General features: G+C 45.6%; 2 protein-coding genes across 3 annotated transcripts; both read right to left on the reverse strand.

Annotated features, from left to right (window-relative positions):
- Positions 1-1,572: 1,572 nt before the first annotated feature.
- Pgm2a (phosphoglucomutase 2) lies at positions 1,573-30,951 on the reverse strand. The gene is made up of 16 exons (XM_077662265.1): positions 30,718-30,951; positions 25,903-26,002; positions 21,538-21,694; positions 15,934-16,102; positions 15,792-15,815; positions 14,707-14,876; positions 12,166-12,355; positions 10,680-10,777; positions 9,291-9,385; positions 9,079-9,161; positions 7,911-8,004; positions 5,811-5,940; positions 4,183-4,285; positions 4,019-4,105; positions 3,254-3,393; positions 1,573-1,994 (listed from the first exon to the last, which is right to left on the reverse strand). The coding sequence occupies exons 1-16, from the start codon at positions 30,775-30,777 to the stop codon at positions 1,892-1,894; spliced, it is 1,803 nt and encodes a 600-aa protein (XP_077518391.1). The 5' UTR covers positions 30,778-30,951; the 3' UTR covers positions 1,573-1,891.
- A 4,776-nt stretch (positions 30,952-35,727) lies between these two features.
- ds (dachsous cadherin-related 1) lies at positions 35,728-118,558 on the reverse strand. 2 transcript variants are annotated; one of them, XM_077662267.1, is made up of 26 exons: positions 118,427-118,558; positions 114,175-115,909; positions 105,266-105,452; positions 104,964-105,197; positions 104,091-104,330; positions 98,734-98,915; positions 96,895-97,314; positions 95,857-96,256; positions 94,753-95,031; positions 92,348-92,683; positions 84,607-84,722; positions 83,582-83,722; positions 81,187-81,568; positions 77,308-77,532; positions 74,918-75,244; positions 71,398-71,767; positions 63,624-63,872; positions 59,797-59,939; positions 58,218-58,427; positions 55,885-56,111; positions 55,306-55,585; positions 50,224-50,501; positions 48,672-48,810; positions 42,729-42,900; positions 37,001-38,991; positions 36,061-36,192 (listed from the first exon to the last, which is right to left on the reverse strand). In XM_077662267.1, exons 2-25 carry the CDS (start codon positions 115,882-115,884, stop codon positions 37,038-37,040), a joined length of 9,201 nt encoding a protein of 3,066 aa, XP_077518393.1. In that variant the 5' UTR covers positions 115,885-115,909; positions 118,427-118,558; the 3' UTR covers positions 36,061-36,192; positions 37,001-37,037. The 2 variants fall into 2 exon arrangements, with proteins under 2 accessions (XP_077518392.1, XP_077518393.1); XM_077662266.1 differs by having other exon boundaries at positions 35,728-38,991.
- Between the last annotated feature and the right edge of the window lie 7,810 nt (positions 118,559-126,368).

Raw genomic sequence — 126,368 nt, forward strand, 5'->3', positions numbered from 1 at the left:
AGTCCTGCAGATGTTTGTTCATGGACTGGTGCAGTGTTCTGAACCAGACATCCTACACACATCTGGTGCGGGGTAGGATCAGCATGAATTTATACGCAGGAACTAGAGTTCATTTTGCCAACAACTGCAATGAACTTTACATGTCGCTGCGGGCAATCACCTGTCACCCTTGAGCCTGTCGAGCTCAAGTAAAGGCTAAGAGGTTTACATGCACTGGTGGAAAGGCAAAGGTTGTTTGCTTGATATCAGTGCATGTAAATGAAGACTTCAACTGCACGTCCAGATCATTCAAAGCTGTAATCCAGTTGAACTGGTGTACAGCAAGCTGTTAAGGTTCACTCACAAATAGATCTCCACGACTAGCAATTCCTATGGCTGCATGCCCACAGCAGTGATATATGTGCTTAGTGCTAATTTGGACAAAGCATGTGCACCCCTTGGATGCCCTATATCTAAACAGGCTATCCTGTGCACATCTCATGAATGTCTGCACTGGGTTTGTCCCCATTTTGGACGTCCATATGATGTCAGAATATGCTGTTTAGACGCTTGTGGGATGTCCTCACGGAAACCAATTCTTTTGCGTGGGACCATCCAACAGCTGCCAGTAGTAGGTCTCGAGGATTTTGCCGGATGTCCTATAGAGATCTGAACATCCACCTTTGGACATTAGCCAATGGGATGCTTTCGACAAATTTGTACACCTATGTGGACATCACAAAACAACGATTCGTTTATTGGTACCACCCGCATACCTCTGCGACCACTTGTTTGCGCGCCATGGCCCCCCGAAGGTCGCCTTTATTACAGTTTTGTCGACCAAAGGCCGCCGGTACGAATCCCTCACACAAACCAGGCTTCAAATCAACTAATAACTTCGTGCGCTTGTGTCTCGTGGTGTTCTTATGTGGTGTTGTTCCCTTGTCTTGATTGTAGCGCACCCCAGTCTCAGTTTGCACGCCAAATCGTGCCGATTTGACATCGCTCCGAAACCTCTGCACCAAACGGGTGGGCCACAATTTCGTAACCAATGGCAACCCCAAGTGGCACCACTCTCGGCACCCGCTCAGACGGTACATATTATAGTGGAACGCCAGCATATCGGGTAAACCAGCCACGGCCAGAAGGTTCGGCCATTTGGCGGTGCGGCCGCTCCGACTCCTGGCGCAGCTGTGGCATGTCACATAGTTTTGATGTCACCCTCTGGTTGTTGAAAGGCTGGTTTTTCGGAGCAGAGTTTGCTCGCTCCTGCTAGGCCAGTAAAGCTTTCGCTTTAAAAGTCCCATGCGGCCAGCCAATTAATGACCCACAGTTTTGTGATGTACAGCCTGACATACATTCAATAGCTCTGGTGTGGAGTGTAGATTTGTAGGTTTAACTGAGAGTGCCTTGCGAGAAAAAAGCAGTGTGAAGTGGGAAAAACAGGGAGATCTGAGGTGCCCCAATTTTCGTTCACGCTAATAAAATGAATTATCAGAGTTTAAGCTTATAACACTTTTCAGGAAAACTAGCCATGGTTGAATTTGGTACTGAAGAGTCTTTTACCCATTTTGATTTACTGAAAACCACAAATAAACAAGGAATATGTTTATTTCTCCAAAATATAAAATCTTAAAAAAAGGGCCATATATTAACAAGTAAATCTACACTGTGTGAGGCGAATAGCAAAGCCATGTGCAGTTCATATTGTATTCTATAGATTTTCTTCTTCTACTAGCTGGAAAACGACACAGATATGCAAGCTGCCACATTAACTTGCTGTAATATATTTAACTTAAAATTAAGGAAATAGAAAAACTGCAGAAGCCTAGATATAAAGAATATTTCTTGGTCCTGAATAAAATACGTTTAAAAATAAACCAAGGCCTGGAAAAACAATTACACTGACTATTCAATCAGCTTTAGGACAAAAGCCATTCAGCTCAGGCTGGAAGAATTCTTGAACCATCAGCGATATAATCTGGTTTAGTTCATCCTCCAGCTTTTTCCATGACCTGAAAAACAACAAAAAGTTTATAACTTGTGAAACTTGTTCAAAAGCCTTGAAAAAGAAAGAGTATAGTTAAGATAATGAATTGAGTCATTCTAAGCCATTGCATTTTATACAATGGCTTCCCATTAAACTGAACAAACACGCAATAACTATGCTAAATTTTGAAGGCATACAATGGTTAAGTATGTTGAAAAATGCAGACAGATTCACAACAATGTGTTTATTTACTTTGTTAGTTGTGTAGCAGTCTTTATTTACATACAGACATGCACATGGGGAACTAAGAAAATGTAGTTTTTGAGCATGCTTATAAATCTGCTGTTCTTACTGCATTCTTCTTCAAAGCTTGAATGACACCCTCTGCACTTCTCACTTATCCTGTTCTGTTATTACTATTTAATCTGGTTCACCATGATAGATTTCTTTTGCTGCCATAAGGTTACACATGTAATAGCATGGAAAACTGCACAAAACATTGGACAAGACCGAAAAAATGCTCTTATTAGTATGTATCTAAAATCACCTAGGATATTTTAAGACGCTGATAAAGACACACTAATAGAACATATTATTCTGATCTGACTGCATTTTGTTGCATGACCCAGGAGAAATTAAATGCTGCTGTGCCAACACTACTCTGGAACTAATGCTCTCACACCATAGCACAATATGCCTACCAAATTTAGCAAGTTCACGAGAGTCAAGACATCTAAGTCTGTGTTTACGTTGCACATGCTTGTATGCACTATGAAAAATTGTAAGATGTCCAAGTCCTTAGCATGGTGCATGATAGTGTGTACACTACAGGTGATCCACTGCACTCTTAAGAGATAAAAGCCTCCTAGCTAGGGCCTCCGAATTGGGAGAACTGCATTGCAAAACTGCAGTGCAGCCCCATAAGGCACATTGTTGTGCGTCCAAAAAACCACATTGCAAGTAAGAACTGCTGCACTTAACACTGGACAAGTGCCAAGAAGTGAGCAGAGCATCTGGTTTCTGTGCCAGCCAGATAATTCACCCATGTTTCTTTTCCAGTCGCTAATGTTCTATGCCTAGACCAAAGGACAATATTAGGCTGCAATAATAGATTTGATTTTGATTCTTGGTTCACGATCACCATTTGATTCAGTCACCTGTGCCAGAGTACCTCCTATTGTGTGCTCTCAGCCTGCAGTACAAGTCTTACATTGTAGTTCCCAGTAAGGCACCACCAAATCAAGAGATATAATATAGAGCTGGGCACCACCACAGCAGGCTTACTTTCTCTCAGCGCCAGGCTTTGAGCACAGCTCACTGTAATACTTGATCTTGGGCTCTGTTCCACTTGTTCGAATAGTAATGACACAGCCGTTGTCAAAGTAGAATGTGATCATCTGGCTGGAGCTGCTAGTGGGTAGTATCTGAAATAAATATGCAGTGGTACTTGAGAAAAATTGAACCTCTCCCTGAAAATTAGATGCATTTCTACATATCAGACATGCTCTGAAATACTGCTGTAACAATAGAGCTTACTTTGCATAAAAAGAAGGTAAGAAATAACTATTTATCTGCACCCAGAACATGAAACAAGAGGACACTATATGCAATGTTCATTTAACACTGCCTACACATTGCTGCAATTATTTGTGCTATCAATCTCCCCAACATTGCTCTTCAGCTTGTGCACTTCAGCACTAGTTTGTACAGCGATAATACGCTTGCATTTGTACAGCCTTTATCAAAAGTACCTGTTACAATGTGGGGAGTGAGCCAGATATTCTTTTCTTCTGCAAGTTTCACACAACGCGAGTCATTATAATCACAGTCAGAATATGCCCAAACTCCAGTTGCAGCCTTGCTCGGTTGTGCCCTGTAAATTAATGCCTTACTTCCACTAAAAATTGTAAAAGCAAATGCACACCATGTGTAATTACCCTTCCCCCCCTTTTAAAGAACTGTTTCAAACTCACAGAACCTCTACCACGCCAATTATCCCATAGCAGAAAAAGACCAACACTCCCCATCAGCTAACAAAGCAATACTTACAGCCTTCTTGTCAGGTTGTGTGTCATCATATCCAGTAGTCAGGTCCCTTATATTTTTGATGGTATAAGGACCAAGGCTGCGTGGGTACTGTAGAATGTGAAACAGAATTCAGTAAATGAAACATACACATAGCAAAAGAAACTTTAAAATGAAGCAACTGTTACCGTGTTCTTTCCACTGAAGTTCCTGAGTCGCTCAAACATCCTCTTTATTGTTGGCTGATGGTGGCAGATGTAGTAAGAGTTGTTGGAGACATGGTAGCCATAACTGGAAAAAAAAAATCGCAGACAATTTATCGAGGTTAGGCCAAATGCAAAATAGGTGTTGTAGCACTTCAGTTCTGGTTCGAGAATCAGTTTTCAAGGCCAAGCAGGCTTCAGACAAAGATTGGCGAAATCAGAGGTAAAGTTCGCCTTAAGGATGTGACACAATAGAATTAATGGATTAATGCCCATATATGCAGAACTGGTCATTCTCTATATTACATTCATAGCTTGCTGGGAGTTCTCATACCACTCCTGGTGCAGTGGTGCTGCGGTTAACCGATGCACCATTACCATGCGATGGCAGGTGCTGCCACCAATGGGGCTTGTAAGACCCAGGTTGCTCTTCCCGAGCAAACTGTCACGACCAATCATTAATTGAACTACCACCTGCACGGTGGGCACAATGGGACCGGACAAACTGGTGAAATCAGCGAGTGGGGGTTCGAGTGCTGGCACACTAAAAAAGAAATGCCTCAAAGCCCCAAGGAGAAAAGAACCCGATACAAGGATGAAACATACTTCTACATTATCTGCTTTAGAAGTGGCAATACTCACACAGCCTCTACTTTGGGCCAAGGCTCAAGCAACACCTTTTACTTAATTTGAAAACCTAAATTCCCAGGAAAGTAACTGCCATACTTTACAGTCTAAGTAACAATTTTCCTATGCTTTGTACCAGTACCTTACACAGTGGCACAATGTTTAGTGTTACCTACTCTTAGGCTGAGGAGAGGTCAGCGTTATTGTAACTAACTATGGACTACAAGACTGTGACCACTTTGCATCCTCTCCTGAGGGCAGCAGTGGAAAAAAATGTATGCCGTACCAGTCTGGAGGGTGATGAAAATGATATTTTAGTGAAACTAATGCCTATGATGACTACTCTATTTGCATGGAGATAAAGTAGACTGCTTTGAATAATGAGCTTTGCATAACAATGAAGCAAGCTTGGCTTGTGACTTGCGCACAACTGATTCACATGGCAGGTAAAATAGGCTGCAGACCCGAGCCAAAGAGCGTCATAAGTTTTTGCCTACGAGTAGCAAATGTTTACGGACCAATTTTGATGTTAGCATATAATCCACATGGTCATATTTACAGCAAGACAAAAGCCCCTTCCTGTGACCACCTGTTACCCTTCTTGGACCAAATTTAATGCCATTTTCCTTCAGACCTCCTAACCTAATTACCCTGCCTGGCTCTCTACCACCCATGCTTATGTTTCTGTTTACCTGGTATCCATTTAAAAGAAAATAACAGCATTTCTGGTTTCTGAAACTGTTCATGAACATTGAAAATAATCTGTATCGTATCAACATCACAAAGAGGGCTACTCAATACAAAAGAACAACTTATAGGCAGACTTAATAGCAAAAAATGGGCATTCACAGGGGCTGAAACCTAAAAAAATGTGTGACTTCTAGACTGGTAGGTGTCATAATTCTTGCAGGTCTCAGCTTTAAGAAAAGACGTATGGTCCTCTACACCAGCGCCTTCAAGACATGAAGATATCTAGCAACACTCACGTGTCATACAAGACGCCCAGCTGGTCGGCCAAGGTAAGATTCTTCGTCTCCAGGTAAGCAGCCATCTGAGCTGCATGCATAGCAGCACTCACACCGTCCTTGTCGATCACGTGTGTACCACACATGTAACCTGCGCACCGTCCTAACAGTCAGAAAAGTGCTTTCTCCATGCAAAGAAATACTGGAGGAGTAACAACTTATTAAAATAACTGCAAAGCAATGACACTGTTCAACATGATCTATACAGCACACACACAAACCATTTCTCAGCGAAAGAGATCCTTCCAGCACTGAAACTTTTAGCTGTATGGACAACAAATTTTTCATTCTGTGCTTCCTTCTTTCGAACGGTCAGCAAGACGGCATATATGGATCACCATAGAAAAATCCCCTGTGACTGGCCAATTATTTATGACTGAAATTCTTTCTCTCAAGTTGCTTCAGCTTCAGCTTCAACAGCTGAATCATGGCTATGACGTTAAAAGTTAACTTCAGGTGACATGTACAAAAACACAGTAATGTAATTGCTGTTTTGCCATTTTAATTGATTATGACTTTAGCGACAGCGAACCCCAAGAGCCAGAATGGCAATAAATGAGGAAGCAGCTATAATATTGTTGTTTTTGTGTGCCTCACATGACCTCAATTAAATGTCGACATCATAGCTACCATTCGGCTGTTGATAGCAAAACAACACAAGAGAAGAAATTCAATTATAAATTATTTACTGGTCGTAGGCAAATTCCATGTGCCAATTTGTGTTTGATAGTAATGTATTCTGCATGATTACAAAAAAAATGTAAAACCAAAATTTAGTATCTCAGCTCCTTTACTGCTGTTTCTGAAAGGGCAGTCATAAAATGCTGCCACAGTACCATGAACATGCACAAGAAAATTATAGTACACTATGAGCTACTGCTATTAAAAGTGAAGTAAAGAATGCCCCCAGGCTATGTATTTTCCAGCCCTGGCGAATTGCACAATGAGGAGTGAATTACAATGGTATTTTTAAGAACGAGTTGCACCTACATAAAGGACGAACACAGGAAAGACGATGAAAGGTGCTCTTTCTGCCTTAATCATCCTTCCTGTGTTCGTCCTTTATGTATGCACAACTCTTTCTTAACAGCCATGTACTCGCCCAGCAAGTTCTTCCAATCTACAAGGGTATATGCCACCATTTCCCTCTGACAGCAGACTCCAGCAGGTAACAAGTGCTTTTGATACCATTGGTTTCCCCTGAATGAACCACTCTGGCACATGCACATTCAAATCTATTAACAGCATTTCATTGCCTGTTTTTAGCAATGCCTCATACCAAAACTTTGTTTCCTAGGGCAGTCAGGGAAGAAGGTTGCTATCTTCTACAGCTAAATACAGCAACACACAAACCTAACTTCAAAATAAGATTCTGTATGTGATAAATAACTAATGCCACCTGCTGAAATACAGCTAATGCCCTTAAGGATGAACATACTACTGTTGAACCCCTCTCTAGTTAAGTCACTCGGACCAGCAAAAATTTTTGATATGCCAGTCCTTAACTGTATATTTGTTGGCGACGGCATGGCTTTGAAAAATGCTGTCTGGTAGCTAATTGTTTGTCTTGTGAGATAGTTTTCTGCATTCTTGTCTTGGTCCTAGAGGTCGAAGCTTGAGTGACAGGTGGGCACTGAATGAAAATCTGATTGCTGAAGGCAAGAAAAACAAATATTCACAAAAGTGAGCAAACGAAAAAATAAGCATGAGGAATCTGTTCAAAAGCAACACTGACCAAATGTGGCGAGTGGGGTGTCCTTGACACATATTGAAAGCCGTTGGGGTTCCTTTAGGCAAAAAGTATGAAAAGCCCTGCCCTAGAACATGACCATATATACCACCATCACTGTGCAGGATCACATATCCAATTTGCAAACAAATAATGACAGCTCATTTTCTTCAAATCATCTCCTTCAGAATACCACCCATATTATACTCTAAAACAAGATACAAATACAGCATTTTCTGCTCGTCACAATAGCTAGGATGTCTTCAACTGCTGAAACGAGAAGACTCCAACAATTTGACTGTGTGCAAAACTGCGTATTAAACTACACTTACCAATGGCCTCTTCAAAAGCAAGCAAGACAGTTTTGCCCTCCTTCAAGAGTTGGCAAGTCTTGTTGCCCATCCATTTGAATCCAGTGAGTGTTTCCTGGTTAAGCAAAAATGAGTAAAGAAGGAACAAGACCAATTACATCACATATGCTGTCAGACTGTGGTGGTTACTATGCACACCATATCTTGAAAGTTCATAGTCAGCTTTAAATTAAGCATGGCTGAGAGTGGCGGGTATTCTGTTTGACGAACTCCGAGTACACTTGTAGCTACCACTGCCACCGTCATTCAGTTTTTTGTAAATGCCGGTCTGCTCAATAGGGTAGAATCCACTTTTAATGGCCAGAGATATGAAGAACGCTCGCTTGTTATGAACGAGTGTGGTGCTACCATGAAAATATGCATTCGGGCAATGGCAGTTCCTTGCAGCAACAAACAACTGTGGTCGCACCACCTGGTCACAGCGAATGAGAAGTTGTTGTAAACTGGAACTTGAAATTGAAAAGAGAATAAATTCCTGAATCTATATCAGTCGTTTTTTTTTTTACAGTTCTAAGCTTGCACTTTCATATGCTCAGTGTTCTAGGCTTCCTCTGCTCAAGAGATATAAAGTAATTACAACAATATTTCCTATCAGCCCCATTCCAAATACAGCATAACATGCCCCCGAGCTCATGTGTACAAAAGACTTTGCCGTACGTTGCAAGTTGTTGGCTATGTTATGTCACTGCTGTCTATTAGCGTGTAACTACACGTCACCTTTTGTGTCACTTATCATTTTGCCTTTTTCCACAGTATAATTTTCAGGTGATGCTGTGAGCAGCCCCGCAGCCTCTTAGCTTTCTTATATTGGGTGTTCTGTCACAGCTTATGTAAGTGTGAAATGGAAAGCCACAAGTAATCCTAACCGCTGAAGACAGGAACAGACCAGTCCACTGAAGGACAGAAAGAAATGCCATTCAAACTAATTTGAAAATATTTGAAAATCTCAACATCTGGCAACAAAAATTCTTGTTAACTTAATCTACCTCTGGCATCACCTACTTCAATGCTTAGACAGCTTCAAGAGGTGGTTCAAGCATCAGATTCTTCAACAGTACATTCAGCAGTTACATGCAGTCGCAGTTAAGGCTAATGCTGCAACAAGATGAAAATGCTTTGTTTTACTTACAACAAACTTGAAGCCTTCCTTTGCAGCTATGGTGGAAAGGATCTTTGAAGACACGGTGCTGGAGATCATGTAAACATTTTCAGCTGCAAACCAATGTAAAAAGTAAGCCTAGCATAGAAAATAAACAGACGAGGGAAACTACACATTATCCCCTTTTCTCAAAGTAAGCACATCAGCAGGAACGAACAAGACAACAGTGAATGGTTGCTTACCTGGAGTACTGGGGTTTTTAGCTCGGTAACAATGCCAAAGCCACCAGCCAAGCAGTCCTCCAATCTCATTGCCTGTGAACACTCTCCACTCACCACTGAAATTACAAAAATTGTATGTGGCTTAAGAATGCTGGAAACTGATATTAATAGGCACTGTCTACAGAAATGGTGTTCTGATGGCATCCCAAACATCACTAAAAAGTCTACACAGACGGCATTTCACAAGAACACAGACTTCTGCTTTGAGCCTAACAGAAGCAATGCTTGATTTGCTCACTAAATGCATATATAGTAGAATCTCGATGGTAATAACCTCAAAGGGTCCCAAAAAATGTTCATATCGCCCAAAACGAACAAAATCCACAAGCAGAAATATGGGAAATAAATTCATACAGAAGTGTTTATGGCTGACAGGATTTCATTACGGCAGTGCACCGAGAGTTGCTGCTCATGGTCTGTGCCATGCAACTGGTGATCATGAAATCGCCGATGCAGTCCGACATGCTTGAAGAAGATCACTTCGAGCTTAACATACTCGAATAAAGTGCTCCGACAACATTTATTTTAACAAAGCTGGTGAAAGGATTATATGAGTTTATCTAGCCGACGGATTACTCTATTGATCATCATTTTTACTGCGGATTAAGGAACCGTCCCACCCTGAAAAAACTGCTAGTCGAATTTGGTCGGAACGAATGCAATAACCTTAAAATCCTGCAGAACTGTATGGGCCGCGTACCACCACTCAATGCAGTCATGGCGTCAACGATGTACAGGCAGTGTGCTTGCACTCGAGGTCGTGGATCGCATGTTCGTATCATCTGTAGAGGCGCAGAAGAGTGTTCGGAACATCCGAAATTCAGTGCATTGCACACAATGCACAATGCACTTTGGCCAGGGAATTTTACAAACTGGTGTCATCCCAAAATCTGAATCAGCCAGGATCAGATCATCGAGGTTCTATTGTATTGCAACTATACATACCATCTCTAAACCACTTTTATATGTGGCTACTGCACTGGCTACTTGCAAGAGAGGAAGAAGAAAAAGCTACGTCTCGGTATACTCAAACAAAAACTCATCACAAGGGGCAACAACAAAAAAAACGACACCGTTAGTCGCTACCTTTTACTGTGAGCATGAATAAAGCACAAGCAAGATGCGATGGAACCAAGTGCACTACGAAGACCTCAAGATCTTCAGCAAAAGTCTGCGCCTGAGAAAAACCCATGAATCAGGCTTCATAACAAGCATTGCAATGCCTAGATCATCCAGCATAGCCCATGTACATAGTAAGATGTTAAACTACGACAAGTGTGTTGGAAAGCTGCGCTTTACACCAGTTGCAACATTCTACTGATAATCAGACCGGTAGCATGTAAAACTCACGTGGGTTGTTTTTCAGCCACTGCAAGCCTATCTGCGTCAGGGTCATTGGCCAGAATCAGCCTGCTGTTTGCCTTGTCAGCAGTCAAGAATGACAAGTCCTGGAAAACAAAATAGCAACCTTCACTCCCCAGACAAGAAGTGCAACTCAAGAAGCAGCGACAGTAAACACGCTACATCTCTCTGCAACTCAGAAACATCTTTCAGTTCAGTTTGATGAAAACAGCAGTGCACACAACGATACATGCTCCCATAAAGTAGCAACTTTGGAAAGCATCAAAACATTCTTTTCTTGTTTCATTTTAGTTGCTGCCTTCACACATCCTGAGCCAATGCACTGCCTACTATGGCAGTCACATTGCCGGCTGCTTTGTTTTCTAGAAAATCATGCTATTTTTGTTAACAAGTCTACTATCTCTGATCTAGCAATTGTTTTACTCGGCATATTCACTTTTGATTTCACAATGCACTAACTGGGGGCACGTGCAGAGCGACGTCACATAGCACTGATAAATTTGGTGAAGACATGGCACAGAATATACAAGAAGCTAAAGTTGCATTTGAAAGTGATAAGAGCTCCAATACACGGAGAGGTCTTGATGATCAATCCATGGCTATGGGAGATTCCCTGAATCTACTTTCTTTTGCCTTGTTCAAAGAACGGCTTTGCACTCCTTCATGCAGACATTCAAGATCCTTCAATAACTCGGGAGTTTCCTCCGACATTCACATCCAAGCGGTGGTTAGTTGTGAAGCATGTGAACACTTATTACTGAGCAGTATGCAAGCTAATTAACCGAATAGGCTGGTGTATGTACAACATCTCGAATTCACACAAAATTAACGTGCCAGGATGCATCCCTGTGGCTGACGTAAGTTACTCACAAACAATTAAAAATAGCAGCAGAGAGAAACGAAGACCAAGAAGTAACACACACACGATGAGGTCAATGCTACACTGAAAACTTAAGATTTAGTACCCACTGTGACATTAAATACCATTCATTACAAATTACACACAAGCCTCGTGTACAATATTTGTATTTCAGGCACACACATTTTATCATAGATGGACGCCATCTCTTCAAATCGCATGGTATGTTCGCAAGACCATCTGCCTGCTGTCATGCACCTCAGCCTCCTTCTGTAGATACTACCAAAACACCACTGCTGCTAACGAAGGCACTTGAAGCTCAGCAAGCAAGTACCATGCCCTTCACGATATGCGACGTTTCAAGCTAGTTTTTATGCCTTTGTTTGGCCTTTAACCCATTGCTTTCAGGTTAGTTCCAAAATACACATCTTTCTGTTCTTGGGCTTCTTTTCTTTACATCTGGCACTCTGTCCTGTGACAACCCCCCTTTTTTCTCTCCTCATTTGTGTTTTCATGCCTATTGGGAGTGGGTGCTCTAGTTTGGGTAACACTTCGTTGCCTCTAAGGAAGGCAAAGTGGTCTAGAATAACAGTCTGCATGTTTACTAGATATTACCAAAGAGCTTTTCCCCTCTTCTGGGTTTGGGAACTTGACAGTCGGAAACTCTGGGTCAGGGTCCATTTGCTCCTTGACTGGCATGTAGTGCTTGAAGCCACATGTCTCAAATGCTTGAACCATGTATGGGTGAGACACACCATGCATCGACGTAAATGTAAAGGTCAAACCACAGTTCTCATTTATGGTTCTGCAAAAAGTAGAAGAAAAGAGAAAAATAACAGCACCCCTTGGCAACACCTATAAGGAAGCTAAAAGCACTCCCATCATACTGATGAAAACATCGAAACACTTTTGAATGCAAGTGAAAGGTGCAGTCTTGCTTATCTGCAGTAAATATGCCTTCCTGCAAACAACCCCAAACTCAGAAATTAAGACAAGAGATGAAAGATTTTTGTAACGTCTCAAATGCTGGTGACATCAAGAAGCATAAGGCATAATCAGATGCAACTCCTGTCATCAGGCCAAGTTGAATTCATGACAGTTGGCCTGTATTAAGCCTATGTGCGAAAGCAATGGTAGTTTCAAAATTCCTCAGACTAGACTTTTGCATCCCATTTGTATTAAAGTTAACACCACATACATCACATATGATGCAGTGAATGAATGTCAATAGTTTTAATTTTTGCTCACGAAATAAAACCAGACCTTATGAGTACTACACAGACCATACTTCCCAGCATACAAGCTGTCTCATCAAACACTGTTAGCAAAGTAAAAACTCGTCAATTCGACCCCCGTTAATTTGAAAATTCAGATAATCCATACCGCCGTTGGAGTCCTGCCAAACACCCATGTAAATCTATGGAGTAGGAAGCTAATTTATTTGGACGCCTCAGGGCTGGCCAGCAGGCATTGATTAATTCCGATGGCTCCTGAAGTCAAGCCATGTCGAGGTATGACCAGCTCGATAAGCGATTGTTCAGGATATTCGTCCGCAGGCGTGAACTGCATATTCATGTTACATTGTTTTGCAAGTCTCTCTGAGGTGCGCGCAATGGCATATACGCTGATGATCGACAGGACCCTGTAGATAGGCGAAGAGAGTCTGGCCAGGTACCTAGTTTCGTTTTCAGAGCTTCGCCACCAGCCTGCAGCAATTAACAGCCGCTAATGGCTGCACTTATCAGCCAGCCAGCTGAGCCCACACCGTTCAGAACAATTGAATTGTCACTTATCTTCCCTTGCGCTTCCCTTGCTTCCGTAGACATGGTATTATTCTTCCAGCGAAGACCTTTACCATTATCGAGCAGTACAACTTCTGACATTCATGATAGCGTGCACGAATTAAAAGCGTTCGATGGAACTGTAAAAAAATCGCCCTTGCCGCGCAGTTTTTGTATTAAAAGGGGGTGAACATTGCCCAGGTTTTCACAAAATAAATTTTACTTTCATGTGAATGGTTTTTGTAAGCTGGGGGGGGGGCTGTCATCCTATAATTCAACATTCAGATAATTTCATTTTACACAACAGCGCAAGGGCCCCGCGTTGCAGAAATGCCGGTGTTGGCATGAAGGAAAAATCCAGATTGGTCAAAAAGGTGGCTGGCTATTACAAGAAGCTCCCATAGATGGCACCAGCCACATCAACGACCCATCAGATCTTTAGTGATCGGAGCAACTGCGAGCAACGCGTCAAGTGCATGGGCCATCAGCCATCGTCTTCCTCCGCGCCCTTATATAAGCAGGGAGCAGACGACAACTCACGTTACAACTGCTGCCCCTCAAGCTGTTATGCAGCAGGCCTATCGCTGTATTCCTGGTAAGTGCACTTATGTAGCCTACACAGGAATCGACACCATGAACCTCAGGTTGTGAGTAAGGCACGTGACCGCTATGCCACGCAGGGACGTTCGTATGACTTGGTTAAACGGGGGCTATAAGTATGTCGTGTGGTCTTTCACATAATGATCATGAAAGAGGAAACAGTGTCCGTATCAACGTGGGCAAGAGGAACCACTACTGCATCATACCCTTAAAGGCAGAGCGCAAAGTGCCCCCCCAACTTTTTTCACTCCTTTGAAATCTGATTTAACGAAGTTTTAATGAAATAGCATGGGCTTTTTAAGTTAAAAGCTTGCTTTCTTTGGTGCAGTGTCGCCACCAGTGACGGATATCAGTAAACAGCTATGTTGCCTAGCAAGCTGGCAAGCCAAAATCTAAAAGCTAATCCCATTAAAACTAGACACCAAATTGCGTTTAGAGATTTGTAGCTTGCAGTCAGCATTAGCCGTATCAGTTTTTAGCACAAGGAATTCTGGCCTGCTGTGTGCGGAAAACCGAAACTGGCTCACAGAACTATGCTTGTAGCCACACCAATGTAGCTTGTAGTCACTTGGCAGCATGCATCATGTCATGTGTTTTTTTCCAACATGAACACCATGAAAAAACGAAAAAAAAACACGTGACATGAACACTATATGGTGATGTGTGCTTTTGGTGACATACATTTGGTGACATGTTCTTTCATGCTGCTTGCGAAGAGGCTAACAAGTTAGACTAAAGCCAAGCAAAGTCAGCCAGCTAAGTGAAACATGCTTACCTGTCGAATATGTTAGATGCAATGATATCAAAGTACTTCTTGATGACTTCTGCCAATGGATCTGTACATAATGGGTTTGTGTCAGTTTGGCTAACGTCCCATGCCTTTGGCCAAGGTTCCAGATTCTTTTCAATGCTGGCCTGAATACCACTGTCATGAGGTGAGATGATCTGGAAAATAATGTCAGTGGTTAGCCAGCGCAATGATGACATGTGCTATGTGAAGTGAACCTGCTTCTACTCAATATAAACAGGAGAAAGGAAAAAAATATTGCCCTTGAAATGGCCCTATGCATTGCTTACAGCGCAAGATTGTGTATCAACATCAGGACCTAAGCAAAGCCAACTCAAAAAATTGTAAACAAGAACTTTGACACCTACTGAATGCCATAAACAATGCTGAATGCAAAACTTTGAAGCAGACTGATAGACGATAAATTTGGTTTGCTATTCAATGAAACAGCACTACTGTCACGTAACCACCTGCTACCTTCCAAGGTGTACAAGTCTTGTGACTATGGCAAACTGAATAAACCGACTACAGAGTGGGTTATTGTGCAGATAAATGAAAATGAAAAAATGAAAATTGGTTTTTGGAGCAAGGAAATGGCCCAGTATCTGTCTCATGTATGGGCTCACACCTGCAGGGCACCATAAGGGAAGGGATAAAGGAGGGAGTAAAAGAAGAAACGAGGTGCTGTAGTGGAGAAAATCATTTTATCTGGCATAATAATACTCACTCTCTCATGCTATGGAACCGTTTTACACCCTCTCAGGTATTAACTCCCTCAAATGCTTACATAACGTCATGCTGACACTTGGCAAAGTATAGCTACACTATGCTGGGACCAGAACCCTCAAAGCTGCAATAGTATTGTATGCCATTTAAAATACACTACGCTATTGAATTATGATGATGATAATGAGACACAGATTAAGGCAGAACTTCAAAACAGTTAAAGCAAATAGATAAATGAAGCACAGCCCCACTGCATTTTTTTCGAAATATAGAGAAAGCTAAGACATTCCTTAAAGTACAACCATGCATCTGCTATCAGTATATTAAAGTATGTTAAGACAGCTCACCTGAGTGCCATTGTCCCAATATACCTGAAAAATAAAAGGTAAACAGTATGCATAACTTTATTCCACTAGAGATGTGTACGTGAGGTGTAAAACTCGACAGGATATGAAGCAAAAACAAAAAAGAAAAAAGGCAAGGAGGGACCTTGTAGCCGTTGTCATCTTTTGGATTGTGAGAAGCCGTGACCATGATGCCTGCCGAACAGCCCATGTTCAGGACAGTGAAGGGAATGAACGGAGTAGGTGTCACCTTGCTGAAGAGACGCACGGGAATGTTCAGTTGCAGGAATGCCACAGCAGCCAGTCGTGCGAATCTGAAAGATGATGGGGAGAGCTCTTGCTGCTGCTGTTTGTGCATTGGACAGGCTTTAGAGATAGCATCAGTACAAGCACCAAGACAACAAGGCTGATAAAGTCACATTATCTCCCAAAACATACCTGCACGCAAGCAAGAGTGAGCAGTTAAAGTGATTGTCAAGCTGCTCGGGGACAGTTTCTTCTTCCTAAGGAGCAACTGAGGACAGATCGAAGTTTGCCTATATCGATTAACAACGGTTTGAATGACAGTGAGGCTGCTCTGGCTGAAAACAGCATATGTTAATAAGCTAGAAAAGGCATAAAATGAAATGTGAATATTATTGCCACTGGTCAAAACTATTTTAACAAGGAGACTCTAATGACATTCTACTTTCTTCTGTGTGCATGGATCTCTGTGGCTAGATTTCACTCACACTCACTTTCAGCCAATGATATTGCAGTCCATAAGTCTCTTAAACTCATCATTGTCATGAGTTTGATTCATTCAACAGATGGAAAAAACTATTTAGTTTCCAACTCCAAATTTCTTAGCAACAAGCGACTTTTTTAGACAAGGTCAGTTTACAAAGGGTGCTGGTGTGCCTTGGTGTGGAGCAGGCCTAAATGATTGCCAGCCAGACAGCGGCACTGCAGTTGTGTTAGGATGGGCTGATGTGCGTTGCCTTGTCACCTCCCTGCTTGAAAAACGTCAGCAGGCAGAGGCTCGCATACATAGAGCAACATATTTAAAGAATATAAAAGCGCTTTTCATCTCTATCCTTTACACATTATTAAAACTTATAGAAATGGACAGCACGTTGAAGACGTGGCGGCAAACAGCTGCTGACATACGCATGAGACGCACATTCAAGAAAACAATCCGCTTTAAAACTACTGCTTTAGTTAAACAATTTGCTGCAACTGATATTCCCATTATATTTCTATCTTGAAAAGTTAGAGAGGCAAGGGCTCCTGCACTAAAAGAAAGAAGTATTGGCCACAAAAAAAGAAATTACAAAAAAAATGGGTTTTCATAATTTAAAATTTTTTTCCTGTTTTATTTGCAGAAAAACCATTTACTGTGAACTGGCCAAGAATAGCCAGCTCCAAGTGTTGAAAAACACACACGTTATGAGCTAGTCTGACTTGTATAAAGACTTCCCTTAGGCGTTTTTGCTTTTAAAGCTGTCACTGCTGCCTTGCAAGTGACGTACTATCACAATCAAAATATTACGGGATGTGCGTTCTCGGAAGAATGTGCATTGTAGCTCTGCCTCTTCACCCAGTGGCATGGTATTGTTACCAGCAGATGTCCCTTCATACCTCGTCGCATTTCAGACAAGAGGATTACATGACTGTGCTGAAATTTTTTTTTTTTGCACATTTGCATCCCGTAAACTTTTTATAGCAATAGTACATGCTAGCGCATGGGTGAAGGAAGCCCAAAGGAGGAAGAAGAATGAGCGAAAGTTAACACCTTAGTGTCCAAAGCTCTCCTTCAGCCTTTTCGTGAGAAACCTTTCACTTAATGGCTTTCATTTTCAGGTTCTTATTATCAATCATGGTTTTCTCGGACACAGCGCTCACAAGCTCCCTTGTCAAGATTTTACTGCATTTTCTTGTATTACGAGCATAGGCGTCATTTTTCTGTGCCAAACAACTTGATATTTCAAGGCGGCCTTTGAGGTTAAATGATTGCAAAAAAGCTCGTTCAGACTTTCTAGCTGTGCAAACTTTCTTGGAGCTGATATACTAAGGGAATGTCACGCTCCATCATTGAAGATTGAAAGCTCGTTGTTCGAGTTATTTTAAGGAAGGCAGCGGCAAATAAAAATCACCAACTGGTCAAAATTTCCTAGTTCCCAATTTATTCTTTTTAATGCGACCCTAATGTCTTCACGGATGTCGTGACAGAAAATTAGAGCAGAATATGCATTCGAAATTTATAAAACGATGTTTTTTTTTTCATTTTTAGTCCTCGAAAATTGTGAGCGAATTGTGCTTCTGATATTCCCAGCACATTTGGGATTCTCTAACTTTTAGACAATGAAGCACCATAGCATCACCGTGAAGAGGAGAGCCCGCCTCCCTAAAGCCAGTTTGCCAACTTAAGCCTATCTTCTAAAACATTGGCAATAAACAATTCTCTAGCTGCTGAATGAATGCCAACCAAGCCACAAGCAGCTGAACAACAAAATTTTACTAAGAACAAAAATTGCACCGCGTTCAACCCTCTTTAAGACAGCCATCTAAGTGAAAACAACAGGCAGACAGGCAGTCACTGAGAAGACATCAAAAGCAGACTTTGCTAGGTGAACTCACAGCCTCAAAAGAGAACGCGACCTGGAGGCAGCATGGCAAAACACAGGGTTAGCAGCTGTCACCCTCCATTGAAGTACAAAGCAGAAATTTCCATATAATTGATGCGTACCTTGGATGTTCCAAATCACAAAAAATGTATTCTGCACAAATGGGATCCTTCATCAGTGATGTAGCCACACCACACCATGCCATGCAAACAATGAACAGCTCACCCTGATTGTTAAACTGAAAATGATAGGAGCATGCGCAGATGCCCACAAAAGCTTCCGGAACACCAAAAATCACGAAAAACCAGAATTCATCCTCAGAGAGGCAGCCAGGCACTGAATTACAGGTTATGCAGGTCACACTGGGAAGTGCTGAACACACCATTCAGGTCATGGCTGCATGCTTAGATTGCCTTGAGGTTCAGTTTTGTTCCCATTTTTGTGTTCCGAAAACTTTTGAAGGCGCATGTACAGACTTTGCCAAAAATATACTGCCCAACAGGTTAGCTTACGGGAAGTGCAGTGTAGATCATTTTAAATTGACAACATTACAAATTTCTCAATGGTGAAATGAACACTTGTCTTCACTGCTCTGCAGATTTGAAATTCCAGCGACCTATATAGCTCTACTATACAGAATAGAAGGGAACCTTAGACCATACTGTATCTTTTGCAAAGGCTGCCCTCAAGGTAATATGAAACACTAGTGAAAATGCTAAACAAAATGCAACCTTAGAACACAAGTGTGGCTATGTTATCAATGTTTTGATGGAGCTCCTGGGTGCCTGAATTCAATAGGCATCAGAAGTAGAAGTTAAAGAAAATGTTTATGATGCTCATTCTCCAACTCCACCATGCCAAAAGTATTACTTTTTGTGGCACTCTTTCCCATTCATTCACATAACCTATTCTACTAAAATTCTGAAGATAGGATAGATATGAGAAAAACAACCAATGTTCGCCATTCTTCTGTAGGTCGGCGAACCCCATGTTAGTGGACTGCGCCACGTGCTAACAAAGGGAGAGCAACAAAGGCAGCAACCCGCTGCTGCTGGCGCACTTTAGTCACAAAGTCCCATGCTAAAATTGCCCGGCTTCATACATCGGCGAAACAAAAAAACTCCACCAAATAATAAGGCAACACAAAAATGACATCCGGCTAATGAATTCAGAATCCAACCCCCTCGCCGAACACTGCGAGTGTGCTGACCACCGGATAGCTGACCTACATAAGAATGGCTACACACGTGGCTTTATTCAACACGTTGGTCGCCGTCAAGCTTGGAGGACAAAGAGACCAGCCAACAATGAAACAACGAAATGCGCGCGCGTTCTGCTTCCATATGTGAGGGGAACCAGTGAGGCGCTCGCATGCATTCTCTGAAAACATGGAATCTACATGGCTCACAAACCTGTTTCGACAATAAGCCGCTTCCTATCACGACCGAAAAACCGCGTCGCCAGAGAAAAACAACCAGGTGTCGTTTACAAAATCACATGCTCAAAGTGCCCAGCTTCATACATTGGCGAAACAAAAAACCTCCACCAAAGAATAAGGCAACACAAAAATGACATCCAGCTAATGAATTCAGTATCCAACCCCCTCGCCGAACACTGCGAGCATGCTGACCACCGGACAGCCTTCGAGGAGGTGAGCGTCTTGGCCGTGGAGCCAAACCTGTTCAAGAGGCGACATGTGGAGTCATGGCACATCCGGCTCACAAAGGATGCGATGAATAGGACTCCAGGAACGCTACCCCCCGCAAACGTTAGTGGGCTGCGCCACATGCTAACAAAGGGAGAGCGAAGACAGCAACTCGCTACTGCTGGCACACTTTAGTCACCCCTGAAGAAGGGACCGGGTTGGTCCCAAAACATTGGGTAAAGTTAAAAATATTGGTTGACGTCAGTTTTCTCTCAACTATCTTAAGAACCCAACCAGACGAACTTCCGTTGAAGATTTTTTCGTTCAAACTAGAAACATGACTAATTTTCTCCGGGATGCGAGAAAGAGAAAAAAAGAAAAAAAGATTCTAAATGGCTCAGAGCCACTTTGGGTTTGGGAAGGCTGGATGCTTTCTACTTGTGAAGGTTGGGGGGATACTTTGCACTGTTTCCCATTGTTATTGGCTAGTCTTGGAGCTGAGTGGCCAGCTCTGGACTGACTTGTGGTATGAGGTTACAAGTTTCCTTTTCTTTCCAGCCTTTGTGTAGCATGGCCAAGACCTTTTATTTTTATCTATCTAAGATTTTAGAAAACATGTTAATGATTCTTACTAAAATTCATGATGAATTTTTTAAATGAGAAAGAAATATTTTGACAACCACTGACAAGAGAAATAAAAAAATAAACGGTTGCCTGCTTCGGATTCATACAGTCCCTAAATTCTAGCGCAGGGGGTCTAGATCCCTTGTCAATACCGGCAAGGGGTCTGCAACCCTCCTGACTTTAAGCACTGTGCAGGACTGTGCAGGACTAGTCTGCCTCCAGTTAGCGCTGCACCGTAGTGGCATTACTCACAACATCTACCACCACCACTACAAGTTAGCTGTGTAGTGCATGCTGGAGCATAAGCAACTAAGGCCGCCACAAACCAACAGGGTTAAAAACGTGCTTTTTCTTAACAGAAGTCCAACGTCTCAAAAGTACTACCGTTCATTTATAAAATGTTTGCATCTCTTAAAAATTAATGCAGAGCTCACAAGTGCTTTTCCAAGAATCAAGGTGGAGTGAAATGGCAATGATTAGTATATAAAATTGTGACGAATGCTTTCGCTTTAGATTTTCCGGCTGGTACAACCATTACTGCTGCTATGACGCCATAAAAAAAGGAGAACTTCCCTGATATACCCACTACAGCATGTACCATGGCAACTTCCTCATAGGACATGCTCTTATTTCAGGTTTATTCTCAGTGCCTTGCAAGGAGAAGCTGTGTTAATCATCTGCGCATGCCCATGCACGCAGCTGTGACAACCATTGCAGTCAGTTCTCTACAGACAACATGGCGAGCTCCACAGGACAACACAAGATTGCAAGTCTCCACACAAACTTACTAAGGCTATGATTTTCCAGTTATACATTTAGAGATGAACTGAGGTTTACTAGCCTACAGTGCATGCCAGAGACTGGAGATGCCCACCTGTGACTGTTGTAGCGGCCGTCAAAACTGATGGCAACGCCTTTCTTTGCGGCATCTGGGAGTGCACTCTGGACATACTTTGCCACACCTTGTGATGTCTGGATGATAACTAGATCATTCATGGCCGTATAGCCGGGGCCCATTACCCCGCGGAGCCCTTGATGACAGAAAAAAGAGAGAGGGGCATGAGGCATATTATAATATGTTTGCAAAGAACTGAAAAATATGTACAGGTGAATGAAGTAAGGCAGGTTTATATAGTACACTCAGATATCGCCTCTAGCGAACCAGAAGTTAGTAATAAATATTAAAAATTCGGGGCAGACACTTCAGACTGCATACATGTGGGAAGGCAAAAGCCCGCCAGCTCACTTTGTGAACACGGTCATTCACTGTCCATAGCACATGATCACACAAAACTGGCCGCTATGACTACTTGCGGTGAACTGACATCGCAGAAGGAATCGCACACAGCCGGCAACGTCCAACCTCTACATGGCTGTTCGATGCGACCACAGAGGTGCTGCTGCACCCCTTCGGCTCCATGCATTGTGGTGTGATGTAACCTGATGCAACGCAGCTTGCAATTCTACCTCTAAGACTTCTCCGCAATACAGCGCTAACTTTGTGAATGCAGTCGTTGCCCTACTGCAGACCGCGCCCCCCTCCCACACCAGCTATCACATAAGATTGCATTCGGATGCGCCGACCGTCTGCATGAGGATGCCATCTTTTATGGGTAGCATCGAGTTATCACACACACAGACGGGTTTTCACTCAATAGGGCAAGAAAGGCTTGTGCCCTAAAAAAAAATGCCTTGAAGAATTTCTGCAATAGTAAACTACATGCACTTGCAACTAAGTTGCAGTGATATAATGGCAAAAAGAAGCGGTTTTATGGGGTTTAATGCCTCAAAGCGACTCAAGCTAGAGGGATGCCATAATGGAGGGCTCCAAATAATTTCGACCACCTGGGGTTCTTTAACCTGCATTGACATCGCACGGCACAGAGACCTCTAGCATTTCACCACCGTGGCCGGGATCGAGCCTGTGGAAAGAGAAATGGCAATGCCTTTCAGTTCTCCATTGCATTCTCCAGAAAGCATCAAACCACAGCTGGGGATAGTTGCTGTGTGATAAGGAAAAGGATTCTATAATGCAAGCAAGTTCTCAAGTGCTCATCCTGTGCTTTCTGCTGAATGCGTGTATTCCTCTAACTGAGTGTTCCTCTCAATCATTCTAACTATGTTTAAGATTTCCATTAAGCAAAAACTGGTGCTGTTCTTTGCTGTGCAGTGCACGCGAAGGTCATGAGGCCCTGTCGTCAGGCACCATATAGGCACCTAATGCCTTGGGTACCTCGACAGAAATAACCAAAAAATGAAAACTTCTCTAGTATATGCAATCCCTTTAAGCTGAAATAGATTCCATTTTATTCTATTCTCTCTGTGCTAGAACCCACTTCCTGATCCCATACAAACTAGCCAAACAACAAGTCCCCCTAAGCTGCAAATTAGCATGCTTGCATATGTCCAATGTAATGCATTATGACAACAGGGGTGGGGTTCTCAGTATTAGCTAAATTTGAAACTGTGCCTTGGTTATTACTTCCATCTGCTGTGACCCACTCTCCAAATGTGACAACCTTGGATGCCCTTTCATTGGCTGCAGTTGTATCCAGCTTGAGAAAGGCCCATATGAAGCATTCTGCAGCTGTTACTGTTAATTTTTTTCAGTTTATTTGTTTCATTCTGATTTACAGAATGATTTAGGAGCAATTCTGATTTACGAGCAATAGTTCATCAATAGGAAACAAGAATGCTATTCTGAGTAGACTAAGATAAAGAGCGAGGTCAACAGAAACTGCAAGTGAACGAAAGAAATGGTAGTGCCTCAGACAACAATATTTTGGCAAGGAGACTGGTCTTCAATAGGGGCCGCAACAGTCATCAAAGACAGGGTTAACTTGACCTTCACTCCTCGCAAGGAGGAAGGCTAAATGTGTTGCATCATTTACCACAAGTCAGGTGAGGGAAAGGAGAGATGCCTAATGAAGTGCTATGCATGGGACAGTAATCAGTGTGAGAGTATGATCTCAAGCGCTTTTCGCCCCTGATACAGTAAAAATAGAGGGGGAGAGAGAGAGAGAACAAGTTTGAGGCTGTGAAAATCCATCTTGACCTTGTCCACTTGCACTAAAAGAGACCAATGAAAGGAGCAGCAACGAAATGCACCTTAAAAAAAGAAGTGTAGGGAGATAAGAGCACCCAAGCCATTTTTTTTTTCTCCTGAGGAAATAAAAAAAAGGTTGACAATGTTAGCATAATCATAAATTCCAGAAATGAAAAACACAATGCAAAATTAACCTGTGGCAAGTAAAGCCAAGCAAGAAATATTAACCGAATTTTTCTCAGTTAGAATTTTGCATCACTTTCTTCATTCTCCCAAGGTTTTCTCCATTTCAGATATTTCATGGCATGTAATTAAAAAATGTTATTCAATACCTCTGGTTAACAGATATACTGCTATCACAAAAACTAAGTACTAGCGCTTCAAAAAGCCAAGTTAAGCTGCAAGTACACAAGACGCCATAGGAAATAATGATCCTAGACATCTCTCAACGTCTGAATCGCATTCTGCCTTTGCTAAATGCACAAACATATGCTTAATTAAATTTCTTTAATGATAATGGCTTAAGAATCACCACAACAGCAAATGCTAACAGCTAAAAAGTGAACTCCTCAAATGCATGCCCCAAAGGTTATTCCATCACCAGAAGAAACTTGAAAAATACTTGAGTAAGCTATACGTAACTTATAAAGTAATTCTGACTGAGGCTAGTAATGTTGTGGGCCTAAGTTGGCATTCCAGCATAGGTTCATAGCAGCCTACACTTGTAGCAGACATGCTGCGCACATGAGATCAGCTTTTTCAATGACCACATCCACCAAGATGCTGTTTACTATTCACAACCTCCTATAAGCAGAAAAGCAGATCACATATTTTACTGTATGATGTATACACTCCGCAAGAACAAGTGTAGAGATTACAGGTTTTATTTTCTTTATGTAAGCAGTGAGGAGATGGAAAACCACCACTGCAATGCATGTACCAAAAAAAAAGTAAAGTAAAATACTAAGGAGCTGGACCAGTTGGCAAATTTATTCCACTGTGGACAGAAGCACAGAATAGCGGGAGAGTAGGTGGACAAGCAAACAGGACATAGTACTTCCTCTTTATTCTGGTTTTACCTCAAATCATGTGCGCCAGTGCATATGTACTTTTAGAAGCCTAAGAACACGTACATAATTATCAACAAAAAGAAACAGTAAAGGCCACAGAAAAAACGCCCAACCCACATCCATTCACCTGTGTCAAAATGCATTGGCCACACAGAGTAGTCTTAAGACTATGAGAGCACAAGTTCAGTGATCAGTCCTCTGTTACACACACGCACACACACGTGCGTGCGCGTGCACAGAGAGAGAGAGAGAGAGAAAGTGATAGGGTTTTAACATAGCTAAACTTAGTAGAGGTGCGAAAGCATGGGTCTAGCCTGGTTGACTCGTGGTTTTGCTTTACTGGGTCGTTGGCATGTCTGGCAATGATATTAGACTAAGGTTAAGCTCTGATCGAGGTTAAGTTGATATATCTGATCTGTTCGCGCCGCAGATGGAAATTGATGAAGATGATGATGTGCAATGCACAGCGCAAGAGTGTGCTGCAGTTTAACATGAGGCGTGATCGGCTGTGGCAATAGCATAGTACCCTTGTGCAGTGGCCAGTAAAGCTGATCTGTAAGCGCTTCAGGTTTGAAACGCAGTCACGGCAATATTTATTTTATTTCCACATAGGCTGTTGCTATGCTCGGTTTTACCAAGGTCACCTTCAAGGTCAAGCTTCATACAAATTCAGTGAGCCGGTCAGACCTCATGAAGAAGTGCGTTCACACTAAGAGCACAACCTACATCGTTCCATTTACTGGTCTCAAAAATGTGTTGCCCAGACAAAGCACTGTCTTTACAAATGACTGCGAGAGCACAACTGCAGTTATCACTCCTCCGTTTCTGCCCATGTAGGCAGAAATTACTAAGGCAGAGATTATTAAAACACAGGAAACCTTACACTTGGGTTATGTAGGTGCAAGCACTTTCTCCATCACTTTGAAAGAAAAAGAATAGCCTTTTCTGGCACAATAGGGCAATTTCGTTTTTTTTTTTATTTTTGCCATCTTAAGGTCATTGTTGCATTTTTTTCATCCAGTATCATTTCTGGTTTTTTTTGTTTACATGTGCATGGCTACACTGTGTCCCCTGCCCCTGCGCTTTTGTTCATAATAAAAAATGATACCCTTGAATAATTTACCTGCAGTTCCAAACTGTAGCCGTCCCTGCAGAAGGCGCTGCAGCTGGTTAACATCTCCAGTCTTGTGGAGCTGCTCAATATGCTTCCTTGTAGTTTCATTCTAGCAGGCAGAAAAAAAAGGAAGGTTACAGACCTAATGTTCAGAAACATAAACACCATCTTATGCTACGCCCTTCTGAAAGCTCTGCACTCAGTTAAACATTTCATGATCTCAGCAAGGCAATATATAGCTTAGGACACCAAGCAGAAATATTTGTCATGTAGGTTGACCTCTCTCATATGTCTTATTCTACAGAAAAACAGGCTATTATTATTTTCAAGATCCACACTGCCATGTCTTCCCTCAGAAGTAAAGGTACTGGTATTGATTGCAAAGCTCATACAAAGAAGCCCACATATGCAATTCAAACCAAGAAATTACAGTGGTGAGTGTAATCATAGTAGCATCCCAGGTTGACATGTTAGTGAGATATGCACTTCATCCTATTATTTACCTTAAAAAAGGGGCTGTTCACAACAAACTGATTTGGTGCATGTGATAACCTTGGTTTATCACACACCTTAGTTTATCCTACACTCCATCTCAACACTTCCTTGCACCACTATGGAAGTTACAGACCTCCTCAAAATCAGGAGAGCACACAAATCTTAAGCATATTCTTGCGCACCCAGTCGTTTGCTTGTCGTCTGCTCGCAGTGTTTGCAGATATGTCGTAAGCCGACAGCAGACGCATATCTGCAGACAGTGCGGTGTTTGCAGAAACGCTGCGAGTGGAAATAAGGACAAGAAAACACTGTCCGCCAACCATAAAGAAACACCCAAGCAACATTAAAGCGATAGTGGCGGCTTTCTAAGAGAAGTGTCTGCCAACACTGAGGAACTATGCAGCGGAGATAGATGCTCTGATAGCAAGCAGAGGCAGAACTCCACGGCTGTATGGAAGCAACAATGTGATAGGGAAATCGGAATGGCATGGTAGTGTCTGTCGCTAAACACTGGTGCTTTCATGCAGACATACATTATACGTCACACATCCACTCCCGAGTAGGAAAGCCTCCCGCACGTCAAAAACTGCCGAACAATTTTTGATGATGGGAGTGTGGCACCACCCAGGTTGTGAGCTCCTGCGGTGCTCTAAACATTTGATAGTCATTTTTCATGCGATATTTTCTTCTGACGGTGCCTGAACACCAAGTTCAATATACATCATAAACGATGTAGTTTTTATGACGTTTACTCAGATATATGGTAGAAAGTGGAGAGCAATGTTTTAATGCTACTATTCTTGAAAAATAAAATTGCACCTTGAAAAATCTATGCCGTACCGAATAAATTGTTGCTTTCTTTGCACACATAGGAATCTATCAACGCCACTATAAATGCCACTTGTACATGTACCATAATCTTGCAATCAAAGAGAAGACTCTTATCATGGCACTATACTCCGCAGCACAAGAACGTCGCTTCTAGGATGAAGTACAGCAACCACAGTTAGATTTCGGCCAAATTTTTTAATAACATCACTAACTTGCTTAGGTGAGATTTCAGCTAAACTTTTCAGTAATGCAACAAACCAGCCTTCGGAATATTTCAGCCAAATTTTTTGCAATGTAGCCAATTTGCTTTGGAGAAAATCTGGGCAAGCTTTCCGTAATGTAAAGACCTTGCTTTGTGGCGAGATTTCACCAAAATTTCTTGCTAACATAAAAACTTGCTTTGTGAAAATTTAGCCAAGTTTTTCAGTAATGTAGCCAGCTTTCTTTGAAAAAGTCTCAGTTAATTTTTTTAAAGATGTGAATAAAGCCAGAAGTAATATTTTTTCTTTACTTTTAGTCAGCTTGCAAATATCAGTTGCATGAAAAATATGCCAGCAATAAAACGTGATTCAGTTCATCTAACCTGAAGGAGTAGTGCCTCAGTCTGTCCATAAAATCATAAAGATATTACATGCTACATTCACTCTTGGGCAAAGACAGGAGATACTGTTTGGGGGCAGGGTGGCAATCAGACCACACAGATAACCTGGGTGTCACCTCAGGCATAAAAATTAACCTAACAAAAAATAAGCAACTTCCATATCTCAAAAAGATAAGCCTCTGCTGTGTAAAGGGATTTTCTTTTTACCACATTCCTCTCACGCCATGCATTCTGTATTGCAGAACAGTCACCTTGTTACTCGTGAGGATACTGGCATAACACACTTAAATGAAATGCAAGGCCACTGCGAAAACTGTTTCTTGATAACACATGATTCATAATGCAACATAACATAGCATGATACGTAATGAGTAGCTGGATATTGCATCAACTGGCACTGCAAACCAATAATAGTGACTTCTGAAACAATGCAGTGCTTTACTGTCGCAGCTGATTACTGGTATCTTTTGAACGCTGTTGTCTCTCTTGTCCTTCTGTAGCTATACAGGCAATTCTCATGAACTGCACTTAGCTGCACCAGTTGTTGCGCACTGTTGCACACAGTTGCGCATTTTACCCTGAAAAACAGGCTACACTGCATGCACATTAAAAAAGCGGAGAAGGCATCCCCCAGTAAACACAGTGAAGAGCTCTAAATGTGCCTCACTAAGAGCCTCGCTACAACGCCTCAGCGTGCACCAAACACCACCTCCTGCCATGCACAGAGGCCCCCCCCCCAGGCAGCAGGACAGCCACTTGACCTCTAAGCAACAAACCCTCCAGTATAAGCATCGCAAGCTGAAGAACGGACTGGATATCGTATGGTACGATGGTGTTATCTTTTGGCCTACGTCGCATTCAAAGAAGGGACAAGTTGGCATTCACTTTCTCACAAACACACAAGCACTTCTTGCAACATGTGACGGTTGCAGGAGGATCTCTTCTGCCAGATAAGTTATATGCATTCAAAGGCAACAAAAATGAAACAGACTATCAGATATGTTTAGCTAGCGCATGGAGGAAGGAGTGCAGATACGCAATAAGTGTGCTGGCTTTTAAGACACGTAATATTCATTAACACATTTAACTAGCAAGGAAATGTTTTTAAATATAAGGCCTAATGGATAGTTTTCCAAATAACAAAGCAGCAATGTGTAGGGAATAAAAGGTAAGTTATAATAGGTCTATGCAAACAATTTTTGAAACCTGAAATGAAGAATAATGCATCAAGGCCAAGTTTTTGCAAAAAGCTAACAATTTTTCAAACAGCACTATCATGCATGCTGTGTAATCATGATGTGTAACAAATATTCATGCCAGAGCTAGGACAGTAAAAACACAAAGAAGAATTACAAGAAGCAAAAGCTTTCTGTAACTACTAGTTACCTTTCCGCATCTGCCTCTTAGCTTTTGTCTCAGTGCAAAGTGCACCTAGCAGAAGCTAAGTTTCTTGCCTACAATCAAAAGTATGTCACACTCCATCATGTTAGTGAGTATGTACAGTACTCACGGATTGAAATAGGACATTCGGAGCGCTAACCTTGCAGTGCCACGCGGCATGTGGTAAACCACAGGCCGGCTCATTGGCTACTGGAAGGAACAATTCTGCTTTGTAGATGTTCTCCCTCTCGCGCCATACCACAATGCACCACCTTGGTTTCATGAGCGTCTACGGGCGGCACTCCATGAAGCGACGGCCACGCGCTCCGAATGTCCTATTTCAATCCGTGAGTACTGTACATAGAGTACTGTACATAGTCAACATGTGTGCCGTCATGCTGTCATTCTTTCTGCCGTTCCTGCTCGCTGCACTGCTTTGCCTCTTCTTAATGAACCAACTAGCCCAAACTGCCACCCTACACAGATTTCCTTCCTGTGCGCACACAGCTCAGTTGAGCCGCGCAGAGCAAATGAAGACTGCATTACAAAGAAATATTATGCTATGTGTAGGAAAAATGAAAGGAAAGCCTCTGCAGTTGTGTTTATTGAAGAGTGTGCGATATATATGTACCCAGCAATGTGACGTGATAAATAAGTAGGACGGTTTTGCGCTAGATGCAGTGACCAACTGGGCATGCATTTTTTTTTTGTAAACTAATCGTTTGTGCCCATGTTGTCCTGTCTTCTAAAAATTATCAAAGCAATCCTTTTAAGCAATTGGGCTGCTTTGCACAAGCACTAAGTTCAAGCGCAAATTATTTTAATTATGTTTTTATTAGTAATTATGTCGAACATTTCCTATGTTCACATTTAGGGAGCAGGTCTTCTCTAACTCTATATTCAGCTAACACACATAATATAATTCAACGGCAGTACTTTAATTTCCGGAGCAAACAGTAGTCACGAGACCCAGAAGAGAATCGAAGGTGCAAGATTTACCTGAAATGTTCGCCAGCAATGCCAAAATATTCTGGTTGAATGGAGCTGAATACGATTATGTTTGAAGCTCGCCGCACACAAATTAGGCATCTCAATACTACTACTAAACTACTTATATAAAGGTACTACCTAACGCGAGTTTGATAATCACATAAGTACATACCTACACTGACGCGAACCTTAGCGTCAGCGCTTGTCACAAGACAAGGTTCTGTATATCTCGACGATACGTTCTAATGATGCAAGAAAAGAATCCACGGTCAACGCAGAATAATAGTTCATTCAGCAAATGGGAAGCAAAGCCATATGTGGCCAGTAGTACGTGAGGCACCAGATCAGAATTCTAAAAAATTCCAAGCCTGACAACTTCAGGCCTTTTGAAGAAACCGGCACTGCGGTAATCGTTTAGAACTAATTTGCAAATACGCCAGCGCTTGGTATGCACCGCTGATTCACTTTCAAGGACGCACATTAAATAGCGTAGTAGGATGGGAGCAGTAGAAAGGTAGGATGCTTACCTTGTCCCACTTCAGCCACTCGCTTACTTTAAGGGAGACAGTCTCATTTGAACCACTCATGACTGCTAATGATTAATCAGTTCACTGACGCTGTACTATTGGTGAGAAGGTTTCAGTCCCAGCAGAAGCGCCAGCGTTAAGAGGCTGGCTTACGTAAGTCAGGTTATACGTCGAGGAAAGCGGCATCGGATACCGCAGATAATCGCCGGCATGATCGCGCGTCAAATTGCGCCTGGAACAGCAGCGCCATCTCTCCGCTTAAGACACGACTACACTGAAAAGCTCGACGATTTAAAAGAGGTGACGCTCCTGCAGACCTGCAAAGAAAATAGAAAAGGCTGAATTGGTTTTCGGTAGCATAAATTGATAATATTTAATTAATTTGCGTGAGTCAGTAAAAGACTAAAAATTCACCTCGTAGTTACAGCAATGTAGCGCGAAATTCAACGACAGTGGTCATGTTCGTGCTGTAATAGAGGTCTGTTATCGTCGGCTTTTTCATCGCATACGAGAGAAGTTGAATGAGAGGGGAAACGTTACGCAGCCGGTTAATTCTGGATCACTGGCGGCACCTTTTCGGCTTCGTACAATCCGGGAACAGACTCCAACCGCATGGTTTAGGTTTAGGGAGGTTTAACGTCCCAAAGCAGCGACTCGGGCCATTAGCGACGCCGTAGTGGTGGGTTCTGGAAATTAGGACCACGTGGGGTTCTTTAACGCGCGCTGACATCATACAGTACACGGGCCTCTAGCATTTCGCCTCCATCGAAATGCGACCGCCGCGGTCGAGATCGAACCAGCGTCTTTCGGGTCAGCAGCTGGGCACCATAACCAGAGCCACCACGGCGACTCCCAACCGCATGGTTTCCCCTTTTGTCACCTTTCTCTCCGCACACCGATCCTGTTGCGGCACGAGTGTAGAGTGGTTAGAGCGCTCGGCTATTCAGCCCAGGGGTTTCCCCAGGAACTGAAATTAGGAGGGGTGTATAAATCTTTAAGGGGGAAAGGGTACGGGAGGAGCTGTTGCGGTTAGAGAAGTGGTGGACATTTTTTCTTTATGTGTGTTGTTTATGTGCCGCGCAGGGCAACAGAACCTGCGACAAATGTGAAATTAATGCTATCGCATTTCACACTTCAGGTGACTTAAGTTTTTTAAACGCCCTCTAGTTTTTAATCGCCATCCAAAGTTTTTTTCACTGTTGTGTTACGTGTAATATAGCTGTGGGCACAGTGTATTTCTTTTCTTGCTGGAAGGGTGCTCAAAGTTGGCAAAAAACTTCGCGCACCAGGTTTGACAAATTTTAAGTAAAGAATAAACTCTAGAAATTAGCAAGGAAAACAGGGTTCATGCTACGAAATTTAAAATTTCTCCAAATGTTTTGAGGCACCTTCTCAAAATATATTGAAACTTATTGACAAACCAGAGCTGGCAAAAACAGCAGTGCACAGAGCCGTTAAGTCAGCCTCTTCGCGACCATAAATTTCTTGCAGTACGAGAGGAATTGGGCCAGTTGGTGATGACACAAAGTACCTGTATTTTTAAGTGCAACAACAGCAAAAGAAGATGACAATACGAGTGCTAAGCATTTTATTGCTTGTACAGCCATCTTCCACTGTCCTTGGCATTGTGGCACTTCAAAATCCAAGTGCATGCCATCTGCATGTAACGGTTGCAGATACATTAAGTGGCAGCCACTCACCTTGTAGATGCCGTTAGAACTCTTGATGTCCAGTAAATAGTGTGTGATACACCAAATCATTACGCCCCTGCAACCTAGTGTGATAAGGCACTCAGTGGCAACTGATGCCACTTATGTGCCCAGCTGTAGCACTGTTCAGTTTTCACCAATGTTGCTGACAAAACATCAAATGGAGACCAAAATAATTTCTATGCTTGGAATTGCAACTTTAATATACCGCAGTTGCCTATCAACAGCGGCTTCAAAGTGCTGCTTGTAATGCTGAAGAAATGCCCCTGAATAAAAAGAAATTTTAGTTCATAACCTGCATTTTTCACATGGCTACTTTGTGCATGCATGCCTCTCCTACTCTGCCCTATACCATGCTGCACCGGTTGAAACAAACAACCAGCTGGTACAGTGCACGCACACATATGCCACTTCACAAACATAGTTGGCACCTTGTGGAAGCGGATCACACCTGCAGGCATTCATGTGCATGTTTTAAACCAGTCTTTTGTGCAGCAGATGAACTTTCATGCACTCTCCAGAGGGTGTCACATCTCGTGAAAAAGGTTGACACTGTTGTCACAACATTTGCAAACATTGCCAAACACTGCTCAACATGGTACAAAACCCAGAACCCCATTTCAATGCGTAAGCAGCAGCTTGTGGTACTATGGCAGCCCGATACTTTTCATAACCCAGCTCTTGAGTAGAGTGTGGGATAAAGAGGAAGCTCCTGGTCCTTTCAAAGAACTGCCTTTTGCATTTGCTCATTATGCCTCTCCTTGTTGATGGGTTAATGTTTATCAAATAGTGCACTTTGATCAAAAACAACTTTTCCCGGCCTACACCATCACCCCACATCTGACCTTTCAACTAGACATTTGGCAGTTGAATGCAGGAGGTGCCACAGAGAGAGAAAAGTGGCGGAAGGGTTGGAAGGGTTCCTTGCAACACATGAGGAGACAAAAATGTGCATATTTGCCTACTTGCATACCAGGCCGTGACCAGAAACATCACACTATTTCCAAACAGAAAGATATTTATTACTGTGGGCTATTTTTATTGTCATGCCCACTTGAGTATCGTTAAAAGAAAGGACCATGCAAACTTCACATTGTTGATCCTGGAGTTGGTGAGCGGATGCGTTACAACCGCAGCAAGGAAAACCTTGGCAGAGAGTCTTGGCATTACTGATCGCATCAGTTTCTTTCTCCCTCCTTTCACCTCGCCCTCACATGGCTCAGGTGCCCACCATAAGCGAGACAGAGTGCCTCTTCCTTCTTTCATAATTGGGGCTGGACTTTTCGGTTTTTATTTAAAAAATTTTGGGGGACCTTTTCCAGAATTTATTTCAAAATGACAACTTTGAGTTTTTTTTTTCAGCAAAGATTTATTTCTATATGTGAATTTTCATTTTTTTCTGTCAAATATATGATGCCCCTATGCGGTAAAGAGTGACCTAAGTTTAACCTGGCCATTTCTTAAAAAAAGAGTAGTTCATGTAGCAGTGATTAACACACAAATGGTCTAATTAATAATGCTTCTCACAAAAGGAAGTCGCACAGTCGTAACAAAAAAGTAAAAATGTTGAAGTTAAATAACCTGGCCTTGAGAAAACACATGCTAAAAGTTTACTTTTAAAAGCTTGATTATCACATTCTGGTTGAACTCTACTGAACAAGAGGACTGCACATCATTTGGTCCCCTAAGGAACTGCAACTTAACCCATTCGCTCTCGTGGTCCGTCCACGAGGGCGCAGCAAGAGAAAATTTGCAATAACTCGCGCTGAAAAGGCTGCATGTGAGGAATTTTCATTTTATTCGGCTGTCAAGAGAATCGAAAATCTAGAGCAAGTAAAATTTCTCTTTTCTGTGAAAAATCTCGAAGCAGTCCGGTGTGTGAAGTTCGAAGTGGAATTTGTCGTACTCCTGACAGCTGTCATGCTCTTACCTCGGTTTTGTATACTAAACATTTGCATAACACTCTTTGCTATGCTGTGGTTTGAAGGCAATTGACAACCAAAATGGTTCCATTGACAAGCATCTAGACGCATTTAGGTGGAACTACGGCTGGTCTCAGTGGTCTTGTAACAGGGCAACACAGCCACATAAATTATCTTTTTGATCAGATAAACTTTCCTCTTGGTGTAACGCAATCTTTATCAGTCTATCAGTCGCTTCTTGGTAGAATATACAGCTGCTGTAACAATGAAATGCATCGCACTGATAAATATTTCCCTGCAAGCTTTTTTTTGAAGTGCCAGGCTCAAAATCAGAGCCCTAATTTTCACCTTGAGGATAAAGTCACGCTCACTGGTTTCGGTATCACCTAAAAGATTAGCTATTTGCAGACTGCATACCACTCCCCTGCAACTTCATTCTTCCTGCGACATCATGGTTGTATTCCAAAGAAACGGTAAGAAAATTTTTTTTCCTACAATATACTTTCGCAACTAGTGAGTAAATAGTGTCATGTGGCGAGAAGACCACTATAAAAAAATTATCAGCCAAGAATGTGGCATGCTCTCTTGATGCGCATTTAGGGCGAGTAAATTTAAAGTGAGGACAGTGAATCGCTGTTTTTGGAAGCGGATGGGTTAACAGTGCGGGAGCCAAAATATGACATATTCTGTGCTGCTTATTCATGGTTTCGCTTTGACGGTTGCCAGTTACGGTTCCCGAAGTTATAAGTGTCCTTATGTGGAGTGGAAAAATCTACTTAACCAAGTGACAGCCCTAAGCCGGGGTTAAGACTGAGCAGATGGTGCTCTGCGCTAGCCGACAGCGCTTATATAGGAGGGGCACCTCTGATCTGCTATGGCATATTGGAGTTCACAGATTAATGTCTCAAAGCTCACAACCACGGCACTAAATACGGGGGCCAAGGGCATCTCAAGCTAAGTTTGGCTGGCTTTTCCTTTTTTTCTTTCTCACTGTATAATCAATTAATTAATAAATATACTGTTCTCTCACTGCATTCCTGGTTCCAGCACTTTCTTCATTCTCCCCTGTGACCAAGTGTAACTGGCATTGAATAGTCAGCTAGTTGTGACATCCATGCCAGAAATACTGACCCTTTTCGGTTAAAACTGAATTTCAAAAAATGAATTCAGTGTACTTTTATCGGTGTTTTTGGCATAAACTTATCATTATCATTATCATCACCATCATCGCACACATATACACCGATGAAGCAAGGACAAGGAACAAGAGAAGAACAACACAGACAGCGTGCTGCGGGATTCTGTACTCCTAGCACCTCTGCTCTTTCCCCATCAAGTCAACTTGTCCAAGCGTCTGCTATAGATGCATACAGAGACATGCCAAAGGAAACTAGCCAACTTTATTTTCTTACTGCACCACAAAGGGTACTGGTGTGCTCGGGGCACACAAGCCGCACTTATGAGGTAGTTCCAAGCGGCCTCTGGGGCAACATAACAAGCACATATTTACAAAGTAGTGTCCAGCCAAAAGTTTGTACAGAAGAAAAAATTGCACTCTTCTTAATATAAGTCTAGGAGGATGAAGGCACAAAACGTTGAGTGATGCCAAGGCACTGTAAAAATGGCCCTGCCAAAATCCCATCTGCATCACAGCTCTCATATGGCAGTTGGCACTAAAATACCGCAATGACAATGATCACAATAGGAATCTGCAAAAGTTTCTGGCTTGTTACTTGCAGCTATTGGCAGCGGCACTGCCACTACACAGGTCTAAACAATGTAAATTAGTAACACCGTTTGAAAGAGAATGAGTAAGCTGTAGTCTATTCCTTTCTGATTGTATGCTGAAATGAAACAAATAAAGGCATAAATTATATGCTGTCATCAGTGCACGAAATGAAATGCTTGCAGGTGATGACTAATGACAATGCGACCTGAATGTGCTGTAGCTTTAGAATCACACAGCGGCTTTATTAGATCCGTAGCTGTGTTGTGACTACTGTAATGAACAGCAAAGAAGTTTCCAGCACTTCTCGTTTAGGCTCAACATGCTAGAGAGCAATCTGCACTTAAATTACAATTTTCGAGAAGGCCTCATAGGTTAGCCTTACCTACGCAAATGGCAGACTCCGAATCTGTTGTTGTACTAGTACGATTTCAACAGGTTCTAATGGAAACTAAATCTGTTATGACCCCTATGACGTCATGATAGCTACCAACATTGCAAGCTTAATGGAAATGAAATTCATGTACGGGGTGTAGTTTCTAAGAAACAAGCCATGAACACACCTTGCAAGAGGATAAAATAACGGCAGTGGCAAATGGTGACCTGCGCTCGCTGTTAGCTCACACGGGTAATGAGCTTGTATTAGCACCTCACATAAATTAAGTGTAAACTTCTGTGCACATCTTGTAGCACACAGAAAAAAAAAAACATGAAATGCATGTACACAAAAAGATGTTCTCACAAACTGGACACGCACAAACACGCATCAACACTTTCACATGGTTGTGGCAACAGTAAAAGTGCACATAACTTTACACAATGAATTCAGTCTTTCTTGCTGCTACATGTTTCCCATGCAAGAAGTCCAGTGTGCATCCAGAAAAATATGGCTCAAAATGAAAGGTCAAATTTTTACAAAAACATACCTCACTAGGGGAAACACCATCGATGGCACATGGAAGTTTATGAGTCTGGTGGTGTACGACGTAAACAGGGCAATGGTGAAGGTGACCTTGAGGCAAGGGGCAACAGTGCAGGTGAGAAGGACGGTGACAAGGCAGCTGCATAGCTGTCATCGACTGCACCCCCAACAGGAGAACGTGGTGGGGCACCTCCAGCACGCACATCATCTTTCAGCCTTGCAATTTCAGCAAAAACATGTGCCAATGGCTGGTACTGGGGACCCCAATCAAGTAGGTAGTCCCAGTTGTACGAGCCAGCCAATTCCTCCTCACTGTGCACAATAGAGCTTAGAGAGCCGGTCATAGATGGTTCGCCTAGGCTCTCAGCTGGTTCATCCAGCTTGGCATACAGCAGGCTGGACAGGTCTTCATCGTCTGCTGGTGCACTGGGTGCCTTGGCCCACGAGTCAATGGGAGCCGCAGGGTCGATGCCTAGCCTGGCTAAGTACTCATGAGTGTTCCGCACGGACAAGTCGGAGCCGCTGTCACCCTGAGGTCGCAAGCCTTCGTTGATCATGCGAATCTCTTCATCCTCATCCTCAGCCGAGCCACGGCCACTGGACTGCTCGGAAACTTCGGAGGTGTGCATAGCACCCGCCGCATCATCGGGCCGCTCGTAGAAGGCTGGAAACGGGTCTCGTCTTAAGTCAACCGTGTCAAATGATGTGTCCAAACTGGGCTCAGCAGGTCGCTTTGATTGCAGTCGCCCACGAAGCAGTGCCACCGCTGCAGCCAGTACAGCCACTGCTGCCAGAGCCAGCAACAGCAGCGCCAGAGCCCAGGCAGGAAGACCACGAGATGCCGATGCAGCAGCAGGTGTTGCTGGTGCTTCCTCCAGACTGACTCCAGCAGTGGCCAGCAGGGAGCCACGGCGCCCTGAGCTTGCTACCAGCTCTAGGCGGTTGCCACTTCCCCCGGGCCACGGGGTACGCACGGATAATGTGCCAGAAGATGCATTGACACGGAAATGGGCACTTCCACCACGGATCTGATAAAGAACTCTGCCATCAGGGCCACGGTCCCGGTCGTGTGCGTGCACGCGTCCCACTAAATGTCCCACTGGGGCACCCAGAGGCACAGCAAACCGATACTCTTCCTGCTCGAATACTGGTGCAAACTCGTCACGGCTGAGCACGTGCACGTGCACACGGGCTGTGGCCCAACGGCCACCAGCATCAGTGGCACGGATAGTGAGCTGGAAGTGAGGTTGTGCCTCGTAGTCAAACACAGTGGCTGATGTGAGGCCACCTGTGGCAGTGTCCACAACAGCCAACTGTGTGCCTTCAACGAGTGTGTAGTTAAGCCGGCCAAATGGTCCCCGGTCAGCATCCACAGCTCGTGCCACAAGAAGTGCACTGCCCACGGGCGCACCTTCCTCTACTGAAGCCACATACTCAGGCAATGGGAACCGTGGTGCATTGTCGTTCTCATCTTGCAGACGCACAAGTACACTGGCTAGTGCTGCCCGGCGACTGTCTGTAGCACGCACCACGAGACGCATCTCCGGAACAGCATCATAATCCAGTGCTGAGGCCACAACCAAGTCACCAGCAACGTCAAGCCGGAAGCAGCCAAGCCGGTTTCCCGAGCTGATGGTGTAGCGAAGACCCGGAGATGAAGGTCCGAGGCGGAGCAGTGTGTGGCCCAGTGGCGCTGCCTCTGAGACGACTGCCTCATAGTGGCGCTGTGTAAATGTTGGTGGCCCACGGCCTTCAACGTTGACAAGCAGCTGTGCTGTAGCGTTGCGTGGTGGGCGGCCCCGATCCGTGGCCACAACACGAAGTGCATATCGAGCTCGTGGCTCTAATGGTCGTGCCAGCACCAAGGAACCACGACTAAGTGCGAACCGCCCACCACCTGTGTCCAGAAGTCGGTATTCAACACGGCCGTCCAGGTCACTAGCTGACACCCGCAGAAGTGTTGAGCCTGGAAGTGTGTCCTCTGGTACACTGGCTCTGTAAAATGTACAAAAAGTTACATTTGTGATTCAAGGTTAAAGCTTGCTTGAAGGTGTAACACATTTCTGTGAAACACTAAAGTTGCAATTATTATTTATATAACCATAACCCAGACGACGACACCTTTTACCATGGTCCACTGAACAGTCTTTTGTAGACAAGGCTTCACAGCAAAAATCCAAGTACGCCACCAAGTCTTACAGCGACAGCTGTTAAGCACCCGTTCCTGGGTTTTGCGTCATGTAACAAAGTATTCCAGTTTTCATAACTGTGCGTCCATGGAACACCATGTATTTTTAGCTTCACTATAACCAAGTAGATTTTGCCGTACTTTCAATGTCACTTAATTTCATTGCTAGCTGGAAAAAAACCCAAAGAAAAATTGTATTGTGGGCGTGAGCGCGCCAAAGTAGGCATCGGAGCGAGTATGTAATAAGGGCGCCGCCTGGCTTTCATATACAGAGCACGTAGGAAGACACGAGTATGACGACTATCACAGTGACGAGTGCACCACAGGCTGCGCCAACTGGGGTAGTACAGGCGAAGTTGGCACGAGCATCTCCGCAGCCTTGGCTATCTTGCCAGGCCGCGGGTCTCACTATCTTGTCCAAAATCGAGGCCGAATGCGACACGCCGCCTGTGCTCAAAGGCAGCGCGCCATGTTTATCGCGTTTACAGATGCCCAAAGTGACAGATAGGGTCAGTGTCATGGGCACACCCGTCAGCAGTGAAGGTGTGAAGTCGCATGTTTCACACTTGACAATCTCACTTCTCACTGAGAGGCACGTATGTGCAAAATGACACGTGCGCTTACGGCGGAAAACACGAGGAGCGAGGTAGGCCTGATTTCATTTCACTGGTTGGTGACTAGAGGATACTTCTCGCTCTCACCAGCATAAAGAAAGAATGGAGTGCAAGGGGAAGGGGAGGGCAGGCACGGCAAGACCTGCCGCAAGGCCGCCGGCGGCGGCCACGAGGTTGCAGTGGTAGCAGCAGCGGAATGCGTCGTCGTGTCGGCGGTGTGCTCGGGGAACTTATAAGAGGACGATGATAGCAAAACAAAAATACGGAGGGCACATAAGACTGCTTGTGTGCTGTGAAGGTGAAAGCATGAATCTCTCATCGTGAGCTTATATGTCATAGCTTGAAATCCCTGTCGCGAGCTAGCCTCCAACTTGACTATGGCAGCCGTATGCTATGTGCAATGAAAAATCATATGACACCCCCCAGAACGCTGTACCACAAACAATTGCATCACAATTTTGATACAAATGTGGAACAGGCATACAATTGAAGGTATGGACTATATCGTGCTCATGAGCTACATTGCACGAGCCCCCGGGCAGGCACTAGCGCAGTGTAGCTGATACTGAGCGCGACAGTACATACGCATTTGCACGATTGTAAGTTGACCCCCCCCCCCCCCACATTACATTTCAGGAAAACAAAAAACAAGAAAACTGGAGGTCGTTTAGGCTTGGCCTTTAATAAAAGAGCACGATAGCACTATCCTGCAGCCTTCGCTTATTGCCAGCCGCTATCGGCTGCCGCGCGCGGGCGTGCCCGCGGGCACATTCCAAAACAAAAATGTATTAGTCACTAGATTATTCGTACACACTTGCACCATCGTCCTCACTAGTGCTGCTGTTGTGATCGCTGCTGCGGTCCCACACCTCGTCATTCTAGCATCGTCATGAAGCGAAATCCCGCACTTCGCAAACAGCCACATTACGACGTCGCATGGAACAGCTGAAAATTTTGCCTCGCTGAAGCTGCCACACCTGTATCACCTGTTGCGAACGTCAAACTTTCGGCCCGGCATGCAGTTGTTTGTTTCTTCGGCGTAAAGAACCGGCAGTAGCCAAATGTATCAGAGTCAAAGAGAAACTACGCGTGAGCGGCGTCGGCTCTTCCGTCGACTGCCGACACTCCCCGGTGCTGGCACAGCCGTGACTGGAAAAGCGGCCCTTCGATCAACTATCGACGCTCCCTTGAGTGCTGAGTGCGCGGTTGAAAGTAAACAAAAAAAAACTTGGACGACGCTTATTAGGAGTAGAACGAGAATGCGTTATCGGCCGCCGCCACTTATCAGCAACAGCAATCTACGGCCACATGTGGGGAGTGGGCTGCCGCCGGTTTGCTGCTTATCAACAGCCACCATCGACCGCCACGTGCAGGGCAGGGATGCTGGCTCTGCGCGTTGATATAGCAGCTGCTCAAGGCCAGCACCAAGAGCGATGCGACGGAGCCGTGCAGCAAAAATGCAACCACACTGTAGCATGCCTGATATCTCATTTGTCTCGCCTTTATTTATGGTGTGATGCTATAGTTTCAATTTTAAGTCGACCCCACCACTTCGGATTTTCAAATTTTGAAAAATAGGCCGACTTACAATCGTGTAAATATGTACATCGTCAGTTTTGATGTAGTCGGTTGGAATCCCTGTCGCAAGCTAGCTTCAAGCTTTACTAGCAGATGTATATATGCTCTGTGCAACGAGAAATCATAAGACATCACCCGGAACACTGTATGACAACCGGTTGTGTCGTGATAAATTTGATACGAAAGTCAGAAAACTGCCACCACATGGAAGTCTGCCAGTTATGCAGAACGAGCAAATGGCGTGTCGGAAGCGATTGGGGGGAGGGGGGTGAGATGGCTCCTCTTGGTATCTGTTGTGCATGCCGTCGTCGCACTCGCCGCTTCGGTGGCTAGACGACAACTGTTGCGACGCACTCTTTTTGGGGCCATCTCTCGGCCTCAACAAGAATGACGGTTGCTGACAGAATTTGCTGGTAAGGATTTCGCCTTAAAAGTTAAAACTGAAGATGGGTATGTTGCCAAGATGGGTATGTCGTCCTCGTCACCCTCGAAATGGTTGGAGCGACAGACGTGCTGAGGCAGCTCATGAGCTCGCAACATAAGCAAGATGCACCTAACGCCTAATGCATGCAATAAAGCATTGATGGGAATGTGGAAACTGGTCACTATCGCGCCGTTTTTATCTTAAAAGCAGGCGTCCATTTTCCAGTCTTCCACCAAATAAATTTATGGTGATGCAAGCGGCTCGTGTTAGTTTTGCCAAGGTGATTCAATAATTTGAACTTTCTCCCTGCCTTTCTATCCTTCAGTTTCTTTTTTCTTTCTCTCTCTCTCGGATAATTCGAACAGTCTTTTTTTGTCCCTAGAAGTTTGCATTAACAAGCTTTTACTCTATTATCGCTTGCAAGTGGAATTCGGGTAGCGGTGAAGTTCGTGATCCTTAAAGCCGGTTTTTTGCAGAAAAATGATTTTTGTGAAGTTTACGAATTTTTCGGAATGTTTGATTATTCGGACCACTTTCCAAGTTCCTTTACGTCTGAAAAATCGGTCGGCGACTGTATTACGTTTTTAGTCTTATCTAGCTTATAAAAGCTCCATTTTCTATGAGAGTGGTCTCTTGATGATTAAAACTTGGCACCCTATCGATACAGGCCAGCTTGTCACTTTAATTGAGTTACCAAATTTAATTTATTGAGAACTGTACAATGTTGCTCGCACAACCGAGGAAGCAAAGTTTTTAAAATAAAGAAAACATAGCTCCCACAAGCTGTTACCATTTATCTTTGTGCATTTTACTAACTGCAGAGCAAGAGTGGCTTTGTTATTGTTTAGCGTTAATGAGGCAAGCATCTTTGGCATCGCAGTCTCCTCCCCAAAATAAGCATGCTGGTTATGAAAAAACAAGGATTTACCTGTAGACTGTCTCCAGAAACTTGGGCGCACTTTGGTTGATATCAGCCAGGTGGATGCGGAGTGGAATGACACTTGACTTTGCTGGGTGACCACTGTCCGTGGCCCGCACGAGCAGCTGCACTACAGACTGTGTTGGGTCCCACTCGAGGCTTCGGTTGGTGTACACCGTGCCTGCATCAGTAATGTACCCCAAATTCGGCTTCTGTAAACTAGTAGAAACTAAGCTTTGACCCGCATCACAGCTGAAGTTGCACGACCACCTCTCTTTGCAATCTGCGGCCACTAGCTAGCCGCTATAGCGCTCGGCCAAAGGCTATCAGTTAGGGGTGTGCGAATATTCGAAATTTCGAATACGAATCGAATATGTTTGTTATTCGATCTGTATTCGTATTCTAAAATTGATATTCGTGAATTTCCGAATATTCGAAAATTCCCGAATACTCGCCAGCGATCATATACTACGCATACTTTCATAAATTCGACCGTGGCAAAACCACAGTATCTGGTCAAATTAGCCAATAATCAAGTTGAAAATTCCAGGAAAACAATAGAGGTCCTATCCGCTTCAATCTCCGCCGTTTATCACGCGGATCGACTGCATCCCGACGTCGCAAGGCTTCACCTCGTCAGAATTTCCCCAAGTGGGCTTTCCCACATAACACCTGTGCTGCGAACAAGATGGCCGACAGCACGCTTCGAGTAATCGCAACGCGAAATCGCTCTTTTTTTTTAATCCTTCAGTAATACGTTACATATCTAATGCCCACATCTGAAGAATGCGTCCTGCCGCCTTCATAACTCTCTGAGCGTGACTTCCGCCATCCCGTTTTGTAAACTAGCTATGCGGGAAAGCCTACTTGCGGAATGCCGCGAGAGCCTCCTGAAGGGGCGCGTCGAGTAGTCACAATAGGGCAAGCGATCCTGTTAAAATCTCGCCTACTGCATGGTGCATTGTAACTTGCACACCTATTTAGCGGGCGTAACGGCAGGCGTGGCAACAATAGGAAGGCCTCTGTCGCTAGGGCAAAAAAATAGCCTGGCTGCGTAGTTTCGGTTTCTGAGCTTCACCACTGCCCCGCGGCAACTTCAAATGTCGGCCCGCGCATTCGCCGATAGTCCAATCCCAGCTCCGCGCGGGTTATTTCTTTTTCTTTTTTAGAAACCGCCTCGCCGCTCCGACGTCAGTGTGTGTTCCCCGGCCCCTTGCTTGCATTTGTGTTCTTCCAGCACTCCAAAACGGGTGGCTCGTCACGGGCTTACAGGTGTTAGCACGATGGAGCCGCCTCATAAGGCCTTACTGCATCTTCAGCATTTTCGGCAGCATTTTTTTTTTTTTTTTCAGGGGGCCGCGGGCAAATTTTATTAACAGAGGCCTTCGGATGAACCGGGCATTTCTTCCGGTCCCTTGAACTCTGAATGAATGAGGTTTAATAGTCATCATGTTATTTTTTTATTGCCAGTCTTGTCATTTTATGGATTTTGTTTTGCATGACCTCATTATAGTTTGGATACTGTTATGCTGTCTAATCAAGTAGTATACATTTCTGTGCAAATCATGTTTCTTTATATGGTACTGAGGCATTCTAGTTTTGTTTATTTTAGTTGCAAAGACCATACACTATTTTGAAAAAAATAAGGGCAACAATGTTTGCTTGCTCATCATTTTCTGAAATTTTTTGTACTGAACAGGTATTCGATATTCGAAGCCATTTTTTCTTCATATTCGTATTTGATTCGTATTCGAAAATTTCAATATTTGCACACCCCTACTGTCAGTACTTACCGCTAGCAAGCTTTAGTCGAAATAGCAGCGCTGTCTCGCAAAAATTTTTCATTCCATCGCTCCATTTTTCTCAAAAACAATACAATCCAGCAGGGCATAACGACATATGCAAAACTCTTCAAGTAATATGTGCTTCTGTTCTATGCTACTGATACTTGCCAGATTAAACTGCACTTTCAGGTGAAATGAGATTATATCAAGTTTCCTTTCTAGCCATTGCTAAGGTTATGTAGATGGGTATCTGATGACATACTACTGATGCAATGTCACTTACTGCTCTTTACTAGCACTACATTTTTCACCACAGGGGAATTATCTGAATTGCAACCTCACAGTCGCTGACCGATTTTTCGGACTCCAATAATTTGAATTTGCATAAATTTCAGACTTTGCTCAGGAACCGTCATGCACCTCACAGCAATGTGTACACATTCATGACCAATATTTCAGACTTTGTGGAATCCCAAGATTCAATTTTTCTTACTACCGCACTAAAATAGGTGCCAGGAATACTGTGGAAATTGTTTTTTTTTTAATTGAAAGTTACATTTATTTGACCTAATAAAGACACGAGTGGGCATCGCTTTCACAATCCAACGGCCCTTCACCACCGTGAATGTGGTATCTTGGATTTAAACAGTGTCAACCGGATGAACTGACTCGGATATACAAGGCTGTTTTCGTTGAGACTTGAGTTATAGCCAGATTTTCGTTGCCATCGAAGTGGTTTACAAAGAACAGCATGCGAGCCAGGGCATGCGATCGCATTGAAAATAGGCGAGCTGTAGCGTCCACTGCGGCTTAGACAGCACCGCCAGCGGTGTAGGGCAAACGGCAGATGCGTGGGTGTAGGGTTGCAGTTAGAGGCACTTGCTTTTTCCTGTGCGTTCCCTCTCTCAGTCTTCGTGCAACTCTAGATCAAATACAGTTGAGCCCAGATGAATCGAACCTGGATATTTCAAATTATTAGCTATATCGAACACACAGATTATCCCCTTGAAAACATTGCATAACAGTATAGGAATGTTGCACAATAAAAAAGTACTGTAATTTCACCGGTCGTTCGAAACATCAAACTGCTCACCACGCCCCTGCAAGCGGAACTTCTCCTAATAACACTATCTGCGTGGCCTTGGGCACCTGCTGGCAGCACTAGCACTTTGAAACCATGCGACGAGGTGAATGTGGGGTGTGCTTGAAGGTGGCCTTTGCTCTCTTGCGCTCATTTTCTACACGACATCACTGTAATGTGGTGAAGCCAACCTAACTAACAAAGCCTAGTGCCATATCTCGCCTGGCACGCTTTGCTTGCTGCATTGTCAACGATGCTGTAGAAATCATTTGTACCTTAACTTTAATGAGTGATTATTTCATTTATAGCGTGCTGGTAACACGATTAGATATCTTATGATAGGCAGAGGCTAGTTCCAAAGAAATGCTCACTGTGGCTTCGATGCGAATCAGGGTAGGCCTACCAACACATAGTGAACGGTGCACATTCAGCATGTTGGCGGGCAGCACGTCGCTGCAAGAAGAATGTCAGTAGCTAGGAAGCAGACAATTCTTAATTCTAGGCTGCAGATACACCTATACATTATCATTTTTTATATATTAAATTATTGGTATATCAAACTATTTCACAATCCCCTTTGAGCTCGACATATCCAGTTTCGACTGTACGATCTACAGCAGAAACATGCCGTTATGTTTGTCATAGGGCCACGGGAAAAAAGCATGGAAACGTAGTAGCCGGAAAGAATGTGTAAAAAAAGCAACCATCATTGTTTGGCATTTTATTTCATTTTTAAGTAAGAGCAGCATGCTTCTCTGGAACAGGCAAGGCTTTGTGGCTCTCGCGATCATCTGCATGCACCGACTGTCCTAAATGCCCTTTGTTGGCTCACTGTCCGCCTAAGCAGCTGTCCACAGAAGAGAGGCAGCAGCATAAAGGGAGAGCATGTGGCATGGGCTAAACTTGGGCATGTGTGCGTGGTTCTGCACCGTTTTCGTGGCATCCGCTTTAACCTTACTTACATAATACAGTTTTCCCTTGTTATAACGAAATCGCTTTACTCGAAATATTGCTTTTTTCGAAATTCCTTTCAGTCCCGACCCAAACGCATGCAATTTAAGCCGCATTACTCGAAGCACACAAAGAGCTTGACCCGCTTAGAATGAAATGGCGAGCAGAGGCATCACCACCGCCGACGAATTAGTCCCATGCAGGCACAGAACAGGCCACAAACGTACCAAACCTACGATCGATGACCTGCCTAGTAACAAGTACTAAGCGAGTGCCGAGTGCCCCCAGCTGTTTACAGCGGAGCGAACGGAAGCTGCCAAATTCCATGGTGCAGCGCGCTCGAGCCATTAATCTCGGTTGCAGTCGAATCACTGGTGTCCCCCATGATAGAATCTACACGAAAATAAAATGTTTCTGATGCTTTGCGATGCCAGAAAGCCGCGGTCTCTTGAATGCCGAAAAGTGGCCAAAAGATCGCGGGCAAACTTGTGCCGTAGCATTCCATAGGGTGCGCTCGATAAGCAAATTTTTATCGCTCTAAAGACCATTTCTGGCACTGAAACATGCCAAATAACACAAAAGAAGTGTCCCTCCGATTATGGCCCATTCACACTTGCGAGCCGCAGAAGTTGTGCGACTGTTTTGGTCGAAAAGCGACAGTCACAAACAGTCGCACTGTTGAAAAGCGACAGTCGCTAACGGCCGCATTGGTCAAAAAGCAACAGTCGCAGGCCAGTCACTCGTTGCTCGATTATCCAGAATTGCAACTACGAGTCACAAACCGCTGAACCAATCAGCGAGCGAGCCGAGCTTTTGGCAACGACACTGACCATGGACACGCCGTGCAACAAACTGAGCTGCACCCTGGCTGTTGTAGTTGTCGCTAAGCCTAATCGTTTCACATCGGCCAAAGCAGACGAAACTCATGAAAGCGTGCGAACGTCATTCCCGAGAGTTTTCGCTTCAGACGAGAATGCGACCTGCATGTCTCGCTTGCAAGTGTGAACAAAAGTGCTGTCGAGCTGCTGCCTGGTTGCAAGCAACTGCTGGTCGCATGCCCTTTGCCATGCTCGACACGAGAAGCTACGGAAACAAATTAGGAAGACAAGTTTGTGGAAGCCGGTTGAGAAATTTGCTCGCTGCTCACCATAATCGGCGTGCATCGCAATATAACACTGCCCCTAGCTTCATTGCACTTTTTGTGGTGCAAATCGACCAATAACTTGCCAAAAACATGAAAAATCCGAGCGTCGCCAGCGGTGAGTCAGGCAGTAAACCTGGTGGGTCAACACAACCATAGTGTTTCCTCAGCGATTTTCCCAAGCTGGTCACGCTCGATCCGCGCCATAATTTTTTTCGCCATCCCGATGACTTCTTTATAACGAGGGATTACTGTAACTGTATATTGGTACCTAGAAATTGCATTTTTAAGCTGCAAGCAGCAAGACAAACACAGTTGACAGGGGTCATTGGCTTGGAACCAACACACACAAATGTACCACGTACTGCGCTGCCCACGCAGCATAGTTTTGTTTTTGGGCCTTCAGTCGTTCGCTGTCGCGCAACAGTGGCAACAGAACTGCACAAAAACAGCCACAACGATCCTCACGCTGTCTTTAAGTGCACTCGGCATCCGGTGCAACATGTCAGAAGTCATCATCATCAATAAAGTTTAGATCCTGCTTTGGTCGGTCTGCCGTTCCCATTCCACGCACGCTAAACATCGGCTGCCAAAATGCTGGCATGAGGTGCCTGCCACTGCGCGATGGTGCTTTGCGCAAAGCATCATTGCGAAGTGGAATTTGCGATGTAGCATGCAGGAATGCTGCCACAGTTGCAACAAAACAGGTGGGTTTTTATTGTATAGGCCTCTAAGGGAAAAGACTAGCTCATGAAAATGCAGCACCTGGGAACATAACAGCAGGGTTCTAGTGTAATATTCTTGCAACAGAATGTGGGAAACAGTGAAGTTCGTGATTTTAAAAACCGTTTTTTCGCTAAAAGACTCTTTTTAGTCGGACCATTATCCAGTCATTATTTGGGCCCCGCCAAGTTTGAAAATCAGCAGGCGACTGTATTCTACTTAGCCCACATTTTTGGACATAAGTCCCTTTACTTTTTCAAACACACACTCACCTGACTGCTTGTCAATGTAGAAGCCATCTGAGAAGCCGCTGAGGCTGTAGTGGATACGACCATTGTCACCAGAGTCGAGGTCAGTGGCGCTCACGGTGACCACTGATGACCCGACCGTAGCCGACTCAGAAACAAGCACCTGTACGTAAAGCAAGAAATGGTATGTGACCACAGCCATAATTTGACATTTGTAAGCAGTTTTTCACTGTACCTATTTCTAAACAGGTTTGGCAATGGCAGTTCTCCAAAGTGAAGTGCTCAGGTGCAAATGACTGGCAAGACTGGTGATGGTGTTCATGCCCTTCCCCAGCACTTTATTCCTGTTAAACTATGTGAATTTATTTCATGAGGAACTTCATACTAGTAGCAATAGAATAGTTACAAAATGCGCCAGCACATTTTTGATTATGATGATGTCAAGGAAGGCCACGCCCCCTTTTCACCCAAGAACCCATTCACTACCAACAAAAAAAAAAAAGAAAAAGTAGGAACTGCAAGCTCCGATATAAAATAAACAAGAACAGAACTCAGAACAAGTGTAATGTGCAGCACATCCCACATCTACTTCCACTTCATGTTCTCACATGACTTCTTTCTCTAGTCGCACACAGTCATACTGCTTAACTTGAAGGGCCACGGAGTGTGCAGTGTATTACATGTACTATCGAGGACATAAGTGGTATACTCCATGCAGCGGGAGCCGGAGGAATGGAAAACTGCATCGTAACGCCATCTAGAGGCGGCATTTGGGATCGAGGCAGCCAATGGGAGCCCTTTATTATCTGCAGGCATGTTGCTTGGCTTGTTTCAATATTCCGTGCTTTAGATGGCGTTACGATGCAGTTTTCTGTTGCTCTGGCTCCCGCTGCGTGGAGTATACCACTTTTGTCCCCGATAGTACGTAGCTGAAAATCACAAGAATTGTACCTAAGAATATGTGCAAACATTTTGCATATTTAAATTTTTTTGTAATCAATTTCTGGCTCAGTGCAGCGGCTTATTTTTGTTTTGCTTGTATTATTTTGTGCTACCAGCATATTTAACCAATTAATGTTTGAAAATTTTTGCACAAGCACAGCTATGGTGTTATTTTCATTCAAAAGTGTAATCAAGAAGCTACAGTTTGATGTATTACAATGTGCAGTGCATTTAGCACTTCTTGAAGGAATAATTTTTATTTCAAAACACTCAAAATTAGTCAATTTTTTGTGGTAAGGAAAGAGTTAAGGCACATCACACTTCTTTGAATCAGCAACAATTATTACCACATATCATGCTGCAGCTAGAAACTATCCCTGGGTCTCTCTTTGAATGACAGACCAATCACATACAAAGACCAAAATAGAGAAGAGAGTTGTTCCATCCTCTTTCATAATTCTTCCCATTCAGCTCACCCTACTTACAAATCCCATATGACATGGAAAGGTGGATATAGCCGACTATCACTGACACTGGCTCAACCAGTCTCAACAGCAAAGTTGTCAAAGTGTTCCTGAGGCATCAAGAGCCTCAGCAGCAAAGTTGTCAGAGTGTTCCTGGGGCATCAACTCACATTGTAGGATGGCTGCAGGAAGCGGGGTGCGTGGTCATTGGTATCCAAAACACGCACAGTGACGAGAGTCTCAGCTACGTGTGCTGTATCCGACACGTGCAGTCGTAGCCGGTACTCGCGCTGCTGCTCATAGTCAAGTCTGTCAGCCAGAAGCAGGCGGCCGGAGAAGTGGTCCACGACAAAGGTACCACCCGGCTCGGCCAAAGAGTAACGCAGAACAGGGTGTGTGTCCACATCATTGGCCGTGATCGTGGTAACTGTGGATCCCACCCGGGCATCTGCATGTGCAAGGCTTTATTTGACGCATGCTTCAGTTTGATAGCTTAAGCATGCAAAATCAATAAGCAGTCTGGAGCTTCCATGCTTGACCAGTGCAGTGGACTTGTCAAGAGTTTCAAGCTGAGACAGACACAAACCATGAGAAAAAGATGGACCAATACAAACGTGTTATGCTGTTGAAATCAACCAAGGTAGGCCTGCTAGAGAAGACGTCCGAACTATCCAAATATCGAATGGCCAAAAACCATTCGCGTTAAAGTAAAATTTACTTGGTGAAAATATGGGCCGTGGTCATCTCCTTTTAAAACGAAAACTGCGTGACAACGGTGATTTTTGCAGTTCCGTCAAGAGCTTTAATTCATACTATCAGGAGTGCTGGAAGCACTACTGCTCTGTAATTGTAAGGGTCTCCGTGGCTTTTATCAGTGTGCAACGCGGTAGCGCTGGAGCTTCTTTGCATGTGGCACTGCACGTGAGGAGGCTTCACCACTTTCAATGGCAAACAGCACATAAGGAGCGTCGAGTTTCTGTGCACTCGAACCACGCGAACAGAAGAGAAAGAAGCACGCATTAGCGCCAGAGTGCCAAGCGCTTTAAAAAAAAAAGAGAGGGAGAGAGAGATCAGGGGCAAGTCAATCATCTCTCTAAATGGCATGTGGCTGGCGGTGAACCTCCGAAATCGAAACAAAGCAGTTGGAATCTCTCTCTGTCTATCAATACGGGCCTGCCAATCGTCAACATGCTTTCCCTTGCACGCATGTCATAAGCACTGGGAACAATGTCATTTGCAGTTCAGGACTGAGGTAGAATATTTGGACCATCGCTTGACGAGTAGGTCATGCCTCGGCACATTGGAAGCCTGGCCCAATCAACCGATGCCAGCCCCGGGACGTCTGAATAAACAAGGTTCCGGCGCAACAGACTTAGGTGGGCATGTACAATTTCACTGAACATATATATGCACACAAAGGCCCAGCATTCAGCTTTTTAAGCGCAAGTTCATGGACAGCCATGTTCCACTGGAGGCAGGATGCTTAAGAAACCCATTCACTGATTTTTGTGCCGATTAAGAAATCCTGCGCAGCCAAATTTTACGAACCTCCCCACCACTGCGTGACTTACAGATCAGAGTTTAGCTTTGGCATATAAAATTTTATGACCCATAAAGTATGAACCCAGCAACGTTTAAGTGCATTTACTAATATCTAGGGGTGTGTGAATATTCGAAATTTCGAATACGAATCGAATGTGTTTGATATTCGATTCGTATTCATATTCGAAAATTGATATTCGCGAATTTCCCAATATACGAAAATTCCCGAATACTCGCCAGCGATCGTATACTGTGCATACTTTCATGATTTCGACCATGGCGAAACGACAATATCTGGGCAATTTAGCCGATATTCGAGTTAAAAATTCCAGGAAAATAATACAGAGGTCCTATCCCCTTCCTTCTCCGCCGTTTATCACGCGGACCGACCGCATCCCGACGCCGCAAGGCTTCACCTCGTCAGAATTTCCCTAAGTGGGCTTTCCCACACATCACCCATGCTGCGAACAAGATGGCCTATGGCCCGCTTCGAGCAATCGCAACGCGAAATCGCGCTTTTTTAATCCTTCGGTAATACGTTACATATTTAATGCCCACATCCGAAGAATGCGTCCTGTCGCCTTCATAACTCTCCGAGCGTGACTTCCGCCATCCCGTTTCGTAAACTACACTATGCGGGAAAGCCTACTTGCGGAATATCGCGGGAGCCTCCTGAAGGGGCGCCTCGGGTAGTCACAATAGGGCAAGCGATCCTGTTAAAATCTCGCCTATTGCATGGTGCATTGTGACTTGCACACCTACTTAGCGGGCGTAACGGCAGGCGTGGCAACAATCGGAACGCCTCTGTCGCTAGGGCAAAAAAATAGCCTGGCTGCGTAGTTTCGTTTTCTGAGCTTCACCGCTGCGCCGCGGCAACTTCAAATGTCGGCCCGCGCATTCGCCGACAGTCCAATCCCAGCTCCGCGCGGCTTACTTCTTTTTTCCTTTTTAAAAACCACCTCGCCGCTCCGACGTCAGTGTGTGTTCCCCGGCCCCTTGCTTGCATTTGTGTTGTTCTTCCAGTACTCAAAAAGGGGTGGCTCGTTACGGGCTTACAGGTGTTAGCACGATGGAGCCACCTCATAAGGCCTTACTGCATCTTCAACATTTTCGGCAGCATTTTTTTTTTTTTTCGAGGAGGCGCGGCAATTTTATTAACAGAGGCCTTCGGATGAACCGGGCATTTCTTCCGGTCCCTTGAACTCTGAATGAGGTTTAACAGTCGTCCTGTTATTTTTTTGCTGCCAGTCTTGTCATTTTATGGATTTTGTTTTGCATGACCTAATTATAGTTTGGATACTGTTATGCTGTCTAATCAAGCACTATACATTTCTGTGCACATCATGTTTCTTTATATGGTACTGAGGTAGTCTAGTTTTGCTTATTTTAGTTGCAAAGACCATCTACCATTGTGAAAAAAATAAGGGCAACAACTTTTGCTTGCTCATCGTTTTCTGAAATTTTTTTTGTACCGAACAGATATTTGATATTCGAAGCCAATTTTTCTTCATATTCGTATTCGATTCATATTCGAAAATTTCAATATTCGCACACCCCTGCCCCACATGCCCAGTGTTCTCATTTCCGCGATTAGCATGCATTTGCACAATTTTGGGGACAAAGTACACAGTGTAACTGAAAGCACCGTTATTTAAGCTGCAAAGAAAATTTGTGTTCCACCAAGGAAGGCAAGCCAGACTAGTTAAAGGGACACTGAGGAGAAATTGAAGTTGGCTTGTATCGATAGAATACCAGCTCCTGATCACAAAAATGCCGCTCTTAGTGAAAACAAAGCGCTTGTAAGGTAGAAAATAGCAAGAACCAAAATACAGGTATCGCCGCCACAGGCCAATCTCGCAAGTACAAGCGTGGTGACATCATAGGACAAGAGACGCCACCTTGGAGGAATTTTCCATCATACATGGTTGCGCGAATCTCTGAGGCTGACAAAGGTAGGTTGCGCAGATCAATATTGAAGTAAGTTTTGTTTTAAAACCAATAGTGCACTTTTATCACACAAGAAAGGCAGGAAAAAGACAACCTGAATGTTGGAAGCAAAGAAAACCGATGCTTGGCGGCGCCACAGGCGGCCAGGAGAGTTTCGATTTGTTATGGCGCTTCACGTCTATGAGCTTTGCGTGCCCCGTAGTTTTGTTTTTGACGCGCCTCGATATACAAGCGCCGAACAGCAGAGGAACTACAAGTGCCGCTTCAAGTGCTAGTTAACCTTTGAAGGAGCCTGGTTCGATTCCGAGCATCGGCACAGGATTTCTTTTTTTATTCAGTGAAAGGGCGGGGGGCTTCAGTAGCCCCCATAGATGCCGCCACCGAATACGTTGGTTAGCGGTTAAGCGTAGGCTCTGTTAAGACGCGTTTATGCTCCAGCGTAACGCGCACGTGCGCGTGCGCTGCACGGCGACGTCAAGTTGGCCAAAGCGAGACCCTCTATACTCCAACTGCGCTTGACTGCCGACGCGTTCGGCGGCTTTGGCGTACTCTGACCGCACTGGCGGAGACTTGAGGCATGTCTCTATTTCGCGCCAAGTGCGCCAGCCGCCGCTGGCCCGGCCAGAATGATTCGGCTCCGTGGTGAGGTGCGCGTTGTGACATAATTCAATAGCTTTGGCAGTTCGGCGGAGCTGTTCTTTTCGAGCTTTTGGCTAATTTAATTCATTCACAGTACACATCTGAAGGTACATGCAAGTGGGCGAAAGAGCCCGATCCAGTGGACCCGTTGGATCTAGCGGAAGCCGCTGAAGCGTCGTGCATCGGCTTTAGTTCCAAGCCGCCAACTTTAAGCGCGACCGCCCTTGAGCCCCCGTCCGTTTTTTGTGGCAAAAAAATAAATAACTTGGCCCTTGCAACCGTGGGAGACCTCAATGCCGCCTGCTGCACCGTGCAACCGCACCGTTCAAGGAATCACAATCCGCTGGCCGCAAAGCCCCGGCCAGCCTCCGATGGGCGCAGCGCCCCGACCTTGTCCTGGCCCCTCGCGACTCCCTGCACTGGGGTTATGATATTTAGTTTGCAACGGCTGCTCACGACGGAAGGGGGAAATGACTCGCCGTCGCCTAACCTAACCATGCTCCCTCAAAAGCATCGCACGCTCTGTGGGGCTGAGGTCACTGAAATGCAGGCCGGAGTTTTTGCGAGAACCACGTCGTCGGGTTCGGGAACGGGATCCATCGTAACGATGGCAAGACGCCGGTGCAAACGTAAACGAAGCGACGGTAGCGACCCCCGATAGATGCCTTCAACGTGCGGCGGGGGTAGCCTTCATTTCGGCAGCTGCTAGACCGCACCGCTAGCCACCAGAAATCACGGAGTCTGCGTTTACGTCACATTTCCCATCTCTTGGTCCTATGACGTCATAAGAGTTCTCTGTGACGTCATAAGAGTTCTCGAGTTTGAATCAGAGCGGCGGGAAAAACTTTTCAACTGCGAATCCAAATTTATTTGAAATAAATGCATCTTTCGCTCCCGTACAAGCGGCAACAAAGCCATGAAATGCCGAACTATCAGATTTTGCTAACAAAAAAATTGATAGCATTCTCCTCAGTGTCCCCCTTTAAGCTACAAAGTGATCAGCCAAGATTTTAGCATTATGCGTGGCCACTAGCACTGCTTTTGTGTCCAAACACTCCATAACCCTATTCCTTGAATAATGATGAAAAAGAAAGCATAAGAAGCACACAGATGAAAAGACATACTCTCACGGATGCTGACAACACTGTCCGGTGGAAAGACAGGCTGGTTGTCATTGGCATCGATGACTGTGATACGAAGGGTGCACGATCCTGTACGAGGAGGCTGGCCATCGTCGGTAGCCACCAGCGTGAGCAAGTACGTGTCACGAATTTCACGGTCCAGCACAGTGTTTGTGCGCACTTGGCCGCTCAGTGGTGGCTCCAACACAAAAGCTTGGTCCACATTGCCACCTGCTATGTGGTACACCAGTCTGCTGCCCCGGTCTGCATCCAACGCCGACACCTGCAGCCACAAAGTAAGCAATCTAGCAGTTGAGAAAGGCGAGTGCTTTACTCAGAGGCCAACACGGACATCCTTCATTTTAAGAAAAGACTTGTGAGACTAATTTCACTACTAATGTCGATGTGGACTGAAGAGGCAAAGTTTGGTCAAAAGTCCCCAGGTTAGAAGGTTCGCAACTGATTTTTCTGTGAGGCAGTTGCACACTCTCGAAGATACAAAGCTCTGGAAATTTCCACAGACAAGTGGAGCAGCTCTGCCTGCCTGTGGAGGGTTCCTGCAGTGCATCGAAGGCGACTCACCTGAGCCACAAACGTTCCACGAGAGCGACCCTCCCAGACAGAGGCCACATAGCGCTCTTGAGAGAAGCGAGGTGAGTTGTCATTCTCGTCTAGCAGCTGCACCAGGAGCCTAGCATAGCCGTGAAGCACAACCCCCGAAGGTGTCTCAGCACGTGCCCGCAGAGGTAGCTCCAGCTCAGGCCGCTCCTCATAGTCCAGCTGCTGGGAATCGCGCACCCGTACAGTGCCTGCACCAATACACAATACAGTGGAACCTCATTAATTTGATACCTGTCAGGCTATGTAAATGCAGTAGACTCCCATTAAGACGAACTTGGTTAAAATGAATTCTGGGATAAGATGAACAATGAGACCACTTGGTTGGTTTCCTACAGGACTCAAAACTCCGCTTAAAATGAAATGTTTCGTGTGCCCTTTGAAGATGAACTTTCGCAGCAATTGTGAACCACGGCAACCCCGTACAGTGGCACTCACGGTGTGCCACGTGGCACCGTCAAGGAAAAAAAAAATATACAATGCTTCTATGCAGGAAAGCAGATCCTCACAGGATAGCTTCTGTGCACCTTCACGCAAATCTGTGGGGACGCCATCTTGCGGTAGCGTGCTTTTTTGGGGAGGAAGCTTTCTTGCCAATGTGGAAAGACAAGGCAACATCACACCTGCACTGACAGAGAGACCTGACATGGTCAGATCTCGTTACCGCGTGTGCGTCACATGCTGCGTGTTGCCTTTAACAGATTAAAAGGCGCATATGTGCAAAGTGCTCCGGCATGTTGACTTGGGGCTTAAGAACTCTGGGGCCGCATTCCCCACCCCTCCTCGCAACTCCGCTCCCCTCTCCTCACTCTCTTGCAAATCTACGTGTAGCCTCCGCGATCAACCGCCTCGCCGCTGGTGCCGATCGTGGAGGCCACGCCCCGTGAAGCAGGCCTTCTGTAGGAGCCAAGAGGTGGCTGCACCAGGGTGGCCAGGGTGGAGGTGACGGCCACTGGCGCACGGAACTACTTCCACAAGGCCGGCTCCGGAAGATGACCAGTCCGGTTCCGATTTATGGCAGCGCGTCGTCAACTCCGACATGGGGGTCATGACAATGGTTGGAATGATTTTATTTCGGTCATGACGACGTCGATACCGCGGAACTGTGCATGGACGAGGAAATCGTTTCTGAAAAGCGGGACGAGAGTGACGCGGAGGAATCAGATGAGGATGAAACTTCGGAGCCAGCACCCATAAGCGCGCCTGTAGCAATGGGCTACATAGAGAGCCTCAGACAACTTGTCTATGCCAAGGGCCTCGGCGAAGAGCACACTTCTGCTTTAAATAAACTGGAAACCTCCATCATTGGATCTGCACTGCAAAAACAGACGTCCATCACGGACTTTTTAGCAAAGAAAAAATTTTGTGTTTTGACAAGCAACTGTCTTTAAAGCTGTGGTCCACTTACTACGAACTTCGGGATATAACGAACGGATGACGCGTGACACTCATGTTCGTTATAAGCGGGCTCGACTGTATTTTGAAAAAAAAAAATAAAAAAGTAAGGGCAACAGCACTTGCCTGTTCTATTTTCTGAATTTTTTTGAAAATTCTGAACAGATATGTGATATTCAATTTGATATTTGAAACCATTTTTCTTCATATTTATATTAGATTCGTATTCGAAAGTTTCAACCTTCGCACACCCCTCCCAGAAGTTCAAACCCATTGATGACATATAGATGAATGCATTGTGTTCAGAAGAAGCAATCTTGCAGTTGATTACTGAAATGGGAAAAAAAGCCAAAAACAGGTCGCAGTGTTTATCAGACAAATGAGAACTGAGCATGAGCTGCATATCTTGACAGGCCTCAGCACTCCACACATCTCCATTCAAAGATCAAACACACATCCAAAAAAACTAGCCTAATACATAAGGTCCTACAAATGTTACAGTAGCAAGACCAAATAACAAGATATTTTATACTCGTTGCATCTTTTGCTGACTGTGTATTTTTGCTACTTGGGAAGCATGCAAGATGTGCTGGCTATTGCTACTTGAGCTAGGTATGTCAACATTCCTCTGCCTCTTAAAAAAAAAAAAAAAAGAGTGCATTCAATGCTGTCAGTCTCCTTTAGTGCTATCCCACAACTTGGTGCTGCAAGTGCATGTGGGTCAGCCTTGAAAAAAACAAGTCACCGAGACAGTGCAAGTGTTGCAATGCAAGGACTGTGAGATCTGCACGAACTATAAAACGAAACCTGTCCATCTCATATTATATACAATACAGAGAGCTAAAACCTCTGTGCTGACCAGCCATCATGTGCTTTTTACAGAGATTGTGCATGTTACTGACCGCTGGTGGGGTGGATAGTAAAAGGTCCCTGGTCCTGGTCAGGTCCCAGGCTGTAAGTGACAGCCAGGCCGGGCTGGCTACTGGCTGAGGCTCGCACCTGAAGCACCATCGAGCCTGTGGACGCCCCTTCTGGCAGCTGTGCCACGTAGCTTGCATTGGAGAACTCCAGATGTGGGCCTGCCACAGGTCCCACCCACACCTCCAGCACACCTGCACGAAACCACCCACCACCATCTACCATACTGTTGTTTTAAAGCATTTAACTCTACACCCTCGAGCCCTCATGTCTTGCTGTTTGTCGAAAAAAATGCATGGCCAAGAGGACAGGATAAGCGTAGTAGCACTGATGCACTCCAACATTGTCTCGCCCACATAACACTGTGAAGAGGACGGCAAGGTCATGGGCAGGGGAAAGGTGTGGTAACCATCACGCAAAACCCTCTGCCTGTCTGCGGATGCACTCCTGCAGTAGTCTCATTCAGCAAGTTCAGACAATAGTGAAAACTTTTAACAATGAAGCCATACTTGAAGTGCAGAGTAACTTCATTTGCTACACAGCACGACACAATCAGGTTAGAACGAAACATGATCATTGAATAAAAGCAAGACACGAGTGCAAAAAAAATTGTGAAGCCCTGAAGTCTGCTGCTTTAGAGAAATGCAAAAGTATTTGGGTTTGAAGGTCAACAACTTTTTTTTGCAAGTCATCGTTGTCATGCGACCCTAGGATTACATTCGCAACTTTTTGCAAGTCGTTGTTGTCACGTGACACTTACCAAATGTCCTTTGGATGACGTCAGCAACTTTTTTTTTGCAAGTTGTTGTCCAACATCAGTACACATCCCCAACACACTTTGGCATCATACACAATTTGTGCCCCTCTAACAAGCTTGAACCAATGACCCTTCATGGCATATGCATTGTGTTGCATGCCCGCCTGGCACACAGAGATCCTGGGTTCAAACCACAATGCCAGTGGATTTCTTTTTTCGAATGGTCATTTTTGTGAGGACACGCTCTGATGATACGCTCTAATAACAGGCTCCGCTGACACGCTCTGCTGACAAGTCCTGTACATGCCACTCATGAGACAAGAAATGATTTCGCGTTACAATACACTACAATGATGGCACAAAATAAAATTAATTTTAATTACGTATATGAATGTCATATGCTCCTATACAAGAGTGGTGGCTCTACAAACAATACAGGAATTTTCGATCAAAACAGCATTTAGTTGGCACATAACTGTAAAAGGCTTCTAGGCCAATAAAGGCAGTTTAGGCAGCTATTTTTTAACTAGCGCTTGCCTTTTGTGGAGGGAACTCTACAGATGTACAAAATGGTACAAGATAAGCATTTATTTCACTGCCTCCTTCATGCCTGAAGGAAGCACAGGAAGCAATTGCAGACAATAGCACTAATAATTTATGCCCCTCACAACCAAGGGTTCTTGATTAAGATAATACTTTCAAAGGTTTTCCATAGGTATAGTATTTATACCGCCATACACTATAAAAAGTCCAAGAAAAGTTATTCTAGCAATAAGATGGCAGGACTGCACATAAGCAGCACCCACCACTGGCCATGCGGGAGGGTCTGCCACGGTCATGAGCCACCAGGTCGAGGCGCAGCAGCCGACCACTGTCAGCCACCAGGCTGGCAGCCACTGTCACCAGGCCCGTGTCAGCATCAAGGTGCAGCTTGCCTCCACTTGGTGTACTGTAGACCCAGGAATACAACATCCTTCAGGATCCGTGCTCATCTTAGTCGATGACTGGCATCCTTACATAGACACACCTGTGGCACTAAAAAAGAATGTTCTCCGCTACTGTCTACATTAAACAGGCCACTATCTAGGATAAGCACTACCTTGCTTTTGTACTGTCTCAGTCCCTTGTACAGTAGAATCTTGATGATACAAATCTGATGGGGTCATGAAAAATATCCATATTATCAGAAATTTGTATCATCCAAAACGAACAAAATTTGCATGCAGAATTTACGCAAATCTGTTTCCAACTGATGGGATTTACTTACGGCCACGCACCACGACTGACTACTAGTGACATCGGCAATTTACGGTGGTGTGCGCCATGTGACTGGTGATCGCGGTGCCGCTGATGTAAGGGCAGCAAATACTTGGTGCTCAAGGTTGCTGTCATGACCTGCGTGTTCTTATCATACGCAGTGACGCAAGAAGTTGATAACATCCGAATTTTTGCCCACTGCACAAGTGCAGTCTTACCTAGGCAATGTTTATCAATAAACATTGATATAGAAAAAGTGGAATGCAAAAAATCTGCAATGCTTTAACACAACCCAATTGTTGCTGCATTGTGAAAGTGTATTTCATGTGCATGCATGCAAGCTTTAGTACGAATATGCTTTATATTGTGTAAAAAGTGTTAACCATTGAAAAATCTTCTGAACGCTCTATAATAAATGCTGTATGCCTTGTAAAAGGGGGGCTTCGCGGTCCCTCAAGGAATGAATGATCACTTTTCACCCAGACCTACTCACATCTATGATGTGAATAAATCTGAATCCGAATCTGTGTCATCCTGAAATTCATATCAAACGGGATCATACCATCGAGACTCTTCTGTATTACCTTAACCCACCACTACCTTACCATTGTGCACCATTACTTCTTTGTACTTCCTTACTGTTATGCAAGCTTGCATGCATGCTTGCATGCATGTATCGATGTGTGTGCGCCAACGCACATGGTCGCTATGATGATGTTGCCTGATGGTTAGCATGCACCTGATTGTTCTAAGGACGCCGGACTGATTAGGTTGCTACCTGCTGACTGCAGGATTAAAGACACATTGAAGACAACTCCACTGAAATACTGCTTTCAGTAAAGTTTGTGACTCTGGCTCTGTTAGGCTATGCAAGCACCTGTCTGGCAGCAAAAGACAGATTTATTGCAGAAAATATTTGATGTAGAAGTCTTCCCACCAGTCGATGCAAACTCGTGATGTCCTTACTGCCATTGTATTAAAGTGAATGGCAGTGTAGCATAGCCTCTGGGTACCGCAATGTATTTTACTTGTAAAATTGGCCAGTGATGCTGACCCCTGTATTTCGTTTTTCTTCTCACACTCTGCTGGGGTTCCCGAGTGACCATCTTGCACCGCAAACATCCGTCATCATGAAACGAGCAAAGGTTTTGCAAGGAGTCGCAGGAAGTGAGCGAGTTCATCGCACAGTCTGTTGCTGAATTTCAATGTCCAGTGCACAGCTGCATCTTTGGAAACTTCCTTGACCAAGCTCTGCACGGCCGTCTCATTAGCAGCCTTCGTAGGGAAGATATCCAGCGCATCCCATTCAAGCAAGACAATAAGCTGTTTACGAAGGCAATCAAGAGGGCCCTTGTGACAGAAATGGCAACAAAAAGCGCAGCATTGACCCACAACAGTGGGTCCATGGAATCATACCTGCACAAAGTTTCTGTAGAAAAGAAATCCCCAGTGCTTTGCAGCTCTTTTCACCATGGTTCACCAAATAACCACAATGACGCATGCCCTCATATCGAAGACACATGCTTTAAGTGCAGTCGAAAGGGACACATTCAACATGCATGCTGTGCGCATGCCCGAATGCAACGAAGGAAAGGCCATGAAGGCAAATTAAGATGCTGGCATCTGTCCTCAATGAGGCATCGTTATGAGTGCAAGCAGTCAGTGCTGTGAACCTACAGCCAATCGCTATGTCCTTGGACACTGACAGCATGACCCTGGAGACAGAAGCTGTTTCCCAGAAGACAACCACAGCCTACTTCGCTGGCACTGCACACCTATAACAGAGCCCTGGTGAAAGGTCTGCCCATGGTCACTATGCAGTACAACAATCACAGTAAAAAGCTCCCACTTTATGTTGAAAGCAAAGGTCCAGCATTATTAGGCAGATAGTGGCTATGAGAAAGCCAGCTAGACTGGAAGAACATAGTCTGCTAAACAATGTGGCATGACCTCAAGACATGTCCAGGAACTGGAAACAGAAAGTGAATGCTTTGCTGGAAAGACACACCAATCTTTTTAACAACAAACTTGGCGCCGCCTTCACAGAATGAGCTGATCTAATTCTTAGGGAAGAAACTCAAGCCAAGTTTCTAAAGGTTAGAAATATTCCCTTCATGCTACAAGGAGCAGTGGAAACAGAGCTACTAGCAAGTATGCTACAGCCATCGAACCTGCTGTGGGAAGGAATGGAAGCATGTGCCTTTACACGGCAACAACAAAGCTAGCATCAACCCTTGCTTGGAGGTGGATCAGTACCCCTTGCCAAATAATGATGAAATGTTGGCTACCTTAGCTGGAGGTGAAATGCAAAAAAGCCCGTGTGCTGCGAGATGTCACTGCACGGTAAAGAACCCCATGTGGTCGAAATAAGTCCAGAGTTCTTCACTACAGCGTCTCTCACATAGCCCATGCACAGCTTTGGGATGTTAAACTTTACAAACCACACCAATGAAAGCTTGGCAGGTTAAAAAGCACCTTCTGGTCCTCAAGTGATGGTGGCAATAAGTAATATAGCAGAACGTAGACAATAAAAATCTCATGGGGTCGAGAAATATATCTGCATCATCAAAAATTCGTATCAAACAAAACGAACAAAATCCACACGCAAAGCATGAAAAATGTATGCACGTAGATCTGGTTATGTTTGGCTGACAAGATTTATTTATGACTGCATGCCACCGTTCACTGTTTGCAGTGTATGCCGCGCGAATGGCAATCGCAATGTCGGATATCTACGGGTTGCATGCCGGGGCTCACTGCTCACAGAACATACCGTGCGATAAATAATCATATGTAGGTGCTGTATGAGCAGTGCCTAGTGCTCGAAAGTGCGGTCACGGCTCATGCGATCGTATCATCCTTAGTGACACGGGAGTGTTCAGAGCACCTGAAATTCTGTGCACTGCACACAGTGCACTCTGGCCAGAGAATTTTAAAAATTCATATCAACTGTGATTGCATCATCGAAATTCTATGGTTGGTGTATGTTCACATGAACCTGGTAGGCTTGAAGGAGGAGCTTGCTTGAAGGTAAAGCAACGTACATCCTCATACACCCTCTGACCCTTAAGCAGGGCCTGGCCAGGCTGACACTAGCATGCTTGAACAGCAAGCATGCAACAAGGCTAAGGCCCAATTATGTACGTTAATTTTTATACAACCATGCATTTGGCAAACCTGGAAAATCGTGACCAAAAGCTGGCACCACAAACAAAAATATGCATCCTATGCACAGCAATAAACTGCAACAGCGCTGCAGGATTTTGTGGACTGATCAAACATCTGCAGCTAATAACGCCCCCAGCTGTTCGCAGAAGCAGGCACACACTGTCCATGTACAACTGCTAAGCATGCACTCGTGTCAAAATGTGCTCACGTGTAAAATACATCCGCGTTGGGGCCGTCATCTCCGTCATGGGCCTGTACCAAGGCGACCTGAGAGCCAAGGGGTGCATGGGGGCTGACATGGGCCACGTACGGGAACTCCAGGAAACGGGGGCAGTTGTCATTGACGTCCACCACCGTCACTTGCACTCGAGCATGGGCCCAGTGCGCCTGGTAGCGGCCACTGTCTGAAGCCCGCACTTCGAAGGCATAGCTGGCACGCTTTTCACGATCAAACAGCCTGCATTACAATCAGCATCATTGCAGTGGCAGAACAGGAGATGTATTCTCTGCTTGTATTTGTCTTTCAATGCTATCATTTGAATTAAATTGTCATTTTCTTTTATAAATCTAAAATGACTAAAACCTCGCATGACCTTAAACTAAATAAGACGACAGCATTGCTCCTAAATACAGATGACATAACAGAATAGAAAGCTAGGAGAGTTGGAAGCTGTCCCGTGTCTACTTTTTTCGTCTGCATAAAGTTTGCATCCACTAAATGTCATGAGCAGGTGACATAACCAGTGCAGATGGAGGAGCAGGGTCATTACAGCGCATTGGGTTAAGTATTAGACTGCAGTTTTTACACTAAGGCTTCCAATCCGAAAAAAAACTGTCGTCTGTGTGAAGCCAGCTAGACCTGCAGAAATAAAATAAATATGGCCGTGACTGCACCACGCCAGGGTTTCAAACCCACAGAAATGCAAACAGATCAGCTTCGCTGGCCACTGCACGAGAGCACCCCACCCCACTCTCTTGCGCTGTGCATTGCATGTCGTCGCCTTCATCAAATTCCATCTGTGTGCGATCCAGAACATACCACTAACACAGTGCCATACTCAAGGTGTGTTAAGTGGTCCCAAAATTTTATAGTGCACGTCCACTAAGGTCCCCAATAACCAAACTTGCCGATCTCTGCCTGAAGCCTGACCTTGAAATCCTAGCCTCAAACCGAAAGCGAAATGAAACACGACGTGCTAGTGCACATACATACTTCGCATTTGGCCAAGTAAGCTAAACCGGCTGAATTTTAAAATCATATATTTGCGACTATACTAGACAAGACAACAGTACTTCATAAAAATTTGAATGTATAGCTGTGCGAAATGTTGCCAACTCAAGTCGGTATGAAAGAATTGTAACTGACATCTTGTCAGTCAGTAATACCCGTGCTGCACTGGTACGTTCGAATGGCACCTGAATCGAATGGAATTTGAGGCTTGGAATGGCTCTCCGACTCAGCAGACTCTCATGGTGCTATACAACAATTTCCAAATGCACTCAAGAGCTTCAGCATTCACTCGCCATACTGCAATAGAGCGGCTTCCATAAAGTTTAACTTTTGCCCATTCGCTTGTTTTCAGTGTATACAAGGACATGATGATAACGTTGGTAGTCACCGTGGTCACATTACTCCGATAATGACACGAGCACGACCAACAGCTGTATATTATTATAGTGGGGCATGTTTTCAGGTCAACGGCATCCACAAATCCAGTCGGCGAACACACGCCCTTCATGTCCTCGGCAGATCGGCTGAGCAAAAACTTCATACTGATGAGGTGATGGCGTGAATATATCTGCCCTTTTCTTGACCTTACTCGTATTAGAAATAAGCAGAACGAGCAGATACATTACACAAATGTAAACTTCAGCACTCATCAGCAATATGTGCCTGCCAAGTTTTTAAATTTTAATCGGCAATGAACTCTCCACGACGAGTACGCCTAGCGAGTCCGCAGGGTTTGCATGTACAATTTCGGCGATTGCGGCAAGAGGATTCCCAAGTTTTAGCGAATGCAAATGACCATAGTGTGTAGTTTTGACAACAGTGACCTGAATCACAGGACGTGCATACAGTGAACGGAAAGCACCAAGTGATTCATGAAAGCATAAAGTGATTCAAAATCAAGTATTGGTCACATCGGAGAAAACAAGGAAAATTAGCGTGAGAAGTGCTTGTTGCATTCTATGTCAGCCACCCAGCTATCAAGTGTTTCACAGGTGAGTGATCACATCAGCGCTTCCTACAGAGATTTCGCACTACGTAAACAAGCAACAGTAAAATCAGTACAAAAGAGAAGAGATCTTTTAATACAATTAAAGCACAACTTGTGTTTCATGCACTGCAAACGACTACTAGCTATTTGTTCACGGCGATGTAAACAAGAGCCCTGGAGTGCAGTCATCCTCGTCGGCGCATTCCTTGGAAAATTTTGCGCTCACACGGTAAATGCTCAATGGTGTACTATTACCTTCGAGCACTTGTTTAGTGAGTACATGAGCTACTGTGGCCGGCCGATTTTTCAGACTCCAATAATTCGGATTTGCCCAATACTTCGGACTTGGTTGAGAAACCATCACACACCTCGTACGGACTTGTACATATTCACGACCGATATTTCAGACTCTGCGAAGTCTGAAAGTTTGATTTTTCGGACTGAAATGGACGCTAACAATGCCGTGGTAATCAATTTTCGACCAAAAGTTTGTTTTTTTCGACCTAATATAGACGTGAGTGGGCATCGCTGCTGCAACCAAGTTCCTCCCGCCAGTTCCCCTCTGCCATGAAAGGCACCATCTTGCATCTAAACAGAGTCATCAGACGGACTGGCTTGAACAGTCTCGGGGTGACCTGAGACCCCCCATGCTAGAATGTAGGGACTGGCGAAAATAACGAAGCGCCGACCAAAAGGTGTTGTCAAGATGGAAGGACGTTTCGACTTCCACACGGAAGTCTTGTTCACTGATGGAAAAATTTCGCACACAAAGCTTAAGTACGTTGTGCTAATCGTCGCAGGCATCTAGCGTACGAGGGCGCTAGATTGCCGATGTTACGGTTGAGCGTCTGATCTGTTGTCTGGATAAACAGAGACTCCAGATATTGGCGTGACATCCAGTTTTTCTCACGGCCGATAATTGCCGCTTCTTCCCAAGCGATATCATGCTTCGTGTTTTCAACGTGTTCAGCCAGTGCGTTGGAACAAGCCTTCTTTTTCTTGACATCATTCTTGTGCTCATTCAGCCATCTTTCAAAGTTTCCGCTTTCACCTATGTAGGAGTGATCGCAGTCTGAGCAGGGGATTTTATAAATTACTCCAGGAAACTTTTCCTTTTTTAGCTTGTCCTTTACGGACACCAACTCGTGACGAAGCTTGCACGCAGGCACGTGAGCTATATGCACATCGTAGGTGCGAAAAATGCGGGCCAATGACTCGCTCACGCCTGGCACATAGGGTACTGCAGCTCGGGCACGGCAAGGTAGGCGAACGGGCTGAGCTGGTCTCGTTGTCTGCTGTATTACAGCGTTCACGAAGTGCTGTGGGTAGCCACAATTGTTGAGCTCGCGTCGCACTTGGCGTATGTCAGAGGCTTTTTTCTTCGGGTTTCGAGCATATTCTTTCCACACGACGGACGAGGGTAGAAACGACGGAGCGCTTATGGCACGTAGGATGGACTGAATTAAAGTGAAGGTATTGGCCTGTGTGCGTGTCCTTTCTGTACATCTTGAATGATAGGCGGTCATCACGTCACTCCACCATGACGTCCAGAAAAGGAAGACGGCCAGAAATCTCCTCCTCGATGGTAAACTGGATGGAATCTTCCATGCTGTTCAAATGGTTCGTGAAAGCAGCCAAGGCATTCTTTTTGATTATGCAAAAGCAGTCATCAATGTACCGCAGGAAGACCTTTGAGCGCGGCTCGAACGAAGCCAAAGCGCGGCTTTCCAGTGCTTCCATTGTGAGGTTTGCGGTTGTGACCGAGATAGATGCTCCCATGGCAGTGCCATGAACCTGCTTGTAGACAGTGCCCCGAAAGATGAAGTACGTGTTCTTCAAGCAAAACTGCAGAAGCTTCAACAGGTCCGATGGATCGATGGGTGTCCTAGCACTCAGTCCGTCGTCGTCTCGAAGCGCTGAACGGCATACCTCCACCGCCAGATCCACGGGTACGCTGGTAAACAGTGATCTGACGTCAAATGACACCATTATCTCGTCGCTGTCAATCGTGATTTCGCGTATTTTTTCAGTAAAATCAAAGGAGTTGCGTACGAAAGTCGGTCTCTTGCCAACGAGTGGCGAAAAAACTTTGTGCAAGTAGCCTGAAAGCCGGTACAAGGGAGAGCGGGTAAAATCCACTATTGGTCGCATTGGAACGCCTGGCTTGTGGATCTTCGGGAGGCCATATAAAGCAGGGGCAGATCCATTGTGGCAGAGCAGCGTGAAATATAACGACCTGTGCTGTGGTGGAACAAACTGGAAGACGTCTGTCAAAAGCCTTTGCAACTCTCGCTCTACCTTGAGTGTAGGGTCCCGCTTGAGTCGCATGTACGTGCGGGAAGTCGCATGTACGGGAAGAAGCGGCAATTATCAGCCGTGAGAAAAACTGGATGTCACGCCAATATCTGGAGTCTCTGTTTATCCAGACAGCAGATCAGACGCTCAACCGTAACATCGGCAATCTACCGCCCTCGTACGCTAGATGCCTGCGACGATTAGCACAACGTACTTAAGCTTTGTGTGCGAAATTTTTCCATCAGTGAACAAGACTTCCGTGTGGAAGTCGAAACGTCCTTCCATCTTGACAACACCTTTTGGTCGGCGCTTCGTTATTTTCGCCAATGTATTCACCCGACCAGACGAGATTTCGTCGAACCTTAGATTTCATAATGTAGGGACTGCATGAACCCAAAGCTGGTAACCATTATTTATTCTTCTTCTCAGTTGTGGTCGGAATATTTCTTCTCTATCATTTTAAAAATTGCACTGTTGTTTTTAGTCAGAATCACTAACAAAGCCCGAGATGAAGAAAAATAAAAAGTCGGCAGCACTACACAAAGGCCGCAAGGAAAAGGAAAACCCATGCCCTCACACCACGAGTCAGTCCAGAGCTGGCCCTTGGCTCCAAGGCTACACAACAACAATGAGCACAACGCCAGAGCTTAGGGTTTGCTTCAGGTCTGTGTCATAAATTCAGCAAATGACCTTTAAAAATGATTTCTCCCCATAAAGCAACGAGTAAAACAGGCCGCCAGACCCTTGCGATAGAGCCAGACTTTAAGCACTGAATAGGTTGGGCTATTTCTCCCTCAATTTTGCCACCCAAGTTAATGGCATGCTTTTCGTTGCCATCAACGTAGCCTACAAAGAACAGCGCGCAATCAATCGCATTGAAAGTGGGACAGCTGCAGCATCCGCCACAGCCCAAGGCCACCTGCGGTGCAGGGCAGATGCCAGGACGTGAAAGTGGGGGTGAAGTTGGAGGTGCTTGCTTCCTCTCACTTCTTCCCGCTCATGAAAGCAGGCTGTTCTTGCTTTGCATGCATTGCGGCATGCTCGCAGCCTGACCAATGGCCATGCCGCAGTCTGGTATCGATGATGTAAGGTGGTGTGGATTTGAGAAAAGTACAATTCTAAGTCAAATACAATCCAATACTGTCACTTGCAAACAAAACATGGGAAATGGTGAAGTTCATAATTTTTAAAGCCAGTTTTTCGCAAAAAAGTAATTTTTTGAAGTTTACGGATCTTTCAGACTGTTTGATTATTCGAACAAATTTTTGTGTCCCCCAAAGTCCCACAAATCAGTAGACGGCTGCACTTGCTAAACCAGCAGCGGAAGAAAGCAAGCAGCAGATATAAAAATTAACAGCCATAGAGCCGAAGTAGTCACACAGTGCAGCTGTACGCAGCACAAAGCGATGGCAACAGCTATTGGTCGGAGCAGGCTGGGTTCATGTTTCGAAGGCATTCCAAAATCTCTAACGTCTCCGCGGGCCTCTGTCGGCTCAAATGTCATCTGAATTGCATGCCTTCGAAAATCTTCATGCAGCAGCACAAGTTCTGCAGTTGAATCTAATGACATTCGGTTCGAGGGTATCCGAAACACCTGTGTAGCAGGAGCATAAGTGTTCAAATGGGACAGCTAATCACAACTGCACTGTGGTTGGGAGCTCAATGGCAGCTGACACTGCCGTGTGACACTGTCCAACTATTACTCAAGTCGAGTGCCGCTGAACTGACTTACATTGGAAAACACCTGTGCATCAGAGGTATTAATCTAAACAGCAAGTGACTTCCTTTTAATACACATAAAATCAAGAAATAAAGGACAGTGCAACCATTATACTGCACCATGGGTGTATCAAAGGGCCCCCTACTTGGCCTACATAACCTGCATTACTTCCTCATTCAAGCAGGTGTAATGCACTTTTCATAGTTCATGTTGCTGCTGCTACTCTTTATGCATGTCGTCTCCGAGTGTCACCCTCCTTTCCCACTGTGGGAAGTTAAGGGTCTTAACCTTGGCCATTCAATGAAAAAAATTACTTTATATTGTGATGTATAAGTTTGTTCTTTTCAAAAATGGCAGTCTAAAATTTGGGGGCCCACCTACCATATTTACTTGCATAATTTGTGCACTTTTGTTCTTTAAACTGAAGCTTCAAAAGGGGGTGCACAGATTATGCGAAAACTCTGTGAACACGTCCTAGAAAAAAAAAAAAAAAACATGCAATATATGCTGTATATTGCTGCATATACATCGACCCCCCAACTCACACCTCTCGCTGCCAAAATAAAGTTGACACCACATGAAGACTCATACCCCTCCGTCCACCCCACGTTACGTAGTTCCCTGCAGGATGGCATGACGGCACGCATGCAGCTAAAGCGACAAACGCACAATGATACAATTACAAAGGCAGCAGTCAGAGGCAAATAGATATGAAAAGTGATAAAACGGTGCCTTCGCTGTGGCCCAGCTGACTGGCAGCAAACTGAACAGCACACGGTTTGTCTGGAAAAGCGACTGCCAGCGTGAGCGAGCCAGGTAAACAACACACAATTCATCCCCTCACCACTCGCACCTATTGCAGCTGCGCAAGGCGATGGGGCGGCGCTGCTGACCTTTCGAAGCCTGCCTTGCACGCACCCACGTGCATGCTGATGGTCTGGTGCAGTAGGGAGCGCCAAATATGTGATTAAAAGTCTTTTTTTTTAACTAAAAAAAAACTAAAGAAGATAAAAAGTTGGGAGGTGTGCACAATTTACGCGAGTGAATATGGTATATGCAATGTCGACCTATTTGTGGAAGGTAGTTTCGACCGAGCCGCAGGTAGTATGCACCTTATGCCGGTGACCATTCCTGGCGAACGCATAGAGCCCCAAGTGTAAAAAAGAATAATAATAATAAATTGCTAATTCATGTGCACATCGGTATCACTACAAAAATTTTATTTGTACGCCCTCTAACCAGCTCATTCATGATGGCAGTCATTGTCCCTGATGAGCAGTAGGCAGCGTGAGAGCAAAGTTCAGGTGACTTCCTGAGGGTACACGTGCAGGAATCCAAAACTACAGGACTGTTGGCAGTTCGGTTTGCCTTTAGTCAGCTGGCTGAACGCAAGTATGGAAGGCAGGATGGAGCGCCGTTTCATCGTTTTTGATCTCTATTTGCCTACGACTGCTGGCCTTGCGATTGCATAGGCATGCGTTTTTTGCATTGTGCCGCACACAGCGCGATGCCATCCCACAAGGGGTGGGAGAATGATGCAGTATGCGTCGACTTGTGTTTGAAGTCAACTGTTTTTAGTTATCAAGGGCTGGGAGTAAAGGAATCAACTTATATTCGGAATCGACTTACTTATATGCGGCAATATACGCCACTGTGTCCTGCCCATGAAAAAGATTAGCTTTCAAACCTTTGTGAAAAAAGAAGCTAAACTGCCTGACATGTAGTAATCATCTGTGGGTTGTACGCACCCCGTAGTGGTGAGGACGCCAGTGTCACTGTCTATCCGAAACAGGGCTGCTGTCTCATTTGCCAGCGAGTATGAGACGCGACCACCAGGTCCCAAATCAGGGTCGTGAGCCCGCACAGCCAGCACAGTTGTATTGGGGGCAGCATCCTCGGCCACGCTGGCACTGTACACCGCTTGCTCAAAGCGTGGTGCCTCGTCATTCTCGTCCAGCACAGTCACCAGCAGCGTGCAGCTGCCGGTCCGTGCGGGGCTGCCCTGGTCTGTAGCATGAACACTCAGCCGGTACTCGGACACTGACTCCCTGTCCAATGGGGCGCTTGTCAACCGGCCCGTGCGGGGCTCCAGACGGAACTTGTCTCCCACGTTACCCTCTGAAAAAAAAAAAGGAGAGAAAAAGAATGCCTTCAGTAAAATCTACCTAGTGTCCTATGCTGCTACCAGGAGTGGCCAGAGGATGAGCTCACAGCCGTCCGGCACAAAGGAAGAAAAACTGTTACAACGAAAGTCTGAAAATAATTTTGCACATCTTTGTCTCGAATGTACTTGTGAACTCATTTCTCTCAAATGAAAGGCGCACGTGATTTGGCAATGCATTTATATTAAACCCACATGCAAAAATTGAACTTGCCACAGTGGGAAGTGCACCACGCCTGTCGCTTAGGGGGCGCAAGACAGAAAGACAAAAATGATGACAATAAAAATTAGGAGGGACACAGCAGAATCAATATGCATCCAAGCTGAGCGTAACCACTGGTGTTGGCTTTCATCAATGCTCAGCAGTTGTCACAGCTGCTGACCGATTTAAAAGCTGACAATATAAAATATGGATTCATAATATTGCTGCGTTGATAACACAGGCATTTTCACATCAGCAATTTAAGTAGAAAAAGGCAAAATAAAACTGAATTAAACTGAAATTGAAATGTCAGCCATATGATCTGTAAAAAGCCAGTAAATTCTCATGTTCATAGTGACGAGATTTAACTGCGGTAGAGTTGATTAACCCAGCACGAACAAGCGGAATGGAGTACATTTGCAAGCAGTTACAGGCTGGATGTCTTCTCGTAACATAATTGGCTTGCCTGAGCAAGAAAAGTGACTCTGTTAAATAGAACTCAGGTACAACCAATTTGTTTTGTTGAGATTATTTCTTATTTCAAGTCCCAAGGCATCGCGTCTGATAAGGAGTACATTTTTCTGAGATTCTCATTCCCAACTGATGTGCTGCTGCACGTGTACACATGCCGTCAAGCCTTGTCGATTAATTCAATATCACTGGGACCATAAAAAAATATTCGACTTCAGTGGATTTTCGAATTAACTGAGCTCAACAAAGAAATGGGACCCAAACAAAATATTTCGTTGCAAGAACATGCTACCCTCATTGGACAAACAATGCAATTATAGTAATCAGAGATGGTGGTAACCTAACCCCCTAACCACAGCATACAGCGCAGACCATTTATAACGTAACCGCTTATAATGCGGGACTGCATTGTATGCGGCTTTTTGTGAAAACCGCCTAGCTTCCCATACAGTTAAATATATTGGCGTACTTCTTAATACGCAGCAACGCGTAACAGAAGACAGCGTATAATGCAGTTTTTTGACAGCCTGGCGGCCCGCTAACCGGCGCGGGCCAGTTGGTACTGGCGGACGCGAGGAGCATGCTTCCCAGATTGGGCAAGGAGGGGGGCAACAGGCGGAGCGGGGGAGCGATGTCAGATTGGTTCAACGCAAGGCTAAAGGCAGGAGAGGATGGAAAAAAAGTCCCAAAGTAGGCGTCCTTCCTCTCACTCTCCGTTGCGCCTCCATTGGGCACACTGACTCTGATTGGACAAAGCTGGGAAGCACATGATGGCACGGCCAGAAGTGCATGCTGGAGCGGCGGCCGCAGCCGCATGGCATGGCACTGCAAGTAGCTAAATGTTGACAACGTAGGCAAGTCTACCAGCCTCGGCTGTCTTCAGTTCCGATGGCGTCTGAGCCTCCGAACGCCAGGAAATGGCAGACTCTCGAAACCAAGCTGAGCACTGTGAGGCGCGTCGAGATTGGTTTGAAAAAGGCTACGGTGGCAAGGAAGTACGGTGTCGCCAACGCTAATGTGTCCGCCATTTGGAAGAACAGCGACAAGTTGCGACAAGAGCTACAGGAAGTCACCTCTTTGCTTGCAAGGAAGCGGATTCGTGCTTCGAAGTACGAAGATGTCGCCGCTTTGTCTGCATGGTTTCGTGAGGTCTGGGCCAAGAGCGTTCCTGTGAGTGGCTGGATATTGCAAGCCAAGGCCAGGTGCCTTGCAATCAATTTGGGGCATGATGGTTTCAACCCAGTGAACGACTCTATTCAGCATTTCAAGGACCCGCACGAGATAAGCTCATCGTCATCGCTGACCCCGACGGCGTTGTGTGTGAAGTAGCCGCCACAGACGAAGACATCGTGGCAGTGGTGCACGGTCGCTTTGAGCCTCTACTCGAGGATGAGCCTGACGAAGTGGCGAAAGTGCCGCAGGAGTTTCGTGCAAAGATGCGCTCGACGGTTGCAACAAACTGCCCCTCCACTACGCTCAGAGAAACCTCAGCGAGCAAGCGCTCAAGTGCCTCACTGTTTTTTAAGATGAAGTCATTAGCAACGCAGTTCGGTCGCCGCACCAGACTAAAATAACGTTCTTTCACTCATTACAATGCTTCGACAAAAAGGTCAAATAAACTTCTTTGTTGCCTGTGATTTCAGTGTTGCGCAAGTCATGCATTTTCAGGTGCACTCTGAAAGGTAGGCTGGCTATTCTGAACACGCGAATGCACGGAAAATGTACATTTTGGTTACAGTGCAGTACCATTTATAATGCAGATTTTGCCGACTCCCGCGGTATGCATTATAAGCGGTCTACGCTGTACCACGCAAAAAATGGCACAATTCAGCCTGTTGCCGGCACGGAACAAGAAGGACCGCATCGTGGGACACACTGAATGTACTAGAGATGGCAGGTGCTACGATGTTAGTGCCCCCGCTAGACGCTGCCTTGATGAAGCGCCACGAGCACGACTTTTAAACTGGTATTTCCTGCTGCATCGTAGTGAAGCCCATTGTCTGCTCTGCAGGCAAGCACTTTGGCAGTCCACGAGCCATATCATGGACTCGTTTTTGTGCTAGAAATACTGGGTCTAGGGTGCTTTTTATATCAAGCATCGGCATCCTTCTGTGGCACTGCCTCACTGCTCCGAAGGGCCATCGCTTCCCCGGGTTTGATAAGAAATTGGGAATCCCTGCACAGCATTCCGTATCTTGGAATGAAAAAGGCTGGTGCAGGCTACTCGTTTGATTGAATTCACCAGTAGAATTGAGATCAGATATTACAGAATCGCAGAAATTCTTCAAATTACCTGAGATTTAAGATTAACAAGGCTCTAATTTTCGAGGCTTTACTGTACATGCTGCAAACATTAAGAGCAGCGCACAAACTGAAACGTAATTCACAGCTTTCCATGGTGGCAGGTGGTAGAGAGTAAAAATGGTGACTGCACCTGCAATGGAGTAGAGCAGACGGGCGTTGAGGCCCTCATCGCGGTCCCAAGCAACCAGGGTGTGCACGTCGGGTGGTCCATTCTCAGGTACAGCCAAGCCTCGGCACGAGTCATCAAATTCAGGGCTTTGGTCGTTGACATCCAGCAACCGCACCAGCACCAGGCAACTGTCTGCCTGGTTGTGCCCGTCACTTACGAACACCACAAATTCGTGCTGAGCCTGCGCCTCTCGGTCGAGTGGTGCCAGTGTGCGCACCACACCCGTACTCACATCAACACCAAAGTGGCCACCCCCAGCTGGCAGGCTGTACGACAGGTTGCCACCTCCTGCGCATAACAAACAGCGCACACTGTCACCCTTGGAAAACTTAGTTACAAGCACTGGGCAAAAGAAACATGCCAATGCAGAGATGAATGTAGTCGGAACCCGCTACAACCAAATTCACAGGATACGCAAAAATTTTCACTGAAGCGAAACATTGTCATGAAATCAGACCAGAACAATGACACATCAGATTGGATAGTTCATTCATGAACAATGTTTATTTCCAAAAATATGTCGGCTCTGGTCTTTTATTACACCAAGATCGATGCTGTGGTGCAACTTTTGTGGTATTGCGGAAATCTCAAAGAATGAACGTTTTGTTTTCGTCCGGTGAGAGGTTGTATTGAGACCGTGCTCCCAGGAGGCATTTTGGAACTGACCAGGCGCAAGTGCGTTCATGTCATCATGCGTTAGATAGGGGTTACCTGCACCTCAACGTCAACGCTTTCGATGACACCGCAGAAATGCGGTTGCTCCAATTCTATGAAGACATTTTGCAACAAATGCTATGAATATATCACCGACATTTCATTCTGTTGACACTCTGTCTACAACTGCCGCCTCTCCGCCCATTTACACACCAGTGCCTGTACAGGGTGTGCCACTAGGTGCACCAAATAAAAGCAATATTTATTACGATGCTTGTTTTTGGCTCAAAAGCAAGGCTAAGGTGCACTCAAGTCAACAGCATACTTCCTGCAGTGATATGCTACCTGCCAGCATGCCAAACCACTTGCTGCAGCTAGTGGCTTTCTCGGTGCTGCTAGGCCTCGCAAGATGTGCAGTGAAGCTGCCACGAAACCTGTTTAAAAGTAGCCACCACTTATCATGAAAGGCCTAACGCTGCTACTTGTTACCACTGACACAACAACTTCACAGTGAAATGAACAAACAACTGATTTCTGTCGTGCCTTCGTCAGTGCAGCAAGCGTAAAAAAAAAAAAAATACGGCTGCTTGCTCAGAAAAACCTTGCTAAAGTGAAACCTAAGAGCAAAAAATTCATGCCCGATCAATGTAACTGATGCACAGGGAAGGCGTTAGCAAGTTGGCTCAGATTTTGTGAGTGCTTTTTATGGCGAATTGAAATCATTTAGACGAACGGCATTTAAAGTTCCTCGTTGCCCTGCTGCAGTGGTTCAAATCTCCCACCGTTCCATGTGACTCACTTCATGCTTGTGAGATGGCACTGGTGTTTCAAATCTGATTGTGACCACCTGTTTCGAAATGGAAGGCCATCACCATCATCATCCCGCAATCGGCCGCATGCTTTTGCATTTGAGAGCGGATGAAAGTTGGTACAGGCGACGATATTCAAAGCACAACCCGAAAGGCCGGCAGTTTAAGATGCATGGCGAAAACCTGTACCAATGCCTGCGCTGTTTAAAGCAGTGGCCAGTGAGGCTGAGCTGTTTGCGCTGCCGCAGGTTCGAATCCCGTTCGAGGCCATAAATATGGCAAGTTTTTTTTCTGCTTTCTCGGAGACCGGCCACCGACAGACAGCCACTGCCGCATTTTTGTTTGAATAAATGTTCTAATGATAATGCATTAAAATTGTCTGTTGTGGAGGGAATAATTGTATTGCCTTGTATGATTTGCTGATGGAGAATCTTAAATACTTCGTTGTGGTGGAAATTTTTCTTTAGTGGCATTCATCGCAGAGGGGGTTGGACTTCGCATTTCTATAAGAATCTGCAATTTCGCGGCATGCTTTGTGAGCAACAAACTTGGGTCCAGTGGTTTGCTTCAACATACTCTTATGTGAATGTGCTTGTTGTATGGTGAGTGTTATGGAATACCATATCAATATTTCTGAAAGACTACATTCGAAAAATAATTCTGAAAAAAGTAAATAAATAAAACAGCACTTAACCTGTATTCAAGCAAATAAGTTAGTCAGCACAAGGACTTGAAGGAGGGCCATAAATTAAGTGCAGAACGCTTAAAAGGGTGCATGCTCTGATGCTACAGTCCTTCATTTTTATGCGTGTACACACCTGCCTTCTCACAGAGTTGCAAAATGTGGCACTTCTGACAGCAATACAGATTAACAAAATGCGTACACACCTGATGCGCGAACAGTGAGCACAGCAGTGCCCACAGAAGCATCCTCAGATATGTTAGCTGAATAGTGCGACTGGTCAAAGCGAGGTGGCCGACGTGGTGCTTCGCTGAGGCGCACACGCAGCTCCTGATGTGTGCTGCGACGTGGTGTCCCGTTGTCACTGGCCGTAACATTGAGGGTAAGCCGCTCGGGTAACTCTGCCAGTGATCGTACCACTGTCAGCAGCCCTGCAACAATTTTTGCCACATCATGAGCTGAACCGTACAAAAAGCCACAACCATGTGTATCATGGCTGTTGGTGCATGGTTGTTTGTGGGTCACTGGCCATTGTGTGCCAAGCCTAAGACCATTAGTTTCCCGAGATTCCACAATAAACTATGAATTTTAGCATTTTTTGCAGAATTATGTGCTAGCAGTCACACACTCTTTTTGATAATACTACAAAACTTTGTTGTATAGTGAGCAGGTAGAATATAAAAAATATTTCGATTGAAATTATTCTGGAAAACTCCACTATGCCCACCTCTTTCTTTTTTTCACTCCCACTTTCCTCCCTTCCCTTACCCTATGGGACACCACCCAGATGTGAGAAAATTACTCCCCCTTTCCTCAAAATCCAATTTTCATTTGAACCTCCACTCCAGCTGTAGTGAACATTGTGCTGTGCGCATGTTTTTATCAATCATGAACTAATCGCACACAACCTGTACATTCTTATTATTGTGTAATTAGTTTTTGAGTATACAGTACCACCTTGTTAATTTGAAGTCATCGGGACCGCGAAAAATCTTCGAATTAAGTGGTTTTTCGAATTAACCGAATACACCAAAAAATACGACTCAGGCAAAAAAATTTGTTGCAGGAACGCGCTACCTTTATTCGGCAGATGCTCATTTGTCGCGTCCGGTAGTTTGCGGCACCGAAGGTCATGTTCTCGAGTTGGTCAACTAGCTGAAACATTTCAGAACTTCCACCATGGCACTAAACAAAACTACGGATAACGTTGTGATCCGATAACTTCACCGAGAGCAGGTGCTCGGGGAAGCTCATCGGTGTCGTCGTCGCTATCATCACTGTCATCGCACATGTTCGCAACAGTAATCTCACTCTCCAAGTCTGAGTAGCCTGTCTGCTCATCACTCTCAAAGTGCAGATACTCGGTGAAGCCGACTGCGTTGGATTCACCCTCCTGCACTGATGCGGTCGCAAAACTCTGCTCCTTCTTCGTCAAGCGTACATGGGTAGTCTGCATCGGCATCAACAGTGCTTTCACTGGAAAAACCAGCATGTTCAAAACACCGCCTGATCAATGTGGGCTCCACTTGTGCCTCATGGGGCCTCATGGAGCCATATGCCTCCGCATATGGCTCCGAGGAGGTCAATGGAATACTTCTTGCCATTATCATAGCAAAGGAGCATGCGTTTGAGCAGGTGGTGCCGATAAATCTTCCTTGTGTGGTGAATGATGCCTTGGTCCATTGGCTGTGAGATCGAAGTGGTGTTCGGAGGTAAAAATACCATCCTGATGGCCTGGAGATGTGGGATGTCACCATGTGCCGGGCAGTTGTCGACGACAAATAGGACATTCCTGCCTGTGGCCGCAAACTTGTGGTCAAGTTTGCGGCCAAATATTGCACCTGTCGCCCTCAAATATTGCACCTGTCACCCAGGCTTTCTTACTGTGCCTGTACACGAGTTCATCCTTTGGCGGCAGCTGCGCATTTTTGAAGCAGCAAGGCTTCCCCGTCTTCCCGACGACCAGTAGCGTCAGCTTGTGTTTACCGCACATGTTCGCGCCGAACAGCAAGGTAATCCTGTCCTTGGCCTGTTTTCTACCCTTGATTGTGGTGTTCTTCACTGCGATTGTTTTTGTTGGCAGCATCTTATAAAAAAAGAGTAGCCTTGTCAAGATTGTAAACGTCGTCTGCACTGTACTCGCTAAGCATCGGCGCCAAAGTGTGCTTTTTCCAATCCTCGAAAACGCTCTCGCTAGTGCTGCGCTCTCGCCACAGATGGTGAGAAATGTCAAATTATTGCATTCTTTAAAACGGCACAACCATCCGTTGCTGCACTTGAATTCTTCGTGCCCAAGTTGTAGAGCTGGGTTGTTGGCCTTCTCCCGCATAGCGTTCCACTGACAGGAAGGTGGGCTGCGTTTGCTTTCTGCAGCCAGCAAAGCAGAGCAGATTCCACATCTTGATACATGGGAGTCCGCACTCGTGACCGCTTCGAAGAATATGTCTTGCCATAAGCCTCTAGTATTTTCGACTTGTTGCTCAGTATTGTGGACAACGTCGAGAGGGGCACGCCGTGCCTTTTAGCCAACTCTGTCTTAGAACAGCCGTTCTTGCCTGTTTCTTGGATCAAGCAGAACTTCTGCTGCAGCATTAAAGTCTTGTACTTCAGCATTTCGTTCCCTGTTACGATCACAAAGCTAGCACTTCTGCACAGCCCAAAAAAAACAACGGCACAGTAGCCGACCCCTAACTGCCGCGCACAACACAAAGAAATGGTGCAGGCGAGACCTGCGTGCCGGTGGTGGCGGCATACTTGCAGTGTTGGAGGCACGGGGGAAGAGCGGTCGCGGTACGGAACACGTGCCCCCGCTGATGCTGTGCGAAGAGAGGGTAAAGCACACCGTGGGATGGAATGGGGGCGAAATCACGTGATAAAAACCGGTATGCCCGCCGCGTTGCAGTGAAGCACGTCTTCTCTGCAGGCGCGCGTTTCGGCGGTCCGCGAGACGCACTGTGGACCGATTTTTGTGCCGAGAGTGCTCCGGCTGGGGCGCTTCGCCTATTAATCATCGCCATTGCTATGTGACTTTGCCTCGCGGCTCCGTAGGGTCGTAGTTTCACCGGGTTGGCGGCAAAACATGGATCAGGCATTGCCGCATAGCACTCTAAATTTTCAAACTAACCGGGCTGGCGCAGGCCACCTGTTCGAATTATCCGGCCAAATTTACATTGTAAATACGGGATCGCAGAAAACCTTCGAATTATCCGGGATTTCGAATTAACCAAGTTCAAATTATCAAGGTTTTACTGTATTACCTCTGCAACCTACCCTCTCTTCCTGTCTCCTCACGTCTTTCATTTCAATTCTCCATTTTGCCTGCTATCCTTTAATTCCGCTGCCCTAGCTCAGGTGTTGCAGTATCAGTGGCAGATGCTGGGGCTAGCAAAAATCTTTTCCTTCGTTTTTATTATTATTTTAATAAACCACTTACTAGCACAGTCATATTTGCTTCCCCACACAGCACTGCAAGAACAGGTTAAGCACCAGCTGCAGTGGCTTCCACGCATGACAGCAGTGTTGATTAGAAAGCGGTATGTCAAAACGAAAGCTACCGCTGTTTTCACCACCTCAGTGACAACCAACATGAGCGCAGGATTGTTACTAATGGCATGGTGTTTTGGCAAGTGCAATAAGGCTCCATTACATAACCACCAGCAGCACAGACCGAAGGGGAACAGCTGCTAACTCAGTTGTACCTTGTTGTCAATCTGCATGCCCCCTGACAACAGAAGCAGCAGTATGTGTTTCACATGTAACCATTTTGACAGCGCTGCAAAAGTTTGGCAATACCACTGTCCAACTCACCCAACTAGAGTACACTCATTAGTAATCTGTAAATCTGGTGCCATGAATCACATAGACACTGTACCAGACAACGTGTGTTGTTTTGTGACTACTCAGTTAGATGGCAACATAAATGTTGCAGTTGTGGTGACAATGTGTGACAATGGGTTGCCCAGTAGTTTTCAGAAATAAACGCCCAGCAGTTGGCACGTGCGGCACAGTCACAGACTACGAGACCCACTCCTGCACATAATTTTGTGTAACGCTTTAATGCAATAAAACAAACTTCATAGGCTTACCTGTGCCATGGTTGAGGGAGAAGTAGCCCGCCTCATTGCCACTTGCCATGTGGTAAGAGACATGGCCGTTTTCCCCAGCATCCAGATCGACAGCAATGAGTTGTAGCAGGATGGCGCCAATGGGTGCATCTGGAGCAACACTGGCCTCTGCAGCCGAAGCAAATGTTGGGCTGTGGTCATTAACATCTTCTACCGTGACAAAGCAGGTGACTCGGGCCACCAGGGGGTTGCCAGTCGCCGGCTGATCCTGTGCTGACACTACGAGCACGAAGGAGGCCTGGGCTTCCCGATCCAAGGGTGCACGCACCACCAACTGCCCAGAGGACGGCTCCACCTCAAAGGCGCCCACAGACGGCCACTCCTCTTCCAGCCGGTACACCAGCTGCATGTGCAGAAACACTTAATGAATTGCCTGCTGCTTGGCATACTGTGCAAAGCCATGTGAACCCTTGCAGCCATGCATTTTGATGGAATCGTCATTCCACACATAAATGTCACAGGCAATGTAGGTGTGGCTAAAATCCACAAGGACACCTAATTACATTGTGTTGGCAATGCGATATCATTAGAAGCTGTTGACACCTTTGCTGGAATTGAGCACAAAAATCCCTCTTTGGCTGGAGGGAAGTGACGTCCCTCCAGCCAAAGAGCGAATTTTATGACCAACGACACATTTTTTTCTCCAGATGAGGCTTCTAATGCTGTCACATTAAAAGGGCAGGGTCACAGCAGAGTTCCCCAGTGCATGCTTGTAATCTCGTCATTGTTCTGGTTGGAAAGCTTACGGCTGTCCACACCCCTACCACTCCCGACTTTCTGCCTCCTGTTTTTTTTCTTTCTGCATTACTGCTCTTGCTTATTGCAGCTGCCTTTGCCAGGAGCAGTACAAGCACACATGTTTGAAGAAGTAGGCGCTTGGCTGTTTCAGTTTGTAACATTTAATCTAGCTGTGTGAATATCGAATGTTTGACACTTCGAAGTGAATAATGCGGTATTTGGTTCGCACTTTGGAGTGAATAGCAATATTCCGAAAACCACGAATATTTTCAAAGTATTTCGAAGTCTAACTATTCAAGAAAATAAGCTGCTAATGAAGCAATCGATGGTCTTTAGAATGGTCTTACATTTCTGCACGATCACACCACCCTGGATATCTGAACGCAGAGTGCACATGCACTGTGGCCACGTCTACAAACTCAGCCTTCGGCGGCTGCACAGTTCAGCACTTGGGCGACGAGAGCACAAGATGGGACGATGCCAAGATGCAAGAGCGAACACGCCGCAGCGGGAACTGCGCTGCATCTGCCGCACGGAAGGCATGAAAGGTGAAGATAGCGAAAAAGATACTAAGAATGCAGAACTACTGACATGACTGAGGTGAGCGCTCCGTAGACGTTGGCTTTCATAGTTGTGGTGCTGCTGGAAACCAACTTCGAAGCAGGCCGTACCTTATATTTTACACCCTTTCACAGCTGAAATTAGATTAAAAGTGAAATGCCAGTAATTGTAGGTACCGCAATGAGAAAGCTGGCATCGTGAAGTGTTTTGATCAGTCTTCATTTCGAAGAGCGCCACCATTTGCTAACACTCGTGATCTTGGCACGGGGGTGCGCCTCCACACACTTCTCTGCTACCTTTTCGCCTGTTTAGATGAAAGTAGTTGTGCCCATTTAAACCTGCTCTCTCTGAAAATAGGTGCACCCCAAGCATTTACACAGCAGCGCATCTGGCGGTGCAAAAGGGCATGCTCACATCTCGTCGCACCTCGTGCTGGCTATTGCCGGATAAGTGCCTCTGTCCGGAGCAACGTAATGCGCACGTTGCAAAGTTGGTCTACGCAAAAATCTATCCCAGAAATTGCAGGTACCATGTCTTCTGATTAGTACAGTAGCTGGCCGATTTCTTGGACTCCAATAATTTGGACTTTGCTGAGGAACCGTCGCACACCTCATAGGAACGCGTACATTATCACGACCGATATTTCGGACTTTGTGGGGTCTAAAAGTTCGGTTTTTCGGACTAAAACAGACGGCAACAAAACTGTGGAGACGTTTTTTTTTTTCTTCGCGTAACCCACATCCTTTTCAAGGTCTTATGCACAAAATGCAAAAGCAGTATCGACGTTCATATAGGGCGCAATGAAGAGCGCTCAGCATGCCCCGGTGTGAGTTCCAAGTGCCTGTGTGTTGGCTGCAACCAAATTTTGTGTCCGCAGGCGTTCGTTACATCCGATATTAGGCGCAATAGCCCTAATTTAAATTATGATAGTCAAGTCATCTTTGTTCGTACTGAGTGTTCCTTATAAGTGGGACTGTTATAAGCGGGCTCGACTGGAGGTTTGCTTTTGGTGAACAATACAAATAAAGGCTCCTAACAAGTCCACAGCAGCACAGACCTTGCCATTATCTCCACTGTCCAGATCCTGGGCAGCAAATGTCCACACCATGCTGCCCTGAGCAGTGTCTTCTGCAATGGACAGGTGCATGGGGTCCTCCGGAAAGGTGGGCGCACAGTCATTGACGTCCTCCACTTGAATCTGCATACCACAAGCCAGCAAAGCAGAGGGGAGGACTCCTGTGGCACTTCCAAAGTTTGGTAAATAATCATGACCCGAATAACAAGACTAACCACTCGTCATGCAGATGGGCAGGTGAATTTTTTTTTATTCATTCCGTTTTCTGCCCATTTGAACCTATAAGTAAGCCTTTCCTTCTTTGTGTCTTCTTTGGCCTGGAACCGTTTCGCTGTTATTCTATGAATATGTCCCAACTATTAGTAAGCGACTCTCATGTGCGTGAAAATAAAGTCAGCAAGGATGTCACGGCATGCAACATGCTATGTTGACACATGACAGTAAATTTCATGCTATACAAAACAAGGATAGTGCAGTTGCACAAATCAGCAACTATAGCGCTCAATAAAATAAAATTTCTTTTCTCACTAGAACGCTGTTTACCAACTAGAGCAGAACAGATAGCTGTACAGATAGCTGTACAGATAGCTGTACAGTACAGATGGCTGGGAACACAGAGCAAGAACCATGATGGACACAATACCTTCTCAAAGAACCCAGCCATTGCATATCTGAATTGCATATCTAGAAAGAGTTGGGAGAAAACTACCGAGATCTAGAAAAGTACATCTTGGGTGAGCAGAGATGAACACAGCTATTTATCATGTTCTGATTATTATTACAGATCTTTGCAAGTCCACATTATTAGTAATCAAAATTTCATTTAACTTTACACTTTTTTTTTGAAACACACGTTAGGCATCATGGCATTTGAATACAGTACAGTCTTCAATGGCACTGTTCTCCCAACTCCAGTTCATGCATCATTTGAGTATGCAACAGCCTAGCCAAGTGTTGCAACATGCCTGACATGCACGGCTAAGGAACACGTGTGGAGCTTGCCATACCTGAACATTGATGAGGCTGGTGATGCCAGCATCATCCAGTCGCACCTGCAGCTGGTGTTCACTGGCAACCTCAAAGTCCACTTCACCCACGGTGTACACATCCCCAGAGTGTTGGCCTGCATGTACCCAAAGACAACAGCTGATGCGTTAAGCATATTAGCATGCAGATACAGGTGCGATGGAAAGAAACGCAAACAGAGCGGAACCTAGGCACTCCGCTGTTTGCATTTCTTTTCATCACACTTTTATTTCGTTGGTGGCAAAAATTACAGGATTGCGCTTACGTCTCCTAAAGAGCGAAAATGCAAAAGCCCTTCCCTTTCAACAGAGTAAATTGCTGGGCCAGTTGGTTCATAATGCACAGATGGCGCAACCAGTGGAACTGAGACAGGATGAGACAGTTAGGCACACAAACAACACCACTACACTTACAACTGATTTAATCTGATGAACTGAGCCACATTTATACATCATTATTGCACGAGCACATACTCTGAACAAGGTGTAGGAAAAAAAATTTACGAAGATAAAAACTGATACCCCTTTTCGGTGATTATGACTGAAGGATCACTGACACATATCTGCTTATTTTTCCTTATTAAAAACGCTTCCAGCAGCTCGCTCTCACAGCTTGATTTCCCCCGACTGATTATACTGACCAGGTGAAACCGAGGGGAACAGTGGCAGTCCATGACATGCAACGCTAAACTGCTTCCCATGCTCGAGTTCAAAGTTGTTCTGTGCTGCCTTCAACGTTCATTTAGGCACGCTCCAGTTTGGCCAATATATATTTTGCCGCAGGACAATGGAATGGAGTAAGCCACCCTCACTGCGCACTTGGTGAACTTCGTCTGGTGCTTAGTAACGCAAGCGCCAGTTTGCTGCTGGCCACCAGAGATTTGGATGCACGAGCCGGAGAGCTTTCGAGGGGCAGAAATCATCAAAGTGACGACAAATTATTGAGCCACTTATTTCAGCACATGTGACTTCCTGTGGAAGTAAGGGACCACTTAAACCTTCTTCCTATCCTCTTCCACTGGGCAAGCCGGTTTTTCGGAATGCTTTTTCATTTTTTCACCCAAGGATTCACACACTGCCAGCAAAACCGAAGGGGAAAACCCCGAGGCCTTCAAGCAGTCAGCTTGCTCCGCCAGACTTTGTTGCATCGCATGCGGGCAGCTTTCCGTTACACAAATTCGCGATGCTTCACTTTACCAACTTCGAATGTGCCGATTCATATGGCAAAAGTGCCTTTTTAGACCTAGGTGCATATGTGCAAGACACGTGTCGATAAAGTAAAAAAGTCAGTTCTAAACTCAGGAACCTAATGGTCTTAATCTTTAAAATGCTTAAAATCTCGTCCGCCACAAGGGTGGGCTGGTCAGTTTAAGTTAAATTTAAAACTACTAAAAAGTCATCAACAAATCTAAAGACCCTGACCACACGTGTCTTGAAGTGGGCACAGTAGCAGTGAGTCAAACTTCGCTATAAATATGTTGCAAAGAACTGGCGCTACACAGGAGTCAATACAGATGCCTCGGTTTTGTACAATGAAAGTGCAGTCATGTACAATAGCTGAATTCAAATACCAAATACACCTTCAAAGCTTGAGGAAGGATTCCAGAGTGATGCCGCACTTAATCTAAAATAAGTGGACATTTCTTTCTATTAAAAGGAAGTCGAGGCAGGGCTACTTTGGTTACTGCTGAATGGCAGTAGCAGGGGCAGAAACGTGGAGGCTAAGGAAAGGGTTCAGCTTAAGTTAAGGACAACGCAGCTAGCCATGGAAAGAAAAGTGATAGGTGTAACATTAAGAGACTGGAAGCGGGCAGAGCGGTTGAGGAAACAAATATGGGTTGATGACATCCTAGACAAAATCAAGAGGAAGAAATGGGCTTGGGAGGGGAATGTAATGCGAAGGCAAGATAACCGCTGCCTTAAAAGGTAACAGAGTGGTGGATTCCAAGAGAAGGCAAGCATAGCAGGGAGCGGCAGAGGTAACAGAGTGGTGGATGCCAAGAGAAGGCAAGCATAGCAGGGAGCGGCAGAAAGTGAGGTGGGTGGATGAGATTAAGAAGTCTGCGGGGATATGGTGGCCGCAGCTGGCAAAGGACCTGGTTAACTGAAGACATGAGAGAGGCCTTTGCCCTGCAGTGGGCGTAGTCAGGCTGGTGATGATGATGATGGCAGAAGCAGCAGTATGAGCAAACTGTTATTCCGAGTTTTCTTTTCGGTGAAAGGGTAATAGAGGAAGCAGGCACTTCCACCAAAATGGCTCTTCTGCAAAATGCTATTACTCATACTGACGGTGTCATCGTAATAAACTGCAAGCCATGTGTGCAATCAGAGTATAACAGTACAGTAGCTGACGAATAATTCGGACTTAATAATTCGGACCTGTAGGATATTTTGGACCTCTATAAGGCACCGTCAGTCACCACATAGAAACGCATACATATTCACGACAGATATTTCGGACTTCAAAAGACAGAAAGTTCGATTTTTCGGACACATTTCAGTTGCCTGCGGGCAAAATCAGCCATCTTATCGGCTTTTCGCCGGTGCAAAAGGCGCCATCTTGGATTGAGGTGGATTTATGCTGCAGTTGGATTGGCTTGACATTAGGGATGTGCGAATATTGAAATTTTTGAATACGAATAAGAAGAAAAAATGGCTTCGAATATCGAATCGAATATCTGGTCAGCACAAAAAATAAATTCAGAGAAGATAAAGAAGTAAACATTGTTGCTCATCTTTTTTTCAAAATAGTGTATGGCGTTTGCAACTGAAATAAACAAAACTAGACTGCCTGAGCACCGTATAAAAAAAAACATGATATGCGCAGAAATGTATAATGCTTAATTAAACAGCATAACAGTATCCAACCTGTAATGTGGTCAGGCAAAATGAAATCCATAACATGACAAGACTGGAAACAAAAATAACATGATGGCTAGTAACCTCATTAATTTGGAGTTGAAAGAACCGACAGAAATGCCCGTGTCGATTTATAAAATGCCCCGCGGCCCCGGCAGAAAAAAAAAAAACTACCGACAATGCGGTAGTCTTATGAGGCGGCTCTATCGTGCAAACACGTGTAAGCCCGTAACGAGCCGGCCGTTTTAGTGTGCTGCAAGAACAACACAAATGCAAGCAAGGGGCTGGGGAACACATATATACTGGTGTCGGAATGACGAGACTGCATCTAAAAAGTAAAAAAAAAAGACCAGCGCCGCGTCAGTCAGCGTCTGAAAGTGGCACGGTGCTGAGATTGGACTACTGGCGAATGCACGGGCTGACAGTTACCATTGCCACGGGCGAGTGGCCAAGCTCAGAAACCAAAACTACGCGGCCAGGTTATTTTTTTTACCTACTGAAAGGGCCCTCCAAACGTTGTCACGCCTGCCATTATGCCCACTTATAAGAAGTGCATGGGTCACAGTGCAGCATGCAATAGGTGGGATTTTTACAGGATCGCTTGCGCTGTTGTGACAACTCGACTCGCCCCTTCGGGAGCCTCGCGCGAAATTCCGCAAGTAGGCTTTCCCGCATAGCGTAGTTGACCAAGATAAGATGGCGGTGGTTACGCTCAGAGAGTTAAGGTAACAGAATGAATGCCATCGGTGTGGGCATTACTTAGATAACATTTTACGGAAGGATAACAAAATAAACGCACTTTCGCGTTGCAATTGTTAGAAGCTGGTCGTCCTCCACCTTGTTCGCAGCACGTGTAGTATGTGGAAAAGCCCACTTGCGGAATTGCGCACAAGGTCAAGCCTAACAGCATCGGAATGTGATCGCCTAGCAGCATCGGAATGTGATCGGTCCACGCGATAAACGGTGGAGAAGAGAGAGAACAGGGCCTTTATATTGTTTTCCTGGAACATTAAACTCTATATTCAGATAATTTGCCCAGACATTGCGCTTTTGCCACAAACAAATTTACGAAAGTCGGCGCGATATACGATCGCTGTCGAGCATTCGGGAATTTTCTAATATTCAGAAATTCACGAATATCATTTCTCGAATACGAATATGAACCGAATATGAAACATATTTGATTCGTATTCGAAATTTCAAATATTCGCACACCCCTACTTGACATACTTTCGGTGCCTCATTTTTGCCAGTAGAGGTCCTTGCGATCTCTGACACTTCGAGGTGGCAGTCGGATTGTCATCACTGTCAACTTGCTTTTGTCGCCGACGTTGTCGCAGGCAGTTATCACTTGTCCCATAAATTAAAAAATCGGTTGTTGGGGGAAGGAAATTGCGCAGTAGCTATCTCACATCTACCTGAACTGTGCATTAAGGGGGGACGCGGGTCTTGAAATCGCGAAAAATGGTCAAAAATGGCAATTTTCAAAAATTGCGATTTTGAAGTCTTTAATGTCCCAACTATGCCTCTACAAAATATTTTAGCTGAATTCCAACTCAAAGTATGAAAAAAACGGCAATTTAGAAACGTCGGTGAGCCGAAATTGAACGCCAAGCGCGAAGGTTTGCCCCATTTTCAAGCTGCCGTAGCTCCGCGCGACGCGAACCGATCGGCGCCATCTTGGTCTCGTTTGAAAGCTGGTTTCCCGCTCTCCAATTTGGCGCCTTACGGCAAGCTGTAGACCCTCGCACAGCGGAGCTATCAGCACCCGTTCGCAAGGGGGGAAAGCGTCGCGAGACGGCCGCCGATTGGGTAAAACGGGCGCTCCTCGAGGCGCAGCCCTCTGATTGGCCGTGACGCATACTTTGCCCCCCGCGGCCGCGTTGTTCGGCTCCTTCCCGTCGTCTGCTTTCGCCTGCACGCCCGTCATTTTTCGCGCTCCTCTTTGTTTCCTAGTATTTTTCGTTCTGCCGTTTTCCTTATCGTTATTGTAGACATTTTGGCTATTGAATCGCTTCTTTTAGCCCCGAATTTCGTGCTCTTGCGTGTATTTGCCTGCCTGGTGTCTTTGTTCCGTGTGTCACGATGGCCCGAGACGCGCGCTTGAAAGCAAGCACGCGAAAAACAGTCGGCAAAAAGAGAACTGCAGCTTCGGTGATGCCGCAAGCTGCTGTACCCTCGGTGGATGCGGCTGGACTGAGCTCGCCAACAACAGCTTCGCCGGTGGACGCGGCTGAACAAACCCTGTTGACGCCAGCATCGCCGGTGGACGCGGCTGGACAATGCCGATCGCCGTCAACTTCGGCGTTACCGCAAGTCTCTGCAGTGCCGGTGGATGTGCCTGGACTAAGCCCGTGGAAAATATCGACTTTTGATACGCTGCAAGCCGCTTCGAATTCCGTGTCGTCGGAAGCGGCCGAGCCGGCTGACCTAAGCCTAACGTCGACTTCGGCGTTTGCGCACGCCGCTTCGTGCCGACGGACGCGGCTGAACCGAGCTCGCGTGCTCAACGCTTCGACAAGCACGCGCAGCGCGGACCTTGGCAGCGCGCCAAGCCGCTGCCGCCGCTGATAACGTCATTTGTTTTTTTTAATATATATATATATATTTTGAGGAGAGCTCCGAGGGGGGGGGGGGGGGGGGGGGGCGCTCGGCGAACTTGGCAGAGCGCCAAGACGTTGTGCGCTCTAAGCTGAAGCTTGAACATTTGAACATTCGCATTAGACACTCCTCACTGTCCTGTTTTTAACCTCGCAAGAAGCAGTTTCTCGCTTCAACCAAGGAATGGCAACAACCAGCAGAGCTGTTGCAGCACAGCTTGGTTACAGGCCTGGGAGCTGCCTCATTGGTAGGAGCCTTGAAAAAGATAAACAGAGGCTGTGCAGGTCTGATAAGGGTCACACCAATGCTGAAAAGGTGAAGAAGAGGATGGCCAAGAAGCACAAGCCTGACAGCACCCATGACTACTGCCCAGGACTTTTGTGAATGTGTGGCAGATTCAAAGAAAATAGCAAGTGATTTTCGGAGCTTTTTTTTTGTCAAGTGCCAATGCAATACAGAGGTTTTCATAATCTTTACATGAACAGATTTCTGTAAATTTGGTGTTATTGTGTTCAGCAATGACTGGGCGGCATGCTAAAGCATTAATTTTTTCCATATGATCAGTAAACAAAAATGGCAGAGTAAGCAAAACTTTGAATGCAATTTTCTCAGCTTTGCTTTTTCGATCAAATGCCTTTGCCTTACGGAACTTTTCATAATGTTTGCATCGACTGATTTTATTGAAGTAGGTATCATTTTTTTCAGCAACACCTCAGCTACATCCTAAAGCTTTCCAATTTTCATTAAACCCAATAGACTAGCAATTAGGTCAGATCTAAGCTAATTACTCCCACATTGTTTTTTCTTTCCTACTTTGTTATTCATTCATGACCTATGTGATGACTTTTTAAAAATTTCTTTAGCTTTAGGATGTGCAATGGGCCCTTAAGAATGACAGCATTACTTTAAAACTAGTTTTTTTAATTAAGAAACCACCATAATGGCCCGTAAGAAAAGACCTAAGTGGCATAAATTATTTTGCCATATCTTCATTTCTAGATGAGATATATAAAATCTGAATATATATTTGGGATTAGCATTCAAAGATATATCTGCATGCCAATTTTCAGGAAGATATGTTAAGAAATAAAAAAAAAGTTTTCAAGACCCTCATCCCCCCTTAAGGGAAGAGATAAAGGAGGGACTGAGAGAAGAAAGGAAGAAAGAGGTGCCATAGTGGAGGGCTCCGGAATAATTTAGACCACCTGGGGATCTTTAACATGCACTGACATCGCATAGCACACGGGCGCCTTAGCGTTTCGCCTCCATCGAAACGCGGCCACCGCGGTCAGGTTCAAACCTGGGTACTCCGGATCAGTAGCCGAGCGCCCTAACCACTGAGCCACCGCGGCGGGTCTCATACATTCGCTATTCGCCGTTTCGTCACTTGGTATTCTCTGACTGCGTCAACCGAGTGGCACTCAGTCTTCACGAAGTTACATCCGTTCGCCATTTTGTGATTGCATCCGGCGGTTCCACCGCTTTGAATGAAAAGTGTTTTGTCTTTGCATGTTTGACAAATAGTGTGGTGCACACTCGGGCTGCGGACAACATGGCCCTGCCGGTGCCACCAGGTCCGTCAAAGAAGGGTGCCACCAGGTCCGTCAAAGAAGCATGGGAAGTATTCAACTTAATGTTGTGACCTTGCTGTCTAGCGTGTACAGTGAAAGCACAACTTTGGTACACATAAGGCGCAAATCGTCGCCAGCAAGAGAAATTTGTCGCAAGGTAGAATCAGTGACATTTTTAGGCTGATTTCATCTCAATAAAGTGATTTTGTTGTACTTCACGAATTTTTCGGACTGTTCGATTATTCGGACCATTTTTCGGGTGCCTTCGAGTCCAAAAAATCGGTTGGCGACTGTATTCATAATAAACATTACGACTCCTACCGACATTTCATAGTTGACTCGTTGCGGCGGCTCAGTGATCAGGCACTAGGCTACTGAGCTGGAGTTTCCGGGTTCGATCCCGGCTTTGGTGGCCAGTTGCGATAGAGACAAAATGCAATGCGATGTTAAAAGATCCTCAAGTGGTGGAAATTATTCCGGAGCCCTCCACTGCACCATTTCCTTTCCTCAAAACCAAAAACCAATTTTCATTCCTTAGTATTTGACGAATGAGGAGCCATCACAAATGTTATTTGTGCATTTGCTTCTCTCTGTACTGCTTGAACTTGAACACCACCAAGATAAATGAATAAGTAAAATAACTAAAATTAGGTGAAAAATCCAATGCAACCAACTACAAAAGTGCAGCTCACCTATGTCAAAGACGGCCGGTTCACCCAACAGACGGAAGGTCGCTCCAGCTGGGTACGGAGCCAAAGAGCCCAGCACAGTGCCGGGGGCGGTTCCTTCACGCACGCGCAGCCTTCGAGTGGAACCACCAGTGGCCACACCAGGTGGCTGGTGCAGGCCCAGAACGCGCACCAGCAATGCCAGCCGAGCCTCACGCTGCGGCCTACCCCCGTCTCGTGCCAGCAGCACCAGTGAGAACTCCTCCTGGCTCTCCCGGTCAAGCACCACTCGTGTCGTCAGCCGGCCCATGTGCGCATCTATGGCGAAGGCCATTCGCCCATCCCGCAACTGGCCACTACCTGCACCCAGTCCGCCAATCATGGTAAGTATTATGATTGTATTAAAACTTCAGCCATTGGGCCATGGAGTATAGGTCACAGAAAATGTAACTGCATGGTTGCAAAAAGACTGCAGTTTTTCTATGCATCACCTATGGAAAACACAGGCAGTCTACATTTGTTGAGAAAGTTTTAATCCATGATGCGTCATGTATAAAGAACAAAGACAGTTTACATTTGTTAAGAATGATGATCCTTCCAGCAGCGCATTATGCTTGTTTCATAAATAGTGTATACGCACGCAACTGGTCCTAAGAGATTTTGTCGATGTGTTCGTTTGCAATGGTGCAATTGACAAGTCAGCATACTGGCACTTTTCCTGCTAAGTAGTCAGCTCTTCGCATTTCAGTTTATACCTTTCATTTATTGCAATCTTTTCAGTTTCAAAATGTTAGCCAAACAGAATTTCAACGCTAAATGCTATGCAAGCTTGTACTAAGCAAACCTATACGCATGCCAGCAGATACGGATAAATAGTTTAAGGCATTGTCATTAAACCTTACTGGACATTAGCTTCAGCCTGCAATAACGGCACTTACTTTTTTTTAAACATCACAAACTATGAGAACAACAGGCATAGGCACAAGTGGTAAAACATTTTTAAGCAGTGAAGTGTTACGTTTAGGCTTTTAATAGTCGGAAGCAATTATTTGGTTTGACAACATAAACACTACCCATTTCTCGTGTAGCCTCAGCTCTTTCATCCCAAATTACAGCCGCATTTTTTTTCTTTCACACACATAATGAACAGCGTATAAGAAAACTCATTAAGCAGACATAATAAGTGTGTCACCTCATGTAAAAACAAAGAAACAAAGGCACACATGTATGCAGTAATGCCGCATTGTTGATTCAGTGAGGCACAAAGCTGAACAACTTCTCTGCCTGTAAGGACGACCAAGTATTATTAAATCAGTATAAGGACTGGCTACAGCTGTCACTCGCCCTGTCTACTTGTCTTCTTCATCTTGTCTACTGCCACAGTTTTATCTCTTTGATCACAAATATTTATTTAAAACTACAAACTTTTGTATTTACTTTCTTCTCTTGGAGTTGTGCAAGCAGAACAAAGCTGAAAGCATATGTTCCAAAATTAGCTTGTCACCAGCTGCGAAGTCCACTTAATGACAGTGCTGGCTATTCCCACCACTCTATATCTATGATAGTATGGGCACCTTTTCACTGTACATGCTGATTTGTCCAATTATTACAAAAGAATACCTGCCAATCTAGCAGATAGAAATGAGGAAAAAAAAAGACACTACTTTATTTATTGTAGCGATCTAAAATGAGGATCGCTGCCAGTAAGGTTCACAGCCAGTTGTTGACTGCATCGTGACACAATGCAATGACGCGCCGCATTGTGCTGCACTTTGTTTTCCGACCCACGAGAGTGCAGCGGATCTCAATGGCCATCAGCACACTGATTTCATGTGAGGCCTTGCATTACTGTGCACGGGCTTTTGCAGAGTGCTGGCCAGTGCTGGCAAATTAACTCATGTGACAAGTGCAAGATAATGCCTTTGGGAATGTTGCAGTGTTTCACTGTGAGGTTAGAAGAAAAAAATTTATAATTTCTTAATGTTTAGGAGGCTCGAACAGTGAAAGTGCGGTGCGAACCAAATTTAATAGCAAATACTATTTTCAAACTGTTTGAAAATTCTAATATTTGCACACCCCCACTGTTCACTGTAAAACTGTTGCACAGTCGGAAATCTTTTCACTATGCTATTTGAAGTCAGCAGAGTGCATCTGCATGTTTTACAGATTCAAATTAGTTTTTTATCAAGAGCAAATGGGCCCAGAAACTAGTGTTTTCCAATTCTAACCAAACTCAAAATTATGGTGCCACATGTATGTTCATCGGAATTTTCCCCAGTTAAAACTAGACAGCTGCAATACCACTTATATTGCATTTTTCATTAAAAATCTGATGCACAGCAATGCAATCTCATTTTGTTCACGGTAATAGAGCATTCAAAATTTTCCATTTACCACTAAATTCACTCAAGTAAAGGAAAGCACCAAACCTGGGACAATCTCGTAGACCACCTGGCCATTGGGTCCCTCGTCAGCATCAACAGCGCGCACCTGTTGCAACTCGCTACCAGCAGGCTGGTGCTCACGCACGCTCAACACCCGGTCGAGCGGCTCCACAAAGACTGGTGCATTGTCGTTCTCATCAGCCACCAGAACACGCAGACGTGCCGTGCTTGAGAGAGCAGGTGTGCCCTGGTCCTCAACCCGTACCATCAGCTCATAACTTGCCTGGGCCTCTCGATCAAGAGGTGCCAGGCTGTGTACATCGCCTACACACATGCACAAAACACAAGGCAGAATTACCCGCCTGCTGACCACCCATGACACATTTTAAATTCACTGTGTTAAAAATCCCAAAGCTACAGCAAGGGCTATCGGGGACACCAGGGTGCAGTACTCTTGATTTATTTGAGCCACCTAAAGACTGCTGAATGTGCACGAAAATGCTAGCACACGAGCACTTTTTACACTTCATCTCAACTTAATTATATGCAACTGCCTAGACTGGGTTTTGTACCTATGACCTTAAAACACTGGCCACGCATCGTAGTAGGTCATAACTGTAGCTGTCGTCTAGTCCTTAGTCCTGTGCCACACGCACGGTTCCGTTCTCTGAAAGGCACAACATCACAATTCCTTGTTAAGCAGTGCCAGCTAAGGGCCAAAGAGAGAAATAAAAAAAAACAGAAAAATCAATTAAAAGTGATTATTCGCATCAGCTCTGTGGTGCAAAGGGTTAGCACCTTGTTTTTGAACGTGTGAGAAAACAGCTTGAATCCCAGAATCCCCTTGGTCAACTTGATTATCTTCCTTTCCTTTTCTTTTCATATGCTCAAAAACACAGCATACAAATTATTTACTATATCTCTCCTAGGTCGTGTTACTTTTGAGGAAAATACTGAGAAGCTTTCGAACAACAACTGCTGTTTAAAAAGCTCTAAAACATGCTGGGAGGCACAACTGACAGGTAGTGGTTCTTTGCCCTTGAGAAAATGAAATTATGCTACACAATTTACAGCACAAATAATGAACATGCCTAAACAGTTACACTTCTCGAACATACAATATGCATGGGACAGCAGCCCCCCACTCACCAGTAACAGGGTCAACCTTAAAGCTGCTGTTCGCCTGCAACAGGCTGTAGCGGAGAGCAGCATTGCTGCCAGTGTCCTGATCGTGAGCCTGCAGTGTGCCGACCAGGTGCCCGGCTGGAACATTCTCCGGAACAGTCAACTCTAGAGCACCAGCATTGAACTCTGGTGCATTATCGTTGGCATCCAGGACGTGCACCTCAATGCTGGCTGTCGCCGACATGGCGGGGCTGCCGTTGTCCACAACCACGACAGTGAGCCGGTGCAAATCAGACGCCTCCCGGTCCAGTGGTTCACGCAGGTACAACAGCCCACTATTCGGAAAAATGCCAAACTCGTTGCTGGTAGAGAGCCGGAAGGTTAGCCGAGCATTGTTGCCTGTATCTCGATCCGTGGCACTAACCTGCAGAGTCAGATGCAGCATGTCCTGAGCGTGTTCCTCATCCATTCCAGACATATGGCTTAACTGGTGAACAGAATGTCTTGCATCAATCATAGCCAACTGTCCTATCAGTCAGTAGAGCAAGAAATTGGATTAGTGGTTGTGTGATTCTAAGAAATGCAGTGAGGACCAGGTACAGATTTAAATAGGGAGGGAAGGGAAGAGAAGAGAAAGAAGACTGTCCCCCCCTTCCCACTCCCATCAACAAAAAATTCCCTTTGGGAAAGCTGCATTGACCTCCGTTTTTTATTACTGTGCAAACGGTACCTGTGCATGCACAGATGTCTGAGCATACAGGTACCTTGACTTCAAAGTTTTGTGCCGGTACTCCACATTAACAGGAGTTTCATACCATGTCAGGGTGACCTGGGGAAAAAGTGCCTTCACAAGACTGGCTAGTGAAGTCGGCTGCCTGGCGCTACGCTGCCACCTAGCTTCCTTTTTCTTCCATGACTCGACGTTTTGCACTTCAGGACATGACAATCTGCTACAGTGAAATCTTTCTACCTTCCTAAACTGCATATCAAAATAACTGGACCACTTGTGATCATTTATTTTTGGGCTGTGCAGAGCAAAGATAGACAACAGCGAGCCCCTACCTGCAGGAAGTGTGAGTTGGCCGGGAGGGACTCCAGCACACTGACGCTGTACGCAGGCCGGTCAAAGATGGGTGCGTTGTCGTTGACGTCCTGCACCTCGATGAGCAGGGTCATGGAGGCCGACTGCGCTGGAGTGCCCCCGTCGGCGGCACCCAGCACAAGGCGCACGCGCGGCTGTGCCTCGTAGTCCAATGGCCGGAGAAGGGCCAACCGCCCTGAGCGGGGTCCCAGCTCAAAGAGGCCCGGTGGTGCCTCCAGCAAAGTGTAGCGCACCGCCCCATTGCGCCCGGCATCAGCATCCTGTGCCTGAGCCACATACGTGGCCGTGCCTACCGCCACGTTCTCTGGTAGGCTAAGCTTGAGCACCGCACTCTCGAACCGGGGCGCATTGTCGTTCACATCCCAGATTGTCACGTTTACCTGCACAGAAGGCCCACTCTCAAACCCAACGTTGCAGCAATAGTGCCTGCACATGCACGGTTTTGAATATAATGCAAGGTGCCATTTCAAGCAGCATTAAGACCCTGCTATAGGCCTCGTGTGCTGCTGTTTCAGCTGTACATGTGGAGATATCAGGGAGATGCTACGGCAAAAAAAAAAAAAAAAGTTGTTTGGATCTGCCGCCGCCAGTTCCACCAACGCTATTTACTGTTGCGTTTTTGGTTGTCATAACAGCTGTAGAAATACCACCCAAAAACTGCTCACCCGAAAGAAAGATCAAGTTTTTTTGATTCCCATGGAACTCGTTCATACAAGAGCAAAACTAGACAGCACTGGCCAGAACAATAAGCGTGCAAGGTAAACAGGCAAGCATGTTGTGTATAAGGTTTGGTTACTCTTTCTACAGTGTGTGCTTCAATCTATTTCAAGTCTCATGATCTGCTTCAGTCCACATGAGAGCATAAGGCAACCAGTGCGAGGAACTTCACCTCCAACCTAACATTTGGGCTGCATATTTCTTGGAGTACTTTGCTGCACTGAAAACTTCACATATGTCGTAAGATTGCTTGGTCTCATACCATTTGTGAACACGTACCAAACTGTTCTTAAAAATCCGTCAACATTTTCAATGGTCCGAAACGTACACAACAGCATGCACAGAGGACCTTGCACAGCCATGCCTACTGTTCTTTCCGGAGAGTGTGCTCAAGCACGACCACACTCGTTTTGACCGAGCAAGCGAGGAAAAAAAAAAAGATTGGCGATGCTGCTGGAAAGCAGTAAAAAAGCAGTGAGGTGTAACAAGGAGAGAATACTGACCGACGATTACATTTTTCAGTAATTCGATTTTTGAGCGCAGCTGTTGCGGTATTTGAACCACAGGCGACAACAGACAGAACACACAGCGCCAAACAGAGGCGGCTCTGGATTTCGGCCTGGGCAACACATACAGCGATCCGATGTCGCTGAGCCTCTCTTCAGGCAACCGAACAATGGCGTGCCCTACTCTGGCACTATCTCTCAGCAGGCTGCTGCTGTGAAGCCCTTCACGCTACCACCCTGGCCCCCTCCTTCACTATCCTTTTTGCTACCATCGTCTATCATCCTCTGCTGTGCTCCGTGCTTGGTTACGCCAATGATGGCAAGGCACGACGGCGAGGCACAAGCAGTAAGTAAAGTGGCAGCATGCTTTAGTATGGTACATTCCAACCAAAACCTGTCTTATGAATGCTTGATGCATGAGCACAGAATACGAGCACAATGAGCATATGAATTATTTTGTCACTTATTGTAAATCCGTTCTACACATACACAAACACAACCTTAATCCGTTAAAATGACATTTAAAAAAAAATGTTGCGACAAAATCTCAGCAACCACATGCCCAATAGACAGTACCTGTGTGTGTCCATAGGCAGGTGGTTGGGTTCCAGAGGTAGCTTGCACATTCAGCAATAGGAATGGATGCGCCTCATGGTCCAAGGGTCGTTCCACTCGGATGCTGCCCAGGTGGGCGTCAATTGAGAAGTAGCCCTCGGGGTCCCCCGAGTAGATGGAGTAGCGTATGTGTGGCTGACCCCCTGTAAACAGCAACCACAATTAGAGACTGTTTTTTCAGGAACAGGGGTTGCACTATGTCAAGTTGATCTGCCACTGGCTTCCATTCAGGAGGCAGCACATGCCGCAGAATATAGCAAAAGCAGGCTTCTGTGAACAAAGCAACCTTTAGTCATTTTTCATTGATCTGCCACTGGCTTCCATTCAGGAGGCAGCACATGCCGCAGAATATAGCAAAAGCAGGCTTCTGTGAACAAAGCAACCTTTAGTCATTTTTCAATGTGCACTGCATTATATTTTCACGAATACTGCCTTCCTACTGCAGCCAGCAGCAGGCCAGCAGATCACTAAGAACCAATGAACCCAACAAGAAGCCAAGCTAAGGGGTCATCAGGACATGGATCTAAGACTGACACATAACTGACACGCGTTTTCTTCCCTAAAAAATGTGCCCCACATCCACAGTGTATTGGCCTTTTAATTTCATTCAAATGGAAACTCAGCAATGCACTTGGGTCTGCTTTAGACAACGCATGCTCATATCACCTACAAAGCTTCTTGTACAGGGTTTATAATACTAACAAATATATCTGCAATATAGGACAGCAATCATCTAGCCACAAGCAGTAATACGCACAGGCCAATATTTCTTGGCTACACTGATTTAAAGGCATGCTCAAGAAAATACAGTCAAGCCTCAATATAACGGAGGCCTGTAAGGTATCTGTAAATAAATAAATAAATAGATATTATTAACCGCGTCTATATTGTACTTTTCCTGAATATTTTTAACAAACATATGTAACTTTCACTTTATATATACTGAACACGGTTGGCCCTAGAACAGATATATATCGAACTCCCCACCTCCAAGCGGTGCCCGCTCGGGTGATAGGCAGCAGGCTTCGATACACTACGCAAGTGACTGATGGTGGTGTGCCAAGAGTTCACGCCAAGACTCGCGCGTTATCTCGCCCTCGCCTACAGCGCTAGGGAAGATAGGAGGATTTGAAGCCAGACGGTCAGTACACATTCACATCTCTCGCATCCGTCGACAGTGTCCCTTGAAGAAGCAACATGGACGGATGCAGCCTTGCAGCAACCATCCTGCGCCTATGGCAGCTGTCAAGGAGGCGGTGAAAACAGCGATAACTTTCGCTATGACAGGCCATTTTCCATGTGACACAGCTATAATATGGGGAAGCCACCCTATTTGGCACTTGCTTCTGCCTTTGCATGCTGGCGGTGCTGTGAAGAAAAGCCAACCTAACTTGCACTCAGGTTTTTGCTGTCTCTAGAATTGCCACGAGAGCCTTCGAACCAGAGCTAAAACTTCGGAAAAGGCCTCCCCATTTCTTTAGTAAGCACCAGCTGAGTTGCCGTTCCTTCAAAGACTAGATGGCGCTGCTCTTGCATGTGTTTCAAATTTTATGTAACGAATATCCGCTATATTGAACTATGCTAACTATGCTACGAATTTTTATGTGTTCACTGTAACGAGGTTTGGCTGTATAAGATTAGAAAGAAGATATAATGTCACTTGAAACAGGCAACAAACACCATGAACTATAAAAAATATGCAATCTGGTGCATGCAGGAGCAACGATGTGCTATCCTGACCAGGATGTCATTAAACCACATTTGTAACCGGTCACCACACCTTCGTCTAGGTTTCTCCCACATACTCCGTCTTCCTTTCTATGCCTAAGCCTTGCTGCACACATGCTAAAAAAAAAGTGCCCCAAGGGAAATGTGCAATGAAGCAATCTATAACCTGGCTTAGGCAGCAATACCTAATGAAGAACTGAAAAAAATAACGGAAGAGCTGTCAAAAAAAAATACAATGTTAGCCAAGGCCAAACGACAGTTTATTTAGATACAGAAATGTGCAACACCTGCAGTTTCAACATCACGAATATAGCTCTTGAGACGGCCAGACAGCTGCCACACAGAACAGTATGTTCATATGAGACCTCATACGTGAGGGCATACTATAAGTTTTCTCTCTTAGTATTTTTTGTGGATTTAAACTGTCACTTGCCACGCAGCCACCGCATTGGAAGAGAACGAAGCACGCTGGAATGGGAGCTGAGAGGTCACTCTTCACGCACGATCCGCCGTACCGATGAGGCGATAACCTCATATCCATGAAGGTCGATGTTGGCTACACTTGTGACATTAAATAGCTGACCAAATTTGGGGGAAATTCGCCGTGACTTTAGTGCATTATGACAAGGCACGACAATGTTGCATTACGTCTGCAGCAGAGGCAAGGCTTTCTTCGGTGATGAGAAAGGTATAGATGTTTTCGGCACTCCCTTTTAAAAGGTGGCCTACCTTGCCCTCATCAGACATGTTCCTGTTGACAAGCCGGCAGAGTCAGAGCATTTCCTTGATGTATTTCATGCACGTCTCTCCTGAGAACTGACCACTCTGTGCAAAGGTCTGTTTGGGCTTTTTTCTTCTTGGCCGCTGTATCGCCGAAGCATTTGGTCATTTCGTCCACCAACTGGGTCCAAGTCCTCATGGTTCTCAAACTACAGGAGGGAGGTCCAAGCGAGAAAGACGACGACATTACTCAGCTGAACAGTCGGGTCCCAGCGGTTATACCTGCTGACTCGTTGATAACGCAACAGCCAGTCTTCAACGCCTTCCTCAGATTCACCAGTAAACGTGCGGGGTTCCCACTGATATGGCCAAAACTCGGTTGAACAGAAGATTGGATCTAAACTTCCTGGGTGGGCATGATGGTGAGTTCCGGCGGGAGTGGTAGCAAAGCAGCTAAGCACTGGCTGCGAGGGGATCCAGGACGGTGCACCCAGCACCTTCATGAAATATTGTTGCGGTTGGAATGGGTTTATTAATACGTGAAAGCTGGGTGGACTAGGGGAAAGGGAGAAGGCCGCCAGGCGATCACCCTTCGTGCGTCTTCAGCTTCGTCCACCATCTACATGGTGCCTGTGTGCTTCGTTCTCTTCCAATACGGTGGCTGCGTGGCACGTGACAATATATAGTATTCCTGTCCCTTTAGCACTGCCTTAATTTCACTAAGAAAATATATAAGCCCACAGATCAACTGGGTCACACATAAATTCATCCAATCTGTCACTGTTGACCATAAACTCACATAAGGGTATGAATCATTTGATGCAAGTCTGAGTTCAAATGAGTGAGTCAGACGAAGCCCGGGTGAGTCTAAGAGCATGTGAACCTGAGCCTGAATGTATCCAAGCAAGTCTAAGTTCTTAAGTTTGCATAAAACAATGAAGCAAATCCAAGTTTAGACCAAAGTGAGGCATGACATACAGTAATCTCTCGTTATAACGAAGTCAGCGGGACGGCGAAAAAATTCGTTATAAGTGGTAATTTGAGATAAGTGACCACCTGAGAAAATCTAAAGTAGTCGAGCTTTAATTGCGCCGCAACGGCGAGGAAGTCAAAATACAATGCACTCAGTGAAGCAAAACTTTATTCAGGTGCAAAAAAGGCAGTGGCCTTTGGCTGTTTCAAGTTCTTACTGGGTGCGTGCAACCCCTGCTCTAACCTGGCCAAGCATTGCACGAGGCCGCGGTCGCCGCCCATGCATTCAACCTTCGGCATATTTCAAATCGAGAAGGCAGTGGCCGCTTTCATGCGGGAGGGGGGTCACAGAAATGCTGTGGCCGAGTCTGAGGTTGTGTTTGTTGTGCTCAAAAAACGATTAGCCACTCAATTTAGGTACGCAGCACGATCGTGAAAACTGAACGGTTTTGCAGTAGGGGCTTCGCATGATTACTGGGCAGTTCTTTTTCCCGAGGTGTACGGCTGTGAAGTTTGCAATTGAGTTTTTCGGCGCACCGTTGTCGACGACACTGTGCTAATTCTATGGTTCGAGTGTCAGTGTTCACGCAGCGTTGCATCCGTGCCGTTGACAAATGTCTAGGAACAAAATTCAATGACCCTACCAGGCATTTAGACCGTTTGTCTAGTCGGATGGCATGAATCAAGCATGACAGGCTCGAGAAATCACCGGGAAAACACCGTGGTTGCGATGACCTGCTATGTTGACAGCCTGACTCGCCACTGGCGACGCTCGGATTTTTCGAGTTTTCGTCAAGTTAGCGGTCGATTTGCACCGTCAAAAGTGCAACGAAGCTAGGGGCGGTGTTTTATTGCGATGCAGGCCGACTATGACGAGCGGCAAGCAAATTTCTAGACCGGCTTCCCCAAAGTCGTCTTCCCGATTTGTTAACGTAGCCCCTCGCGTCGAACGTGGCAAAGGGCATGCGACCAGCAGTCGCTTGCGACCAGGCAGTAGCTCAACAACACCGTTGTTCACGCTTGCAAGCGCGACCTGCGGGTCGCCTTCTCATTTGAAGCGAAAACTCTCAGAAATGACGTTCGTGCGCTTTCGAGAGTTTCGTCTGCTTTGGCAGATGTGAAACGGTTAGGCTTAGCGAAAACTACGGCAGCCAGGGAGCAGCTCAGTTTGTTGCCGACAGCTCACCTCACTCGCGACTCGCAAGCGTGAAAGGGCTCATAAACGGAGGGACACTTCTTTCATGCTTTTAGGCATGTTTCAGCACTAGAAATGTTCTTTAGAGCAGTAAAATTTTGCACACCAAGCCCACCCCTTGGAATGCTATGGCGCAAGTCTGCCAGCAGTCTTATGGCCACTTTTCGGCATCCAAGAGACCGCGGTTTCCTGGCATCGCAAAGCATCACAAAAAAAAGCATCACAAAATTTTATTTTCGTTTGGATTCTATCACGGGGGACACCAGCGATACAACTGCGACCGATTCGGGCGCGCTTCCGCTCGCATCTGCTGTAAACAGCTAGGGGCACTCTGCTCTCGCTTGGTACTCGTTACTAGGCAGTTCATCGGCCATAGGTTTGGTACTTTTGTGGCCTGTTCTGTGCCTGCCTGAGACTAATTTGTTGGTGGTATTAATTTGTCACTGCATGCGCAGAAGGGTCGCCGCCTCCATGGCGATGCCTCCGCTCGCTACTTCACCCTAAGCAGGTGTAGCTCTTCGTGCACTTCAAGTAATGCGGCTTAAAATGCATGCGTTTGAGTCGGGACCGGAAGAAATTTCGAATAAAGCGATATTTCGAGTAAAGTGATTTCGTTATAACGAGGGATTACTGTATTCTGAACTGCTGTGAACCCGAGTTCAAACACACAGTTCGCATGAGATAGGGGCAAAAGGCTCCTCACCGGGGGTACGAGCGGCTGCGGCAGCCACGGTGCCAATGACGGTGCTCGGTGCGGCGTCCTCACGCACCTGGAAGGCGTAACGCGGCCGCTGGAAGAGGGGTGGCTGCTGTCCCCTGCCCAGCACGCTCACATAGACACGGGCCTCCAGCAGTGACTGTAGGCCACCTCCATCCTGTGCTGCCAGCCGAAGCTCGTGCAATGGCTGTGATCGACCCAGGCGCCCCACTACCAGCAGCTCCCCTGCAACCAAAACACGTGTCATAGCGCTTATTCAGTTATTTACAAGAAAATGCAAGAATGAACAATGTACAAAGCAGGAACCTTATCTGGAAGGACGTGGCCTGTAGATTAATTATCAAGAAGTACCCCCAATGTCAGGTTGTAGAGACAGGGGCTTCTGTTACTCATTTGTTCTTAGCAAAAATTGGTTGTATGGCTCCTCCTGACTATGCTGGCGATTGTTCGGCAACAAAATATGCATGTAGTGCTAAGATAACATGACAAAAAATTTCCACCCACTCGATTCAAATCTGTGAGATCATGACCATAATGGACTCAGGGATCACCATTTGAAAGTGAATAAATAATGGAGTAGCCTATTTATTCTCAAGGAATTGCATGCAAAGATCTGCCTTGACACACAGCAGTTTGCTAGCGAAAATGGCCAGTGGGGGTCAATACTCAATACCTGCATATAATATTTTTACCGTTCCTATAAAAGCTAAGTTTTCATTGAAAGAATTGTATTTATCACTAGAACACAGTAATCTACTAATATAGGTAAACTTTAATCTGTCCTCAGTGTCCCTTGAGTGTCTGTCAACTAATATGGGCTTTGCTGCTTGGTGTTCAAGAGCAGCAGCATGCTCTTGCCTGAAGTGGGGTCGACTCGAAAGAGGCCCAGGTCATTGCCACTGACAATGTGGTAGGAGACAGTTCCAAAGAGGCCAGAGTCGGCATCACTGGCCACCACCACAGCCACAGGCGTGGCGGCCAAAGTGTCCTGTTCCCGCAGGCTGACGTTGTACTCGCGCGGGTAGAAGATGGGCCGGTTGTCGTTCACATCCCGCACGTACACCTTCACCATGGCCATGGTACTCAATCCACCTGCAACATGCCAAGCAGGCCAGGCTCATCAAACCTCTGTCAATGGCAAAGCCAATGTCTATACGCACCTCGATCAGTGGCTGCTATCGGGATCTCATAAGAGCTTCGATGTTCCCGGTCAAGGCTGGCTGTTAAGCAGAGCTCCCCAGAGCTTGGGTGCACAGCAAAGTGTTGTCGGAAATCATTGCTGGGCCCACCACCCAGTGTGAAGTTTACCATGGCATTTACACCACAGTCAGGGTCGCTGGCCGAGACCTGGAAGAAACATGACAGTTGCCTTAGTTATAGCATTATCTCCGTTTTTTTAACAACAAAGCAAGATATGTGCAGTGTTCATAACATTATAATGGAATCGATAAAGAACTATCACACAAATTACTGGTATTATGACAAATAGACAATAATGCTCCTCGTGCAAAAGAATTGCAAAAGGCCAATTAGCCGATACCTGCTGATCATAGAAACGCATGAATCATGACGCTTTCAAGACTTGTACGGGGTGACCACACGTGCAGAAGATGACCATCATATTACATTCACATCCATTTTGGAAAAAGACAGGTTAATAGTTACCAAACCCCCATTAATTAACAAATTGCAGAAAATTTAAGTTGCAGAAATAAAATACACAACACGGTAGATCCTCTATGATATGAATGGTGTTCACACAAATTTTAGGATGAGCAAATTCATAGGCAGTTCCAGTTAGGATGTTTCCTATACACTATGTTACATTTGGGGATGAAGGACATCCTTTTTTTTTTTTTCGGCCCGTGATAAACAATTAAAATGTGTGAATGATGAGGTGGATCGGCAAGACTGGCCGCAGTAAACAGGAATGCCACCTCATGGTCTTGATTTTGCAAAAAATTCACAAACCATAGACAGGATTAAGGGGTAAAACAGCAGAAGACCCTGATGCACCTGTGCTATATTACCCCTATGTCTTGTCAATCCTTGAATAGCGGAAAAATGCAGGAACATGTAAAGAACCAACTGGCCCAGATTAAAATGCTATTAATGGCATATTAGGCAGGCTACTGCATCACTAATGTCACATCATGTAGCCAGCTCAGCCACCAGAAGGTGCTTCCACAAAAGTAGATGCCAAAGTGCCTGATAGCAGAGTTTATAAATATGCCTTGACCACTGAAAATTGTGAAAAATGCACAGCTGAAGCACTGGTACACAATTTAATCATCAAAGACAACAATCCTTGCTACCTGCAGAGTCGGCATGACTGATGCCATCATCTACAGTAAAACTGTGGCTATTCCATGCCCTTGACCCCATTTTATGAGAGTACCTCACCAAGGCCTGCATAAGCCAGGCACACCTAGATTAAAAGGCCAGATAGAACATATTCTCAGGATAATATTCTCAATGCTAGAGTTTTCAGGTTTAGCATACTATGACAACGGCGATGGTACCACCGCATAACCGTATACCCCAGAAATCCCACATGTAGCTACCACTGAAAACATTAAACTGAATTGACAGCTTGTAGTACTCGTAGTGCTCCAGGCCCTCAACGTCCTGCAGTGCTCTGCGTGATCTGGGGTGTAAGCGTATATATTTAACTGTTCCAGAAGAGCCTATTCGGTGACAATAAAGAAAAAAAGTCCAGATGAACATCACAAGCAAGTTAACTTAAATGCAAGAACACAAGAAACTAGAATGTGTTTTAAGCTTCGCTGTTCTAATACTTGATTTTCAATCACCAATACGGATTCTGCATGATGCAAATATCTTTCTAGGTCTCTGAAAATTCATTTCAGAGAAGTTCGACTGCACTTCCTTCAGTTATTCAGGTACAGAAGGTCGACAGTCTATTATCGTCCATGGCAGGCAGCTATACTCCATCCCACTAGTTCCTCACAGCACCACCGAAGCTGCAATGAGTGCACAGGCAACATTCTGACGCTAAGGAATGTAGTGCCAGTATAAAATAAGCACACGGCCATATGCAATAGCATTCTTCGAAGTGCACATGCGTCAAACGCTATTTCATATCGAGCCTTGACGTATGCTCGCATTAAATACGCTAGTTCCCGAGTTCAACGTATGCAACTCTTGCATGCTCTAAAACCTTATTTCCGAAATGGCCACACCCTTAGAAAAGCAGGACCTCTTGCCTCGGACTGAATTCGTCGCTGCTACTGCTGTTTTCAGTATGTTCACTGGCCATAAATGGGGCACCAAGCTTTGGCTTCATCTCATCTCGCCTATTATAACAAAACGTGTGAAGGACGACGATTCGGCTGCTTGTAGTCCTAAAGAGAAGTGTCAGTTAACAAAATGCTTCCAGGTTAACAACCAGATGACATTATTAGGCTGAGCTTATCGTTGCATCTCCGATTGCTTACGCTGAACTAAAAGTGCGAATATAACGAATGGCTTAATGTCCCACAAAATGCTTGCATTTAGCATGCATAAGCATGCTTACGCTTATATGGTAGGAAGGCAGCGTCGATTTATGCTTCTTTCTAAAAATATCTGTGTACGCAGCGAATAGATGACACGCAGACAACTATGGGCAGAGGAACACATTTACCAAGCTCTCCTAATTGGCTGAGGAGGTCTCTGCCTTTGGTAGTACTGAATGTCAGTAATGGGATGGAGCATATAATTCGTGGAAATACAAACAGTTTTAAGAAAACGGTTTGAAAAAGCTTAGTATGAGACAAACACATAGCAAAACAACAAAACTGCAGACCTTTTTTTTTAGAACGAACCCAGTTGCATTACACTGACATTATTCCTAGAACGGACTGCTAGTGCTGACTGTTCAGTAATCAAGGCTCTTAAAGACGCTAATAAGGCATTCTATCAGTTTTTATTATCTTTAACATTATAGATGCACGTTCCACACTATCTATGTGCAAATAAAAAATTTTCAGCTCCGAATAATCCCTGGATGAGTTCCAGCCTTTTAAACAGCTTGAGAAAAAAAGGTAACCTCTATAAAAAAATGCAAAAAGCAACTATTTAACATGCGGCTTTTAACGCATTATAACAAATATTCGAATGTATTAACTCGACAGCGTCAAGGGCCCTGTGTCGCAGAGAAGCCGGTGTCATCGGCGGCGTTGGCCGTGAGCGAAAAATCCCTCCTCCCCCTCCTCCTCACAATGTACGCCACTGCCCCAACAGATGGCGTGCGACGGCAGCGCCCCGCTTGTCTCGTTCGGGCGCAGTGGGGCCATGCGGTCACGCAGGAATCACGCGGTGAGCGGCGAACAACGCAACGCACATCCAAACCGCGTTCACCACGAAGCTTGCGGCTTGCTGCCCTTCATTCGGCGCGGAAGCTATGCTGGCATTCGTGGCATCGGGTTTGTCGAGAACGATGTGCTGACGAACTACAACTGCAGCTTGAGTTCCTTGCATTTCAGCAAGGCGCCTGGCAGTGCTTCTGCTTTTTTTGCTGCTCCGCGCGTCCGTTTCACGATATGTAGTCGAGCAATTTGTCTAACGGGTAAGGCGTCGCGCCGAACGGGCGATGGCGTTCCGTGGACTCCCTGGCAGTGCTGCAACACGCTGTCACGTTCCGCTCTTAAAGGCGAAGCTTAAGCATCCTCCAATTTTTAGGCTTGCTTCTCAGAACATCTAAGAGAAAGTACTATGAAGGAGAAATTCATTGCACCAGAATTAACTTTTATAAGCAATGGAAAGTTATTAATGTCTTCCTAAACAGGAACAGCTCAAAAGCTCCCATATCAACAATTATTTCAGGCAAGAAAACATATAACAAACCCATATACATTGCTGAAGCATTTAGTGATTAATTTGCTTTAGTTTTAGGAAATTTAAATATTGCCGCAAGTCAAACATTACAACAATCTCACCATAGCATTTTCCTTTTCCCCATCTCACCTGATGAAAGTTGCAAAAAAATCTGCAATCTCAAAGGACACCAGGCCAGGTCTGGACAATATACAATACTCTCATATTAAGTTAATTGCTCATCTTATTTGCGATGTCTTCGCCTATATTGTTAACCTGAAATTCAAATCCGGCATTTTCCCTACTGAGCTGAAAACGGCTAAACTAATTTCTATTTTCAAAAAGGGAGATAAACATAGCATTTCTAATTAGTGCCCAGTTGCCATTTTATCACTTTCCAGCAAAACTATTGAAAAACCCATTGTTCTACAACTAAACAGCTACTTAACAAAATTTCACACTCTCTCACATAACCAGTTTGGTTGTATAATGGGAGTTTCTGCTGAATTAGCTATGATCGCTCTTACCGATAAAATTAAATCTTACATTGATGCGGGTAGCTTTGCTGACGCATTATTTTTTGACCTTCTCCAAAGATTTTGATTCCCTCATCCATGCTATTCTATTGAACAAGCTTGACGCTTATAGTCATCGCTTAGAAAATGCTCTGCGTCTGCTTCGGTCACACAATATTTCATCTGTACCCAAAATAATCGACTACAATTTATGTACCCTTATGTATAAATCTGTTAGAGAGCTACTTCCATTTTCGCTAACCTCCAGCGACCAAATACCACGTCGCAATGACACGTTTTGCTAACAACCACGAATTGTTACCGCCTAAACCAAACACTGATTACAGAAAACAAACAGTTCAATTCTCTGCTACCACAATTTGGAATACATTACGAGTTACTAGTTTTAAACATCATTAAATATTTATGCCTTTAAATCCACTCTTCGTCAGTTTTTACAATCACCCTAATTGTCTTTCTCAAGGTAAATTGTTCCAGTATTATACATATCATTTTATCACTTATTTATGTTGCTCATTTTATGCTGTTCATTATGCAATTAGGTGTGGAATCGTTTTCATTCAAACAAAAAACAAAACTGCTAGTAATATTTTCTCATGCTTCACTCACCTATTGATTCCAATGACTGTATAATTTTTGCAACTGCTGATTGTTTATTTTTTACAATTGTCTTTACAGGAGGTCCCGTCCACAGTTGCCGAGTTTGGGACCTCCTTCTGTATTCCAGTGTTTTTGTATTTTGTAACCTGTAACTTGCAACATGCAACGTGCAGGCCACTGCTTGAGAGCACTATCTACTGCCGCAGCCAATCACACCTCGTGTTAAACTGCAACACACTCTCGCGCTGTGCATTGCCCATCGTCGTCACATCAACTTCCATCTGCGGCGTGAACAGATCAGATCAGCTTAACCTCGACCAGGGCTTAACCAAAGTCTAATATGTGCCAACAACCCAGCAAAGCAAAAACAATGAGCCGATCAGACTAAACACATGCTTTTGCATGTCTATTCGGTTTAATTATGTTAAAACCCTACCATTTTTGTTCATTGAAGGTGAGTGTCGACTTTTAGCTAAACCCTTATATTAGCCAGTGCGAAGCACAGAAGCGATGAAAAACTGGAAATTATTGGCCTGTGCCTGAAATCGTCCGCCGTGAAAGTGGAAGCGTGTACTAGTCTACCACTGCGTGCCTCCAGAACGCTTTTAGCAATGTCAAAATCGCCAGCCCTGAGTTCCTATAAAGTTGTAAAGTCAGAAAAAATGCAAGCACATCTTTACTGCTGCACTGCTGCACGTAAGCAAGGCTTTGAGAGATCATTGCACGACACTGAAAGCCAGAATGGTTTGCGATCATTTCGCTTTCGATCGTCATGTGCTTCGATTTCAAATCAGCCAGCAGAACCCCAGTAACATTTACATGTGGCCATCACTTCAGTAGTGCAAGCAATGTCGTTGCATACTGTACATTTGTGAGGAGACTTGTCTAGAGTGCTGAAGAGGTGTGCCGTGGAACACATCATAGCATGCAAGTGCTGTTTTAAGGCAATATACACTTTCCTTGCTTTTATTTACATGCAGCTTCGCTTAAGTGCATGCACTTGCAGTGAAGTCTAGTACCAGCTGTAAAACTTCGCTTAGTTTGATCTGAAAGGGCCACTCAAGCACTCCAATACAAGCCTGCACATGTCTGTATGCTGTGGCATAGACTCGATGCCATCGAGTCAGAGTGTGCTCTCAGAGGGGCCGTGGGGTGGGTTGTAGACACAGGCTCCTGTTGCTGCTTTCACTTGCAGGTGATCCAGTTTCCAGGTGTGAAATGGATAAAGTGTAATTTACTGATCAGGTCTAGTGTGTAAACTTACCCTTTGGCAGCAAGTTCAATGGACCTGTCTCGCCGCGCATTTTTTTTCTTGCCCGCCAGCACTTTCTCAAATGTGATCATCTCTCATCGCTCCGGTCTTTTCGCTTAGTGATTTTATTCTATGGATCAGGAAAAACTTACAGAGCAAAAAATATAATTCCGTTGCTTTAACTGAAGCTTGCATTACAATGAGATACAATTCGGTGAGCATTATTGATGCATCAAGGCAGCAGTTGAAATGGCCAGCCACGGTTGTCACTGCAGATGTTCAATTAAAACCAAAGGAAGCTATAATGGCACCGAGTCCTTGTCTGGAAGAAAGAAGTCTTCTCCCCGAAATTCTGCGAACAAATGGCTACTGATGCTGTGACTGGCTTGGCAGTCAGCAGTTTCTGCACCCAAAGCTGTCTTCTCTTCGGGCTGCTAGCAGAGGTCAAGCAATGAAATGATACCTTTTTGTTTCTTCATCTCATTGGCATGCAAAAAGGCACATAGCAGCACTGTTTTGCTTTCTTTTTGCTGCGACGTTCCGGAGCAAAATCCGAAAGTGCTTGCTGATGCATCACCAGCAACACACAGCAGGAATCTGCCAGGAGAGTTCTCTGAAAAACGCGTTTTGAGCGCAACTGCGGTGTGTGGCATCTGTGTTCGTGAAAATTTCCCAATATTTTTATAGGAAAACTGTAAAAACAATGTCTGAATATGCCGACAACACTTCCAAAGGAGAATTGAATCCGCACACTGCCTATCCTTATACCCCTGTCGCACGGCATTCCTCGAAGGACCTTCCGGCAAAGGAGTCTCTTTTCACCAAAGCAACTAAAGCTCAAAGCAGCAGCAACGCAGCTACACGGTGCAGCTCAAAGGTGAAAGTGATTGAGGCTTAGCACCCAATGCTGTGCATGAGGTGGATGAAGTGAGTGTTTCAAAATTAAAGTGGGGTATTCTATTCACTCGTTGAGCTCCGACAATTTTTTATTCTTATTTCTTCCTTACGAGAACTGCAACAGCTACTCTCATCAGCAGCAGCAGGTTTTGTATTTTGCATTGGCCAACAGGGACACTTGATGTTGCTGCAACAATTTTACTGTCTTGAAATCTGGGCATAAAATATAAACACCCATCGAAAAAGCAAGAGCAGACGAACCTTTCATATTTTTTTAAAAGATGTTTTCAAACATTGTTAGCTGCGTATATTTTTTTCTTTGCTTTTGCATTTTGACATTGGACAGCACTGCAATAGCAGGTTCTTGCGCCTTTGGGCTCCAAAGGTCTAGGGCCGGCGCCTTCTCCTTCAAGGCCCCTAGCAAAGGTGCAACATTTGTGCCGTGTAGCTGCATTCTTTACACTTGAAAATAGGCCCCGATTCTCAAAGGGCTTTGTGGTGCCCACGTGACCGGGTATTACACTATTCCATGGCACCACAGCGTGGCGCCGATTTCATGAAAATTGCCAATAGTCACACGATACGTCCTGTCTTAATTTGGTCTTCAGTCCTGGTATTTGCAAAGAGAGGTTAAGTTGCCGATCTCGATATTGTCATTCCCCGTAATGAAGAAAACTGCAGAGTGAGTACTCACCATAGGCTCTTAATCCTATTTCTTTTCTTTCTCAACTGACCTCTTTTACAGCAACATCTGCACCTCTTGTATCCTTGAAAAAGTTACGGTGGGCACTTAAGGTCTTTACATGCTGTGAATGAGAAAGCATCCTTTGACCCAAATGCCTTTACTGCAAAGGCCTTTACCCGGAAGTCATTTGTCTTGAAGGCTTTCACCCTAAAGGCCCTTACCATAAACGCCTTTGCTCTAAAGGCATTTACCATAAAGGCCTTCACCCTAAAGGCTGTTGACCTAAAGGACTTCAACCTAAAGGCTTTTATCATTGCCATTGTTATTAATGATCCTCGTCATTTAGTAACGACCTTCATCATTCCAAAACTACTGCTATAGCTATAGTCGGATACAACTTTAAGTCAGCAGAGAAACTCCGCCCGCATTCAGTATCGCCGCACTGAATTCCTCCACAACAAAAAAAGTAGACCATTGTTAAAACTTATCTTGTTACCAAAACAAGAAACTAATGACAAGAAAAAATTTATAATAAACTTCAAAAACTTATCTTGTTACCAAAACAAGAAACTAATGACAAGAAAAAATTTATAATAAACTCTAGAATTTTGATACCTGGCTTGTTTAATAACTACTGTCAAACATTAAAAAAGCTGATTTCGTTTACTGTTGTGACTGGTTAGTGGAGTAATACAGGTTGTTGTGGACTGTGGCCCAGTGTTAAAAGCTGCTGTTTTTTTAAGTTGTACCCTGCTGCATCACTATAACTATATGTAACACTAAACTACTACTGTCTCGTCTCATGTCAACGTTTCGCTGCCTACGATCACCCATTACTATCCTATGGTCTGCTGCTGACAGCATGCAAAACCATGGTGATGTCATGTTTTGGTACCGCTTTCCTTGGTCAATGCCGCCGGGTTTCGTTGCTGATGAGCCATTAATGGTTTAGCATCAAAAACTATCCATCTAGACTGTCTTCACATTGGGGTTTGTGGTTAGTTCAACAGTTAAATAATGACTCATGAGAAAATAAAAAGAGAGCCTATGTCAACACTGCAGTCCTTAGCCAAAGCACTTATTAGCATGTATTAAACACCATAACATGTAAAATAAAAGTATGCTATGGTACTACAGGAATTACACAACCACCTGTTACTATTCACCAGCAGTCAACAGGGATAGAATGTTCAGCCAGAATTCAGTCCTGTGCATTATATGCCAGGTACGTACTACAGTCAGCAAATTATGGTTATTACATGTTCATGACAAAACACTCACCCTGAGGACACACTTGCCAACGGGCTCATCCTCTGCCACGGTGATGTTGTAGAAGCTCTGGTCAAATATGGGCTCATTATCATTGACATCACTAATGGTGACAAGGAGCGTAGCACTGGCTGAGAGTGGCGGTTCTCCACTATCTGTGGCGAGCACAGTGACACGTGGCACAGGGCTTGTCTCGCAGTCAATGGGAGTGCGTGTAGTAACCAGGCCTGTGCGTGGATCCACATGGAACCACTGCGAGTATGTGTCCGGGGTGTGCTGTATCGAGTAGCGCAGCATTGAGTTGCGCCCTTCATCACGATCAGAAGCAGTTAGCTGCAGCACTGATGTTCCCGGATCAGCCACTTCCAGTACACTGGCATGGTATGTATCCTGGTCAAACTCGGGTGCGTTGTCATTTGTGTCTGTGACAGCCAGCTCAAAAGCCCGAGAGGCATTCAGCGGTGGGCTGCCCTGGTCGGTAGCTGTGAGCAGCATCCCATAACGAGCGCGCGTCTCCCGGTCCAGCGGCTGTGCCACCATTACCAGGTAGATGATGTTATCCTGCGTGGCTAAACCGAAGTGGCCATCTCCTCCACTGAGGCTCACATTGACATTGGCATACTCTGCTTTCGAATCCGGGTCATTAACACTGACACGAGCTACCAGCTCTCCAGGACGTGCATCCTCAGACACCTTCGGTGACGCGTCATCACTCAGAAAGATGAGGTTGATGCTGGGTTGGTTGTCGTTCACATCGGTCAGCAGCACTGACACAAAGGCAGTTGCCTCTAAAGGCTGGTCTCCACAGTCACGTGCCACTACCACCAGCTCATGAGTGTCCTTGGCCTCAAAATCCAAAGGCTTGCTGACAGACACTAAGCCTGATTCAGCATCGATGGTGAAGAGACCATCACGGTCACTCTGGCGCCGGTTGATGGAATAACGCACACGGCCGTTGTCACCTGCATCAGCATCAGTCGCCAACACACGCAGGACAGCAGTGCCGACGCTGGCATTCTCTGGCACTCGCCCAACATAACGGCTCTGGTTGAAGGCAGGCGGGTTGTCGTTGACATCCAGGATAGTGATGTTGACTGTCATGGTGCCACGCAAGGGTGGGCGGCCGCCATCGTAAGCCTCCACCTGGAGGCTATAAGAGGGCGTCACCTCCCGGTCCAGGGCACCGCTAATTTGCAAGTCCAGGTACAGCACATCGTCCCGCTCGCGATGCGAAGCCAAGCGAAATGCCCCATCCACATTGCCGGAGGCTATTCGGTAGTGCTGCGTACTGAACTCGCCCAAGTCCCGATCTCTCGCAGGGCTTAGGGTACGCTTCACATCCCGCGGTGTGTTTTCCGGAAACTCGAGGGACATGCTGTCCACAGGAAACATGGGCGCATTGTCGTTGACGTCGAGCACACGGATGGTGACCCGCACATTGTCACCGCTAGGTGGTATAGCCACAAAGGAATACTCGCTGCGTAGCTCCCTGTCTAACACCACACTGGTGCGCACCTGCCCGGAGGCCTGGTCAATGCTCAGATCCGAATCCACAGCAGAGCCAGGTGCAGGAACTATCAGGTACGGCGGCTGCGTGCCCGTGTCACGCCCGATGACACCCACCAGGCTGCCAGCGGGCACGCCTTCTGCCACCTCAAACTCCTGAACAAGCTCTGCAGACACCGCCAGGCAGCAGGCCGCCCAGAGGAGCCACTGCCACATGGTGGCTACGGGTCATGAATGGTCCCTGCAAGAAACAACAGTATTTGCAACGCACTGTTTGCCTGCAAGAATTAAAACTTGACTCCCATAATAACCATGCCACATATATGGCCTGTTAATCATCAGTGTTAGTTGGAAGGAACTATTACTTAGCAAAAAAAAAAAAAGTTTTCTAGAGCAGCTACGTTAACTTAAGTTCATTATAGCACTAAAACGCAAGAAGTGAAACAAAAGTTCGGCAGCAACTATTATATGACTTTAGTGCTCTGATCCTGCACTGTACTAGAGACAAGCTGAACAAAAAGCTCTGCAAGGACCCTTCTCACGTGCACAGGGGCCACAAGGCCCCTACAATGTGTCTGTGTGACTCAGTTTCTTGGGACCTCTACAGCACCTTTTGTGGTAGGAGGGCAGCAAAATAGGGCCATGGTTAATCAATGATGTTAAATGAAAAGACAGGAAATTAAAAAGAAAGCATAATGTCACACTGTACAACCAGAGGTTGAAAGCTACAATTACCAGACAGGGGTAGAGAAGAACACACTGCTGTGGCAGAAAACAGGATAGAATGAAGAGAAGATGGAAGTTCATTCAAACAGAAAACATGAATTCTCAACAACTTAATGATTTTTTTCAAACAGCATATTCACACAATTAAAGAGCTTGATTACATTCACTATTCTGCATTAACAGCCATATTAAAGGAGAGTAGTGCTGCAGAAACTTGCGTGCCATAGTAACAAGAATACTGCAATTCATTATATAAACCAGTTCTTCAGAAATAATCAGTTTAGAGCGGAGTTAAGCTTGATGAAAACAAACCTTTACAATAATCGATAACCTTTTCAATAATATTAATTATGCTTACATTGGCAGTGTATCAGGTTCCATTTAACAGGCACTAATTCTGTTTAGTTGTATGCCTACAGAATTTTATAGCAGCAGATCATCTGATGCGAAATTCCCGTGTCCAAACATTCCAATTTTCCCAGCAAAATGTTACAAAAAGCAGCTAGTGCAGTGATCTTTGAGCTTAATATATGCTGAAATTTTTTTCTCAGGCTGGTGCACTGTAGCATTCAAATATGCAATTTTTTTATTTTGCTTTCAATAAAATAAATTCGTTAGAGTGCATCACTGGCAATGTATTCAAAAGCTATCTTCAAAGCAGCTAAAAGCTTCCAATTTTTTGTGGCATGGTTTTGTGTCAGTGGTTTATTATCTATGGCATATAAATAAAATGGCCAAAACAGTTCCAGTGTAAACATAAACAACTTGACACCATAATGCTCAGCTAGTGACCCTCTCCTTTATTTCATTAAAACACAAATATAGAGGTACATGCCTGAATCTGCTGCTTGACTAAATGAGAAAGTCATGTCAGAGAACAGGAAAGTAGTTCTCTTCATGAGAAGTCAGAACTCTGGCATACTACATGCGCACAAATTTGTGTAGCAGCACTGCGTCACACTCACAATACCTTCCCGTTAATTTGAAAGATGAAAGCTCAAATGGCGCGCCCTGATGTTGCGGATAAGTTAACATACCAGCTAGTTATATGCGTGTGGGCTAAAACGAAGCGGGCGACTACGCCCACCCAACAAAACAGCGCGCCCTCACGTGCTGAAAACGCGCAGGGCGACGGGGCAAACGCCGTTATTAAGCGCGCACACAAAAGCGCCGTAAATGCAGATAATCCGGATAACCAAACCGGGGGTGAAAGTACGATGTTCTTAAGCTTCCCGGGCTAATCAACTAGGAGACCGCCAACACGAGGAGCACCTTTGCTGCGATACTTTAGCTGCGCCAGGAATGGGCAATTATATGGGGTGAAAGATGCCTAAAACGAAACGTTAACCGGACCACTGCATCCTCAAACATTTCTCGAAGCACTGCTCTTCGAAACCTCCGCGCCTAACACACGCGAGGTCATACACCGGAGCTGTGACGTTTAAAGCGGTGCAGTGCACGCAAGGGCGTGAGTTTGACAGCAGTGAGCGCGCTGCCGCTGCACGCAGGCCACTGCGCCGTAAATTAGCGCTGCACTGCATTCCGACCATCGCGTCTGCAATCCTCAGACTCTCACTTTCAAACGTTTACGCAAACTATCAGCTTGACCCTCACCATAAGATTAGGCGCAACTTACGAGCACATCGCGACATGGACATTAACATGGTTCGCGATTTTCGCACGGTTCCTGACAGGTACACAAAATATAAAAACAGGTAAAAAGAATGCCGGACGAAAACGATCGCTTCTACAAGACGGCCTTTCCATACACCTAGCAAATGGTAAGGACGAACTTTGGGACGTACAAAAAAAAAAAAGCTACGGCAATAAGAACGCCGTTTGACTGTGTTGACACCACGTCCAGTACGGGACCGCAACTCGACAACTCCGCGGCCATGCCTTCGAACGCAGGTCGGCACGTCAAGTGCGCGTTCGAACCGACCGCCCGCATTCCGCGGCCCACGCCGGCCTTGCCAAGGTTCCCAGGTGCAGGCCCGGCAGTAACACCGGCTCGAAGTGGGTTCAACCTCACCTCCGGTGCGGCGGTGCACCTCTTGGGGCCAAAGGAATCCGACCAGCCATGGCTCGAGCGCGGAGCTCTGCTGCTGCTTCTGCTGCGGCGAGGTCCCGGCGGACTCGCTCAACAGGTCGAACAAAGAGGGTCCCAGATTGTTCGCTGCAGCAGTCAGCCCGGCGGGCCGGGCAGGAGAGGAGAGGAGGAGGCTGGCCGAGCCGCTGACCTCGCCGCGTACCCCCTCTCCCTTCCGAGAACGTGACGTGCCGCCGCCGTTGCTCGATGATCCTGGCCGCAGGAAAATCCGGCGTGCTCTTCATCAGTCCACTTGCCGAAACACACTCGATCCCACTGGCGAACAGTGCCCTCCGCGCTGGCTGCGGCAGCCTACAACATTTATGGAACACAGGGGGCCGGCTACCTACTCGTTTCGTAAGCCGCGCCGCACCACCACGGCGGCGGAAGTACTGCGCGTGCCTTCCCCATGCTACTGCGTGCAGTCACTCCCCCTTTTCGCTTCAAAGTAGCATGATCGGCCGCTGTGTACCGTTTAACTGTAATATTTCATTAACTAATATGGATAACAACTAATGAGGTCTAACGAAAGTAATGAGGAATGCCAGCTTCAGACTAGTATCTGGGACGTCTCGATCGTTCCAACACACTACCAAACTTCGCGAGCCACGTCTCCAATTCACAATGCTATCAGCTCGAACACTGTCTGCTGTTGTTTATTGTCGTTATGCATAAGAGACACGAGCAGCCAGCCTTGAAGTTCAGGTGTTTTTCGTGCAGCCGCGTAATCATTGCAGCCGCGCTCACTCCCCGAAACCGCCTCCTCCGCTTTCTCGCATTCAAGGCTCGCGGCTACCTGGCATGCGCGTGCCTGCCGCCGCTACCGCGGAACCAGATGCGCCACCGCTACTCGGCTACCGCGCGCGCGCCATCCGCCTCCGGCACGATTGATTTCTATGGCCGCTTAATCGGAGACTCCAGAGCGCAAGTGACCGAGATTGTTGCGAGTACAGGACGCATCCAAACTGCATGTTGCCGCAGAAAATCACAACTTATTTGCATTCCTTTGCTGATGCTGTGTTCACCAGACGGCTTCAAGCTTAATATTACACCACGTGTTCATAGTCACCGTATTATACGAATTTACTTCTGACAAAATATTCCAACGGACGCATGTTCGCTAACGTGCACAGCTCAAGCTAACTTAAACGACTGGAAAATACATACTTCAGCGCGAAATAAGTTGCTATATTCGCTAGATATATAGTGTGTTTTTAAAGCCACCGTCCAAAGGCAAGGGCTGCTCACGCACGAGTACTACAGCTATAGTTGCGTTTTCCCAACGTATACATCGTGGCTGAATGCAGTATGCGATTTATAGCTCGGTATTAACAAAGCTGAAGAGAAGCCGAAATTTCCTCTTTGTAGAAATTACTTCGCTGTAACCGCGTGCCTGCAAGGTGCACACCTTGTAAATCCAGAGGCCTGTGTGACAAAGCCGTATTCGCCATTCTGATGCATACTGGAGCCACACCGCGGTTTGCCCGCGGCCTACATCTCTCGCAGCAACGCACCGGCGGCGACTCGAGCATGGTTTGCGATTTACAGCAATAGCACGTGTCGCATGATAAACACCGCAGGAGACGGTTATGCCATTTCGGCTGGCAGCAGAAATTTTAACCACAACCGCACTTCTGCTGCTTCGCATACATATCCCTGCGCGCTGCAAGTCATACTGAGTGCGACTGTACGCTCAGTGCGCAAGTAAAACTGCGGCTGCAACAACAGCGATCAGGGTTGTCAGTTCTCTTTGGCTTAGCGAGCAGCGTCAAGGCCAAGGAGGTCAGGCGATTTAAATTAAATTTAAATGATTTTTTTTGGGGGGGGGGGAGGAAAAAAATGGCGCAGCATGTCTCACATATCGGCGGACACCTGAACCGCGCCGTATGGGAAGGAATAAAGATGGGACTAAGAAAGGAAGAAAGAGGTGCCGTAGTGGAGGGCTCCGGAATAATGTCGCCTCTGCTCTCCAACATGGCCATGATGGGCCTCCCCGGGAGACTCTATGCGATAGATGGCGTTACGTAGTGTTCCTGTATATGCTCCCGCAGGGAGCAGACTTGCGCGACTGTTTTCCTCGCGCCGCTCTTGACGTTATTCGCCGAGTGGCCGTCACGTGATTCCGCTGACGACGTTTGTTCCATTTTCAAGTGGATGAGCCGACTTTCCAGGCGCAACGCCGGTTCCTCGCCAGCCCCAGTACCCTCTCGGCTGCCATCGTGATCGGACGCGTCCGGTGCAGTCGGCTGCGGTATGTTCCCTCCTTTTCCGTGCGCTCCAGTTGTATATATTTTGATAGTGTGCAGTGACGGCAGCCTCCAACTATGACGGCGCGCAGTGCGCCAAACTGCAAGAACCGTACCGAAAGCGACAAAGCTTTTTACGCAGTGCCGTCCGGACGGTCAGTCGTACGTCAGCGACTGCGCTGGCTTTTGCGTATGGGACGCGTGAAAGCATCCCGAAAGGAACTCGAATATGCGAGGTAAGTTCGAATATGCGAGGTATCTTCATTTTTCCTGCAACGCTACAAGTTCCAAATGAAAATGTGAACAAAGGTTTTGTCCCTAACCTGGCTGTACGTGACAGAACATTTCTCATGTGCAGCCACTGCCAGCCTGTCTGCTTATTCTGCTGCTACGTCCAGCATTTTGCAGAAATGATTTGTTTTTGAAATAAACAATGTTTGACATGCAAACTGTATGTGAAATTGTGTTCTAGTCCCAGTATACTACACAAAAGTGGGAAGCCAGTCTCTCTGCATGAGAACAAGCTTTGCCTAGGCTATTTAACTATTTTATTTGTTAAGAATACCCTTAAGGTTCCACTGACAAGGATGTTAACACTGGAGGAGAGGGGAACAAAAATAGCATGAAATACTTGAAAGCAAAATTGGGTATCCAGATAATTATATTTCCTTGAGTAAAAGCATGCAGCAGTCCAAAACAAAGATATTTCAGAATGCAGTGAAGGTACATAAAATTCAAGTAGGTCAAGAGAAAATGCAATAGTGCTTAGGGAAAAACGAGCAAATAAAAGCACCAGAAAGAGATATATACACATCCCTTTTCGAGATCCTTGGAAACACGTATACTACAATTCAGCTGCAGTGACTTAAGGCAGGCTGCTCTAACTTTTGGATATTAGAGAAGTACGGCACGTGATGTGTTTGGCTTGAAAAGATGACCATGGCATAGGAAAAATGCAATGGAGGGCTAGAAGTCAGAGCAACAAATGATACGTATATTTTGTGAAAGATAAGCGCGCGAGTTTGCGATATATGTGCCTTTGGTTGGATAGATTTACTTGCGTGCAAAATGCATCGCTTTAGACTGCCCGCATTCACATCGTATGCAGCGTGGTTTCACAAGCTTCGTGCAACATCGGCGGTCGCAACCCTATAGAATAATTTATTTCAATGTGGTTCTGCAGGGAGATGCATTACCGCACTTCTCTTCATCGCACAACTCACGCATGTTTTTCATTTCCAAGCATTTCTGCGCCATTAATGTCCGTACTGGGAGCTATCGCTGTCATTCCCCGATCTTTCTGTCATGCTGTATGATATTTTCGGGAAGTCAGATTATTTTTCGACGTTCTTTTTCAACGAAGTATGATGGGCTTAGCATCGATCCCTGAGCACTGAGACAGTAAAAGGAATAAAGGATGCCCGCAATCGAGCGCCGTTTGTAAGCTTTAAAAAAAAGCGAACTGCTCTACAACGCCAACCCCGTCATGATCCCAGCGCCTGTGCGCTCGAGGAGCTGCTTTCCCGCACAGCTTGGAACAAAATGGCGGACCTTCGCGCAACTCTGTTCCCTGCGGGAGCATATACAGGAACACTACATCTACGCGGACGACATCACTCTGTGGTGGTCGGGTGGCAGTGTTGGACAGATAGAGGACGGCTTGCAGGAGGCAGCGTCAGCGGTACATACGTATGCCGAAGAGTGTGACCTTAGGTGCGCACCCACGAAATCAGAGCTCCTGCATATCACGGGGGATAAAAAATCGGCCAGTAAAATTCAAATATACGTAGATGGAACTCAGGTCTCGGAGGTAGAAGACATCCGCGTGTTAGGGCTACAAATAAAAAACAAAGGTAATAATGCCATAGCGATCAACAAACTGAAGTCCACGTGCGAGCAAATCAGTAGGATGATTGGCAGAGTATCTGGCAAGCACGGTGGACTCATGGAAAAGGAGACTTTACGCCTGGTGCAGCTTTCGTCATTAGCCGATTAACATATGCAGTGCCCTACCTCAAACTGCGGCAGAGCGACACGAAGAAATTAGACGTAATAGTCAGAGCGGCCATCAAGAAGGCGCTTGGACTCACCTCCAAGACGTCCACTGATCGCCTTCTCCACCTAGGAATGCATAACACGCTGGAAGAACTACTCGAAGCTCGCCAAACAAGCCAACTAATGCGGTTATCAGCGACCAAAGTCGGTAGACGAGTCCTCGAGGATCTCCACATAGCGCTGCCACCCACAACAGAGGACAGAGGGGACATTCCCAAGGACTGGAGAGATAAACTACTAGTTAGATCAATAGCAAAAACATGCATCCCTAGCACAATCAAGGTAGGAGAGAAGCCAGAGCTAGAGCCATAGAGAAGTATTACGGCAGCAAAAATGGCACGTATATTATGAAGACGTAGCGGGCCCTACGCAAGAGGGCATCTGCACCGTCGTGGTCATACATGATGGAAAGCAGGTGGATGGACTCTCGGTGAAAACTAGTAAAGTTGCGCTAGCCGAGGAAGTGGCGATAGCGCTGGCAGCCACTCCCTCCGACGCCACGCACATAATTTCTGATTCTCAACAAGCTGTCGAAATTATATAAGGAGAAGAATAGCGCCCCTTGCCAGCAAAATTTTAGCATACGCGCAACATAGCTCAATGAAGAGAACAAAACGATTGGTATGGGCGCCCGGACACCAGTGAATAGAAGGGAACGAGGCTGCCTCACACAGCCGACCGAGCGTCTCTCCCCCGGAGTTCCACTGAATTCCCAGACTCTGTCGGGACTCCTGTACCGAATCCGCTTACCACATATGCGGACATTACAGCATATCCGAGCCTCAGTAGGCAGGCGTTCCCAGAGCCCGCCAAGGGCCTGGATAGAACTGAGGAACGACGCCTCAGAAGGCTGCAAACGGGGTCGTTTCTAAGCCCTGCGATTCCAAAACACATAGACGCAACTTTTTCAGGGTACTGTAAATTTTGTGAGATGTGGGCAGACAGATATCATATGGTATGGGCCTGCCAGAAAAATCCGCAAATAAAGAGAGTAAATCAGCCAACGAAAGAGGGCTGGGAGGCGGCCTTGTCCAGCTGCTTGGACCTGGAGTCCCAGAGGGCTCTAGTTCAAAGAGCGTGGGCAGCGGCTACCGCCAATGCTATCCCAGAATGAGGACTACCACCCAGTCAGGGGAGCGGTGAAACCCTCCACTCTCCCCTAAAACCCGCCCCAGTGCATCCAATAGAGTTTTACCATCACCACCGCCTGGGGATCTTTAACGTGCACTCACATCGCACAGCACACGGGCGCCTTTGAGTTTCGCCTCCATCGAAACGCGGCCGCCGCGGTCAGGTTAGAATCCGGGTACTCTGGATCAGTAGCCGAGCGCTCTAACCATTGAGCCACCGCGGCGGGTCGGCGATTTGCTTTGCCAGCTTCTTCCTAACGTCATTCGTCGCGGCAATTCAAAATTCCCGCGTCCGCCAAGTGAAGCCCGCGCACGTGCGCAGCGAATCGGTCTGGAATAAAATGGCTCGTTGCAGCGATGGGTGCAACTCCTGTAGAAACACATTCCCACTGATTGCACAAGCGGTTAATGACCCCGCATATCGTCTGCTCCTTATTTTGCGGGAGCTTCCATAAAAGCCCATACATTCTGTCGAGGTTAATTCTTCGTGTTGCTGCTTGTTCCTCTTCTTCCAAGCTCACCTGAATAACATACACTTACACAGTTCACGTTAAAAAAAGACAGTGTACCCTGTAGTGTTGTCCACGTGCTCTAGTGTGAACGAAAAGACGTCGCATCGGTAGTCTTGTGTGCCATTTTTGCATTTAAAAAAACTGAATAAGGGTGGCTGCTGGAAGGATTAAGGGAAGACATCTACAACACTCGGGGATTTGATTTCTGAAGAATTATGCGTTTACGGAGATTGAATAATTTGTCCTAAGGATCGACGTATACCAGCGGCCAACGATAGCGATGCTGCTAGCATAAAGTCGGGCGGCGCGATATACAAAACTTGCTAAGATGTTTTATTTCATAAAAACAAGGAAATAAAATGTTTACTTGAAGGTACGCATTCGTGAAGAGGCGAGCAGCGGCGCAAACCCATCTTCCACGTTCAAATTGAACTGTGTATGCCGAGCCCCTCAGCGAATTTCTTTGAATTGCATTATCAAGCTGCCGTCACAAAACTGTTTCTTCCGATTCTAAATAACAGCGCGGACCATCTGTAACGCAGCACTTCTTAGAGCTCATCCTTGGCAAAGTCTATTTTCCCGAGTATATAGGTTTGCTTCCCGAGAAACCTGATGCAGCTGCGCGTCAGAGAAACTCCATGACGGTTGCTCTTAGTGGTAAGCCTTTCTCATGTGCCCATACAGGTTAAACTCCCTTCCCTCGATATCCGTTGTCACTTTACGCCTGGGAGACTATGGACAGCGGAATCTAAAGGTCTGTTCAATTCAACTGCACTCCCTGCGTCATTTCCGCAAAGTTCGCGGCGGTGCCGCGAGCGTGCAGCTCAAGTTCCTGTTGAGGCAGCTGAAATGCAGTCTGGTATTGGCTGCTTCCAAAACGAATGGTCGAGAGGAAGCCGGCCTGATCGTCTGCTAGCCTTGGCGTTGCCATAAAATTGTAGCCAGCTGAGTGCTGCCCAAACTGACCAAAGCGAATAACTTCCCGATGCGGCGAACTACGAGAGCGTACCGGCTTCCATTTCGACCAGCAGCGAGTGGCCGCGCGCCGTATACCAGGAAAGCCGATCACATGACTGCACTGATTGCTTCACTCTGCACTGTTATAGCGCAGCTGTATGTGCACGCGCGGATTACTAGTGCATAGCTGGCCGCGTGTAAGCTTTTCTCTTGCAGCCAAGCATGCGCAACGTACGTCGCTGTGTAAACTTTATGGCAAGTCGGGGTGTTGCGTCAGCACGTTCGTCGTTTTGCTTCCTTGTCCCCGGCATTTTTTTTTTTATTAATGCGAAAGCATTATACGGTTACGTTGACGCCCGAAGTGTCCGTAAAATGTGTCGCCGGAAGTTGGTCCCCTGTCACGTCAATGGGGTTCTCGTTCGCCAGTTCTGATAGCGATAGCGATAATAATGATAGTGGTGACGATAGTAATGATATCGACAGCAAAAAGGTCGTGGGTTCGAGTCCTGTGAAGTTCGTGGGAAATGAAAAATGGAGGGCGAAAAAGAGGAAAGGGAAGGGCTTTCGAATTCACGCTCTTAAGCAGACTTAAGTGCAACCCTGTAATTTTATTTCCTCCTCACCTGTCATGGCCACACACCAGTAAATTTTGGCAGCCGGCACCTATGTGATGCCAGCATGCATCGAAGACCACTATATAGATCCATCACTTGTCCACAGCGCTGCATGGCCACAAACGCACGAAGAGTCTTCCCCAGGCTGCAGCCTGGTTACCTGCGCAACGCAGTGCATGATCAGCCCGATCGGCCTCCTGCCGTTATTTCAAAGTACCATTAATCTGAACAAATTTTCAGTTGAAAAGTGGCTTTTGAGTAAAGGAAATGGTGGAGTAATTGTCTCGCATCTTGGCGGACACCCAGACCAAACTTTCAGTTTGTTTCGAGTTTCGACCAAACTGCTGAAATGCCTATGAAATCCCACTAAA

Source organism: Amblyomma americanum, chromosome 4, assembly GCF_052857255.1.
Source record: "Amblyomma americanum isolate KBUSLIRL-KWMA chromosome 4, ASM5285725v1, whole genome shotgun sequence".
Taxonomy (NCBI): Eukaryota; Metazoa; Arthropoda; class Arachnida; order Ixodida; family Ixodidae; genus Amblyomma; species Amblyomma americanum.

Bases quoted from the DNA above. Each gene is read 5' to 3' on its own strand.
- Pgm2a (XM_077662265.1), bottom strand. From the start codon at position 30,777: ATGAGTGGTTCAAATGAGACTGTCTCCCTTAAAGTAAGCGAGTGGCTG. The intron at 10,778-12,165 runs GTAATATCTAGT...TTTGTTTTCCAG, and splicing joins AAGAGGGGAAAAGCTCTTTG to GACTTGTCATTCTTGACTGC. The intron at 9,162-9,290 runs GTAAGCAACCAT...ATTGGTTTGCAG, and splicing joins TAAAAACCCCAGTACTCCAG to CTGAAAATGTTTACATGATC.
- ds (XM_077662266.1), bottom strand. From the start codon at position 115,884: ATGTGGCAGTGGCTCCTCTGGGCGGCCTGCTGCCTGGCGGTGTCTGCA. The intron at 104,331-104,963 runs GCAAGAGCATGC...TTTTGGTTGCAG, and splicing joins TCGAGTCGACCCCACTTCAG to GGGAGCTGCTGGTAGTGGGG. The intron at 81,569-83,581 runs GTCTGTGCTGCT...CTGCACATGCAG, and splicing joins ACAGTGGAGATAATGGCAAG to CTGGTGTACCGGCTGGAAGA.